This window comes from Centropristis striata, chromosome 4 (genome assembly GCF_030273125.1).
Source record: "Centropristis striata isolate RG_2023a ecotype Rhode Island chromosome 4, C.striata_1.0, whole genome shotgun sequence".
Lineage (NCBI taxonomy): Eukaryota > Metazoa > Chordata > Actinopteri > Perciformes > Serranidae > Centropristis > Centropristis striata.
In genome coordinates this window covers 9,790,532-9,933,153 of record NC_081520.1, presented here as the reverse complement: position 1 = coordinate 9,933,153, position 142,622 = coordinate 9,790,532, and the positions used below count along the sequence as shown (strand labels likewise).

General features: G+C 38.0%; 9 protein-coding genes across 17 annotated transcripts in view; 5 read left to right on the top strand and 4 right to left on the bottom strand.

Annotated features, from left to right (window-relative positions):
* The window catches only part of zgc:77784 (uncharacterized protein LOC402947 homolog), a 58,267-nt gene extending 19,815 nt beyond the window's left edge, over positions 1-38,452 (top strand). Inside the window, exons 3-26 of one of the 2 annotated variants that reach the window (XM_059331746.1) lie at positions 2,736-2,893; positions 5,289-5,409; positions 5,485-5,623; positions 7,661-7,788; positions 12,073-12,197; positions 14,136-14,307; positions 14,708-14,913; positions 16,889-16,970; positions 17,180-17,348; positions 21,348-21,514; positions 21,822-21,943; positions 22,178-22,394; positions 22,842-22,960; positions 25,494-25,671; positions 27,263-27,481; positions 29,368-29,410; positions 29,498-29,634; positions 30,229-30,513; positions 32,038-32,176; positions 33,483-33,814; positions 34,028-34,144; positions 35,337-35,516; positions 35,824-35,945; positions 37,708-38,452. In XM_059331746.1, the coding sequence (XP_059187729.1) occupies positions 2,736-2,893; positions 5,289-5,409; positions 5,485-5,623; positions 7,661-7,788; positions 12,073-12,197; positions 14,136-14,307; positions 14,708-14,913; positions 16,889-16,970; positions 17,180-17,348; positions 21,348-21,514; positions 21,822-21,943; positions 22,178-22,394; positions 22,842-22,960; positions 25,494-25,671; positions 27,263-27,481; positions 29,368-29,410; positions 29,498-29,634; positions 30,229-30,513; positions 32,038-32,176; positions 33,483-33,814; positions 34,028-34,144; positions 35,337-35,516; positions 35,824-35,945; positions 37,708-37,719 (3,689 nt within the window). In that variant the 3' untranslated portion in view covers positions 37,720-38,452. Of the gene's footprint in view, positions 1-2,735; positions 2,894-5,288; positions 5,410-5,484; positions 5,624-7,660; positions 7,789-12,072; positions 12,198-14,135; positions 14,308-14,707; positions 14,914-16,888; positions 16,971-17,179; positions 17,349-21,347; positions 21,515-21,821; positions 21,944-22,177; positions 22,395-22,841; positions 22,961-25,493; positions 25,672-27,262; positions 27,482-29,367; positions 29,411-29,497; positions 29,635-30,225; positions 30,514-32,037; positions 32,177-33,482; positions 33,815-34,027; positions 34,145-35,336; positions 35,517-35,823; positions 35,946-37,707 lie in introns of both variants that reach the window. The other variant, XM_059331745.1, reaches the window with a different exon arrangement.
* A 6,906-nt stretch (positions 38,453-45,358) lies between these two features.
* Positions 45,359-47,235, top strand: lim2.3 (lens intrinsic membrane protein 2.3). Its single transcript, XM_059331850.1, has 4 exons — positions 45,359-45,684; positions 46,623-46,772; positions 46,850-46,984; positions 47,062-47,235. Exons 1-4 carry the CDS (start codon positions 45,510-45,512, stop codon positions 47,121-47,123), a joined length of 522 nt encoding a protein of 173 aa, XP_059187833.1. The 5' UTR covers positions 45,359-45,509; the 3' UTR covers positions 47,124-47,235.
* A 1,377-nt stretch (positions 47,236-48,612) lies between these two features.
* hspa8b (heat shock protein family A (Hsp70) member 8b) lies at positions 48,613-60,284 on the bottom strand. Its single transcript, XM_059330597.1, has 9 exons — positions 60,145-60,284; positions 51,678-51,887; positions 51,380-51,585; positions 50,987-51,139; positions 50,200-50,755; positions 49,867-50,069; positions 49,574-49,772; positions 49,250-49,482; positions 48,613-49,140 (listed from the first exon to the last, which is right to left on the bottom strand). The coding sequence occupies exons 2-9, from the start codon at positions 51,880-51,882 to the stop codon at positions 48,943-48,945; spliced, it is 1,953 nt and encodes a 650-aa protein (XP_059186580.1). The 5' UTR covers positions 51,883-51,887; positions 60,145-60,284; the 3' UTR covers positions 48,613-48,942.
* An 8,297-nt stretch (positions 60,285-68,581) lies between these two features.
* On the top strand, positions 68,582-72,344 carry LOC131970548 (zona pellucida-like domain-containing protein 1). The gene is made up of 10 exons (XM_059331969.1): positions 68,582-68,681; positions 68,770-68,996; positions 69,147-69,331; positions 69,416-69,488; positions 69,584-69,681; positions 69,759-69,839; positions 69,956-70,127; positions 70,240-70,339; positions 71,796-71,825; positions 71,942-72,344. The coding sequence occupies exons 1-10, from the start codon at positions 68,582-68,584 to the stop codon at positions 72,076-72,078; spliced, it is 1,203 nt and encodes a 400-aa protein (XP_059187952.1). The 3' UTR covers positions 72,079-72,344.
* Positions 72,345-75,538: 3,194 nt separating this feature from the next.
* LOC131969952 (zona pellucida-like domain-containing protein 1) lies at positions 75,539-81,449 on the top strand. The gene is made up of 9 exons (XM_059331184.1): positions 75,539-75,641; positions 75,730-75,956; positions 76,111-76,286; positions 76,379-76,448; positions 76,540-76,637; positions 77,164-77,244; positions 77,331-77,502; positions 78,072-78,155; positions 81,429-81,449. Exons 1-9 carry the CDS (start codon positions 75,542-75,544, stop codon positions 81,447-81,449), a joined length of 1,029 nt encoding a protein of 342 aa, XP_059187167.1. The 5' UTR covers positions 75,539-75,541.
* Positions 80,490-88,837, bottom strand: LOC131970781 (synaptotagmin-like protein 2). Its single transcript, XM_059332225.1, has 12 exons — positions 88,734-88,837; positions 87,003-87,116; positions 86,864-86,914; positions 86,688-86,782; positions 86,484-86,600; positions 85,364-85,533; positions 84,685-84,787; positions 84,396-84,557; positions 84,093-84,177; positions 83,881-83,983; positions 82,606-82,811; positions 80,490-81,687 (listed from the first exon to the last, which is right to left on the bottom strand). The coding sequence occupies exons 2-12, from the start codon at positions 87,031-87,033 to the stop codon at positions 81,539-81,541; spliced, it is 1,272 nt and encodes a 423-aa protein (XP_059188208.1). The 5' UTR covers positions 87,034-87,116; positions 88,734-88,837; the 3' UTR covers positions 80,490-81,538.
* On the bottom strand, positions 88,645-100,830 carry LOC131969951 (uncharacterized). The gene is made up of 8 exons (XM_059331183.1): positions 100,586-100,830; positions 97,962-98,122; positions 96,794-96,905; positions 94,574-94,622; positions 94,362-94,464; positions 93,818-94,244; positions 92,980-93,191; positions 88,645-91,028 (listed from the first exon to the last, which is right to left on the bottom strand). Exons 1-8 carry the CDS (start codon positions 100,828-100,830, stop codon positions 88,645-88,647), a joined length of 3,693 nt encoding a protein of 1,230 aa, XP_059187166.1.
* A 3,737-nt stretch (positions 100,831-104,567) lies between these two features.
* Positions 104,568-126,197, bottom strand: picalmb (phosphatidylinositol binding clathrin assembly protein b). 8 transcript variants are annotated; one of them, XM_059330871.1, is made up of 23 exons: positions 125,190-126,197; positions 118,790-118,932; positions 118,613-118,688; positions 118,417-118,519; positions 117,485-117,578; positions 117,187-117,298; positions 116,979-117,085; positions 116,255-116,296; positions 115,066-115,151; positions 114,626-114,749; positions 114,405-114,532; positions 113,518-113,606; positions 113,192-113,344; positions 112,697-112,780; positions 111,498-111,590; positions 111,180-111,290; positions 109,552-109,668; positions 109,399-109,429; positions 109,142-109,241; positions 108,929-108,988; positions 107,891-108,043; positions 107,428-107,533; positions 104,568-106,050 (listed from the first exon to the last, which is right to left on the bottom strand). In XM_059330871.1, exons 1-22 carry the CDS (start codon positions 125,317-125,319, stop codon positions 107,441-107,443), a joined length of 2,229 nt encoding a protein of 742 aa, XP_059186854.1. In that variant the 5' UTR covers positions 125,320-126,197; the 3' UTR covers positions 104,568-106,050; positions 107,428-107,440. The 8 variants fall into 8 exon arrangements, with proteins under 8 accessions (XP_059186854.1, XP_059186853.1, XP_059186855.1 ...); XM_059330870.1 differs by having other exon boundaries at positions 114,405-114,538; positions 125,190-126,195; XM_059330872.1 differs by having other exon boundaries at positions 107,939-108,043; positions 114,405-114,538; positions 125,190-126,190.
* Positions 126,198-136,107: 9,910 nt separating this feature from the next.
* Positions 136,108-141,837, top strand: LOC131970377 (zona pellucida-like domain-containing protein 1). Its single transcript, XM_059331762.1, has 10 exons — positions 136,108-136,218; positions 137,717-137,937; positions 138,042-138,223; positions 138,628-138,700; positions 139,292-139,389; positions 139,686-139,766; positions 139,986-140,157; positions 140,237-140,342; positions 141,007-141,036; positions 141,251-141,837. Exons 1-10 carry the CDS (start codon positions 136,113-136,115, stop codon positions 141,421-141,423), a joined length of 1,242 nt encoding a protein of 413 aa, XP_059187745.1. The 5' UTR covers positions 136,108-136,112; the 3' UTR covers positions 141,424-141,837.
* The last annotated feature ends 785 nt before the right edge of the window (positions 141,838-142,622 follow it).

Sequence of the window (142,622 nt, the reverse complement as noted above, 5' to 3'; positions counted from 1 at the left end):
ACAACTAAAATATCACTGTAGATTGTAAGAAACTCAAAAGTCGAGAAGTCCTCATTCTCTAAAAACTTTTTCTTATCCTAAATGTCACTGCATTAAAAATCCCCCTTGGCGAAGAGAGTAAACTTCCACTTCAGTTCTATAAAGTTCAGTTTTTAGGAGGCAGGTATGTGTGATTGATTCATTCATATCAAGTAAAGGAAAAGGGATGAGTAACATTTAGATTGACTGATGGCCACTTCAGACCTGAGAGAAAACTGTCAGCCGCTTCACTCAGTTTTATAATATTCATATCGGTTTACCCAGGACAATTATGGCAGTCGAACCAGAGCGAGGAATGATTTTCTGTCTTTCAACAGCTGTGATGAAGTCTTTTCAGATCAGATTTTATTCAAACCCAGCAGGTCTGAATATTGATGCTATATTAAAGGCCAGGGCTGCCATGTCGACGCAGACCTGTCAGCCACATTGATGGATAACGAATGTGCCATAGATTTAATTATGTTCTCAGAGTAATTGGCCTAGAATTAACTAAGTGCTTAGTTTAGTTGATTTAAGGTGGATTACAGTAATGTTACTAAATCCTAATGAGGAAAGACTGAGATTACAGCAATTTGCATAGCAAATATAGTTTACAATCAATTACTAGTTGAAATGTAGCATTTAAAAAAAAAGATGTGGGTTACTTTTGGAGTCTGATACAATGTTTCTTTATAAATATGAATATACTTTATTGTAGAAGGTAATGCAAATTTACATTTGTTTAGACACAATATCATGTTCTTTATACTTGTGTCATTCTTGCACATTTATATGTCTTATAGTGACTTAAAGAACTAATAATTGTAAAATTAGAATAAACAATAAGGTAAATAAGCAGATCAGTGTAATGATATACATACATATATACTATTACATAGTGAGGGCTATCCCACATGGAATACCTACATATATGTACATCTGCACCTGCCTACATATATGCATTAAAATAATAATAATAGGGGAAAAACATGCACATCAGGGCTGTGTATAATGATATTATTCTATTGTGATTATCTTATTTATTCAATGTATTGCATAGTCTTAAATATTCTTGTTCTTGGTTTCTGATTCTGTATGCTCCTCATTCTATTTCCAAAATCCTATCTACTTTTGACTTACTATTAAATGAAAGTGGCATAGGTTTAAACTAGTTCCTCATTATCTGTTTTATAGCTGCAATTCTTAGTGTTCTTTGTAAGTCTAAGTCTAGAGACTAATATGTCATTTCTGTGAACAAAAGTCTGAAATGTGTCTTTGTTGTTTCTCAAAACGTGTACTTTAAACAAGCCAAATGTGTTGGTCACCTTCGACCACTTTTACATAACAAAATGATTTGTGGGCGAAGAATAATCAATGAGTTTGGCAAACAAAACGCTATTTAATGCAAAATTTCAGCGAGAGTGTACACTTCTCTGAGCCAAATTCAATGCAAGATTAAGCCGCTTTTGTTACTCTAAACTCTGATATTATAGTGTCTTAGCTCCCACTTTTTGTAATGTAACCCCACAAAATAACAACACGCTCCTTACCTTTGGAAAAAACGCTAACCGTTGCAGCTTAACTCACAGTATTATCCATTACTCACACTTTTTTCTACTCACATTTTTTACTACTCACACTTTTTACTCCCCTACTTAGTCCTGACTTGACAGGCCTGCTGTCCCTAATCAAGCCGTGATTGGATAATTGTGTTTTTGGGGGTGGAGTTTTAGTGATCGCTCATTTGATGACTGAGTGTGTTAATGTTTGGTCTGCTGCCATGGTTTGACAGAAAAGCTGATGATCTTTCATCTTTGTGTCTGTGAAAGATCGCTAAAATATTCATGAATGTGTAAAAGGAGATTGCATTGATTGATTATGCAGGAATAATAGGCTACACTTTTGTTGAGGAAAAAAAAAGCCTGTAGGCTGTAGATACAGGATGTGGTCCAACATGAGTGAAGCCAATGTGTGTGTGTGCTTTAAAAATGTGAGCCTGTCAGCATCAGAGTATGAGTTTCCATTGTACAGGAGGTCTCATGAGAAGGCTCGAGTTCACAGTTCAGACTGAGGCTTTCATCTGTCAATCACAGTCGAAGATTAGAAGATATCAGAGGTCGCCAAGTCAAAGTCTTCTCATCCTGTCACCATCCGCGGGTGGCGGGAGTGCAAACTTCAGGGGTGGCGTGAGGATAGATTTTAAGTTCCGGGCTGCTTTACTTGAGTCGTAGCGTTTGAAATCAGAGAAACAATCCCTTCATCAATGCAGAGGCCATTTTTTCTCCCTCACACATGGGCTAAATTATGAATGCGCTGTTATTTGTTTACTCCATGTTGGACTGAGAGATGTGCATTATTCATCTGCTCTGACAGGAGAGACAGCAGAGTAGCACACAGGCCTGGGAAAACATTAAAACACTGTGCAGTCTAACAAGGACGTTGCCAGGGATTTGAGCAGTCATGCACATGCAAACACAATAATCGACATTCTCTCAATAAGCTTGTTTTCAGCCAATCCTCTGCAAGAAGATGGTGCACTCAAGAAAACAAGTCCAAATGATTTCCAAGACAAATTGGTGTTTTTTTTAAAGGATATTGGTCATGTGTCTGTGCTGCTGCTCACCGATCTGCTGGTCTGATTTACAGTCTTTGTTTTGAGTACATCAGACAGGCAGGGCTGCTGAAGCTAATTAGATTTCTTTGTGTTTTCTTCTTAGTCCTGAGAGATGATTTCCGGCAGGCCCCGAGCGATGTGGTGGTGGCTGCGGGTGAGCCTGCAGTGTTAGAGTGTGTGCCTCCACGTGGTCACCCTGAGCCCACCGTGTCCTGGAAACGCAACAACGCCCGAGTCAGCACCAAGGATGAACGAATCTCTGTGAGTCCAACATTAACACGGAACAAAGAGTGAACAGGTCAAGCTCCCATTTCAAAATAAATAGGACACACAAGGCTGTTTTATCTCTTAGACTACTCACAAAAATTGTGTGGCTGTGTAAAAAACAGAATAAACCAAATTCAATATGAGTGTAATAATTTAGGAGAACAAAAGTTTCCCCTTATTGAGTATTAGATATCTTTATGCTGTGTGATTCAATCTGCAAATTATTGCTATTTCACAGCATCCCAATTTTTTTGGATTGCACTCTTGCACACTGAATGGATTCGTGAATGGGCACTGGCCCAGGGGCTCAAAGTGTCAGGGGCTCCCTTGGCCTTGAGCTGGAAAATGTTGCTCAAAGAGACACGTGCCAACCACAAAGAGATGCAAAAGCCCCATAAAGAGATACAAAAAGGTACAAAATGACCAGAAAGAGATGCAAATCAACCACAAAGAGACACAAATGACTATACAGAGATAGAAAACAACCCAAAAGACAAAAGAGATTACCTCAAAGACACACTAACAGACACAAAACCACAAAAGAGGCATAACAACTACAAAGATATGCAAAAATCGGTGAAACCACATTGTCTCATAATCCGCCAATGCTTACAAATGCATTCAACACACGATGTGACACTGATGCTTGAGGCTGCAATTCAAGATCAAATGTGTATGAATTCACAGTTTTTTTCCTGTTAAAGTGAAGTCACAAGTTAAATTTAGCTGAAGGTCTTCTGTAGGAACAAATGACCTTGTGGCTCAGAGCCATTGATGGTATAGACAAGTTAGAAAGTAATAGGATACAGCCTCACGTGTTGTTTTTTTGGGGTTTTCCAGGGATTATTTGACAATAATACAAATATAGAATATGATAATCCTTATCTTAGAGAGAGAAATGAGGTGTGTACATGTCCAAACCAAGCTAAACTGAATAAAAATGACATGGAGCAAGAAATGTAATCTGAAACATCAATTATAAGACTCTGCTTTTGTGCTTCTTTCTTCGGAGCTTCTTTATAAACCCACCACCATTCAGCTGTCCAGGAGAAAGGCAGAGATAGTCATTTACACTGACAATAGTTTCAATAGAACATAATTCAATGCAATGGTTTTCTATGGAGCGGAAAATGTCTCAGATTTTTCTGTCACTTTTGTGCTCTCATGTGTAAAATCAACAGCTGGACACAATCTCTAGTGGTTTCTGAAAGACATTTTTATTCCCGAAATGTAAGAAAGCAGGAGCTGAAGTTGATGAAGGACAGTGGTTAAGATCACTTTACTTAAGTACAACTGACATAACTGGACCACACTGTCTTGTATTAAAAATGTTACTTAAGAGAAAGAACATTTGTATTACAACAACAACAACAACAACAACAACAACAACAACAACAACTATAATAATAATAATACTTTAATGTATTCAAAGAAAATAATAAATAGTCCATGTGAATTTGGATGTATTATTACTGATGCATTTAAGTCTTAGTAGCATTTTTCTCATATGTTTTGTTTGTAATATAAAGGGTAACTTAGCTGTAAAGTAAATGAAGAATCAAAAGTACAATATTTTTCTCAAAATTGTACTTTAAAATTTTTAGGTACTTTTTTTTCAGTATTTCCATTTCCTGCTACTTTACATGTGTAATCCACTACATTTCAGAGGTAAATATTGTACTTTTAACCCCACAACATTAGTTACTATTTACTTCTGACTACTTTTCAATTGTTGAGATCATTAATGGATACATATTTTTAAAAATATATAAATTTAAATATATATAAAAAATATAATAAAATAAAATAACAATTAACAAAAATATAAATAATAGTTTAAGAATAAAATCCTGTAATAAATTAACTAATAATTAAGTTTTTTTTTATGATGGATTAAGCTACCTGGCATTATATAAAGTAGTCCTTTAACTCCAAAGCAGATTAATACAATCCGTGATTATAGTTCAATAATGAAAAGGTCCATTCTGTGTAATGAGAACTGCTAATTTTGGTAATTTAGGACCATTATTATGCTAATACTTGTGTACTTTTACCAAAGTAAGTTTTTGAATGCAGGCATTTTACTTGTATTGGAGTATTTCTACATGGTGTTATTGCTAGTTTTCCGGAAGCTGAATATCTGAGTAACATAAAATAGGAATCATTAGATGTTCTGGTACCTTAGTATTTCTATAAATGTACTTAGTCATATTTACCAAAATACAAATGACTCATATGGTACTTTGGAGGATTATCGATTTATAACAATGAAAGAGTAACCACATGTGAATAAAAGGCTGTGATGACGACAGTGAGTAGTATCTATCTGTTGTTCTCACTCAGGACACCCTGAGGACTAATCTCTTCAACCGTCACTGTTGTTTTCTAGATGCGTGCGGGCAAACTGATGATCTCTCACACCAGAAAGAGTGATGCTGGCATGTATGTTTGTGTGGGCTCTAATATGGTTGGAGAGCGGGACAGCGATCCTGCAGAGCTGGTGGTGTACGGTGAGTAAATGTTTGTGCTGCAGAATAAAAGCAACTTAAGCTGGACATGTTTAAGCACCTTTCCTGTCACTGCAGAGCGCCCTGTGTTGGTGCGGAGGCCGGTGAACCAGGTGGTCATGGAGGAGGAGACTGTCGACTTCCTGTGCGAGGTGCACGGAGATCCCCCTCCCACTGTCCGATGGCGGCGTGAGGAAGGGGAGCTTCCCCGTGGGAGGTGAGAGTGACGGACATGAGCACACACCTATAGAGAGTCAGACTGATGAAGCACATGCAGCTTCTTAAGAGGCTGAATAAGAAATCCAGAGGCGAGCCGAGCATGGGATTATTAACACATGTGACCCAGAAAACATATGTGGAGTAATTGTTAATTAATTCATGTTTCCCTATCAGACTGCTAATATAAATTCATAAATGGAAGAGACCAAAGAGGATTCATTAGTTTGCAGAATCCTCCTGTGACCAGTTCCATCCTTTTTTCCCATCTAAGCTAAATATAATGCATATTTAGCTAAGCCTATTAAATAATTACATTTTTTTCACTTTCCAAAATGATATTCGTCTGTCACTTAAAACTCTAACTATAAATAATACTCACAATCAGCACTATGTTGAGCCGAAGTTATAAAGTGTTCGATACTTTATTTATTTATTTAATGAATGCATATGATTATGTTTTATTGCTGCTCCTCTACAACAGCTGTTGAGTATATTGTCTCATTATGGTGCTGAAATTGATATCGGATTAAAAGCCAAAAAGAATAATGAAGTGTTGATTAAATAAAGAAGATGAAAATCACAGTATATTCTTCTAAAAAATAGTTCATCATTTTGGAAAAGTGTACTTGTTTGCGTTCTTGCAGACCATTAGATAAGAAGATTGAACTCTCATGTTGGAACCACACGGCAGGGCGCCCATGGTTTTCTGAAGAGCCGAAATGTAGCTCAATGTCATGGCAGACGTGGGCTGAATGAAAACTGGTATCTGAAACACACCACCTGTGACCTTCTGCCTGTCAAAGCAGCCACATACACATACACGATTGCCCCGTGGCCCTAATAAGTTTCCTTATATTACATATAAGTATAATAATACAGTATAATATAATATATCATAATATAATATACCTTCTGTGGTGGATTATAATTTAAATGGGTGAGTTATATCAAATCCACCCCTTGTACAGTTTTCATAAATGGGGATTTTATCTATAGAGACCAAAACTATTTTGTGTTCCAGGCTGTAAACATGTTTATTTCTGCCGTAACGTTGGGCATTTTTAACATGGAGGTCTATGCGAGTTTCAAGTGGCCTTTTAAGGAGCTGCACTTTCCTGTTGTCTTTCATTATCAGCCCTTAAAGTTGCTGTTTGGTCTCTACGGTAAACATTAAGCTGGATCCAGTTAATGGTTAGCTTAGTTTAGCATAGAGACTGGAAACAAAGGGAAACTGCTAGCCGGGCTCTGTCCAAAAGTTTCAAAAAATTTCACCAAGTAGAGCCCACTTATTAATACCGTATGATTTTAGTGTAGTCAATATAACAACAAAATGTAAAAGTAAAAAAAAAAAATTTTTTGTAGTTTTACAGGTTTGTTGTTTCTAGTCCCATGCTAAGCTAGGCTAACCGTCACTGTCTCCTGTACAGACATGAGTTTTTTTGTCCACTTTGAAAACTCATGAAACGGTTGTTTTTCATGTTTGTAAAGAGCTACATCATCATCTGTCTTTCATCTTTTCCTTGTTATGTTTTGTCTTTTATCTTTTTCTTTTATGAACTCTGAAATATAGGCTTCTGTTCTGAATCAGTGTATTCCTTTTAACAGACTAAAACAGCTGAATTATCTTTCTGTTTTGTTTTGTTTTTAATGATTCTGCTTCACAACAAATTTAATCTACTATTAAGAGATAAAATGCTGTTTTTCCAGGGTTGAGTGAAAAAAAACCCTCCAATTGGTTTAAGATAATCTGGCTTGTTTTTAATTGATTTTCAGCTGTTTCGAGAATTTTCCAGGAACCTGTGACAATATCTAAGGCAGATAAGACACGTCGTTCCAGTCGTTTCAAGTTAATGTCACTTGATTGAGAGAAAAAAAAATATCATGTAACAGGTTGATTGACAAGAAAGAAATGACATTATCTCGTACTACCGGCAGATTTTCTTCGCTTTGTGTAGATTATAATAGTCATTTTCTGTTTCACTGTGCCTCTCTCTGCTGTTAGATCTCTCATTATCTCGCCTTTTCTCATTCCCAGGTTTGAAATCCGCAACGGCAACAGCATTCGTTTGTTCCGCGTGAAAGAGCAGGATGAAGGGACGTATACCTGCACATCTGAGAACAGTGTGGGCAAGACGGAGGCCTCGGCCATGTTGCAAGTCCATGGTAAGACACACATCATGCATATTGTATACGCGCACACACACAGACATACTTAGGCATGCATAAAAAGGGCTCATGTTCATGCAGTCAGGCACATGGCAACGGAATCACGCAAAAGCCGGTTCCCATTTCTTGTGCAATGCCGTGTTTTTATATCAGTGTATCTTTGTGAGTCCCTGTCCAGCGGTGCTGCCAGGAGCTTATGCTAAACCGTATGGATTACGCCATTTGACAGATGTTTGGTAGATGTGTGCTTTAACTCACTGCCAGAGAGCAGTCCCAGTATTAATAAGACATGACTCCCTGCCTCTCTCTTCCTGTCTCTTTATCTCCATCCTCTCGCCTCCTCGCTCTCTGTGTGCCCTTTTTCTTTCTCTCTGTGGGTCTTACTTTAAATAGTCTCAGACGACTTCATCCAACTAATTCTTTTATCAGTATAAATGAAATCCAGGCCGAGCAGTTTTCCATTCACTCTGCGTTTTCTCTTTCTTTTTTGGCTCTTTTCCATGCTATCACCGCTTTTTGTTTTGTAGCGGAGCGTTTCATCCATCTCATTAATTTTCCATCTCTCTCCATCACGTTTCAAACCCTATCATCATTCCAGTCGGCCCGTTCTGTAAGTTCACTTTCCATCTAATTCTTCTCTACAAAAAAGGCATTTGTTTTATGCTAATTTTTTTTTTTTTTAAAGGCAGTGCTCTTTCCTGTGTGGTATTCTTAATGGTTTTGAAATCAACAATCAATGCTTAATGGTGTAAATAAGTTCCTCCATTAGGCACGGAGTTGTTGACAGCGTGCCTGTTGCTGCGGTCGGGCATTAAGTAAGCCTCAGACACAGTGACTTAATGTACAGCAGATTAAGGCCTGCTATCACACACACATCTGCTGTGTAGGGGAGAGTGTGACACCATGTAAACAACCCTCTCTTATTCACAGCTACAGTTGTTCAACATGCAGCTGCATGGTTTTTAATTACGACTCATTGGAAGTCTTTGAAATGAGGACATGATTTGATCTCAGAAAAATAAACAATTGTTGCATTATTACCATGAATAATGTTGGGTACAACCCTGATTCCAAAAAAGCTGGGACGCTGTGTAAAACATAGATAAAAACAGAATGTGTCCAATTCATAATTCAGAGGATATACACAGTCAACCATAAAACTGGAATAATTTTGTTTTCAGACACAATCCTCTGTTAATGTGGTTTCATTTTCATTGTGATATGTTTGGAAGAGATTGTTTTAATAAAGTTTTGAGAATATATACACTTTATCTGTCAAGATTATCTCACATTGTCACAATAATTTCATGGAAAGAGGTAAAAAAAACCATATATATATTTTATTCCAACCTTATGGGCGACTGTGCATTTACAAAAAACAAATCTGAATGAGTCTGAACATAAAATACATCGTCTCTGCACAGTTTTCAATTGAATGTATGCTACAAAGCATAAGCAAATTATAGCATTCGGTTTCATTTACATTGTAGACAACCTCCCAACTTTTTGGTACCAGTATTATAGATATTTAGATGTCCTTTTACATTAGATTATTTAATAATAATAATACACATCTTTAGTCCTTGTTGCTCCTACATTTCCCATAAAACAACTGTAAACATTTTTTTTCATTATACCCTTCATAACTTGTAAACAACCACCCTTATGACATCACTATGACATCATCCGGGTTATTCTGTCAGACATGATGAAGCTGCTTCGAGCTGCAGAAAAAAAATGTTTAAGTATTTAAAAGGCTGATTAATTCACATAGCTGCACTTACAATTATGTAGACTTGTGTCCCTTTATAGTAGTAGTAGTAGTAGTAGTAGTAGTAGTAGTAGTAGTAGTAGTAGTAGAAGTACAAGCATCTCTAGTAGTTTAGTTTTAGCATACAATGGTTAATATTTTCCTTTGGTGTGTCTATTTTTTCTTATTTAATACTTGTTTTATTAGGATAGTAATAATAATAATGTGGATTGTTCTGATTTATTATTAAAGGTGTCTTAATCTCTGACTCAATAACAGAAAAAAAGTAGAGACAGAAAGAGAGAATGGAATGGTTGTTTAATTTATAATGTTTTTTATGTTTATAAGTTAAGACTACCTTTTATTCATGACACAATAATGATAATAATAAAATAAAATGTACATCAGGCATCTATTTTTGAAAGACAACATAAATCGCACATTAAAGAGACATACTGTTACTTATAGTGTATTTTTCAACCAAGCAAAACATTTTAAGAGTACCGAATAATAACATCTTAACAAAACCAACCAACATCATCTACTCTACATATTGGACTCTATTGTAAATATATCACAAGAAACATAACTACAATCTACAAGGACAGTTAGTCCAACAAACAAACCCTGTCCATATTGTCCACATACTATAAATCCACGCACATTTCCAAGTGCAAGTGTTAAACAATCTGATCATGTAATGTATAAGAACATCAGATAAGTAATAAATAAGACACAAAGTCTGTAGAGGTTCTTTTTTTGTGCAAAATCTGACCAATTGACCCCATACTCCATTAAACATATCACCTCTCTCAGTATGTAGCTTGTTACACCAGCTTTATACTTCCAACTAGACTTACATCATTAAACAAATAACACAAAACATATAAAAAAATTATATTATATAATAAAAAAAATTATTACTGTCTTCAACAAGAGTCACAAGTCAACAAGGCCAATTTAATGTGATAAATGATAAGAACATAAGTGTGTGAAACTAACGCATCAGGTGTGGTTCAAGGCGTTTCAGCATCTCAAGAGAGAAAAGTCATAAAAACATAATCAAAACATTTTGATGTTGTTGACAGTATGAGACGTCTTATGTGTTTGGGAACATATTCTTATAGTGAGATTATTACGACACGACGCAGATGACTCAAATACCTTATGTGCTGGGGGAAAATATGTGTTTACACGCTCTTTTATGTGTGTGCGTGTGTGTCTGTGCATATGTGCCGCACAGAGATTTGTAGAGAGAATGAATCCAGGCTGGAGCAGCTTCTCATCTGACGGGAAGCATGAGCCAATTTTTCAGACCGTAGGTAGAAGCCGGTGGTCAGTGTAAGCCCACAGAGGATGTGATGATGTGGCTAACGCAATGATCTGACCTGAGCTGGCAATTGGCAGCTCTGCCCAGACCTTTCCCAAAATAACTAAAGTAAATGTCATCTGAACGCCGCTGCAGAACACGGCGATGATTTGTTATTTTCCGAGGACACGGAGGTGATGTCTCTCATTAAAGATGAGACAGCGTGGTGATAGATCAAAAATCTTTTCTTGTTAAGAGTTGATGAGTGTTTTGTGGAAACAGATCAGGGTTCAAAGCAGTTTTTGAAAGTACATTTACTCAAGAAGTGTACAGCAATCAGTGCCTTTACTCTACTGCATTTACGTGACAGCTATAGTTACACATGATGAGTTTATATGCATAGTTAAAGGATTAACCAGGGACCTCTTACCAAATTACAACATTTAACATATATATAACATATGTGTATGAGTTGTTAACAGTTCCACTATTGGGGATCAAAGCAAAGATCACAAAACTTTCTTAATTTTTTTGCATTTTCTTCTTTCTTACTGCCTCTTTAATCATCTCATGACCCCTCAGATTTATAATGTGAAACCACAGATTACTGATATGGTGACCGAGTTTTTAAGCTAAAAATAGATGAAAATATATCTTTTCTATGTAGAATCTGCACTGATTTTACACCAATATGATAATGGAAATGTGCTTAAAAGTCTGCCCTCTTAAACCACTTCATTGAAGAATATTTATAACATTATTATACATCATTTTACATTTTAACATACCACATATTACATTGTCAACCACTTGTAAAAATGAAAATGGCAAATAAAGAATAAATATAAATACAATTAATAGCTAACACCATTTCAAAATCATCCCAGGCATAATTTTCTGCATTATCTGTTCTGTAATAAATCAATAAAGGTTTTCATATTTCCATATCAATAAATAAAATGCTGCCAGTAATGTTATACACACCACTCACAAGAGACATTTTTATGCAGAATATTAATAAAATAATACTTTTTTGACACTTTAACTATATTTTCCTGATAATTCTTTTAAGTAAGGACTTTTACTTGTAATTGAGTTTTGAGAATAATTCTCCCACCTCTTGTTAAAAAACCAGGTGTTGATTGCACAGTGGAGTTTGGCACTTTTTTCTTGAAGTAGAAAGGGTTTTAATGGGTCATCGTGCCTTTTTTTCCTCCTCCAGTGCCACCTCAGATTGCCACAAAGCCCCGAGACCAGATTGCCACACAGGGGAGGAGCATCACCTTCCAATGCGGCACCACAGGAAACCCTCCACCTGCCATCTTCTGGCAGAAAGAGGGCAGCCAGGTAAGAGGCTGGAGCAGGGAACAAGAATCCTCTAATGCTAAATATTGCAGCTCCATCCATTACTCTAAAAACCTGTTTACCAGTCAGGGGATGACTAGGCTACTTATGAATAAATGTGCTCTCCAAACAAGCCTCAGGTTGTTAATTATGAGTGGTTGGGGGATTTTTTCTTTGTGATCTGTATTGTTTATCATTTATCAACAAGCAGGGCTTCACACCTCCTTTGTTTTAAAGGCGAGAAAGAAGCACAACAACATGAACAGGTTTTGTCTGATTTAATCCTACTTTCTCTCACACTTTTTTTTGGGTTGCTCACACTTATCAAGACACATTTTTCTAAGAGATATGGGCGAGAGGCGAACAAGAGTGCAGCACATTTGCATTTGGCTCAGAGATATGACTAGAGACAAAGTGTTGGAAGGCATTGCGGTATTGCGTTGGCGAGAAATGTTTCTTCTGCTTTACGACCGCAGTGTAAGACAGTAGTGATGAGGAGGTGGGAGGGGGGGTGAGGAAGTAGAAAAGAAGGAGGGAGAGGTGGCAGGAAGTACACCAGGTGTGGGAACTGCATCTTCAGGGCAAACCTCCAGACAAACACTGTCCTCCTTCCACACCGTACCCAACTATAAATACCCTGTTGCTCAACAGCAGCTGGGATCAGTGACTTGGAGGAGCAGCTTCAGATGTTTTTAGGAGCTTGTCGGAGAGCAAACAGGAACTTCAGCTACAGATTTTGTGAATAAGCTTCCGTCTGCGGGATGGTTGAGGCATGGCTCGGCTGTTTGTAGAGCTTTTTTTTTGCTGTATTTGGGGGATTATCTGTCGCCTTATAACCTCTGTCCCTCCACCAAAGTCTAAGCCTCTTAGAGGAATGAAATGGATGGCTGACTGGATTGATGTGGATCCCTTCCCCCTTGTTCACATTCATCTCACTTACAGAAAAAAACAGAATGGAACCGCTATAAATTGTCTGTTAGTGGCATCATCCCAAAAAACACCAAAACAAACCGTCCTTGGTGCCGTAATCATATCAAAATTTTGAGTTGTCCCATTCTATTATGACTAAAAACTTATTGCCATTACCATCATTATCAGCTGTACTGATTTACTATATATTAGTGAGCTAACATGCTAAGCTAAGATGTTTCTACACATAACTGTTAGCATCGGCAATGTGAGCATGTTAGCGTCAATGTGGAAAAACTGGAGCAATTAATCAGTTTATAAAGTGGTCGATCAACAGAAAATGGATCTTCAACATTTTTGATGATCCATTTTGATGAACTTTTGAAATTCAAGATAATATTTGTTTTTATTGAAGGTTATTTCTGAAGATCATTTAACAAAGAAAAAAGAATTTTCAAGAATTTTCAAGAATTTTCGCAACTTTTCCCAACTTAAATAAATACATTTATTACATGGAATATGAATGCTCCAGAATTGTATTATAAAACAAAATGCAGAAAATATATTAAATAATATAAAATAATGCAAAGAAATTAGTTCAATTGTACAACAATTAAACAAAATGCAGGGAAAAGAAGGTCTTTAAATCTGAAAAATGCTAAATAATCTAAAAGTTGTTTGCAGATTATTCAGTAATGAAAGTAGTTGCCTAAACAATTAGTCTGACAACAGAAAAACATGGCAAACAATAATTTTGATAATTGATTAATCGTTTAAGTCTTTATAAATACAAATAAAAAAAGCCAAACATTTGTTGCTTTGATCTGCTCATATGTGAGGATTTTGCTTTCCTTTTTTATATCAGCGCAACTCAATGATGCCAGCTCAGGCTCTTGGGAAATTTAGATGAGAATTTTTCACAATTTCCTGCCATTTTATGGACTAAATGATGATTTGATTAACAGATGAACAGACACAATATAGCCCCAGTAGAATGTAATCTTATGTTCTGCTATCTGTCTGTGTGTTTAGATGTTGTTGTTCCCCGGCCAGCCGCCATCTCAATCCGGCCGTTACTCCGTCTCCATGAGCGGAGAACTGACCATCACTGACGTCCACCCCGAGGACTCTGGTTTCTACATCTGCCAGGCCATCAGCGTCGCAGGAAGCGTGCTGACCAAGGCGCTGCTGGAGGTGGAGGGAGGTGAGTCCACACAGTCACGTTTGAACCTGGAGGAGGTTTATTCATTATTCTCTTCTATCAGCTAATGAGCTAGCAAAACATATTAATTACTAAGTAGGTGCATAACAATAAGACTCATGAAGAACACAGTTAGGGACCCCATGCTGGATGAGCAATGGATTTCAAGCTTAATGTTCTTCCTCAGGCTGCTTATAAGCACCAGATTTGAGCCTTTTTGCTTTTATGCAGCCTATTATTTTCTGCCTACTAAGCATCTAAAGTATTTTCACCCATTGCACTCTGGCTGGCAACTTCATAATCTTTTTCTCTATATTGTACACCTTCAAGTTGTGTTTTCCACTTTTATACACTATTAAGCTGATCACAAGATATTCTGTCTCCTGTCCCCTCAAACTGCTAGGTCCCTCAGGTCGTGTCCCGCCGATTATTCGCCAAGGTCCGGCCAATCAGACTGTATCTGAGGGTGCGACGGCACAGCTGCACTGCCGTGTCATCGGAGGGCCCTCTGTCAAGATTTCATGGGAGAAGGATGGAGAGAGACTTCTGGGAAATAAACCTCGGATGACCTTGATGGAGAATGGCACTTTGCAAATCGCAGACGTAAAGGTGTGTGTGTTGTGTGTGTGTGTTAAGTGGGTGTCATTTACTGGAAGGGGCGTGAAAAGGATGAGTTTTGCTGCTAAACTGAAGGGGAAACCGACTGTGTGACTGATGGATCCGACAAAAAAAAAAAAAAAACAGCACTGAAAACTCAACCTTTCCTGATCTCCCGACTTATTTCACTTCCTCTGCGGCTCATGTGGAAGCATTATATTTTGTCCTTTTCCATTATATACCCCGTTTTCGTTTGTAAAATTGAGGTGAGACCAAGTTTCAAAGACCAATCTCTCTAAGGCTGAGCATATCTCTCCAGCGCAATTATGTGCTCATGCGGTGTGTAATTGTAATGTTAATGAAGGTGCTTGTTTGTAAATGCTAATGTGTTCTGCTTTGATGGAAGAGCGGTCGGCAGCCCCTTTGTGCTATAACCCCACCTGGAGGTCAGCGAGTGCACGAAGGACGGAGCGAAGCAGCATCGTTTTCATTAATTGACTGGCGATAGATGATTAATCATCTGACCGGTTTTTAATTAAATCTCCTGCCTCGACGATGCTTATTCACTTCCTCCCTCGTCTTGTTTCTCCGGCTGTGGCGCTCAGGAAACTTGCAGCATTAGGGTTTGGTCCAATGCACCACTGAGGCTGGGGAAATCTGCCATGCCAATGTGCTCAATGGAACAGAAGAGATGCATTAGTGTGGCATCAAGGGGATGACAAGGAGAAAAAAAGAAGGGGGGAAATGGAGATGACGAGTGAGGGACTAAAAATATTTACCCTGCTGATGCCCCTACCCACCATCAATATTTCAGCAGCAGTTGAAGTCATCTAAAGAAGTTCACCTGCCCGCACGCTGTGCTGTCTGTCAGCCAGAGGTCAACACTGCGGTGGATGATCTCATATGGTCTGATGATGGTTCCAGCAGACTGGCTCTCTGCCAGCACAGCACTGGAGCCGAGACCAGGAGTGTCAGTGAAGCATGAAGGCGTATACAGGTCATAATGTAAACAGGAGGGCTTGTACAGTAGTGTGATGCGCTGCCTCATGGTTTGTTGCAGTGGAGCTCTGAGAGCTGCTGAGGCGAAGGCTACTGAGTGACTTTAGGCATGCATGGGCTGAATTTGAATTTTAGGATGATGGCGAACCACACAACTGTGGTCAAAGAAGGATTCAGATCCTTGAACTATGACCCCACCAAGGAGCTTTCTGGTGTCTTTTGGCGGATTGTTTAATCAGGTTTTATCATCCTTAAAGGGACAGTTTTACCCAATATTAAAAGTATATATGTTTTTCTATTACCTGTACTATTTAACAAACTGGATTGTTTTTTTTTTTTTTGGAGATGTCTACTTTCTCTCGATTATAATATAACTAAATCGTGATGGCTTCGTAGTGTTTAGAGCGCTCAGAGGAACTATACTCCTTCTACACAATAAATAGTTCTGTAGAAATAAAAAAAGAATAATTAATTAGGTTTAAATGGATCATCCTCTCTAAAGAACATTCTTATTTTCTCTATAATAATATCAATTTTGAGCTGAAAACTTCTTGAATTGGAAGTTCATTTACAGACTCATGAAATAAAGCTTTACCTTTTTTACTTACTTGATATGAACTTACATTATTATTATGTTCTATTATGATGCAATAACCTGTGAGCAAGATGTCAGACCTGTCAGGTAAATGTAATGTAGTTTCCCTCTAAAATGTAGTGAAATAAAAGTACAAACTGGATTATTATTATTATTATAATTATTATTATTATTATGGGAATTAAATTGTTTGTACTGTATTCATAAAACTTATAGTAAATGTACACTCTACTAGTGCCACACATGAGAATGTGGTGATTTTCCTGTTCTTGATCGAAAATTTCTATAAATCATCGACATAGATCCAAACTATCCTTCAAAAAAACCCCAAAAACTGCTTGCAGCATTTGTTCTCTTTCTTCTCTGTCTCAAATATGAACTGCTGTTCATCAGGACACGGACTCGGGGATGTACACGTGCACGGTATCCAGCGCCACGGGGGAGTCGAGCTGGAGTGGGATGTTGACTGTCAGAGGTACTCACACCAAAACTCTCCACACTCTGTCTCTCTGTTACACTTCACACTCTGTCACTCTTGCACTACACCTCCGTGCTCAAGAAACCAAACATTCTGCCAATGTTCTTCATAAGAGCACAGTCTGCAGCCATAACAGGACAACACTTTTCACCACTTTCAGCCAAAATGATCAGAGTCCACTTATTGCTTTCATGTTTGTGTAACAGATGATGGAGTTTCTTCGGTATCCAGAGCTTCTGAGTTCATCCAGCTCCCCGGGCCTCCGCAGAAGCCTGTTGTGACGGAGGTCACCAAAAACACTGTCACCCTCACCTGGCAGTCCAACCCTCATGAAGGCGGAGCAGCAGTCACCTCGTACATCATCGAGGCCTTCAGGTACACAATGACACGCTGATACAGGAGAGCAAAGTGCACATTACTGCCAGGTGTGTCTCTCTTTCCTTCCCAACAAAGAAAATTGGATCTCACTCAGTTGTCCCTCCTGCCTCCCGTCAAAGTGGCAGCCAAGATACAAAAAAAAAGTATTTATCTTGTATCTGTCTGAATTTCGTGGATTTGGGTTTGGAATGAATCGACAGATACTCCAGTTAAAAATAGAACCAAATATTTCCATGGATGTACATTTTTGAGCCACAAAAAGGCTAAAATGTTAGGTAAGGCACCGACTGTACCAAAACTACCACAAAATAGCGGTCACAACCACGCGAGATGCAGTTACAAAACTTTACAGGTGTGTATCTGAGATAAAAGTGGAGGCTCTGAGTTAATGGCCTCTAGTTTCTTAGCCTAGATGATTGCTGAAAATTCCTTTTGCTTAGTGATTTTATGCAAAAAAGCATCTCTACAGGCTGGTTAAGAGCAGTGAAGAGTCAGCAGTAAATGATTGTTTTTTGAAAGTAGTGAATCTCCACAACCATGAGGGGTCCTTCAGCTCAGGGTCGTAAATGTGCATAAAATATATGAGGCTGGTGGGTGCAGTAGTACGTGAGATTATCTGCAGGAAAACAGATACAAACAACCACACAGATGACTAAAACACATAATCCTCTCCTGACGGAAACACTTATTTTGTAGGACTGGTCATTATACCTGAGTGTATTTATTTTTTTAAGTATGTTTATTGGATTTTTACATACTACAGGTATCACAATAAAAACAAAAACAAGTAAGGTACATTAAGAACTTTCACAGTAAATGAAGATGATGTCAAATTAATTTGACTTTATATTGAGAACTTTTACAAGGTCCAAAAACAATAATCAACAATAATCACCCCTAAGTATTAACAGTCCAAAAGAAAGAAAAGGAAAGGCAGCAAATGCATCAGAAACCAAAGCAAGCTGTAACCTTCTCCCCCTCTGGGAAGGCCATAAAACATCCTCACATTTTATCAAAGGTAGAATATTTTCCCTTGATCGTAAATGTAGGTTTTTCAAGGGCAGGAGAGTGTTACAGTCCTGCAAGCCAGGCTTGTAAACTTGGTTTGATAACCAATTTCCAGAATTTGGCTATTGTGTGTTTTGCATGTAATAAACAATAGACAGTACGTTAGTTCATTTTTAGTTTTAAAAGTCAGCTCAGACCTTTTATTTGAATCAGACCAGCTCTTGAATGTGGAGCGTAACTATTAAAATACATCATTAAAAGCATTAAAAAAGATGTTTTCATGACTGTAGTCTGACTAAAGCAATATATTGATATTTCAGGAAATAAATGTATTCTTGCTGAGAGTTAGATAAAAGGAGTGAAACCGCTGTCTGTTATTTAACTTCAGGTTATTAGTTTAGCTTAGCATAAAGATTAGAAAAGGGGGGAAACAACAAGCCTAGCTCTCTGTATAGGTAAAAAAAACACCTACCAGCATCTGTAAAACTGACTCATTAACATGTTTAAACCTGTTTAATTGGTGCAAAAAGAGTGTAAAACTTGTGCAACTTTCGTTGACAGGGAGTTATGTGCTGCAGTATCTTTCGCTGTTTAAACTGTATTCACACTTTCCACTGCTGCTGTTTTATTTCGTTAGTATTCCGACTATCCCCGCATAATGAGAACTTCTTCATTTAGAGTCATTAGAGCTTGGAAATGACTCATCTCTGCCTGAGGGAGAGACAGTTCTGTTAAGTGACGTCCTGAAGTGGAAACTGTGACACTCACTGCATCAGTATTTAGCCGTGGCAATCCCGAGGAGAGCCATGGCAGCTCTAACAACCAACCAGAGGCTTTAGTGAGACAGACAGTGAGTGAAAGAAGAGACAATTACTGCAGTGGTCAGCTCTGCAGCTCTGTCCTGTCCTGGGGCAAAGGAAGGAGGGGATGCTCGCCCAGTTGGATAGTTCACTCATTACAGAAGCAGGAGAGAGTGTGCAGACACAAACACACACACAAAAGTCCAGTTAGCGTTGTGTGGCAGAAAGCTCAGTGGCAGACTCGCACGCAGAGCCGATGATGAAGATGCACTCGCTGTTGCACGCTCCACCACCAACAAATTATTTGGAAATGTTTGCTTTCAGGCTTCAGCAACAAAGAAAGAAGCACAAACCAATATTTTTCCCCCACAGCGTCCACATGTTGGATACTGTACATTACAACACTTTCATTTCAGTTTTTAATTTAAAAGTGCAGTAGAAGAAATCTGCAAGGAGGATTTAAGTAAAAGCAGCCACCGTTTCCACTCCAAACCCATTTACAGATGCAGCTTTTAAAAAAAAACTGGATGACTCTATTTAAATGGCAAAACATTTTCTCTTGAGAACATTTGGTGAGGGAGGTGGCAGAGGAGGAAACACTGATGATAGGAAAACGCTGTGGCCTGTTTGTTGTAATTACCTCGCCATTTTCCCCTCCACGGAGTTGAAGAAAATGTTAAATTGTGCTCACGCTGTTTGATAGTCGTCCGTCCCTGCGCAGCATCGGGCTGTTGTATCCTCGCAGGACCCATTCACGAGCCATCGTTATAACCTGCTGCAATAAAAAGAAGAAATAAAACTCGTCATTGTCCGTGAGCTGAGACCAGCCGTGTGTTTCTAGATGAATAAAATCTCATAGATCCAAGAAGCAGCCGATATAATATCCCTTCATTCAATAATGGCTGTTTAGAATCATTTTCAACAGATGATTGTTTAAGATTGCAATATCTAAACCTGTCCCTGTTATTTAAAGGAATTGTTTTACATCCTTAGAGTTAGATAAGCCGATTGATACCTCTCTCATACCTCTGGAAATATGAAGCTATGACCAAGAGATGGTTGTTATCAGATTTAGATTTTTGTGCAGATTAAACAAGGTGTAGTGGATGCTGGCAGATGGAGTTTTTCCAGTCGTTATGCTAAGCTAAGTGGCTGCTGGTTGAAGCTTTATATTTAGCGGACAGATTTGAGAGTCACATCGACATAGACTGTATAAAAGGAATGGACGAAGCTTTCAGGTCTGAAAAAGTGAAGCCATATGAAGCAGAAGTTGAAGAGCTTTAAACCTACATTCTACCTAACGGCCAGCAGGGGTCGACTACACCGGTTGCAAAAACAAGTCTGATTGTATTGAAGTCAATGAGAAAATACTTCTACTTCTCACTTGATTTATTACCTAAGTAAACATACATGGCCTCAATCTCTAGTTTCAAGTCGTCTTCAAGACAGCATGATGTAAAAAATGTCAAACTATTGCTTTAAGATGGAATTTAATCTAATTTAATTTTTTTTTTTATAGTAATCTATCAATGGTTTACGTCATCAAGACAAAATATGGCTATTTCCAGCTCCCAATATGTGATGATTTTTCTTTGTTTTTTTTGTCATTTAAATGACATCAAATTGTCACAAAACTGTGATTGGCATTATTCACAAATTTTCAGTCCAAACAATTACTCAATTAATCAGAAATAATAAATGGCAACTTATAGCTCTAATACAGTACCAACTAATTTATGCCATTGTCTGTCATATATCTCATTTTGTTTTCTCATAACTAGCAGCAAAACAATCTTCCCATACCTTGGTAAGAGCTTTAATTGGCATATTACATGTGATTTACTCACTCTGACAAATGGAAAAAATCTCTTCCTGACTCTGATTCTCTCATTTTCTGCTCCACTTTCATCAGTCTGTGCTATCAGACTATCAGCAACAAGCCAAGAGTTGTGATCAAACCGATTACCTCGTTATCTCAAGATAACATGATAATGAAGTTGTGCTCTCAAGATAACAGGAGAAAAAAAAAGTTCACGCAGAGGGCAGCACTTTTGGTGTTCTAACATCATTTTACTTTCCCCCAAAATCCTGAAATAACAAAGTAATTATTAAATTCACAATATCAGTCAAATCACAAGAAATTGATTTTGAGAAATGCTTTAATTAGGCTTGTTTCTTTTTCTTTCAGCCAATCAGTAGGAAGCACCTGGCAAACGGTGGCGGACCACGTGAAGCAGGAGAGGCACACGGTGGTCGGACTCTTCCCCAACACTGTTTATCTCTTCATCGTGCGAGCGGTCAACTCTTACGGCCTCAGTGACCCCAGCCCGATCTCCGAGCCTGTCAGGACGCAGGGTGAGTTTAGTTATATAAGCAAAAAGTTTATTCTGGTTGTACTCTTGCATAATCAGAGTCTTACTGTACCATTTTGATTTCAGATTATATTTTTTAGAGTGTAACGCCTGCACCAAGATAATGAGCTACATGGTTTAGAGAAACTTGCTTTTCATGTGCAATCTCAAAACTAATTGCTTTCCCAGTGTGATGCTCTTCTGCCTTGAGCAATTTTGAATTTCATCAAAAAGCTTTCATTTTTTGCTGAGTAGTTGCTCTTTAGCTGCATTTTTTGTCCTGAGCCGAATGCATTTCTTCGTTGTTTCAGACGGGAGTCCTACCGAACAGGGTGTGGACCACAGGCAGGTGCAGAGAGAGTTAGGAGAAGTGTCTGTCTACCTGCAGAAGCCTGTGGTGCTGTCTCCTACCAGCGCCAGGATTTCTTGGACTGTGAGTTGAATACTTGGCAGATGAGAAAGTCTACTTTTCAAAGTTGGCTTGGCAGTGTGCGGAGGACACGCTAATCTCCAAACATTAACTTCAAATACTCCTCCAAACATTACGTGACACCAACAGATTAGCTTGAAGTACAAACACAGCTGGTTCTGCTTTTCATTACTGATGTAAATGTGAAACTGTTTGAAACTCTGTATTTTTTTTCTGCTTTGACAACTTTTTTCTCAGGTTGCCTTTCAGTCCCGGTACGTTCAGGGTTATCGTGTATTTTACCGGACTATCGGCAGCTCCTGGTTGGTCCAGGATGTGGAGGCCACGTCCGATCACAGCATCATCTTAGCAGATCTGTACAGCAGCACAGAGTACGAAGTGAAGATCCGCCCTTACTTCAATGAGTTACAGGGACACGACAGCCTCATGGTTCTGCTGCGTACGCCTGAGGAGGGTAAGAAGGGGTATCAATAACTTTGTCAGTAGCATGGAGCTGTAATTATCACTTAGTGTTGAGGAATTATTAGAATAATGGCCTTTACACACTGGTGGCATCTTTTTTTTACTTGCACGTTAATATGTGTTTTTCGTCATGAATATTCCACATAGAATGCAAATATTAAAAGCATGCTGAACATGCAAAAATGTGATATATGTCGACAATATAATTTCCAGCACTAAATAGACAATTAATGAATATTTAATTGGATTCAAATTGAGCCTTTATTCCAAGGACATTCCTATTTCCCAGAATAAAAGCACCAAATTATGCAGCAAACCTCTTGGACATTATTAGGAAATGATCCAGACATTACAGACGTGTATAATCGAGTGTCGCCATAACACTGGTATCAGTTAATAATTATAGAAATGTCTTTTTCCTTCTTATCTCTGTCTGCAGTTTTAAGTGGACCTCCACAGGCTGTATCGGTGGTTCAGCTCACCAACAGCTCCAGTATCAGCGTGTCCTGGGAGCCTCCGCCTCATAATACTCAGAGCGGCATCATTCGAGAGTACAAGGTGAGATTACCAGCTTCTGGCTGAGGGTTTTTTTTTTCATTGTTTGTTGTTTTTTTCTTATCTGAAACAAGCACAGAAGCAGTACAGATTGTAAAGCCCCTTGAGGGAAATTTGTGATATTGGGTTTTAGAAATTAAACTGACTTGACTACAGCTATCAGCATATGATTTCACTGGACTCCTGCAAAACGCCTGACTCTCTGTCTTATTCTCTGACGTTTATTTTATGGTTTTAAGTCTGTCAATCAGCGATGCATCATCAAAATATAATGGAACAAATCGTTCTTTTAATCTATGATATTTTTATGCAGTTATGAGTCAGTGTTGTCCAAACTTGTTTAGATACTTATTATGAAAATCACTGATTTTAATTAACAATTAGTAATTACTCATGCGTCTCATCTGCTGCCAGAACATGCGCTGCCGCTAGAGAAAGACACACGATTTTGTCATCAGACTGAACGCTGACTGTCCCTGTCATCTGTTTGCTCCGTGAAGAAACACTGAGTTCTGATAATCAGTCTCTTAGTATGAGCACAACACTGATTACTAATCATCAGGCTGCTATTCCAGAAAAAAAAGGGAACACGTAGTTCTATTGTATTGATTTATTCCTCCCATCTGCGTCTCTATGTAGAAAGTTAGTCAGAAAAAGCACACAAGTCTGATCATGTAATACCAGATCCCTTTGTGTGTGGAGGCTCATCAGCTGAAGGCAAGGATCACACCTAATCCCCTGAGACATTCAATTTGCTGAAAACTGCACACACAATGTTTTGCACCAGCCTCCCCGTGGCTTAAATGTTAAAAATTAAATGTTGAATTGGCAATACGGTATGAGAGGATGCATTTTCATCACAGAAACTTGATTAATAAAAAGTTGATTCATTGTACATTATGCAGATTATACTGGAGTTGCAATGGTGGCTCTACGGGAGAGCAATGGGGTGTCATTGCCCCTGTAATATTAAGCCTGGACCTCCCTCTGAGCCCTCTAACTAGACTGTTTTTAAAAGGCTGTAGCAGGCTGTTTAAAGCTATTGTGACGACCTAAGGCAGCCATTGGTGCCAACTATGTCATGCTAAGAAGGGAGCTATATAACGCTCCAAGTTATATGCTACATTTTGGTAAGCCTAACATTTCTTAAAGGAGCCCCTTGACCTTTCACCGCAAGATATCTGAATGGAAATTGGGTCTACGGGTATCCACAAGTCTCATGAAGTGCATGAATTGGGAATCACTGTGAATCTAAGACTCTCGTGGATTCAATGAGGCCCATTTTATTCATGTGTGATGATGTTAATCCCCATTGTTGCCATTTCATTGTCGTGAGACCAATTTCTGAAACCTAAACTGTATAGAATGACTTGTTGTGACCTCTAAGATAATCACAGCCTCATGAATGAACTAGACACTGAGAGCATGCAGAGGATGGATGGCTTCCCTAGGTGAATTGATAATAATGGGCTTTCTCAGCTCTTTCCAGATCAGAAGTGCTCACCATCCACTTCCCAAAAACCGCAACTCTTGCAGAATTTTTTTTTTTAAAAAGTCAAAAGATTTTGAAACCAAATCACACCATGGATTTTGCATTAATGTTCCTCAAGGTCTTTGCCACTTTTTATTAATTCATAAATGGTCAAAGCAAGACTATACAGAAAAACACAGTCCTTGGAAAAAAATGAATTCATAAGCAGTAAAATTCACTCAGAGTTGCATGGTCTGGTATGACCAGTAGCTTATGAGGACTAATGTTTGCCAACCTATGATACATTCATCTGTATGACTCAGTCAGTTCACTGACTTGATGAGTCCTTTTTATTTGTGCATCTTTTACAAGGGTTTAGCATTTGCCATTATTTATTAATGTCCACTTGGAACAAAACATCTTTAAAAATAAGCTGTAATTTGAGTTGTTTAACAACTGTCTGGTGATCCACTTCAGCACCTATATATTACAATAACCTGTAAGATAATTTGAGTTATTTGAAAATATGACTTTAAGCTCTGGGAACTTTTTAGGAAGATTTGTATTTTTGAGACCTTTTTAAATAATAATAAAAGACAATCAATCTTTTGTTGCAAGGACTCCCTTTGATGCCAGTAAAACTTTGTGAAAAAAACAAAATTCTACTTGTAATAGAATAGTTTAACATTGTGATGTTACTTGTACTTAAGTAGTGTCTTCCACTGCAGGATGCCTGAACTTTCATGTGAGAGTATCGCATCCAGCACAGAAAGCGAGCGCCCGAAGGCACGTACATTTGCAACATCAGGATTTTAAATCTGGCTTTTAACTGTCATTGCGCTGACATCCCTTTCTCTTTCATCTCCGCTGTATCTTTGCTGTCATTCTCCGCTGCGTGCTACCAGATAAAGCTTCAATGCCAAAAAATGAAAAGCAGGTTTTTATCTGAGTCTGTCTTATTATAACAACAGTCTAAGTCTTGTCACTGGGTGTGGGTGATGAATTAATGTCTTCATGTGTTTACATGAGTCAAACATTAACCCTTTCACGTCTGGCGCGGATCAGGTCTGGTGTCTGGGCAGCAGCTTGGAGAAGCAGAGCCAGATAAACCGAACCATGGACGGAGCGGTGCTGTCCATCCTGCTGACGGGCCTGTTGCCTGACGTTCGCTACACGGTGGTGGTGGCTGCTGTCACCAGTCTGGGTGTGGGCGCTCAAAGCCCACCTGTCAGCCTGCTTCTCAGTGAGTCACTCAAACCGTTGTAGACACTACACACAGAAAAATATGGCAATATATGCTCTCAGCGGAGCGTACCACTAATTGAATCTGTATGTGAATTGTTGATTACTCAACACTGATCGTAAATATGTAAAAAGTGGAATTCCTAGTGAAGCGGGAAACTGCAATGAATACAATTAGAATTTGTTTAGAAGTGATAATTATTTGATATACTGGAAAAGAAAACTGACAGACCGTCTCTGCTTTTATCATTTCAAAGTAAAACTTATTGTGAGCTACACAGCCAGTTATCAGGAAGATTGTAGCCAAGTGGTTAAATATTTGTTTTTTTGTGAGATCTTTTCTGGCCTGCTGCAGTTTTTTGAATGAATATTTTGTCATTTTGGTGGACATGGCTATTCACTCTCTCGCCAACAGTTGATAGATGTGAAGATTGATGCCACTTTCATGTCCGTACAGTAAATATGAGGCCACAGCTAGAAACCGATTAGCTTAGCATAGCATCAAACCTCTATCCAGAGATAACAAAATCCTCAGACCAGCACCTGTAAATCCTAACACACTGGATCTTGTTTGTTTAAGATTTAATAGTCTTAATTTAAGGAATCTTGTCAAGTGAAATTATCTGTCCACGCAGCAAGATAATTTCCATCAGATTTAGTGTTTTTATCTTGTTTTTAGACATCCCTTTTTTGCAGTGCACTAGCTGTCTGGATCGTGTCTGAAGCCAGAAATAACCATAAAAATCTCAATAACTTAATAAAAAGGATGTCTTTTTATCACCCTCCCTCCTCTTTTCTTTTGCTGGGTAGAGTTTCCACAGTTACTCTGGTTGTTCCACCATCCACCATGTTCACTAACTGTGAATAGCTACTGTAAGCTATTTCATTGCGGTATGAGCTATTTTGTCGAGTTGCCTCTGAGCCAAAATGCTCTCTGGTAAGCAGTGATGCAGAGCTTTTATTGTGAAAGGTAACAATGGAAGGAGTGAAGCTGTAATGCACTGCCACTGGCAGTGTGGGAGGCTATAAAGAGTTTGCTGTCTTGGTTCAGACTACTGAGCATTCATTTCCAGGGGAGGTTGTGCAGTGGCAGACCGAATTGCATAGTGAAAGCGAGGCTCGTAATTACTCCGTAGCCATAACATTGTGCAATCAACATTTAATTTATAATAATTAGTTAAAGCAAAAAAAACCCCAGTCTATTGCCACTTTAACCCATACGAAAAACAAATTGTGATTTCACTCAGGGCTATGTGCCACAAGCATAGTGCCATAGAACTTGTCCTTGTGGGTTTTCAGGTAACAAAAACATGCTTTTGTTACCTTTGGAGGGAGTCAGACTAGCTTTTTCCCTCCGTTTCAAGTCCTTACTTAACTGGCAGATTATACTAACTATCAGAGGAGCTCCAATCTTTCCATCTAACTCTCGACAAGCAAACAAGTGTAATAAATGTCAAAAATGTCTTTGAACTGTCACCAGAGCCTTGGTATAAACCAAAATGGAACAGGATGGCTTAAAAGCACTGAGAAATGTCCTTTTTCCACAACAGCAGTTTTCCACTTTGTCTAAAACTTTGCTACTCTTCTTTCAGCTCTCCCCCTGGACCAGACTTCAACGTCAGTGAAGAAAGGCGGGAACCTCAGCATATCGGAGCAGATCACAACTGTGGTCAGGCAGCCGGCCTTCATCGCAGGGCTGGGCGTGGCGGCATGGTTGGCGCTGATGGCCTTCAGCGGGTGGCTGTACTGTCGACACCGCAGGAGGAAGCAGCTGGGACACTACACCACATCCTTCGCTTACACACCGGCAGGTAAGTGGGAAACACCCTCATTTATCGAATCTCAGCTAAGTTTTAACACCGTGACAGGTGATCAAAGAATTGACTGGAAAATTAGATGAATTTCTGGAATTTGACATCTGCAGAGATTTTCAGCAGCTTTGTATTTTTGATGTCAGAAATATTTCTCCTTAAAAAAAGAACTGTAAGAAAAGGCTACAATGACATGACCCCGGATTGTTTTTCAGACACATTCTGTCACATCTGATTCATTACTGATCTCATGCCCATAAAAAGTTACAGAGAAAAAAAGCTTCAGTTGTTGCAAAGCAAACCTTCAGATTATAAGTGACAAGTTTTTAATAGACCGCTGGGGAGATTTCCAGCAGTGATGAATGTTTTCAATTTTAGTTTGTACGCACTTGCACTGTGTATCCAGCTAATTAAAATGTATTTTCCCCACCGGGCAGTTTTTGCGGCAGGAATAAAGGAAAACACTGAAGACACACTGAAGCATATGTAAACAGTAACCACTCTGAGCAGTTTATTTTAGATTTTTATGCCCTTTGGCATGTTGGCACATAAACACATCAGTTGTTTTCTGACTTTTAGAGGTATTTGTCCATATTCATGAATACTCAGTGGACAGCCCAAAGCTTTAAGATAAACATATGCAATTTGATTTTCCCATTAACATTTCACCGTGACTATTATTGCCTCACTAATGACAACAAATTGTATTGTTCTGCATTTAAGTATGACATCTGTTATCATGTTCATTCCAAGGCCACAGACTCCAGTTACAAGCAAGAAACAGCTTCATCGATTCAAATAACATTTGCATTTTTATACACTGCGGGCATAATGTATAGATTTGTTCATGTAGGTCAAAAGTATATCTCCCTCAAATATCGATTATAGTTTCTACTCTTAAACCCGGTGTCGGATAAACTTTTCTTTTAAAGGAATGAAGCATAATTCAGTTGGAAAGACATTTTATTTTCCAATGTATCTTTTTTGGTCTGAAGGGATTGTTCAGAATTTTGAGTCAGAGTTGTACGAGATCCTTATCCATAATCAATGTATTACCTACAGTAGATGAGATAGGAAAACCCTCAGTTTGAGGAAGCAGGCAGGAGGAGAGACACAGAAGGAAGCAATGTACTGCAGGAGCAAAATGTATTTCACAAAGGTTAAAAAAGGTCTAACATAAAAACATATTTAAGAAACATATAAAAAACGCAATATCAGTTTAAATATACGTTATATTTTGAAAAAAATTCAGCGTTTGACCTTGCTGTCAGACAGCTCTGTTGATGTGTTGCTCTCATCAAAGCAACTGGTCTCCAATGACAAAAGCTGTAGGTTTGTTACTGGTCAACTGCTGCCTCAATGTTTTGTTTGTTTGAGTTATTGTGTGACTTTGGTGTTTTAAAAGGTTAGTTCGGATTCACCAAAGTCACACAATAACACAATCAAATTAAATGATCGAGACGGTGGCAGTCCAGCAACTCCCATGTTCTGTGAGTGACAATGACTGTTTTTGTCAATAGAGTCTGGTGGCTTTGACAAGAGCATAAACCGGCTTCAGTTCCCCCCATGTCAACTTAGACATGGCTGTCTGCAGAAAAGCATTGATAATAGTCTAAATATAGAGTACACTTAAACTGATCTTATTATTGTTATAATTTTAGGTGGATAAAATACAGAATGTTTTGCAGCAGTACTTTGCTTTACTTTAGTGCCGTCCTCCTGCTGGGGGCTTGCTGACCGCCGTTTACTGTAAACACTACTCTGACTATGGATACGTACCTTATGCAATCCCACTTCAATAAATCTGAAGAATCCCTTTTAAGACAAATCTTTATCTTTTCTGCTGTTAAACAAAAATCCTAACTGAGAGTGTTTTCTTCTTCCAGTTGGCTTCGCTCACAGCGAAGGATCTGGAATCATCAATGGAGGGTAAACAGCAGATTATAATTTGATTCACACAATGTCTGTGTATTTGATTTACCAAGTATTGATGTAATCATATACCTCTCCTTCCAGGCCTGGCTTGTTGGGATCCAATATGGGAAATTACCCCTGGCTGGCTGACTCTTGGCCCACTCCAAACCTCAGTCATACCAGCAAAGACTCGGTCAACTGCTGCTCTGGCAAACTGGACTCAGACAGATATTACAACAGTAAGAGCTCTCCACTTTCAGTGTTTGGTGACATACAATACTGAATACATAAATAGTCAGTGTAATGAAAGTAAATTTACTTGAGTATTTCTATCTTATGTAACTTTATATTTCTACTCTACTACATTTTGAGGCAAATATTGTACTTTTTACTTTACTACACTTAGCTGCCAGCTTTAGTTACTTATCAGGTCAAGATAAAAAAAATATGATAAATTTAAAATGATTACGCATGTTTATAAATTAAACCATTTACAGTATTTTAAGTGGTTAAAATTACCCTTCCCTACATTTACATCAGGTAAATGCTGCTTACATAAATGCATCAATAAAAATAATCTAATAATATATTTATAATATATTAGATATTGTGAGTTGTGCCATACTGGATAACACGTACTTTTAATACTTTAAGTACATTTTGATGCTGATACTTTTGTACTTTTACTTCAGTAAGTTATGAATGCAGGACTTGCAGCTTGCCATGGAGTAATTTTACAGTGTTGTATTAGTATTTTTACTTAAGTAAAGGATCTGAATACTTTTTCCCCCACCGATGAATGTGATTGTTGATGAACTTTTGCTGTTTAGCAGTCGGTATCATGAACTACCAGAACCAGTCAGAGAAACGAAGCACGGCGTCCAACGACAGTCCCATCTACAGCACCATCAACACCGCCGCCGAGGACGACCTGCTGGCTTACTACGACACCTACTCCAGCACGTCCTTCAACCAGGGTCCGGACCCGTACAGCAGCAACCCTGTACTGTCAAACAGCGCCCTAGTGGGTCTGGAGCTAGACCTGGACCAGTGGACCATCCAGTCCGGTCAGTCTGGGTCTGAATACGCCAAGCTCCAGTATACCAAGAAAAGCAACGGTGAGAGTTTTCCGCCTCTATAATCCATTTTAATTTCATCAAACGCTGGAGAAATGTGATTACATCTCACCTGATCTGATACACTTTGAGTGTGTAATTGCTTTTTCTTGCAAAATCTCAACTTGACAAAGGAAAATATGAAGCTCTGTTTCTAATCAGTTCAAGTCACGTTAGTTTCGTCTGGGAGTTTCTGTGTAATGTGGCATGAAGCTTGAGTGCTGTTGCCATGGTTACCTGCAGGGGGCTTAGCCATTGACCAGTAATTGTGTTTGATGCATGTTGATGCACAGCTTTTATACCTGTCAAATATTATTATGGTCATGGTGTGTATTCAAATTCTGCTACTCAGAGAATAATCTGAGTCGTGCAATACTTTTAATAGTATTTTTAAAGGTTGTGCTTTATTCTCATAAGCATGTTTGCTTCCTTGCTTGCATTTTTTGGATTAGTTTCAAACTATAAATACAAATATAATATACACCTGACACCAGAATTGAAAAATGCTAAATACATTTTGCACAATTTAAAAAAAGGAAAATAATAGAAAAAATATCTATGGTACCAAAAAAGTTGGGATGCTAAAATGTAAATAAAAACAGAATGCAGCAGTAAAACTAGAAATTCTGTTGTATAAGCCTGTGACTTCTTGGCCTCTTCTGACACATCTCTTATCCTACATTCTCCTATTAAATGTAAGAAATACACGGTCGCCCATGAAGATGGTATAAAATATTTTTTACTTCTTCTTCTTCTTTCCATGCAATAATTGTGAGAATGTCGTTTATTATTGTCAGATAAAGTTAATATCTTCTCAAAACTTTATCAATCAATCTCTTCCAAACATATCACAATGAAAACTTAACCACAATCAACAGAGGATTGTGTCTGGAAACAACATTATTCTAACTGTATGGGCAACTGTGTAAAATGAAAGCATTCATAATGAGTGTATGTAATTAGAAAAACCAAAAGCTTCCCAGTTTGGAAATAAGATGTCTTGTCTTTGTATTCTATTCGATTTAATTTAGGTTTGTTCCAACTCCTTTGGAGTCAGGGTTGTAAAAAAATGCAGTTGGAAATCATGGCATATTTGGTAATGAAGATTTGATTAAGGCCAATTTTCATAATTAAAAGACATGCACAACATGCTCCTTTGTCTTCCTTATGTTGCGTTTCAGTCTTGTCTTAATGCCTTTTTATGTTCAACAAAAAGCACTTTGAATTTCTCTACTAACTTGCCTTCAGATTTGAAAGGAAATGTATTAATTAATAGTGTAAAGAAATGAATAGGCCTAATCAGTTTCACATGCAGAAGTTATGAGGGCTCTTGAAGATGGAAAAAAGCCAGTAAAAAACAAAATATCATGCAGGCATTAATATGCAGAGTGAGGAGAAACAAAGGGTTTATATGACTATATTTATTGGTGAAAGCAGCCAGTTTCAACCTCAGGGTCAGGGTTGAGATAGCTAAATCACTGATTACAGCTTGTGCAGAATATGACATAATGTGTTTTGTCTTTACAGACAAATTGGTAAAGCAGAGGTCCACTGGGTCGGCATCGAGGTCAGCTCCTCTCACCTGGGTGGACGTTTTATCGCTGCCTCTTCCTGCCAACAAAGACAGAGGTCACATAAAGAATGACAAAGAAGAGGAGCAACACAGGTGAGGATTATTTAACTTGCACATCAAGGCCTCTTTTTTCCTCTTTTAACAACACAATTGCTTTTTTGAACTGTCTAATATTCAGTTTATTTATAGCATCAAGGCCTCTGAGTTCACCTACATGACAGAGGGAGTTAAGGCGGATGGATATCAAACCTGCCCTGTAACTCTGCCAAGGCTGTCAAACAAAACTTGAGTGAAGTTTGGTGTCTGGGGAGTTTTTGAATTAACAACAGTTGTCTCTGCAGGCAGTGAGTAGATTGAGCTGCGGGGTTTTGGAGGGGAGCGTCTCCTCTAACTATTTCTGACAGAATAGATTGCGGACATAACGGGGTGGGATCGGAGGGCTGTTCTGACTGTGCCGTGTCTTTTGTAATGACATTAGCCACCATCTGACAGTCTGGATTAGTACTTTCAATGACACGTCCATCATTAAACTAGCCCTGACGGCACTCAAGTGACAACACACATCAGGGAGGTGGTTCTCTCTAACTCTGTAGTCATTCCCCTTTTCATATAAACTTGTAAATAGATTATATTTCTTTATTTTTTAACAATTCTTTCTTCACTTTTATATATTTTTTCCTGGTATATTTTTTAGCTATGTATGTGGATTTATTGCCGTTAGGTTTATATGGATGGCAGTGTTGATTTGTCTGTCTACCACTTTGGTCCAGACTGAAATGTCAGATGGATTTTCATAAAATCTAGTACAAACATTAATGTCCCACTGAGACCAAATTTTTGAGCAATCCCTTCCCTATTTATTTAGTGCCGCTATCAGGTGTTCAATTTGAAATCCACACTTGGCTTTATTACCAAATACTTAAGTACTAATTAAACAAACACATTAATAGCTATTTAAATGCACACAGTACCATGGATATGCATTGTTATGCCCTAAAGCTTACTCTGCTTTATCTTCTTAAATGTGTCATAATTTACAAAATGAACATCAAATAATTAATTAAAGAAGACTTGAAACTAGCAGTTGAGACAATAAAATCATTAGGAAAATGTTTACTGGGGTAATAAATCAAGTGACAAGTAGGGTACTTTTCTCATAGACTTCAATAGAATTGAGCTTATTTTTGCAACCAGTGGAGTCTCCCCCTGCTGGTCATTAGAATGAATGCAGTTTTAAGGCACTTCAGCATTGGCTTCACTTTTCAGACATAGGAGCATGTCATAGACTTCTTTGTCTAAAGTTTTAATTACATTTATTTTTTATTCATAAGCATTATAGTCACTGTCTTACCTCTGAGACACATGCTCATGCTGCTGTTACTCACTGTCTGTCCTCTAGCTCTGAGGAGGAAGATGACAACTGGTGTCCTCCGCTGCCAGCCAGAACCTACCTGATGGACACTTCCAGGGAGGAACTCTCCAGCCCGCCATCAAAGCCGGACCAACTGTCCAAGGCAGAAACACTGAAGTCTTCCCCCCAGCGAGACACACACACGCTAAGCAACAGTCCACGGCTGCCGCACTTTGACCTCTTGTCCCGTCACCACGCAGGCTCCCAGGTCTCCCAGTCCAACCCAGATCTGTTTACCAACACCAAGGCCCAGGTTGTCGGCGAAGGGTACCACACCAGCCAGTGGGCGGATGATTTCAAGGGGGAAAGCCTCGGAAAAGGTCAGTTCATTTTAAAGCCTCACATCTTTTGAAGTGACTTCCCAAGAGGCAGCGCACAGCCACACAGTGTCATGTATAATTTAGTTTATGATGTTAGCCAGCAGAAAGTATTTGTACGTGAAAATCATGTCGCATTTATTCACAGTGCAGCTCAAGTGTTCCTTAGTTTCCTCTAAGTTTCCTGAGGATGACATCAGTGTGCTTTCTTGTCAGGACAATCTCCCGCTCCAGCTGCCGAGTTGGGCCCCGCAGCCCAGTCTCACAGATCCAGGAGTAAGAAGAAAACACCGAAGGATGGACAGCTCAGACGAGAGCTGCACAGTCAAGCAGGTGTGACATGCTGTTTGTAACTCATCTAACCTCTGTTTAAGTTCAGGAAAAAAGAAAGAAAGAGGAATCTTACTCTTCATAAGAGACATTTTAAACCACACTAGCACCATGGCTGACTGGTTTATCCATTTGTAGTTCAGCACAAATTTAAACATGTGGAAAACTATTGGATGGATTGCCATGAAATTTCACACACACACTCATGTGGCTTAATTGTAATAACTTTCACTTTTTATCTAGCGCCACCATCAGGTCAATTTCCAGTTTTTCCAATACTTTGGTTTTTGTCCAAAAAAAAAGACACTCCCATCAGCCTGAGTTGTGCTTTTAGCATGCTAATATGCTAATCTGAGATGGTTAGCATGGTAAACATTTTCCCTGGTAAACATCAGCATATAAATACTGTCTGAGTTCAGTCTGACTAAGTGGAGGCTGCAGACTTCTTTTAATTTAAGTTGAGGTATTTCTGATGTTAAAGACTATAAATGGAAATGTTTGACATTTTGGGAAATGCTCTTATTTGCATTCTTGCCAAGAGTTTAACATGGTGTTGTGTGCCAAACTCTTTCTTGGCTAGGACATCCTATATTGGTTGCCTGGCAACTGTTGGCCATGAACTAGTTTGGCACATACCCCTCTATAAAACGGCCAATTGACACTTTTAGTCTGTGCCTTTTGTTCAGATAAAACAAACAAAATATAGGGTCCTTTTTAAACGATCAATAGCGCATGGTCTAAAGTGCTTTTTGGGCATATCCAACTCCGTTTGCTAATTGAAATGTGCTTAATCTGCAAAGTGGTTGTATTTAGTCTCCTAATTAATCACTGGTGTTTTTTGGGTATAACATCTCCCAATCTCTTTAAAATGTAATGGGATTGTTTTTAAATGGCCTATGTACCATTGATTTAAGACCAGTTTTTTGTTGGTCAGTGGCGCAGGAACTTTCTGCTGCATTAAGATAGCAATGCAACAACAATACGCCACACCTCATTTAAGACCGACACGCCCATGGGTGTACAAATGGGTGCTGGTAACACACAACATTGGCACTGGCATGAAAGTGTTAACATACTTTTCATCTAACTCTCTGCAAGAAAGCAAATAAATGTAATTTCTAAAATACCCAACTATTTCTTAAAAGCAGTATTTCTGTGTGAAGTTTATTAATCACTGATGATCAATCATATGCAGAACTTCCCCCTCCACCATCCCCTCCCCCTGCACCAGACTCCCTGCAGCTCTTGGCTGATGTTTTGAGCCGCAGTCGAACAGACGCTGACAGAAAAGAGGGGAGCGACTCGCCTACTCTTCAGAAGAGGGGAGAACATTTCTCACCCCAAAGGAGAGGAGCTACAAAGTGGCCATCACAGGGTGAGTACAGAGTGTGATACTCACCTCTGTATCTGTCGTCACAACATGAAAAAAAGAACAATATCTGTCCCGACTGCCATCTTGCTTCAACAGCTGGAGCCCAATGTATTAATATCATTGTGATCCTTCATACTAATCCTTTTGAGCTTAGAAAGAACCAACTGCCACCGTGTATGCACACTTATTATCCCATAGTAGCAGCTCTGCTTTTAGTAGCAGGGGGTCTATTTTCAGTCTGCTCCGCCACTTTGGGTTTAACCTATATAAATACAGCTGTAACTTGGAGTGATTTGTCTGTCATCCACAGATGAGAATGTAATCCCGTATGGACAGTCCAGCTTCCTGCCCCAGGTCCAGATGTCAGGTTACGGATCCCTGGGTGGAGGAGTCCTTTCACGACCCTCCACCACTGGCCGGAGGAGAGATGAGGTAGATATCTAGACCTGCAGAAGGAACTGCTGAACAGACACTGTGTCTGCATGGTGTGGGTCACAGTCAGTTCAACAGTAAACTGAGGGCATTTTGAGCTGCTTGTCATATTCCTTGAGACAGTGTATGGTGGAGGCTTCCCGTGGGTTTTGTGAAAGAGCCAAAACTAGTTATCTAACATAGTGACTCAACAAAAGTCTCTAAGAATACAAAAGTAGGAACTGCAAGATTTTGTTGAGTGCTGTTAACTCTCCTCACTTTTTTGTGGCTAAGTATGCATGTTTCTTTGTCTTTTTTTCAAAGCATGTATCCTTTAATGATTTATTTCGTCTTTATCTATCAAAGTCACTCAAAACCTGTCTTTTGAGAGTGAAACTCAGTTCCTGTAGGCTTGAAAGACGGCAGTAAAACCTTTGTAGTTTGCTCAATGACAAGGAGGGGAAACTATAATGAGCTTGATTTCAAAGCTTCAAGCTTCAAGTCACACTATGTCATGATTTATTTGCCAGACTCTTTCAGTTACACTATGTTGCATTGATGCTACTCTGAACTTAGCTGCCTATGCTAAAGAAAAGCTACGAATTGTGTGAATCTGTAAACCGGGTGCTTGCAATCAGGTGATACAGAAATGTACAATAGTTTAGCAATGTCAAGATCAATACTGACCAAAATATAAAGACATCACTAAAATGTATTATTGTCACATTGTCTACTAAATGGCAGTAGTCCACTGAGTAAAATAAGTATTTGCAAACCAAACTTCACATTGAGCTTCAAAACACTTAAACACAACTTTTTTTTTTCTTTTTCTTTTTTTGTGCTTTTTGTTTGATTTCTTTCTCTTTTTTTATAATCTAGGGGTGGACTAGAGGTGTCTAAAAGTTATCCCTATTTTTTTAAGCTGACTTAAAAAACAAACTCAAAGCATAGGACACAAAGAGCTGGGTTTAATAACGACCCAGGACAAACAATTTACGCACTAGAAGACATGAGAAAACACTATGAATGATCACTAAATAAGAAAAGATGCTCTCACTGCCTCTGAAGGAAAGACATAAAACAGCCCTTATAAACAATAACACAAAAATAGCTTTCAAGGAAGCCCTTACATAACAGAACACTACAAATAATCACTTAATGCATGAAATGGGACACAAGTAAACACTAGGAATAATGGTTGAATGCATGAAATGTAAGAGGAGATGCTCTCGCTGCCTCTGATGGTGAGACAATGAATCAGCACAAAGCCCTGGAACCAGCTACATATGTAGGCCTCCCACACCTGGTCCAAATCAGGGGCAATCAGAGACACACACACCTGACCCTGCACTGAGCTGATCACTGAGCTACACTCACATTTAAATATGTAATGCTCATACAAAAGTAATGCTTTATGGTGACTTTCAACTGCACCAGAAAGGCAGGACAGGCTCTCCTGAGTCATATGATGTGTAACACTTATCCCATAATTGAAAAAAAATCCCAATCCCCGGCTCTGCGTGTCAAAGTGTCCTTGAATAACACACCAAAAGCCCAAAGATGCTCCCAACGCCATCAATCCATGTATAAATGTGTGTGAATGGGTAAACAAAAGACAAATTGTAAATTGATACATCCGGTAAATGTAGTCCAATTACTTTTAAACTATTGATATAGGTGTTGGCCTGTAAAACGTCTGCATCATGTTTCTGTTTGTAAACTGTATTTAAATATTACTCTCAGACTTTTGCACCTTCTCCTCACTCTCTGTGTTTCTCTCCAGAACCTCATGTAGACAGACGTCGATTACATGACAAGACATCCTCCTTTTTCTTCCCTGATTTCCCGTCTTTGCAAACCATCAATCTGTTGCCATGGCATCTCATGAAAAACTGAAGACTAAAGGGAAAGCATCGAGGCTTGCCATCTGCCTTTTCACAAACTATTTTGCTTTTATCTTAATGATTTTATCTTTATTTTTTGTGATTTTCTTCACCCTTTCTCCTTGTATATAGACATCTTTTAAATTTTTTAAAGGTGTGATCAGATGTATTACTAAAAATGACTCCGGGGTTTAAAAAAAATATTGTATTTTTAGGAAATGGGAAGTTAATGTAACTATGACATTCTTGTACAGCAGATTAATGAATGTATCTTCTGTTTACTCCTGACCATGAAACCATGATGATGCGTGTGCTTGACGAAAGACTGCAGAAGACATGAGGCAGAAAATGTGTTAATAAACCATCATGCGGGTGTGTTTGAGTGTGTGCGTGTGTGTGTGTGTCAGTGCATGGTGTAGTGTTTGTGTGTTACTGTTTTTATCTCTCATTTCTGTGTGACTGTGTACTGTGGTATCCCTGTAGATCACCAGAGTGTTAGTGCTGTCAAGATTTTTAAACTGACCAATAAAACATTTATTACAAAAAACTGCTTCTGTCCATGTGTGAATTTTACTAAATTTCACGCCTAAAGCATTTTTAGCCACACAAGCTGCATGTAGTTATGGGAATTACTACGGGAGAATGGCTCCCTTCCTTTTTGAGAGCTCTTCAAAAGAATGGCTCATTGTTCTTTTTTGTTTTTTTAAGGGCCCAGGGTTTACAAAATAATCACTAGGATAATGATTGGACATTTGGATCAGATTCAGACTCAGACATCTAGCCAACACAATTAAATTTTGCAAGTGTGGACCAGATTTAGCAGCACTAAGTTACTCATATTGCCAGATCTGCTGTCAGTTATCTGCATTGTAAACAATATGCAAGGTGACGCCATATCCCTCTGTTTTGTCAGTGAAGTTATTAGTTGAAGTTAACCCTCTGTGAAATGTGTTAATTAATTAAAGTTGCCCAGATTGGAATCTAGGCACGTATGGAGCACTTATTATTAGAAAACTGTTTCCTGGCAGTGAAATTTGCCACGTTCAACTCGGTTCCTTTCATTTGTACCAACAAGCTGTTTGAAAGAATTGGATCATTCGCAAACTTTAGGTGTTCTGCCCCATGGTTTATACACAGCTCTGGTCCAGACTAAAATCATTCAAAAACATTAGACATTCATGTCTTCTGACTTTCCATCAGATGATCTGCCTTTTTTAAGGCATTATTGATAGTGGGAGAGGTACAGAAATAAATGGGGGGGAAAGAGGGAAAGACATGCAAGAAAGGGCTCCAAGTTGGATTTGAACCCAAGCCACCTGCTTGTGAGGAGTAACCCTCTGTTGTATGCACTCTGTCAGGTGTGCCACCAGGATGCAATGATCTACCTTTTTTATTATTACAAGGGTCAAAAATCCCTGGACATGCAATGAAGAACATTTGTGTGAAGAACACATTCATAAACACATTTATTAAGTGCTCCAGAACCCCGAGGATACATTTTTTTTAAGTGCATGACACCTCTTTTTAAGTCATAAAATAACTAAACGGGGCGTCCCGGTGGCTCACACTGGTAGAGCGCTTACCATGTAGACTGAGTCCTTGCTGCGGCGGAGCAGGGTTCGATTCCGGCCTGAGCTCCCTTTGCCGCATGTCTTCCCTTCTGTCACCCCCTTTCTAACTGTCACTATCAATAAAGCCAAAAAAATAATCTTAAAAAAAATAAATAATAATAACTAAACACAACCTGAAGTAAATCCACATATCTTAGTCTGAGATTAAAAAAATAATAATAAAAACTATTAAATTATTATTATTAAATCAGTCACATGTGTGAACGATATGCTCAGTGTTGGGGAAGCTACAACTAGCGACCAGTTACTTCACACTTGAAGAAGTTGAATTACAGTAAAAAATACCTTGGGAGAAAGCTAGTTTGGTTAACTAAAGGTACTTAGAAAAAGTAGTTCAAACTGTTATGGAAAGAAAATTATCAAATTGAGAATTTACACATACCTAAAAACTCATACTGCCTAATAACTGGCAGTATACAAGTTTATAAGAACACCAGTAGAACACCAGAAATCATAGTTGATTGTTGTCTGATTATATATTGATCTTCATATAAATTTTTTCTATAGTACTGCAGTCCATTTAGTAGGTTGTATATGCAATCTCTCTCTCTCTCTCTCTCTCTCTCTCTCTCTCTCTCTCTCTCTCTCTCTCTCTCTCTCTCTCTCTGTGTCTACAGTGTGTGTCTATGTGTCTTTTTTCCATTCATCAAATACCTTAATAATTCAAAATTAGGTAATCAGTGATAGACACTGGTCAGTGAGTGGGGTATAAATCATCTTACAGTAGTTCAAAAAATGGCAAAAATGTAATTTAACTTCTTGAATCATTGCACAAATATAAATGCAGTTGAACTACCAGCAAGCTTCTGCAAAAATGCATTTAAAGTACTAGTTCAATCACATATTGTTCACTACTCCCCAACGCTCAACAAGACTAATGACTATGGAAATTTCAAATGCGGTTTGAATAATAAACATCTGTTCAGCCCGTGTGAAGATATTCATGTCTAAAGTCAAGAATACTCTCCTGCCCACATTGGAGGGTGCAGGTTAGCATCAGTATGCTATAGACTGTAGGTAGGTGGATGATTTAACACTAATGAGTCAATTTAGGAGGAAACTGAGCTGGGGAAAATATACACTCTTATTTATATGTTAATAGAAATATGTGATAAATTGTGATTGATTCTACTGGGAAATACTTTAATACTTTACATACTTTAAACATAGCCTGAAATAATTCTAGTACAAAACATTTGAATGAAGTGAACAAAAGATATTTTTCATGACATCATACTTACTGTGTGTGTGTGTGTGTGTGTGTGTGTGTGTGTGTGTGTGTGTGTGTGTGTGTGTGTGTGTGTGTGTGTGTGTGTGTCTGTGTCTGTGTCTGTGTCTGTGTCTGTGTCTGTCTGTGTGTGTGTGTGTGTGTGTGTTGGATGACTCAGATAACTTACAGGAGTATGGAGAGCAGACGGAGAGAAAGAGGGGGGAAAAAAGCAGAGAAGTGAGCTCAAATTTTTCCATCACAGCCAAATGTCTCTGAGGAGTCTGTTATCTCGTGTTCCCAGTAAAATGGCTCTTCTGATACAAGATACTGCGAATGATTTGATGCCTCCTTCAGATTTCAGCATTGTCAGAAGACATGTTTGTGAATGTGGCTTAATGAAAGGAGGTAACCTTCATCTCACTCCTGAAATGTGACAGCAATGGGATATAAAAAAAAGTCTCTCTTCATGTCTGCACCGTCATCTGCCGTCTGCGCCTCTAGTGTGCAGATCTCATTGGTTTAAGTACGGCAGCACAGCGTTTTGGCAGGCAGGCAGTGGGGTGGTGTGGAAAGTGAGTTGGACTCCACTGCCTCTGGCAAATACGCGCTGGGTCCCACCAGGCTATGAGGATAATGGTAATCCGATGCAATTTAGAAGGGTTCTACAATTTTATGCTTTTACGCCTGTAGCATGGATTACGGTCCCTGTGGTGTTTCACTCCCCCCCACACACAGACAGCCACAGTCTGTTACTAAGGCCACTTCACATGTGTCTGCTAATGTACTCAGAAGGATCAACAGGAAGATTTTTCAGTTCTTCCGCTATACAAACTTATTTTCTTGATTCAATGTATTTCCTGTAATTTAAATTACCTCTAAGATCCCCTCCAGACATGTTTTAAATACTCTGCTTGGAATAATAACATGTTTTCCACATTAAACTGTTAGTTGCATATCCAATCATGAATGGCCTTCAAAGAGTTATGTGCAAAATAAGCCCGATTGAAATAAACCTTCCCTTTTCAGCACATGAATGTAAAAACAGCCTTGTAGTGTCTGCGCAAACATCATTCTGCAAAGTGAAGGTCAGGCACCCAAGTGAAGCGACAATAAGTAAAACACATTTTTGAGCGCAGGATGGCTTAAAAATCCACATTATATGATGTTCAAGGTGTCAAGTAGATAGTAGGGGGGTTATGTGGAAAGATGGAGGAGTAGTTCAACTAATCTTTTCATAAAAAAGATGAAATTATTATTTGGTAATAGAATAAATATAAATATAATGACCAATACCTTGCCTCCCACCAACAAGAATGAGTTGAACACCTAATAATATGCTGGAATTGAGATAATAAAAGATAGAAAGTTAGTCAAAATAGCATCATTAAAACATTAGTATATACATATGTGACCAATATTGAATTAAAGAACCCAAGGCTAAACATTGACACCTCCAGGAACACAACAAATTATTATCTGAGGCCTCAGTGTCAGCAGGATTATCAGGTTCAAGAGTCCTTAAGCAAGATGTTGTATCCCTAAGTGTTGGGATCAATAAACTCATCAGGAGCTGCTTGTGGCAGTCCTCATTGATAAAAACACAATTCAAAGTGGTTTGCATAAATCATCCAACTTACAAGGCATCCAACGTACAAGGCAATATAAAAAGACACAGGGAACATTAAAGAAAAAAGACAAAAAAAAAAAAAAATACAATTAGTCCCAAATATAATTTAATTAAAAACCAGTGGCAAATTGAAAAGTTTTAGCCTCAATTTTAAAAGGACAGAGGAATTTAGTAAAAGCATTCTACATCAGATAATGAATGATAACAGAAAATGGATTTGGGGGAAGATAGAAAAGATTGTCTGGCTGAGCAGGTAAAAAAAATAATAATTATCACTAAGTGAGAATCTCACAGTGAGTTAAGATTGTGATTCTTCCTTCCTATCATGGCACCCTGGCAACAAACCCATTCATGTGAGAGAGAATCCAACTAATGAGTCAGTCTGAGCTGCAAGACTGAATAAAAAGCCCCATCTAGTGGTCAGAACTGACACACACAGGGTGACTGTGATGCCTGGTGACTCCATGTGCTGAATTCTGTCTTCACCAGTAAATCCTCTGGAGCCGAAAGCTGCAGCACTTTGTGTAGAATTTAACGTAATATACCAGGACATCTAATGTTTTTTTCATCTTTCAAGCTTTAAATTTGACTCCAAAACCATCAGACACACGTAGAGGTGTCAGGAAATTATATATAATCCCAGGTATAAACAGGGGGGGGGGGGGGGGGGGGGAGTTTTCATATGAGACATTTGACTTGTCAAAGAAGGAAAAGCTCTTAACATTAGCTCAGTTCAATTCAAACGTCCCAGTAAGTCATGACAGTGTGACTGTGAGCCACCATGAACAAAACAATCTATCAATATAAACAATATCATTTACACCTTTGCTTATGCTATGAGATTTTTGATATTATACGATGACGTTTTGTATTTTATTTATTTTTATTATTTTATTATTTTTATGACAAACTATCCTATGATGTTTTTTTAAAATAACATTTTGATGACATATTCTACGCTAATGTTTTTTTTTTTTTTAAATGATGGCATACTATACTAAGACTTTTTTATTTTGCTGATACTAGATACTATATTATGATTGATGATGATATATGACTTTTTTTTATAACATTTTGATGACATACTATACAATGACTTTTTCTTTTAAATTAAATTGTCATGGCACATTATACTATCAGGTTTTTTTCAAATTTTGAAGGAATACTATACTATGACTTGCTTTCCCTGAAATGTTAAAGACATACTATAGCATGATGTTTCTTTATTTCTATTTTTATTTTGATGGCATACTAATAGTATGACGTTTTTTCTCAAAGTTTTAAAAATATACTATACAATGACCCTTTTCAGTTACATTTTGACAACATACTATACTGTGACATTTTTTTGATGATACTAGATACTATATTATGATTTTTTATTTTGACATCATACAAACTATTATTTTTTATATAAAATGTTGATACTATACAATGACTCTTTTTATGAAATTGTCGTGGCACACTATACTATCATGTTTTTTCTGAAATTTGGAAAACATACTATAGAATGACGTTTTTTTTTTTTTATGGCATAGTGTACTATGACATTCTTTAATGAAATTTTGACCACATGCTATACTATGACATTTTTTCTGAAATGTAATGGTACACTATATTATAATGTTTTTTATGAAATTTTAAAGACATACGATACTTTTATTTTTTACCTGCTTATCTGTTCTGCCAGTTATCCTAATACACATTGTCTTGTGAATTTATGCTGCTTGCTGTGCTCAAGTTCACTCTTACACGTGTTTCATTTAACAAATGTGTTTGCAGTACTTCCTCTTTAATTAAATAAATTTCCCTGGACTTGCTGTACGCTAACTAAATGATGGGAACTTGAAAATATGAGACTAAATGTAACATTAATGAAAAAACCTTCAATGTGTCTTTCCACTGTTATTATGAAGGATGGAAAGACATTAAAACAAACTGCAGTGAGTGCAGATGCTGTATTATATTTGGAATTTACACCACATGCCTGAATAAATGGTTAATTGTATGTAAATGAGCACATTCCCAAACTAGAATTATAGTAATCTGTACACATGGTGTTAGAGAATTGAATTTAAAGGCATAAATGACTATTGACTGAAAATATTGTTGCTTTTCCATCAGCACAATTAACAGAAGGATTCAAAATGAGTTAAATTTTTACATTTTTTAAACTAATCTCTGTTAAATGTACTTTTCCAGCAATGGCTAGGGGTAAGCCTATTGCAGGCGGTGAGTTTACTGTGTGTGGTTGTGCAGCATTTTGAATTAAAAGCCCTGTGTCATCAGTATTACTGAGACGCGCACAGCGCTTTAACAGTTTTGTATTTTCAGCAGATTCCCTAAAACACAAAACTCATCCTCTGTGATTGGTTGTGGCTCAGCATGCTCCATTGTTCCATCAGCCCGTTTGTTCGCTTGGTTTCCTATGCACAAACAAAACTTTCCTGCCTGCCCTGCGCAATATTGGGCTCCTCTGTGCTTTGACAACCCGAAATATTGGAATCTCTGACTTTTTCTGAGGGAAGAAAGATAAAGGTAAGTCATAAATATCAAATCATAATGTTTGAAATAGTGTATTTGTGCACCATATGTTGTATTTTATAAATGTATAAGAAAGTTATAATTCTTCATTCCTATCATAAACCTGTTGAACTCTTAATATTCTTGAGATAAATATCCCCTTAAGTAGCTTAAAATTATAGATCTGAAGACCCTTTTTATGAACAATTGAAACCCAAGATGTTGTTTTTTATGGATGCAGCATTTAAACATTTTTTAAAAAACTACTCTAGATGTGTTGGGCATTATTTTATAAATTTTCCCTCATAGTTCAGCAACATGTATGGTCTTTTTTTTTTTTTAACCTGGTGGTCTTAATTATAATCTGAAACACATTTCTGTGGGTTTGAAAAGGGTCAAAAACCCTCTCGGTCTGACAGGGGTTAATGACTTGTCAGACTGAGCTGGCAGCTTGTCTTCCACCATGTAAATTTCCTCTCAGTGCTATTGCCTAATGAGTGCTGTTTCTATAATCAGATATGTCACGCTCCAGCATGACATTTGTGGCATCCTGCTGAATGTATTTTAGATATTGTTTTATTCATATTCACTGCTGCCCTGTACTCTGTAACAGGAAGTGCCTCTATAATTGGTATAGCAGGGGCCAGATGTTTGCACGGCCCTGACCTGCTCTCTTTCTCTCTGCATGTCAGTCAGTGTTTTTTTGGCAGGATGTATAGCTTCATGGGAGGTGGGTTGTTCTGCGCTGGAGTCGGGAACATACTCCTCATTGTCTCCACGGCAACTGACTATTGGATGCAGTACCGTCACTCCAGCAATTACATGCACCAGGGTCTGTGGCGGTACTGTGTGCCCGGGAAATGCATGACACACACAGACAGCATCGGTAAGACTCGCTGGGTGTCTTTTCCACTGCATGTGCACAGGCGGATCCTCATTTATATTTAGTAGTTTGCTGACAATCAGTCTGTGAACTTCACGTGGCGTCTCTTTGGGGCTTTGCTGGGGTGTTTGGCCAAATATTGCTGAGATTCAAATGCAAAGAAGTTAGTATCAAGTTCATTTCATCAAGAAATCTTTAATAAAAACAACAACAGATGTTTCTTTATTGTATTTGTAAGTGTCGTAGTAAGATAATTTTACATAGAAGTATACAGGTTGCTTTTTTAAAATCAGATTTGAGGAATAGTTTGTACGATCATTTGGTACATATTTTTGGTTTAAAAACAACACATACAGTCATGGAAAAAAATATTAGACCACCATTGTTTTCTTCAATTTCTTGTTCATTTTAAAGCCTGGTACAACTAAAGGTACATTTGTTCGGACAAATATAATGATAACAACAAAAATAGCTCACAAGAGAGCGGATATCGAGCCATTTTCCATGGGTTTCTTGATAATAACCAAAATCATTATCAAGAAACCCATGGAAAATGGCTAGATATCAGCTCTTAAATTAAACTCTTATGAGCTATTTTTGTTACCATTATATTCGTCTAAACAAATGTACCCTAAGTTGTACCAGGCTTTAAAATGAACAAGAAATTGAAGAAAACAAGAGTGGTCTAATATTTTTTCAATTAATGTATTTAGCAATCTATCAGAAGTTAAATTTATCAAATCAAGTGCAGATCCATTCCCAAACACTAGATGGCAAGCTGGTACTGTCCCCTGTAGATGAAGAAAAGCTTGAATCACTGTGAAAATGAAACATGCAAACACTATAAATAACATGATGGATGTTTGAAGTAGAAAAAAAAAATAATTTTAAATTCTTCATTCAGTTCTGGACATACTTCTGAGTCTGGTTTCACCCCACAGCGTACTGGGATGCTACTCGGGCCTTCATGATTCTCTCCCTGCTGGCTTGTTTCATCGGCATTGTGATCGGTGTCATGGCCTTCATCCACTACTCCTCCTTTGACGGGTTTGACAAGACATTTGCAGCCGGCATCCTCTTCTTCATCTCCTGTAAGCTCCTCTTCATAGCTGCATGCTCTGTAAAGTACTTTTATCAGTTAAACCCACTGATTGTATCTCCCCTGCAGGCTTCTTTGTGTTGCTGGCCATGGCTGTCTACACAGGAGTGACAGTGAACTACTATGGTAAACGCTATGGCAGCTGGCGGTTCTCCTGGTCCTATATAATGGGCTGGGTGGCAGTGGTGCTCACATTCTTCTCAGGTATGGATCCTACCACATGAACAAATGAAAACCCATGATCTTATTCTTGTCGTGATGATCCGATTGTTCTCTTCTAGGTATCTTCTACATGTGTGCCTACCGAATGCACGAATGCCCAAGAAACTCCAACTCACGCTGACCTGCCAAAGACTTCAACACACACATCAGCACTGGTCCATAATATATGGCCAAGAGGAACCAATACCCCTATGAACTTTCCAACTACTTCCTGTTAATCTGAATATTCATGATTAAGCAAAATAAATGAGAAAAAAAGAATGCATTTCTTTTGTGTTGTCTTCCTATATTAAACGTGCTACAAGCTGTTTTAATTTAATGCTGATGTCTCTAAATGACCTACATAAGCAAACAAGTCCATTAAAGATCAGCTATTTTTTAATAGTATTTTTTTATGTAATTACTGAAAGAGTCTATGCTTACATTTTCAGTCAAAGATTTGCAGTAAGTAGTATGTTAGCCAGATAAAAGGAAACAGGAAAATCATTTTCTTCAGATCATTTTATTTTCAATGGTGTATTTAATTATAACGGAACATAAAAAATAGCTAAAAGGGAAAGTAACAGAGCACAGGTGAAAATATAAGTAAAATGTGGGATTTGAAAGAATTTTAAAACATTGTGAACTGGCTCTCTTCCTCCTAGACAGGTATGCAATATGTCTATTTTATAAATGAAATACATTGTGAGCTGTGGTTTTACATCAAAATATGAGTTTAAGTTTTAGTTTCACCATCATATTTACAGTTTGACACCGTTCAAACCTTAATTGCTGTGAGTGCACCCTGGAAACAGATGTTTAAAAGAGGAAAATAGTCTTACAAATAAGCTGCATCTTTATGTCACTTGCTTCCAAAACAAATGCACAGATGAGCCAGATTAAGTTAAGAGGCAGTCATGCTCATTGAAGCACTACCCCATTTGTCCACAATGGTCGCCAGAATCATCCATCCATCCATCCATTTTCTTCTGCTTATTCGCCAGAATCAATGCAGAATAAAAGCTACTTGTAGTTGCTTAAATACAGAGGTTTCCAAAGTGGGAGGCTGGCCTGACCAGTGGGCATCAGACTTGTTTCAGGGGAGGCTCAGTGAATGGAGGTGAAATAACATAACATCTGTTAAGCAGTTCACATGGAATAGTGTAATGTTTTCAAACCTTTTTTATGCATTGCATTTTTATGCACCTTTTTTATGCATTTATGCTTAATTGTTGGGCATCTATGGGATCAAATAACATGATCGTGATCCGACAGGATCAGGAACTGAGCGAAATTCAGCAAGTAAACAAAGAGTTGGCTGAGGGGGATTTTTTTTCCAAGCTTTGTCTGAGGGGAAGTCCACAAACCAAGACTTAGAAAAAAAAAAAAGTATAGACGAGGTACAGAATGTAATCTATGACAAAGGTATCTGAGCTGATTCGGTTTCTTGGACTTGGGATCAGCAATTTCTTTTGTTTTAAAACAGCAACAAAATACAATACTTTCACAGTTAGAAACATCTTCTATTAGATGTTAAAATGTCTGTCATCTAGTCCTTTAAGTTTAGTAAAGTATGTCTAAAATCAACATTACAACAAGATGCCATGGTGCTGAAAAAGATGAGCGATGAGTCAAAGTTCAAAAGAATATTTTATTTATTCTCATTTTGCAAAGTACACATAACCAACTCAGAAAGAAAAAAACAAACTGTGGTAATACAAACAGGCACTGGTTCAACTGGATGCAACACAGGTGCTTGAAAAAACTGCTTCCCAGAAAAACCCACAGTGCAAAGTGTTGCCTTAAGCCTGGCATACAAAAATAATCAAAACATTCCCAAGAGGCACAGTTAATGGTTGTGAATATAACAATTTAGAGATATTATAACTGATCCCCTTTCACACCAACCACCTACAAACAGGAAAGAGAACAAGCTCATGCATGTTAGGTAAACCTCTAGTTTAGTCGACCTCCTCGATTGTGGGGCCGGAGGACCCTCCTCCTCCAGGAGCAGCACCAGCTCCTTGGAAGCCACCTGGCATCCCCCCTGGCATCCCCCCGGGCATCCCTCCTGCATTCTGGTACAGCTTGGTCATGATGGGGTTACACAACTTCTCCAACTCCTTCTGCTGATGCTCAAACTCGTCTTTTTCGGCAGACTGAAAAATGGGACGAAGAAGAGGAAGTATCACTCTAATGCCAGCCTGACAAATACTTTAACAACTCTGTCGCAAAAGTTTACAACCACAAGCTTTTTTAAATTCATACCTGGTTCCTATCCAGCCAGTTGATGACCTCATTACACTTGTCCAGAATCTTCTGTTTGTCCTCGTCGCTGATCTTGTCCTTCAGTTTCTCATCCTCCACAGTGGACTTCATGTTAAAGGCGTAAGACTCAAGACCATTCTTGGCAGCCACTTTCTCTCTCTGCACATCATCCTCAGCCTTGTACTTATCTGCTTCCTGGACCATACGCTCAATGTCCTCCTTGCTCAGGCGACCTGATGGATTTTCAGTTCAAATGAACAGAAGGCTGATTAGTGTACGTCAGATTTAACAATTAAGATACAGTGTTTATGTTCTTCGGGTTACCTTTGTCATTGGTGATTGTGATCTTGTTCTCCTTCCCGGTGCTCTTGTCGGCGGCAGACACATTCATGATGCCGTTGGCGTCGATATCAAAGGTCACCTCGATCTGAGGAACCCCTCGGGGTGCAGGGGGGATTCCAACCAGCTCAAATTTGCCCAAAAGGTTGTTGTCTTTGGTCATGGCCCTTTCACCCTCAAACACCTGTGGATATAACGTTAAGTGAACCCATCAAAAATATTTATTTGATAGACTCTAAAACAATTTAGTGGTCTTTTTTTACTTATAGTGGTCCTACCTGAATGAGCACACCAGGCTGGTTGTCAGAATAGGTGGTGAAAGTCTGGGTCTGCTTCGTGGGGATCGTTGTGTTCCTCTTAATGAGAGCCGTCATGACTCCTCCAGCGGTCTCGATGCCCAGAGACAAGGGGGTCACATCCAGCAGCAGCAGGTCCTGCACATTCTCTGATTTGTCCCCCGACAGGATGGCTGCCTGCACAGCTGCAGAACAAATGGGGGATTTCTAGTTTTATATTTGTAGCTCATTTGTGGTTCAATCCCTTTGTCAGGATTATGTATTTGTAAAAATGAATCACTGCTATATTAATGGACATAAAGGGTTACAGTATACCTGCACCATAGGCCACTGCTTCATCAGGGTTAATGCTCTTATTGAGGTCCTTTCCATTGAAAAGGTCTTGCAGGAGCTTCTGGATTTTGGGAATGCGAGTGGAACCTCCCACCAGGACAATATCATGGATTTGACCCTTGTCCATCTTTGCGTCACGGAGAGCCTTTTCCACAGGCTCCAGGGTTCCTCGGAACAGGTCTGCGTTCAGCTCCTCAAAACGGGCTCTGGTGATGGAGGTGTAGAAATCAACTCCCTCGTACAGAGAGTCGATTTCAATGCTGGCCTGAGTGCTGGATGACAAAGTGCGCTTGGCCCTCTCGCACGCTGTGCGCAGACGACGCACCGCCCTCTTGTTTTCGCTGATGTCTTTCTTGAACTTGCGTTTGAACTCGGCGATGAAGTGGTTGACCATGCGGTTATCAAAGTCTTCTCCACCCAGGTGTGTGTCGCCTGCTGTGGACTTGACCTCAAAGATGCCATCTTCAATAGTCAGGATGGAGACATCAAATGTACCACCGCCCAGGTCAAAGATTAGGACGTTTCTCTCAGTTCCAACCTGTAGTTTTAAATTATTTTATAGTCATTTGTAGACATTCACTCTCAGCAAGCATTTATGGCTTCTTTTCAAAACATCACATTCAAAACTGTCTTAAACAAAACATATGAGCAACGATCCTTCAAAAGACCAGCAAGCAATTGTAAGTGTGGTCATAAACATGCAATTCACCACAATACACTCATACAAAATAGTATAACGTAAAAAGTTGCTGTCAGAAGATTATTTTACCTTTTTGTCCAGGCCATAAGCAATAGCAGCCGCAGTTGGTTCGTTGATGATGCGGAGGACATGAAGCCCAGAAATGGTCCCTGCATCTTTGGTGGCCTGGCGCTGAGAGTCATTGAAGTAGGCAGGCACAGTCACTACTGCGTTTGTTACAGTCTGCAAGAAGAAAATGATTCAAAGATATAGTTGTTAACGAGACATGACATTCAACATCAGAAGTACAGTTTTCATATCAAGTTAAATTTCAATGCAGCCGCACTACTGTAGTAGAAGCTGAGAAAATGTGTCTGTGCATTTGAAATATTTATAATATTTATTATGCATTACTCATGCAAATCCCATCTTTGTTAAACACACAAATAAAAAGATTCTGAGAATAACTTTGTACATGTGTACCTTCCCGAGGTATGCCTCTGCAATCTCCTTCATTTTGATTAGTACCATCGAAGAGATCTCCTCTGGGTAGAAGGTTTTCGTCTCGCCTTTGTAATCCACTTTTACTTTGGGGCGGCTGGAATCATTGACGACAGTAAATGGCCAGTGCTTCATGTCTGCCTGGACAACGGCGTCATCAAAACGACGTCCGATGAGACGCTTTGCATCTAAAAATAATTAATTAATTTTAAAAAATGCAACAAATAAGCAGAAAGATCAAAGTTAATGAATCATACTTGTTTAGAAAAATGCTTCATACCGAATACTGTGTTGTTGGGGTTCAGGGCCACCTGATTCTTGGCTGCATCTCCAATCAGCCTCTCAGTGTCAGTGAAGGCAACATAACTGGGTGTGGTCCTGTTTCCCTGGTCATTGGCAATTATCTCCACTTTGCCATGCTGAAACACTCCTACACAGGAGTAGGTAGTGCCCAGGTCAATGCCGACTGCTGGTCCCTTGGACATGGTTCCTGAGCAGATTTAAATAATCGAGCGTTAATCATATATTGGCACTAAACTGAAAATATGGGTATATAACAGATGAGGTACTGGGGGTGGTCACCATGTTGCCATTTGTAGCATGGTGTAATGAGGTTATTATCAGAGCCTGAGCAGCTCATTCAGAAGTGGAAACAAACTGTCTCTGTGAAGTGAAGGTCCACAGCACCTGTTCTTAAAGCCTCCCACATTTGACAGCTTAGCAACGGCTGCCTTTATTATGGCAACAACAGACAACAGGGAGGAGAGGCTCTTTTACAAAGAAGCAGGTCTTCTGTCTCCTGATAACCACACTGAACTGCCACTTCATTGAATTTAATTATTATTTTATCATAGAACTGAGACGTTAGTCCATAAGTTGACCAACTGAAAATTATCCATCTACTATTTTGATTATGAATTTGTCCTTTGTCTTTTATGATAGTAAACAGAAGATCTTTGGGTTTGAGACAAAACAAGCAATAAGAATATGTGAACTTGTGCTATGGGATGTTAGCTACTTCCTATTTTATTATAAAATATTCATATTAAATACTGTTTGAATTAAACTAGAACTGGGTTTCCTAGTTGACACGATCATTTTCTGAGTAAAACCATATCAAATCTCAAAAGTGAGCTGATTAAAAAAGCCTGAAGAAAAAAACTTTGTTTCAGTCAGCAACAAAGTTATGAAGATGACTCAGTGTGCACTAACTTCTTGGAACTGGCCCTATTTTCACTGTTGCCACAGCAGCAGACCATCAATATATTGTAATCTTAGCCCAACGTTAAGCCACGTGGGAGGTCATTACAACTAGCTTAGGCAAGGGTTCTTATGCTTGGGCAGGTGCCTCTAGTGGAGCAGTCTGTTGCATAGTGCATATAACAAATTATTGCTGAAAATATTAGTTCTATAATCAATTTGTCGGTCAAAAAATGAATGAGTAATTTCATAGTCAGCTTAATACTTCAATCTCTCAATCGGCTTCTCAAATATTAGGATTTACAGCTTTAAAACCTATCTTATTTGTTTTATAATCATTTATTATTATTATTTTTCAATCTTGCATTGTTTTTTGGTATTCATTCAACTGTCTGATTTTATTTGTCTCATTACAGCCTGAAATGGTTTAATCCTGGGTCCACCATTACAAAGCACTTTATGAATTTTATATTTTTTTTTTTTCCACAATATTTTTATTTTATTTTCAGTTTATAACACTTTGACATACAGCTTTTACATTCATTTATCGTCATTCACTTCCATATTTTCAAATAGCTGCATTTACATAGACAGAAAAATAAAAACAAACAAAACATAACACTTCGAACAAGTATGCTCCTCCTGTTAAAGAAAATGGTAATCTATATACAATTGAGTATCGTTTGTAATTAGTGTGAATTAAAATACATATATAGAAAAGCAATATGAATCTGACAAGACCGGAATCTGCATTGTCCACGAAGACTAGTTATCCACTTCTTCATCCGTTAAATCTAAGTCTTTAATGTAGTTAATGAAAGGGCTCCATATGTCCTCAAATACATGCCGTTTAGCCTTTAATATGTAAGTTATTCTCTCTAAAGGAAGGCTTGCTAACATCTGTCTTATCCATTGAGTTGTACTTGGTTTATAAATCTTTATCCACAATAATGCAACACATTTCTTAGCATAAAGCAAGCTGAGGTCTATAAATGTCCGCTCACTCCTACTGTAGTTATGTTTCTCTGGGTATAAGCCAAACAAAAAAAGTTTAGGGTCCAGTAGAATTTGTTTTGAAATAATCTTCTCGACTATAGCTCTTACCTCTTCCCAGAATATTTTAATCTTTCTGCATTGCCAAATGCAGTGAAACAAAGTTCCTCTGGATTCCATACATTTCGTGCATACATCTGGTATATTTTTATTATATCTATTTAAATCCATCGGTGTCACATATGTCCGCATTAACCATTTGTACTGTATAAGTTTAAGATGTGTACTTATGGACATAGTGTGAGCCTTAGCACAGGCTGCTTCCCAATCCTCATCCGAAATTTCTAACTGCAAGTCTTCCTTCCATGCATTCAATTTATACTGTGCGTTTTCTGATGAATAAGATGTCAGCAACCTGTAAATTTCTGATATGATACCCTTTTTTAAACTGTTCTTTATCATAATTTTCTCCAAGGATGAATGTGGGGGTCTAGTAAGTGAATTATTTTGATTTACTTTAACAAAGCTTCTAAGCTGAAGGTATTTGAAAAAATGTTTCCTGTTGAGGCCAAATTTAAAGCACAACTCCTCGAATGACATCATATTATCTGAGTCTGTCGAGTAAAGATCTTGGACCATTTTAAGTCCCTTAGAGTGCCACAATTTAAACGCTGCATCCGCTCTCCCTGGTACAAAAGAACGATTACCCCATACTGGACTATATTGAGATAATGTATGCTGTTCCTTTAAGTATTTTTGAACATCATACCATATCTTTAACATATGCTTTACAATTGGGTTTTTAGTTTGTTTCTTTAATCTTTTTACTGTGTCTGAGTACATGTATGAGGGAAGAGGCAATGCTAGACCGTGAGACTCCATTTCAGTCCAATGTGGAGGCTCATTTGTTGAAAAATAGAACATAACAGACCTCAGCTGCGCAGCCCAGTAATACCACAATAGGTTTGGACACTTTAAGCCCCCTCTGTCATACGGCAAATATAACAAAGACAAACGAAGTCTTGCCCTCCTGTTCTTCCATATAAATCTCACAAACATATTTTTAGTTTTTAAGAAAAAATCTGGAGGAGGTGGCAGAGGAATATTTTGAAATAAATAGAGTAGCTTTGGCAGTATATTCATTTTTAGAATATGAATTCTCCCAATCATAGATACTGGTAGTGACATCCATCTATCGATTGATTCATTAATTTCCATCATCAAAGGTTCGTAATTGGCTTCAACCATGTTTTCCAATCTTGGCAAAATCTGTACTCCCAGATACTTAAACTGATCTACAACATTAAATTGAATTACGCTTGGAATTGGATTCTTTCTTTCATTTGAGTTGAGTAGTAATATAGAAGATTTTGTGTTATTCACCTTATATCCCGAAACATCTCCAAACGATTTGATTAGCTGTAACACTGCCGGTATCGATTGATTTAGATTTGATATGAATAAAATAACATCATCAGCATATAAGGATATTCTATGTTCTGTCGGCCCCACTGTTATACCACAAAATTGCTGATGTGAACGCACTCCGATTGCGAGAGGTTCAATTGCTAGTATGAACAATAAAGGAGATAATGGGCAACCTTGCCGGCACCCTTTACTTATTTTTATTGGTTTTGAAATATTTCTATTTGTCAAGATTTCTGCAGTAGAATTTTTATATAACACCCTAACCCATTTTATGAAATTACTTCCAATTCCAAACCTTTCTAAAACATTGAAAAGATAAGGCCATTCGACCCTATCGAAGGCCTTTTCCGCATCTAATGATAAGAGTGCTGCATCCGACATTTCTTTGTTTGTATGAATAATGTTCAATACTCTTCTTACATTATGAAAACCCTGCCTTCCTGTTATAAAACCATTTTGATCTCTATTAATAATATTTGGCAGTAACTTTTGTAAGCGTGTTGCCAACAGTTTACATAATATCTTAAGGTCAGAATTTAACAAACTTATTGGTCTCATGTTTTCACACTTGTTAGAAGGTTTACCTGGTTTTGGCAATAAAGTAATCAAAGCACTATTCATAGAGGGTGGAAAACTGCCTTTCTGAAATGCCTCCAGAAACATTTCGAAAAGAGGTATTAGCAACTTCTTTTTGAATTTTTTATATAGATCAATTGGGAGACCATCTGGTCCTGCACTTTTTCCTGACTTCATATTATCGATGGCACGCCCTATTTCCTCTTTAGTAATTTCCCTTTCCAGATCTTCTTTATCTTCGTTAGGTAAATTAGGTATAGATAGTTCATCCAAAAAACTATTCAGATTTTGCACATTAATCTCGTTTTTGGTATTATATAATTCTTTATAGTAACCTCTAAAGGCATCATTTATTTCTATAGGGTCCACTATATCTTCCCCATTAGATATAATGGTTGTAATTGATGTTTTGGTTTCCAGTTGTCTAATCTGCCATGCCAATAGTTTACCCGATTTGTCACCGTGTTCAAAGAAGGATTGCTTTAGTCTTAGAAGACTAGAGGCAGCTCTGGAAGCAGACAGCTTATCATATTCAGCCCTCAAAATCAGTAATTCGCTTTCCATTTGTGGGTCACTTTTCTCATAAACTTTTTCCTGGAGAGTCTTTATTTTATATTCCAATTGTACTCTCTCCTCACGTGCCTTTTTTGATTTTGAACCTGTATAACTGATAATATGTCCTCTTAGGAAAGCTTTAAAAGCTTCCCACTTTATACTAGCAGAGGTTTGTGTAGTGTTATGTTCAAAAAACTCTTCTATCTGTTTTCCTATATATTTCACAAATTCTTCATCTTGCAACCATTTGTGATGAAAGTGCCATCTGGCTGGGTCTTTTGTCAATTTTTTATCAACATATACTATACAACATGGGGCGTGATCTGAGATCACAATATTATCATAGAAGCTGTCATGAATTTTGGACCGCAATTGTGAAGAAACTAAAAAATAATCAATACGAGAATATGATTTAAATGTGTTTGAGTAACAAGAGTACGTTTTGGCATGTGGTCTAAGTTCTCTCCAAATATCTAACAGGCTATATTCTTTAATAAAGCGATGAATTACTGCTCTACACCTATTGTGAGATGGATCTAGTCCTGTAGATCTGTCCATACTAGGATTCAAAGTACAGTTAAAATCACCTGCTATTACATAATGTCCTGCAAATGTTGAGAGAGTAAGGAACAGATTTACAAAATAACTAGGATCGTCAGTATTAGGGCCATATACATTTACCAAGTTTAAGTTTTCTGACAGTAGAGAGCCCTGGATAATTAAATGTCTTCCAAATGTATCCTTAATAACATTTTTAACTTGAAATGGGACAGTCTTATGGATGAGGGTCATAACTCCTCTGGCCTGAGATGAGAATGATGCTGTATATACACTACCCTGCCATCTCCTCCGTATCCTAATAGTATCCTTTTCTAAGAGATGCGTTTCTTGTAGAAACACTATTTTGGAGTCCATTTCCTTTATTTTATTTATGACTTGTTTAACTTTTCTAAATTGTTGTAGACCTCTGCAGTTCCAAGAGACAAAATTAAGGTTTACTCCTTGAGACATCTTTAATAAGAGACAATAATAGATTACCTTGCAATATAAAAGAAAACTTACGGAGGAGCATAACAAACATGGATTCTTGAACACGAATCCCACACACTGAACATGTATTACTTCCCCTTTCCCACTTTCGTGAGAGCCCCCCTGAAAGCATCTTGACTCCCGATATCGCTGTCGTCTGTTCCACACTTAATGAGGATCAGTCAAACCACTCAATTATCCTTAGAAAAATAACAAACTAGAAAAAACAACAACTCTGCCGCTATATTATAACAGTAATTAACACTCGCCTGCAACATAAGTGGCGTGTTTATTTTTAATCTACAACCAACCGTTTTTTATTTATTAAGCATGCCCCATAAATCAAATGTATTTTACGTTTAATATGCATGTTCAAAAGCCCAACGTATCTTAGTATGTGCGTTTTTTTTTCATGTGCCTACCTGAGTCATTATACAGCCTCATCATAAAGTGGAAACGTATGCATATATAAAAATATATATATTGTTAACTGAAATTACCTTCAGAATACTAATACGCCTTCAGAACACACGTTAAGCCAAATTTGTGATAGTGATTTTCAGCACCATAATTCAGGTATTATATTACCGTATCCACGCGATCAACCATTTGTTTTTAACTCCCGCCGGTGTCCTCCTGGATCTTCCTGACAAACTCCCGAGCTTCTGCTGGCGTTTGAAAAGTATAAGTCCGGTCTTTATGTGTTATCCGCAGCCTGGCGGGGTGAATCACTCCATGTCGGATCCCCAAGTTGCGCAGCTCCTGGCGGATTGGGTCGAAGTTCTTCCTCAGCTGGTGTATCCCCGTAGCCAAGTCAGAGTAAAACCGTACTTGATGTTCCTTGTAGCGGATCTCCTTCTTAGCCCTTACAGCTTCCATAACTGCCCGCTTGTCCTTGAAGTTGAGAAACTTCATTATAAGTGTTCTCGGTGGCGCCTTTGGGTCCCTCGCTGGTCCGATTCGGTGTGCCCGTTCAATAGTAGCCGCAGCATCCATTACCTCCGGTATCCACTTCTCCAAAAAAGAGCATGGGTCTCGTCCCTCAGCACCCTCCGGCAGACCCACCAGTCTCAAGTTATTTAAGCGGGATCTGGTTTCCAAGTCCAGAAGCTTGTCCTCCAAAGTCTTATTTTTTGACTCCAGTGCATGGACTTTAGTCTGCAAACCAGCTACGTCGTCCTCGGCGGTTGATATCCGCAACTCGGCCTGCGTCACTCGCTCTGTGCATTCATTTATCTCCTTCCTCATATTTTCTATCGCCGCCATAACTCCATCAAATCTTGAAGTGAACTCCGTTTTCATGGAGCTTATAGCAGCCAGCACCGCATCCGCCGTCGCACCTCCCAGTGTCTCCCCTCCGCTGGCCTCGTCCTCCGCCATGTCCTCGTTAGCTTTCTGTGTGTCGCTGCTAACACGGTAGTCCGGTAACTTCGGCTGCTTTGACGGTTTGCCTTTTCCTTTACTTGCACTAGCAGCCTTCGGCATTACAAATTCCACGCTCACCCTATATTACCAAATAATGTTATAATTGCGAGTATTTTTAGTAGAAATGTTAGTGGCTAAGGCAGAGCAGCGCGAAGCACGTCTCCCTAGGTGGCCGCCATAACCGGAAGTCCTGAATTTTATATTTTACTTTATAGTATGTGTGTGTGTATATATGAAAAGACATTTAGCTGCAGAGAGATTGGCTCTGGTAACTTGTGATAAGCTAGTTTTAACTTGTATTTTTCATTTGCACAAGAGAAACTAATAAGAATCATGCAAGTTGATGTTCTAGACCAGGGATGGGCAACTGGAGACCCGGGGGCCGCATACAGCCCGCACCCTCACTTGAAGTGCCCCTCAGTACAACTATATGCATTTGAGCAAGAAATCTTAAAAGTGCAGTGTAAAAACGCACAAAATGACTTCTTGCAATTAATGTTGGTCTGCTGTTCTTGCACTGAAAAAAAAAAGAAATCACAGTAAGTGGTTATTTTTTATTTGTTTCAAACCTTTTGTTTTCCTATTTATAGTGTTATACATGCATTTGGGCATGAAATATGTTAAGCTACTACACTGTAAACATATTTAAATTTGTAGTTTGCAGAGACATATCTGGTGAAGTGCACGGCCTGATATGTGGCCCTGTGGTAGTGACGATGAAAAATCGTGGCCTCCTCCAGCATTTAAGTTGCCCATCCCTGTTCTAGATTTATACAATTCAGCTTGTCACCTGTTTTTAATACAGTACTGCAGTATTCTCAATTTTGCAAATAGTAATTAGTAGTTATTAGTAGTTGATTAGTAGTTTGATTTTCGGGCAAGGGGGTTGTGAAATAGAAAGTGCGACAACCACTGAGCTAGAGCAGGGTTAAGAGCTTATTTATATGCAGTCTATGGTTAAGAGCAAAGCATGCTGTGCTGCATAATGAGCGTCAGCTTATCAACACAGCAGCACCAATACAGGAGGGCGTGCCACTTCATATTTCAGGAGGCTGGGAACTTTCTCGACCATTCCTTTCACTTTGTTGTAACTTGCACACATTTAACATGGTGTTACATAACCTGTTCTGTAAATGACGTTCGTTATCACGCATATGAGGAACTTTATAAAACCACATTGCAAGCGTGTTAGCAACAGCAGCACCATTTCAAACCTGTTGTTTGCAACGTCGAGTAACGTTAACTCTCATGTTAAAAGAGTTTGGCCTTATCACGTACAATGACATGTCAGAAAAGTTAAGAGTCAAGTAATGAACGAAGTTGGTGTACATGATGATGAGTTACAGCAAATGGATACCAATAAATGATAGCTAGCTTAGTTTCACGTTTTGCTATATTGAGCAGCCGTTAACACTGATTGACGTAATACCCAGCTGACGTCAGTTAGTTAACGTAAATTAAGCTAGTTAGCTAATGTAACGGCTTTGCCCAGAAAAAGTTACGATAACGTTGATATATTAGTCAACCTAGCTAATACTCACCTCCGTTAAATTCAGAGTATGTCGTTTAATCAGTTCAGCGTTAAAGTGGCTGTTGTTAATACTGCAGGCTGGTTCCACCCTGAGTGACTCTCGGTTCGACTGGTCCCCTGATGCCCGCTGTCAGTGTGAGTGGGAGCGGCCGCGCCTCCTCCACCACACTCCCCTCAGAACTCTCCAGAACACAGGAGGAGCGATGCTGGCCAATCATCCGCCGTCATAGCACTGCCCGAAAAATGGGCCAATTAAAAATTAAGTTTCCAAAATTACTCAGCAGTTGCTACCATGATTATGGCATATATCAGGCTTCCTACAGAGGCTTCCAGCAATGACTATCAGGAACTGGCTGATAAGACAGGGGTAGATAAACAGAATAAACATATCGTCACACTGTTAAAATAATCGCCTTAAGTCATTTTTTTGGTCAATTTTTTTTTTTCTTTTTTGCCTAAATCATCTCCTCATGACGCCAACCACCTATGGTAAAATCGCCTACATCCTCAGTTGATCAGACCATGTGATTTTACCCCTTTAAGATAATGGCCTACCTTATGTCAAGTGTGTGACCTAAGCGGATTTATTATGCCTAAATCAAAATAAAATGTGACTTAGGCAATTTTTTGAACATGCGTAACTTAAGCAAGATATGGTAACACTTTATTTTGAAGGTGTCTACATAAGAGTGACATGAGCATGAGCATGAACATTAATGACACTTTAACCCTCTCATGCATGAATTATGATAAACTCAACCAGGATTTTTTTACTAAGTATTTTTATACATCATTAGGGATGTAAAACAAGGTTTGAAAAAAAAAAAAATTCTATCTTTATTCTATAAAGAAATATTTTTTTGTCCACTCAAGTGTACTTCATGCGTTTTGTACTGTAAAAACACATCAATGTAATAACATGATAGTTATATAGGTATAGTTGTAATTTAGTTATACAGTTGTAATATGGTATTCTGTTGGAATGGTGGTTCCTCCACTACTCTGTAAGCCTCTCTATTTAAGCTCTATTGATAAATATAAAAGTTAACATAAACATAATTATTATTATTATAGTGTCTTATAGCATGTATCATATTTCCTGTCAAATCATGCTTGTTGCTAATTTTTGAGAGACTATTTTCTATGATAGTTGCCAAAGCATCCGGGGCACAAAGCTGCAAGACACTGCACGCAGATCTACTTGGTTCTTCGTGTGCATGCAGCATCTAGGCATCTACTGGCATTTTTTGCTTCCTTGAGCTGGGGCCAGTGGTTTCTGGGGGCAAACCAGTTCTAAGGGGGGCCTTAGACACTGCTCTCTGTTTTGCCGGTGGTGGAGTGGCACTAGGTCTGCCTCTGGTGTGTATCTTCACGGATCCTGCATTGATGAGAGCACAAGCTCTACTACTACTTTTGAGCTCTACAAAATATAAGGATATATATAAAAAAATCTCAAATTACATTATAAAAACATAAAGAAGTTGATCTACAGCCAAAACATTAAAGGATATGAATTATTTACAAGAACAACATTGTTAGTAATTGACATTGCATTGAAGTTGAAATATAGCTAGTGATGCATGATGTACAATTGAGTGGACAGATGATTAATCCATATTTCCTCCAAATATAAAATCAAAACTTGGAAAATCTTAACATAATATGTCACCTTAGATGTTACTTGATGTAATTATATATTTTTTTACCTGCAGTGGTATCTTTTTATAGAAGCTAGACACCGAAATAGCCGAGGTGTTTGGTCTTTCTCCCTGCCTGTCAGCCATCTTGGTTTCACTGACTACTTTTTCCCATTGCAATGACCAGCCAATGGGATTTTTTGTATGGGATGATACAATAGCTTCCACTAGTGTGGATTATATGCAGCAGTGCCCAAAATTGCAGGCATATATAGAGAAAAAGCACTTTTTAACAGCTGTACACTGTAGTGACCTCTATGCATGAAAGGGTAACCTTTATGCTCATGATACTTGTCATGTCATGTTCCTGACAGGCTTGTGTGACTCTTATGTAGACACCTTCAAAATAAAGTGTTACCATATCTTGCTTAAGTCACAAAGGCATGTTCAAAAAATTGCCTAAGTCATTTATTTCTCTTAAGTTACATAATTTACACACAGTGTTATTACTATGCCAATAGCCATCCTTTGTTACATCCTTTTTGAGTGAAATGATCAATAAATGTCATATGTTACACTTTTGGTAAAGTTTTTTGTGTTTCCTGCAAAACTTGAAAAAATGAGTTAGGCGATTATTTTAACAGGGTGACGACATACAAGTAAAGTACAAGTACATCAACTTTGTACTTAAATAGACCGACAGTATACTGCTTGAATAAGTGTTAACATTCTGCCACTATCATACCATATGCAATATCAATGCCCAACAAAAATTAGCTTCACCCGGACCAACAGGTTTGCTGCTGAATCAGTCATAGTAATCCCATAGTACTGTGTACGCCCAACACTCCTAGAAGGATATTCCTGCTATATTATGAATAATACTTTTAAAACTTCAGTGCTTATGCTTTTTAATGCATGATTTGTAAAAGAGCACTTTTACCATCAATGAAGAATAAATATGAATGAAGAGTATAACTCTTTGAAAGTATACAGTATGAATTTTTGCAGTCAAAGGCTTGACAGTGGAAAAGCTTAACCACACCTATAAAAAGGACACTGAAATGTAGACCAATAATTCTAAAAAAAAATCTGTAAAACAACACCTATATTAATGTGAGAACAGGGTGGATCCCCAAAAACAAATGGGTCACAGATCATCATGTTTTATTACAAACACTGTTAGTGGTTTCATTTACAGGACAGTGCATACAAAAGTGTGTCCTTATAAGACTTTTCCTTTTTTTAAGGGATCCTCCTAGGTTACCGGAATAACTTGTTATGATACTGTTTAGGTGTTGCGTGTGTTCTGTGGTGTGACTCATAGTCAAACATGCGTCTACGCCAATAGCTTTTGTTTAGGAAGGAAATCTTTTGTTACGGTTCAACAAAAAAATTCAATATATTTGAGTTAATTTGACCCAATACATACAAACAAACAAAAGATAAGGAAGGATAAGATAAGATAAGATAAGATAAGATAAGATAAGATAAGATAAGATAAGATAAGATAAGATAAGATAAGATAAGATAAGATAAGGTAAGATCCACTAATTATAAAAGTCATCTAAATAAAATGTGAAATAAAATAAAAAAAAAGTTCACATCCATTTCTGAGCTTGAAATGACTAATTTGAAGCTTTCCAAATGTGAAAAGACTGGAAGATCAGACAAACTGAACATTAATGAGACGAGTGAACATTATAATGTATTTTAGCACTAAAGTTGCCAAACTATTCTTTATTTCCAACTTTTGTATTGGGTTGTCCTTCCTGTACAGGCTATAAGGCTGAAAACAAGTCCTGACAATACCTTATGTTTAGAGGGCCAATAAAAACATGTCCGATTCTATGAAACGTGGCTGTTCAACGTGGCCTTGTGTTACGTAATTTAGGTTGTTTACAAATGTGTTTCTCTACTGCATTGTTCCCCTTTAGTGGATGTGCATTGACTTGCTTTTATTATCACAGGCCTTAAGAGACAAGTTGTTTCGTCCCCTGAGACTTACCTGACCACCATTCTTGTCTCAGTGTAAACATCCATGTGTTCCTTTGTTCCCATTGAAAGTATATGAAGTCTATCATTCCTCACATGTTTGTGAGTCACATTCACGGACACATGAGAGTGTTATGTGTAATGGCCTGGCATTGTTGCAAAGTGTAAGAGATGCATGTTGATAAAGTAAAGCCCAGCCATTAACCAAACAACACCCTGTGTATGAAATGGGACATATACAGTAGATAGAGCTTTTCTTTTCTGCTCTGGTAATAAAGATCTGTTGGAGTTTAACATTTATGGATATACAGTACAGGCCAAAAGTTTGGACACACCCATCTCATTCAATGCATTTTTCTTTATTTTCATGACTATTTACATTGTAGATTCTCACTGAAGGCATCAAAACTATGAATAAACACATATGGAATTATGTACTTAACAAAAAAAGTGTGAAATAACTGAAAAAATGTCTTGTATTTTAGATTCCTCAAAGTAACCACCCTTTGCTTACTAGAATATAAGACATGTTTTCAGTTATTTCACACTTTTTTGTTAAGTACATAATTCCACATATGTTCATTAATAGTTTTGATGAATTTACAATGTCAATAGTCATGAAAATAAAGGAAAAACATTGAATGAGAAGGTGTGTCCAAACTTTTGGCCTGTACTGTATGCACATAGTGATTAATCGCTTTTCTTAATAGTTGTCCCAAAAAATCAGGAAATACATGATTCCAGAGATAATTTTAAGGGTTTGTATGCTGTATAATTCTATATATTCTCTATATAGATTGAATCATCACCTGTATCATGATGAATATCATCTGCCACATTCTTGCCAATACAAAGCCCTATTGTTTAATGTTATACCTAAAAAAAAACATCACGCAAACATCAAATCCCAACGTGTAGCCTGGAACCTCATTCTTCAATCATTCTCACAGTTGATCAGCAAATGTATTTAAACTCAAAGGTCTACTTGCGTCTGGAGCTTTCAATTGCATCTCATGGTCTTTATTTTGGAAATAAAGCTAAAGACCACTTGAACCAAGACAGTGGTTATCCAAAATTGCTTCCTGCTGCGACCAAAAACTACACTGATGACAGCGATAAGAGTAAATCAAAGTAGTTTGTTGAGACCAACAAAACAAAACGTTGGGAAATATATTCCTTAAATTAATCGTTTTGGGGAAAGCACTTATTTACCTGGAGAGTTTGATTAGAAGATTTCCTTGTCATGCCTGTTTGTTGAAAACAACAGACAGCAGTCCTTTAGCTCAGCTTAACATTAATACAGGAAACAAATGGAAACATCCTGGCTCTATCCTACAGTAACAAAATCTGTAGCGTATTTTTCGGCCACTTGATGGCTGCAAAAAAAGTTGTGAACACAACATTGAAATGCCATCACCATTGAATTTGATATGCCATATTTACACATCCAGCAGTTATGCAGCAACATAATCATTCATCTGGAGTTGTGTATTTGGGTCACCGTATGAATGCAATCCAATGCTCTCACTCTTTTAGCTCTGTTTTTGGTCTCTATCAACTACTGAGGGAAACATCTGGCTCACTTTATTCATAAGCTAGTTAACGGTGTCTGTCTGCTGTTTGGTGCTGAGCAGGTAGTGTACAGTGGGTGAAGAGTGGGTGCACCTTTTAAATTACCTCAAACATATCTTTGGCATTTCGATACTACAGCCTCTGGTTATTGACCGACATATATACTGATACTGAAGCCGGGCCTTAGAATGCACACAGCAAAGCTAACAATGCATGCTCTTGGCTTACTTCATTCTCAGGCAACACAGGGATCATCCTATCTTTTTTACTTCATATTAAGATATTTAATACCCTGTCAGCCTATATTTATAACTGAAAACTGTAGATGTTCAGGTACAAATAAGAGTTTTTACTCTCTACATTTGTGTGAACTGTACATTTAAACAAACTTCAGTAAACACAAATTGTATCTGTTCCCATTTAATATGAAACTTTTGTGTTGTTGATTATGGGTTCTGACCCAAATCTGCCACAGCACTGTACCAGGTTAATATCACTATTCCCAAAGGGTGACCACATCTACTGCTTCTGGGTCCAAGTTTTGAAGCAACGTGCCCTCAGTTACACTGATGGCATGGCTTGGAGACAAATGCTTATTCGGACAACAAAGGGGAGATTAAAACTGGCATTTGACATTGGATACGTCTACAGTAATCTAACAAGCACCTTTTTCAGCCCGTATCCTCTTGGTGTATTGTGGTGATGTTCTTGAGGGACCTGAGTGGCTCGGGAGTCCCTTTCGTGTTGTGATGCTTCACAAAAGACTTTGTATTTCTCTCAGATAGGTGTGTCTCTTATCCACACACTGTACAAAAAAGCACTGAAATTTGCTATTTACAGTTCACAGCCTAAGGCCATAACAAAAACTGATCCATTACAAAACTTGCACTCGGAAGAACAATAATGAGACTTTTATCACATCATAAGATCTCTAAAGAGAACACTTGTGATCAGATCACTGATCTTGCTCTTTCATGGTCCTAAGAAAAATAAAACACTGTTTGTGTATATACATTATGGTTTCCTATGCAACACTTTCCCTGCCCATACCCTTGACAGCAATCAAGTGTTTTTCCATCTCACAGCATCCTTACCAGCCATTAACTTTGCATTGCCCTACATATAAAGTTATATCTAATGCCAGACCAAATTTAAAATGATTGCTAATGCATTACTGGAAGTTAAAAGCTGACTGCTGGAAAAGTGGCAACAAGAGGAGGCACAGTCAAAAACAACCTGACACCTTGCAAGTAAACATCCCTGTTCCAGTATTCCCTTTTCCAAACAAGGTTATAGAAGCAAACAATGGATTACACAATGCTGTCTTCTCTAGTTTTAAAATGTTATAACTTATCAGAAACCTCATTCATCTCTCAAGGAGAAGCTCCCAGTTTCAATTTCCTGTGCCTGCCTGTAAATAACATGCTGACCTCATTGAGGACCGACTGGCACAAGCTTAAATAAATTCTCTCTGCTCAGATCAATAACGTGACATTAATATTACAGCCGAGCTGTGGACATATGGCATGGTATCACTGGCAACACATTTTTTTTGCAACACGTCCTCATAACTAAATGACAGAATACGGTGTTTGCTAGTGACCTTTAAAATGACATATTTGACTGTTCTATTTGACTTTTTTTGTTTTTCACGGTCATCTGGTTAACTGAAACAGAACTAAAGGGTTAGATTTAGGTGACAAAATCTGGGTATATATGGTTATATATGGGTATATATATATACCCATATATACCTCATATATATATATATATATATATATATATATATATATATATATATATATATGTTTTGGAGAAAATTATGGTTCCGATACAAATAAGTTGGCTACAATAGGTTGTTATGTTACATGTCTTAACTGTGTAATGTAACAAACGTTTATGTTAAATTACTCAACCCAGACTTTTTGTTTCAAACAGGACAAACACACTGGTCTCTTGTTCTTTTGAACCATTTGATCACTTAATGTGGATTTTGTTGCTCTTTATATTACGTCACCTGACTTCCTTCTTTCCGAGTCATAACCTATATGGCCATTTTTTTGGTGAGAATGATCTGTTTTTCTGTGACATTATTAATTGTGGTCATGTGAAAGAAATTTAAATGTCAAAATTTAAATCTCAAGTGTTGCTGATTATTAATAGAGTAATAGATTGGACGTGTTTGGCGGGACATCTTCAGTAAACAACAATGTAACACAATGATTGAAAATACTAATAAAGAAATCCTTTATAATAATAATTTTACATAACAAATGACTTATTAACAAAGCATTTTCTGAAGATTTATTTCAACTACACATTTCAATCATTAAAAGAATAACCTTTAAAAAAACAGCTTATTTTAAATTAACTGTCATTGAAAAGCAACATGCATGTGAAGTATTCAGAAAAATGAAGATGTTGAAAGCTCAGGTCATGTTACACTATTGTCTAAGACATCCCTCACACGCCCCTCTGGGGGCGACAGTATAAATGAACAGATCTGGTGGCCGATAGCACGACAGAAAATGAAGACTTACAGGTGAGTCCCTGCCGTGACTTTATCACTTCTTTTTCCTGGTGTTTTAACTCTGTAGGTTATATTTATTTATGATGCACTGCATGACAAAGTCTATACTTTAAAGAAAATATTTAAATCTGCAACTTATTTTTTAAAGTTTTACTTTGTGATAACAATGGAGAAAAATACTCTTTACAAATTCTCTAATTCGATGGATCCAATCCAGTCCAATTATGGATTTCTTTGGGTCTAAACTTCACCTATGAGATTTATTTTGAGGGTCTTTATGTTACAAATAATGGTAGTTTATTTCAAATTTTCATGATATGCAAAATGGCATATATCTTAATAAGGAATTTCAGCTGGTATTTGTATTATATTTATCATTGTATCTTGAAAATAATCTTTCGAAGAGAATTTAAAGATGTTAGTAATTTCATATCAAGGAAATTTTTCTGATTTTTTTTTTTCTGAAACTGTGCATAAATTATGCCACATTTCCTTGTTCTTTTAAGTCATTGCTTACTGTATCTTGTGTAATGGCCAGTCTATTGCCTTTGTAGGCTTTCCCCTCATGTATTGGAAAAATGATAGATCATCTTTGAAGTAAAAAAAAAAAAATTAGAAAAGCTTTCTTTCAAAGCACTTTCTTTTGAAAAAAGATGGTGAGCGCCTTGGTTTCCATTGTTGTGCTGTTTTCTCACAGGTCCACACTCAGAACAATGAGGCTGGTCATCCTTGTGTGCCAGCTTGCCCTCATTCTGAGGACAGAGGCCCAGATACCAGATGAATGCATTACTAGCGATACAAACAGAGCTCCAGGTTTGTGGCATTTTCCTTCATATGTTCTTCAATTACTGTTATTTTCATACTTCCATATGCATCCTATTTTTTTCTTCATCCCTCCCAGAAAACACTGACATAACTGTGGAATGCGGCACTGAGTATATGGAAGTGAGCATCTTCCTTTGCCCTGTGTACAATGCTCTTTACAATGAATCTCTGATGGTCCCCAATAATCAGATGAACACGCCCGAGTGTATAGGGACTCCTGACTGGACTGTGAACCCACCGGTCTTGAGGTTCAGATTCCCCTTGAATGAATCTTCTGTTTCATCCTGCAATAATTTATTTACGGTAAGGTATTCTTCACAATAGCATTAACAACTTTGTACATGAATGGGGACCCTTTGTCCATCAGATTTAGTGGAAGACCTCATGCTTTAGTGCCATGTGGAAAAAGTTTGCTTCTGATTTCAGTAAAATATATGTTGTTTTTTTAAATAGGTAATCACTCAAGTTGGGAGTGGACAATTTGCAGACTTCTCAAATGTCCAGTACGTCAACATATCTGGCATTATTTCCTCTGTAGACCCTTCGCAGGGTTCCATCACCTATCGCCTACAGATCCTGTACAAGTACTCCTGCTTCTACCCAATGCAGTATCTCCTGAACAACACTGAGCTGGCTGTGTGAGTATATCATTAATGAACTCTTGCTGCATGTGAAAAAAAGCAGCATTGAGCTACATTCAATGTTGTTTTCGTTTATTACAGATCAGGTGCAAGTCTTGCAATAAGAGACAACAATGGCAGCTTCATCACCACACTGAGTATGGCGCTCTACGGTGTAAGACCCACTATCTTTAAGAATTGGACAAAGAGTTTTCTTTTGTTTTTTACATTCTATAACTTGATTTTGTCTTTACTTTCTTTGTGAAACAGGATGAAGAGTACACAGAGATATTGAATATCCCACAAACAGGACTAAACCTGAAGACCAAGATTTATGTTGCGGTTAAAGCTACCAATCTAACAGAAAGGTATTTAAGCAGTTTACGGTAAATCAGGTGTCACAGAAATAAGAAAAGAGACTTTAAAATCATGTCTGTCCTCACAGGTTCAACGTGCTGCTGGACAGATGCTATGCAACAACAAGTCCATATCTCATACCCAGCACCTCTTATGATCTTTTTGTAGGGTGAGTAAGTAACCACAGTATTTTTCACTCTTACAATTAGCTGTAGGCTGGCTTTTTTGGACTTCCACACGTGCTGTTACATTACCTGTCACCCCCCCCCCCCCCCCCCCCCCCAGGTGTCAACGTGATGCACAAACTCAAGTAAAGATCAATGGTGAGTCACAGATTGCTCACTTTTCCTTTGAGGCCTTCAGATTTGTAGAGCACAAAGACAGGACCATTTCCACTTTCTACCTGCACTGCGTCACCCGGCTCTGTGAGGTGGACTCGTGCAGCACTTTATTGCCTGTAAGTAGATACCTGAGTTAGTTTAGGAGTCCTAATTCTAAGATATCACAAGTAGGAAGTTTTTGTTGTTCATCCATCCATCAGAGTTTTGATTGTTCTTTATTCACAACAGGTGTGTGGATCTGACAGTAGGAGAAAAAGAGACACCTCAGGAGTGATGGGCAACACTACAGTAACCTCACCTAAAATTGTTGTGGGACAACAGACCAGTGGTGCGTATTTAGGGGAAACTAATTGCATCAATATATTGCGATTTAAAAATATCTAATTTAAGGAAACTTTAATTAAAATAAAACGCCTCCATATGCATGCCCTGTAGGCCTAATTTCAACATCATAGCACTATTTTTTGTGTTATGAATCTTTGCATGTCAACAATTATTTAAAGTCCCCTACCACTAAAATATTTTTTCGCCTTATATTTATGTCCCCTAAAATGTCTGATCTCAACTCTACTGACTTTAATCTATACACAGTTTGTCACTAGAGAGGTGTTATCACATCTCTCTGCTGAAGGGGGAGATGTTTGTGCTTTCCCTACATCCTAAGATTCAGTGAAAATGAAATGAAAAGATGTAAAATACACCTGAAATCTCCAGTGCAGAGTAAATTTTTCAGTACAGAAAGCAAAAACACACTAAAATCGAAGCTGTGTATGTTTTATAACCACTCACACTGTGTCGGCAAATGACAGCAACAAGCTAACAAAAGGTAAAAGATGCTAACGACACTTAACAAATCTAGTAGGTTGATTTTGGTGCTCAACCTACTGCCCCTTCTTAAAGTTTTTACTCTGCTAGCATTTTTACAAGATGTCTTGACTTTATAAGTCGGTACAGTGTTGAGAATATGTTATTATTATGTTATTAAAAAATCTGATTTAAAAAGTTCTACAAATACAACATCACTTGATCGTGCCTAGAAGGACACATAGAAGTGTTTTCTAATCTGATGCCCCTATCTCAGACGAAGTTTTTTTGTGCCTTCCAAAACTTTTAAAAATTAAGTTGAAAAATAAAATCACTTTTACAATGTAATCACGTTATGATTAAGGTTCAGGCACAAAAATGACTTGGTAAAGTTGAGCAAAAGATCATGACACCTCGTTTCTTCCTTTGCTCCAGTCAGGTTTTGTCACTTCAATGTAAACATACACACAACATTAACCAGGGACCATGGTTGTGTGTGATATATATTTTCTTTAAAATATTTAGGGGACATTTTGGGAATTAACTTATTCTCTTTCTTGCCAAGAGTCAGATTAGAAATGGAGACTTGTAGACTTGACAGCAGCCAGTTAGCTTAGCTTAGCATAAAGAATGGAAATGAGAAAATTGTCATTTCTAGTATGGATTAAACAAAAACAATATGGTCACCATGTTAATTGTTGAGTTTTAGAGGTACTGGTGGAATTAAAAACCTTTGGACGGAGCCAAGCTAGCTGTTTCTCCTGTTTCCAGTCGTTATGCTAAGCTACAGCTACTTGCGGTGGCTCCATAATTTAGCATACACACATTAGAGCATTAATTTAAAATCTAACTCTCGGCACAAAGGCAACAGGGGCCCATTTGTGCCCCAAAATGTTAATTTATTTATTTAGCTAACCAATATTAACACAAAATGTGAATCCTGTCAATTACTGATTGTAGTTTTGTTTCCATTTTTTCAGTAGAAGCTCAAACTCTCTCGGCCCCTTACAGTAAGAATCTTCTTTGTTACATCTTTCTTAGTCAGAAATTGGAAACAGTATTAATAAACCCATGACACCTGATAGTGTCTGATATCTTCATGTCTTCTTCTCCCCTGCTCACACAGGTCCATCCCATGACAACAACTACAGCAGCCCTGTGGTGGCTGTCATTGTCTGCATCGTCATTCTCGCTATCGTCATCGTCGCCATGAGTGTTTACTTTGCGTTGTACGTCAGACCGAGAAAACCAAGCATGCAGTAAATGATCTCCCAAACGTCCAAAACATTACTTCATCATCTACACGGTATCGCCATTATGCTGCAGAGATAGTCAATCAAGTCATTAGGAACAATATTCAGAAATATTACTGTTTTCATATTACTATTTTCCATTTTACAAACTGCATTCTAACACGGTGGTCAGGCTTGCAACTTTCTAATCACTATAAATCACATAGCTTATTATTGTGGAAATGAGGACACAGAACCTGTACTATAATTGTGTATTATAATTAGTTTGAATCATGTTGTTGGAGTATTGAAGTATTTAATAAATGCTGGCATCTTGTGTAATCAGTTAGAAATTGTATACTATGGTGAGAATGATGAAGAAAGTAGCTTTATTCTTTGATATTAAACCATTAAACATTAAAATGTTGACTGTCTCTTCCTGTATGGCTGAAAAAGACTGAATCAAAGAAACAGGTTGGTGTTGATGGTGAAAAACTGGCTGAAGTCAACATCTTTTGCTGTACTCCCTTGCCAGTTTTTAATTACATTAAAATATATAGAGACAGATGATAACTCTGTTACTGCACCACACAGAAAAGATATGCTTCAAAGCCAGAGATTCACCCAAAAGCTTTGTGTATCTGTGTGTCATTTACATTTGGGTATCTGATTAATATCCATCACTAAAGCACAGCAATAACAGAAATGGGTTGAATCCTCCATTTTACCCAATCTCACGCCATTTACCAGAGAAAACCTTACATCAAAATCCATATTTAAGATTTAAGACATTAACTTTAACATAATGCATATAAGAAAATACCTGATGTTTTAGCTGCTAAATGCTCCACATTGTACTTTTTTTTTTTTACTTTATTGTACTACTCTCCCCATTGTGGGATTAATAAAGTAATTCATCTTAATCTTAAAAAGAAGCCTTTTTTAGGTACTTGTATTTAATTTGAGTATTTTCATTTTCTGCAAATTTATACCACTATTTTTTGTATAAGTACATGTATATATTGTTCTTTTTACTTTACTAAGTTAATGGAATGCCTTGCCAAAGGGCAATTCATAGTTTACCCAGCAGTTTGAGTAATTCAAATTAGCAGCACTTTTTCCATTTGCAACAAGATGGCATGATGTATACATAAAGGCATCATTAATTAGGTTTAAGATTCCCTTATTAGTCTTCACTTTACTCATCCTTTTTACACACCATCCTTTTCATAATACAATTATATAATGTAGTATATAGTCCGGTGACCTATCCAGGGTGTATCCCGCCTCTTGCTCATTGTCATCTGATCAGCTCCAGCCCTCCGTCACCCGAGTGCGGATAAGCTGTTAAGGATAATGAATGAATAAATGAATGGTATGAATAAATAATGTAGTATATGACTATAAAAAAGGCCATTCTGCTTTTATTTTTGGTACCTAAAGGATATTTTTATGCCTATACTTTTGAAATTTTACTTTAAAATGTTGAATGCAGGACCTTTACTTTGAGTATTTCCACACATTTATATTTTTTACTTCAGTAAAAGATCCACCACTGGTCTTCCTTTTTGGTGCTGAGTACACTGGGGTTAGACTGCTTTTCAGTGAAAACAGTTCAGTGATGTGACTGAAAGTGACGCAGAACAGTAAAGTTGCAAACCGGACAGCTAAACAATGGGTTGAAGCTCCATAAAGTTGAGGAGATCTTCAAATTCAGATGATAATTATTTGTGTTTGTGTTCAAAATTAATAAAGATTGTTTGTTACATTTTTAGAAGAGTATAAAAGACCTTTTTCATAGCATCGGTTTGACAGATAACAGGAGTATAATGGGTGTATTCAAGAACATCAAGGAGAGATCAAGGTGAGGCCACAGCATTGTGCATGCTGAGTCACTGGAATAACGTCCTGGGACACTTAATGGAACTGAGCCATCGTTAATGTTATCAGTTTCACCTGTGCTTTTCTTACTATGACATGGAAAAATCTGGTGAGAAAAGGGAGGGATTGAAAAAGCCTTGTTGATCCCTTAACTTAAGGTCAAGTTCTGTACCAAAAACTACACCGTGATTAGGAGGTTGACAACAAATCCCTCTCTTCCAAAAACCAAGAAATATTGATTACCAAAAAGTATCAATATCAAAAATTAATGTAATTAGCAAAAAAGAAAAATCAATGTCTTTGTCTTAAAAATACAACATTTGATTGATTTTGTTGTGATGGTTGTGATCAGACAGCCACACTATGACGTTCACTCCACATCCAAAGTATTGTATTATATGACAGCCTATAAAAACACATAAAGCCTTATGCCATTTATGCATACCTACATGTAAAATGTATTCCTGTTTTGATGTTTTAAGCCTGCTGTGTTTGAGAGAATCAACCGTGACATTACCGTTAGCCTGTTCTTTGTGCAAATTCGCAAATGTTAGCATGCTAACGTGCTGAAAACATCACATTGCAAAACATAACATTATAGCCAGATAAAATTGTGTTGTATGAAACCAAATACAGGATACTGTAACACGATATACGTGTGCCCTGTAACTGTAAGCCGTGTAGTGTCCAATGCACTTATGAACTCAAAAGGATCGTAGCTGGTTTTTAGCTGACAAATCTCTTCACTCATCACCTCCACTATGGGGCATTTTCACTCATGCAATGAACCAATGCATTTCAATTAATTAATATCACAGTTTTTTTTCACAAATTGCAAATCTACTGTGCATGTTACACCCAATACTCAAATAGTTAATTCATGGTGGCACATATAAAATGTCAGTGGGTGTTTTCCAGCATTCATCTTATGAAAGGGACATCGCTTATAAGAAAGTTCTCTATGCTTTGATGCTGAGACCCAGATAATGTTACTCTTTTGTCAGACAAGTTTCCTCTTACAGCTTTTTGTTATTTGGCTGCTGGTAGTCTATAAATGGGGAAATCTGGAAACAGACAGACAGACACAAAAAGGAAGCCTACAGGTGAGTCCCTTGAATAACTTTAACATTGTTTTCCATGTAAATAACAAATAATACTTCTGAACCAAAAATACTTAAATTCACGTTTATAACAATGGAAAGAAATATGAACAGAACCAGTACTGTTTCTTAATTTCTTGGGAGCCAATGTTACATTTAACTGGCATTTGCAATTTGATTTTGAATCATATTTAATGATATGTGTATAGTGTAATTTGATTATGTGTCATATGCAGTGCAGGGAATATGTGAAAAGATTTAGCTAGATGGAACTGATTTCAGTAATAATAGTTGCGTCATGTAATCATTTCTTTTTTGAATAAAAGTATGCATCCAGACATTTGCCTTTTGTTTGTTTCTGTAATAGCACAGCCACAAGTGACTTAACTCTCCTGTAACTGTAACTTGCGCAGGCTTTGTAAGACATTTTCATTCAGAATGCTCTTTAAAAAGATGGTGAGTGCCTTGGTTTCCATTGTTGTGCTGTTTTCTCACAGGTCCACACTCAGAACAATGAGGCTGGTCATCCTTGTGTGCCAGCTTGTCCTCATTCTGAGGACAGAGGCCCAGATACCAGATGAATGCATGACTAGCGATACAAACAGAGCTCCAGGTTTGTGGCATTTTCCTTCATATGTTCTTCAATTACTGTTATTTTCATACTTCCATATGCATCCTAATTTTTTCTTCATCCCTCCCAGAAAACACTGACATATCTGTGGAATGCGGCACTGAGTATATGGAAGTGAGCATCTTCCTTTGCCCTGTGTACAATGCTCTTTACAATGAATCTCTGATGGTCCCCAATAATCAGATGAACACGCCCGAGTGTTTAGGGACTCCTGACTGGACTGTGGACCCACCGGTCTTGAGGTTCAGATTCCCCTTGCATGAATCTTCTGTTTCATCCTGCAATCATTTATTTACGGTAAGGTATTCTTCACAATAGCATTAACAACTTTGTACATGAATGGGGACCCTTTGTCCATCAGATTTTAGTGGAAGACCTCATGCTTTAGTGCCATGTGGTAAAAGTTTGCTTCTGATTTCAGTTAAATATATGTTGTTGTTTTTTTAAATAGGAAATCATTCAAGTTGGGAGTGGATACTTTGCAGACTTCTCAAATGTCCAGTATGTCAACATATCTGGCTTTATTAACTCTGTAAAACCCCCTTGGAGTTCAAACAAGCCGATCCTGTACAGCTATTCCTGCCTCTACCCGATGCAGTATCTTCCACAGAAAACTGAATTGGCCGTGTGAGTATTTCATTAGTAACACATACACTGCATGGTAAATCAGCAGGAATGAGCTACATTTGATTCATCCGAGTTTCTTTTATTTAATACAGAGCAGGTCCGAGTGTTGCCATAAGAAACAACGGTAGCCTTGTCACCACACTGAGTATGATGCTCTACAGAGTAAGACCCACTCTAGCTTTTATAATTGGATAGAAGATATTATGTTTTACATTTTATAACTTGATTTTGTTTGTCTTTTTTCCTGTAACAGGATAAATGGCGAAAAGAGATGCTGATTATCTCAAAAAAGGGACTCAACCCAAGCACCAAGATTTATGTTGCCGTTAAAGCTACCAATCTAACAAACAGGTAATGACAGGAATAGTCTGACATTTTGGTAAATATGCTTGTTTACTGTATTGCCAAAATAGATAGCAAAGTCCCTGACATATCATACAGCGGGAAAAAAAGAAAAGATTTTCAAATTCAGACCACTAATGAAAAGTAAAATTTGTGCTGGGGAGTCCAAACTATTTCTTGGCCATAATCATTTTTAATCTAGCTTGGGACCCCAATAAAAACTCACGACTATGCACAGATTGAAACAGACAAGATATAACTTTTTAATTTGTGAGCTTTATACATGTTGATGGGTGGATTTCTTCAGCCTTCGGACCGATCCAGCTGTTCCACTTGTTTCCCAGCCTTTCTGCTAAGCTATGTTAACTGGCTGCTACCTGTGGCTGCGTATTAATCCGACATTTTAGAAATTGGTATGAATCTTCTTATATCATTAAAAGTGTATTTGCCAGATGTTTGAACTATGTGCCAACAGTACTGCAGTTTTTCTCAACTTACATTAATAAGAAACAACACTTATAGTATGTACTTGCAGGTTCAACGTGCTGCTGGACAGCTGCTATGCATCAACTAGTCCAGATCCTGAGAGCTACAACCATCATTACCTTTTTGAAGGGTAAGTCTTTTAGTCTTTAGCACTCCCACTCCAAGCTAGCTCTTTGTGCATCCCCATGTACAGACACGGTCTGTTTTTCACCTCAGGTGTGAACATAGTGCATGGAGCAAGGTGGAGCTCAATGGGGAGTCTCAGCATGCGTACTTCTGCTTCAATGCCTTCATATTTGAGAATCTTAAACATCAGGAAGTCTCCACTTTCTACCTGCACTGCGTCACCAGGCTCTGTGAGGTGTCTTCGTGCAGCAGACTAAAGCCTGTGAGTCACTTTACCTTACGCTTCATCACTAAACATTTCATTCAAATTTAATTTCCCTGATTTTGAGCTGTTTTTCCAAAACAGTTTTTGACGTTTTATGACATCACACATAAAGCAATAACTTGGTAACGCTTTATAATAAGGTCCTAAATAACCATTAATTAACAAGTAATAAGGCATTGTTCTCGCTTTAGATCCAGTAGTTGCAAAAAGCATAGTTAACTTATAGTTAACTTATAATAGATGAGCAATAAAGTATATTTTAATATCAATAAGCAAACAAAATAAGATTAATAAAAGCATGGCAAAGACATAATGGGTGGGTCATGGGTGTTTGTAATGCCATTATTAACACTTATATAAGCTTATAAACACACAATAATGTTAATAAGCATCTTGTAAGGACTTACAAGGGCCTTATTACTTGTTAATTAATGGTTATTACAAGGACCTCAATATAAAGCGTTACCAACAACTTTGATGAATTATAAACTTGATTTACAAAAAAAAAGATTAAATCTGATCCATTTTCCCTGAGTCTTTAAGAGACTTTCTTTTGTTTCCAACAGGACTGTGGATATTTCTCCAGCTTATGGAAGAGAGAGGCCCAGTACGTGTCAGACGCAGCTACAGTCACCTCGCCCCCCATCCGCGTGAGAAAATTGAGCAGTGCTGTGACACTTGGGCTGCCATCAATCGGAATAAATATTCCCTCATTCGATCTGACTGAAATAGAAGACGGATATGAAAGTAAGCAAAAGCGTGAAACAAACAATTACCTTAAAATGCACACAAAAACGTGAAGATAGCTACAGTTAACCTTAGCTGCAACACCCTCTCCACTAAATTGGTACAACTTTTTTACTCATACAAAAAATTGAGTAAATAATTTAAAATGATATACTTGATATACAGTTTTTCAATCAAATTAAAGAAATTAAGATTTAGGATACATCAGTGGAAGCATGCACAGAAGTGTTGAGTGCAGTTAACATATTGAGGAAATAAACAAATAATTTCAATTTAAAAAGGCAATTGAAGAAGACATTGATGCAAAGTAGTTAGGGAATATTTGTCTAAAATTGGCATTGAGCTTTATTGAAAAGCACAGGCTTATATCTAGTTTTCTAGTTTTTCATTATAGGAATACATCCCAACATTTTTCTCCAGTTCCTGAGTAAAATATAAAACATTAAATCAAAAATCCATGTGGTTGAATAATGAGCTTGGGAGTTTATTCTTATCCTCAGAAACAGCAGTTAACAAAACAATCTCCAGTCAAAGTCCACTTATTTGTTTGTTGTGGAGCTTTGAACCATATCACATGGTCTTTATCAACACATTAACTTTGCTTAGTTAGCATGAAACTGTAGCTTCTTAAACTTTCCATGACCACTTTAAGGATTTAACATCAAAGTCTGATAAAAAAAAAACAACTATAGTTATTTCTCCACTCAAACTACTCTCACCATGTTATATATGTCTTACATTGTTTTATTTTTTAAACAAAAGTGAACAATATTTAAATATGTACATTTGCTTGCATTATGTCATCCTACATCTTCCTTCATGTATTAAAAAAAAAAAGATACTTATAAAAAAATATAAACCTCAAAGTTCCCCAGTTTTGCCATACTCCACATTATTTCTGGTATCTCTTCTTAATCAGGCTGTAATTCATAACTTTGTTTTGCAAACTTTTGACTGTCATTTTTGGTTTAATTTTTCAGAATATCATTACGAACATTATGATGCATTGTTTGATGGTAAGTCTGCAGTCGATGTGACGTTTTCTCTTGTGTTTGTATGAGACAATGAAGCTGGTAGACTAGTTTTACAATGTTTTCTTGAATGGACAGCTTTCAGAGGCAACAGTTCAAATGTAAATATGCAGCATTTAATTAAGTAGACACATGCAGCATGATACCATGAAATGATGAAAGATGCTTCTTGTTTTACTTTGTCACACAGATTCTTCATCCCTGAGGTGCTACAGCGGTCCTGTACTGGCTGTAGTGATCTGCAGTGTCATCTCATCTTTTTTTTTCTCCATCTGAAAACCAATCACAGACCCTGACACACACACACACACACACACACACAGAAATGTCCCTTTCTCTGAGACACTTTTTAAGATCTATAATGTCCACTATCTTAAAGAAATAGTAAAAACATATTCTTTCCCTTAACTACCAGTGGTAACTATCCATGTTAGTTTTTTTGTAGGTTTTGAGATATGTCTCTGATACTTCCACTGCCAACCCTGTACAATAGAGGTGAAATTTAGTCAAAGAAACAGAAACTGATTACTCATGGTAGTCACTGCTGACAGTGTAGCTGTGGATACATAGATATGATTTATATAGATAGGACAAATAATCTGTTTTTTTTATTATAAGCATGTCACAATAAAGTACTTTATGAATAATGTCATCCTTTGCAAGTTATTCTGTATAAGTAAAATGTGTTCCCAGAGCCATATATGTGGTTGTATAATAAGTATTGCTACTAATTACCTCTGCCAAGGAGGTTACATTTTCACTGCAGTTTGTCTGTTTGTCAGCAGGATTACAGAAAAACTACTGACCTGATTTCAATGACACTAGGTTCAAGGGTGTAGCATGAGCCAAGGAAGCACCCATTCAATTTTGGAGCAGGTTAGGGTTAGGTCATGGGATAGAAACACAAATTAACTTATTGGTTGACATTGCAAAATAGGGCTTTTGTGCTGCATTCATATGGTGTCATGAGAATAATAATAAACTAGTTTAACAATATTGAGTTGTCAGAAATGTTGTGCCAATCAATCCAATTAGATGTTGAGATATTGTGTAGGCTGATCAGTATCAGCAGCAACTTTCCAGTCAAAACCGACATGTTATTCCAACAATCCACAACTTAACCTCTGACATTTATCATAATTATGCTAAATGATAATAAAAAAAAAAGATAGACTTGTGAACATTGTTGCATTTATTTTTTAATCCCACTAATTTATAATAAGATTAAGTGCAACAGTACATCATATGGCAAATATGCTGTTAAATTAGCTTCATAACAATACTGTCAAAATAAGAGTCTGAGAAGTGAGGTTTTCACAAGAAACAGCCACTCAAGTGTATATTTACATTTTTTGTTGTTACCACATGTTGGTTAATATTAGCCTTACAAAATGCTAACTGAGATTATCCCCGTAATTTGGCATGATATATATATATATGAGATATTGTGAGATATTTAGGAAGTAAACAGGTGTGTTGCACATTGAGTACAATTAATGAAATGGTGAATCTGAATCATGAGCTTTGTTTGGGAAGAAAAGAAGAAATTTAAGACAACTGCTGATCTTTGTGTTGGCTTTTGCTTTAAAAAAAAAATAAGTTTAAACAATTGTCACTGAGCAACAAGACTGAAAAAATGTAATAAAGAAACCATACATCAATAATGATACAATAACCCCCAAATAAAAACATGTAAAAGTCCAGCAGAACATATTTTGGTTGGGTTTAAATAATATCCACACCAGCATGTGCATGTGCGAATTTGAATAGATGTACTGGGATCTAGATTTATATCTTTAAACACCACATATAGTATGACTAAGATCCACCATTTTATTAGTTGTTCTCAATGTGCAACACACCTCTTTTCTACCTATTGTCCTGTGACAATTGTTTGAATGCCTTTAAAAAGGAAAAAAGATCAGCAGGTGTCTTAAATTTCTTCCTTTCTTCCCAAACAAAAGCTCACAGTCGCTCCAGTGTCTGGATGTATACACAACACACTCTCCAGCAGTGTTTGTCTCCACCATTTGGTTCTCTAATATATATTCCCCTTTATCATTTCCTTTAGCACCTGTGGAGATAAAAATACAGTCACATAGTTGTTTCCATTTTTTTTCACTGACTGTCTTTATTTTTCTTCAGACTTTCGAAATCTCTTCCTGACAAAATGTGTCTATAATGTGTCTCATAAAAGGGAAGTACTACAAAAATAAGAGTGTTAATGTTAGTTCATTGTGATTTCACACATTGACTTATTTGAAACCAGTTTTAGCAGAGTTGAGCACTCTTAAAGGGAGCAGGTCCTCCACCCATTCACTCGGGGTGGCTATCATGCGCTCCCACAGGGCCGCCTCATAGGGAGTTGAGTCCATCCAGTCCACTGGTGCTCCGTAACTTCTGCCTGCAGCGAAACATTGAGACAAATACAAGCATTAAAAGCACTTCTCAGTAGGTTTTAGTAAAGTAAGTGTTCGAGGTTCCAAAGTGGTCTAATAAATTAATATTTCACAAATAATAAAAAGCCTGAAAAGTGCATCTATATTATTGTATCAGAACTTCTTCTTTGCTCATATCACAACCCCTCAGATTTATCTTGTGAATATCTTGTTTTGTATGTAATCACATACACTACCGGTCAAAAATTTTAGAACACCCCAATTTTTCCAGTTTTTTATTGAAATTCAATTAGTTCAAGTCAAATGAACAGCTAGGGAGGTAGGTACAAAGGTAAGTGGTGAACTGCCAGAGGTAAATAAAAAAGATAAGCTTAACCAAAACTGAAAAATAATATACATTTCAGAATTATACAAGTAGGCCTTTTTCAGGGAACAAGAAATGGGTTAACAACTTAACTCTATGGAGTCTTGGGCTATTTTGTCCATTTTTGAATCCTTTTCATGTCTTTGTAAGTCATTTTGTGTCTTTTTTTTTTTTCATTTTGTGTCTTTTTTTAGTCCTTTAGTCCAACATAAAATGTGAATTTGAATCTTTTTTTTTTACTTTCAAAACACTATCATGCTCAATAAAGAATTTTAAATGTTGCAAATGTGCATTCATTTCAGAGTACACTGAGACATTAAACTGCATAATTTTCAATTAAATTCTGGAAAAGTTGGTGTGTTCTAAAACTTTTGACCAGTAGTGTACTTCATACTACAACCATGTGATTTGGCTGCTTCAATAGTGTCTCATATCACAGCACCGCTTTTTCTCCAGAGGTGCAATTTACAGTTTATATATGGTATAAAACAATGTTATGCTGCAGCTGATGATCACTATGTTAGCACGAGTCAGATTTGTTATGTGAGATGGACAGCACCTGTTCCAACTCCAAGCCTCAGGCCTCCCAGCAGGTTGCTGGCCAGCCTGTCTCGGTCCCAGACTGTGAGCTCCACGCAGGCTTCTGATAGATCTGCCTGTCTGATGCCGTCATACACCATCGTGTGGTTAAACGCTGGGTCCGCTGTCCTCCGCAGCACACGTGTCTTCTGGCGACTCTTCCTGCTCGTGTCCGGCAGCACAAAGCTTTAAAAATAAGGAGTGAAAGGACACAGCAATGAACTGATACAGTAGAAAACTTCAATTGATATCCTTGAAGGGATTTGGGAATAGAGCTTTCTTGCTGAGAGTTAGATGGAAAGATCAATACCACTCTCATGTCTTTGAGTTTAATATGAAGCTTTAAAGTTTCAGCCAGGGAAGGGTTAGCTTAGCATAAAGACTGACAACAGTGAACCAGTTCGCCTGGCTTCATCTGAAGGCAATAAAATCCACCTACCAGCACCTCTAAAGCTCACCAACTAGAATGTCACTTAACTGTACAAAAATGTTTTAAAGGGGAGACACCAGGAAGGAAATAGTCCAGTGCACATCCCCCTTCAAAACCACAAAATGTTGTTTTTAGACTACTGTTATTGTACATACCAAACAGACAAGATATAACATGGTAATTAATTGCTTTAGTGCTGGTAGGACAGAGCCAGGCCAGCTGTTTTAACCCATTTCCATTCTGGTAACACTTTACAATAACCCTCATTTATAAATCGTTAACAGATAGTTTATTAATGTTTAATCATCATTTATAAACCGTATATAGGCCATTTAGAACGGTAAATACATAATTTATTAATGTTTAACTAACTACATCATTTATAAATGACAAATAAATGATATATTAATGTAAATGTATAGTTACTTTACCATTAACAAACAATTGAATTATAATTAATAGTTTATCAATAGTTTTAGTTGCACTCATTTTAACATTTTTAACACCATATCAAGTATGGTAATAATTTTGAAATGATTAACATACCTTAAAGAAATTGGTTTAAAACATTTAAAGATTAAATATGTATAGCACGTTGTACATGGTTAATAATTGGTCTATAAACCATCTATAAACATCACTTAGTTGGTTATTGTAAAGTGTTACCTCCATTCTTTATGCTAAGATAAGCTAATCTAAACTGAAACTGGATAGACTTGAGTGGGATCGATCTTCAAATCTAACTCTTGGCAAGAAAGCAAATAAAAGTATTTCCTAAAATGCCAGACTATTTCTTTAACTTCAGATGGATTATTTTGTGCATACCACTTCACGTATGGGTCGATGGTGGCTCTGATTAGAGGCAGGTTCTTGCATTCCTTCACCCAAATGTGAATTTCTCCAGTGTTGGGCTCATCCTTTGCTAATCCTTTGAAAAAGAAATGACAAAATATTTAAAGAACCTTGCAGATAACTACATTTTAAAATAAAACAACAAGGCCTTTATTCTAAATAACAGAACGAAACTGAGTGCAGACCTTTACTGTGGACGATCTCAGGCAGGAAACGTATGGCTATTCTCATCTCTCCTCGACCATGTGATGGCGCTAGAGTGGATACAGTCTGAAACATTTCACAGAGTATAAATCATATAAACATTAGATTCAAAATTCTTCACGCATTTACCAAATTTATTTGTGCACAGCTTTTTTAATATCTACAGTGCATGTGATATAACCAGCTTAAATAGATTCCGGGAAGGCTGATCTCATTCTAAGATAAACCACTGTTATTTGATGAGAAAACAACTGCTGCGGATAAAGCCAGCCTGTTTTTCTTACCCTTGCTTTCAAAGCTAAGTAGTTCATCTGGGTGTGGTCAAAGTCCCACTTAGAGAGGTCCACGTCTACCTCGCCCAAGAAACTGTTTCTGCCAAAGGTATCGTTGTGCCAAACGGAAAGAATGAGTGTCTGGGTTCGGAGGTACTCCATGCGAACACGATACTGTAGGGAAAGGGAAGAGCAAACTGCTTTTGTTTGGTGATTATCATGCATGCCAAGTATTACACATTGCAGTGTGGGAAAGTGCCTGTGCTTGTTTAGTACTGGCATCATATATGTGGATTCTTACTCTGAGGATCTCATTGAAAGTTGGATTTAGTGTCTTCTTTTTCACAGATGTTTTCCTCTTTCCAAGATTAGCTTTGTCGGGAAACAGGTAGCTTTTGACATACCTTAGAGGGGAAAAATAAGCAGAATGAATAGGATTGTCCTCAAAACAGTGTCAAATTATCCCTCTGAATCATCACTAAAACCCACTAGAAGCGTGTGGTGGTGTCTGTATCTGCAGATCCTGCCCTCTGCCTGTGTTTTCTCTTCTCTTTTCATTTTGCTGTGTTTGGGACATCAGCCTTAGGACACTGGGCCTGTAGCCCCCAGCCCCAGCATGCTGAGTGTGAAGCATGAGTGTGAAGGCTGTGCTCTATAAAAAGGCAGCGACCAGGTGCCAAATCCTAAACACATATCCAAGAGTAGGCTACAAAAATGGCGGCAAAATGCAAAGCTTGTTCCATTGTAAGCATCAGCATCTACGACTTACAAGACACAATATGAACACGAAAACCTGACGAGCCCCCACAACCACCAACCTGGATACTTTTAAACTGAGATTATGCCTCTTTTTTAAGTTTCTTTTACAATACCTCAGAATCAAAATCAACATAAACATGTAAACTTCAGACAATAAACAGTCTCACTAAGCAAAGCAAAACCACATATGCACAGAGATATGATGAAAGCCTGTGACTCACGGATCTGAGCGGCCCCTCTTTGGGTCGACTGCGGCCAGGTCTTGGCACTCAACCACAAAGATGTGAAACTCTCTGAGCCTCTGGACGTAGTTGATGGAGAATTGGATGTTTCCCTGAACCTCCACATTCCCAAAGTCCCCGCTGTACATGGTCATCACACTGCCACTCAGCTAGGAGCACACACAAGCAAGAAGGTAAACATTTTATAGCACGAATCATATCTGTAATCATTGCTAACATCTGTCAAGGAGTGTGTTGCATTATGGGTAATGTATAGCAATTGCCAGGTTTTGACGAAGGAAGAAAAATGCATAGAATAAAAAATAAAGACAATATCTTAAATTCTGCTGCACTGATTTTTCCTTTAATACGAAAGTATCTATTGTGAGGCTGAAAGTGTTAATGGAGTGCAATGCTAGAGTACTTTTTAATGGTACTCCCTACCATGAGTATAATGGGAATGGAACACCCATTGTCTAGTCTTATAAAATGAGAGGGGCATATCATGCATCCTATTGGCTGAAACAGTGGTACCAGTGGTACCCAGCATGTGGGTTAATGTTAACCCCCCGACATTCACAATTTAAGCCTAAAAGCCAACAAGCAGAACAGTTTAAGAGAGCAATGTCTGAATTCTTGACTATGTAAAAGAAGTGGATGTAGCCACCGTGAGGTCACTGTTTTTAAGCCTCCAGTCTGGCATTTTGGGCATTGCCATCATACTTGTTTAAAGTCAGTAGAGACCATATTTAAACGAGTATTTGAACAACTGGCTTCTGACTACGTCATGCAAAGTCGCAGCTCACTATTTTACTATTTTGTGACCATAATTTAAAAAATTAACATGATGCTGTATTGTTGAAGGCTTGAAACCAGCAGAGACCAGAAACTCATTATGACAATGTTCAATTGGGAATTAGGGTCATTCTTCATAGACTTCTATACATTTAGACTTCTTTTTGCAGCCAGGAGTCGCCCCCTGCTGGCCTTTAGAAAGAATGCAGTCACTTTTTAGATTGGCTTCACTTTTCAGACCTGGAGGCTACATCCACTTCTGTTATACAGTCTGTTGTCTGGATGCTCATGCGTTAGTGATGCATGCTGCTGTGTGTGAACATACAGAAGACAAAGACGCCATGCCAGAGGAGCCGGTGAGGTTATTCAAAGAGCTGCCCGTCATTAGACTTCCTGGGTGGTCACTGTCCTCGCAGGTGGAGTCAGTGTCTCTGCCAACATCCTGAAACACAGACATCAGGCTCTCTGTGCACAGGGATGCAGAGCACGCTTTGACCTACTGGACTAAAAGAAGCAATGGCTGTTTTACCTCCTTCTGTAAGAATGAAGGAACCGATTTGCTCATCTTCTTCAGGTGGTCCATATCCGAATATAAGGACGAGGAGGGTGACGGGATGGATGAAACTAAAGAAGCAGAAGATGCAAAATCTTGGCTAATTTGCTTGCAAACATAGCTATAATGAAAATAATCAGGTATTTTTTTACCATCACTAATGCGTCTAATGTCTGCAGTTGGATCCTGCCTTCTTTCTTGTCCTGTGAGAAACAATCAAAATATATTTCAGTCACCCAGAATGATCTGTGCAGTCAGACAATCTGACTTGGGAGTTGAGGACATGCTTACGTGGTGATACAGATGCTGTGATGTCCTCCATACTTTTAGCCAGACTTTTAGGCCGTGCTTCTGCTCGCCTCAATGCTTTCCTTACAAGGTTTTGGCCGTCAACATCATTCTCACCTATTGGAGAGAAAATATAAACTTACAAGTTTATAGCTCAAATTGGTTCATGCAAATATTTAACATGATGGTTAACAGTGAGTTATGACTCAAGTAACTTGTAATACTGAGATATGAGTGTAGAGATTATTTTATTAGACTTATCATTATAAGTAAATTAACTTGTGTGTCTATACTTATAATTAGGGCTGCAGCATCTCATCGGCAAACTGAGATTTTTTTTTTTTTAAAGAAAAATAACGTATAATTGCAAATGTATTTTAATTTGATTGACCATTGGATTAAACAAGTAATCATTGCAGCTCTACTTATAATCAATACACACAAATGACAATCTAAATATTTGTGATAAGCTGTGTGAAATAAGTTTATGATTATAGATTTCCAAGCAGCAAGTAGGAACCGAAAAATTATGCAGATATTAAATGGTACTTTTCTAATATATAGTATCGTATGTTGTTATTAAACTGAACATGATTTGATTCCTCTGGTATACATTTATTAATAATTCTTTTCCACTGACATTTGCTTACATAAAATGCTGGGCGTAACCACCAAACAACAGTGCATTCAATGTGCAGTCAAATTAAATTATACGTTCTTGTTTGAGGGATACAGTTACAGCCCTGCTTGAAAGCTATTAAAACTACTGTAAAGAAAGCCGATATGAAGCTGCTTAAGTTGTAACCTGGTGAAACAGCTTTTTATCAGTGTGCTGTCAGTGAAGTAAGAGCAACGTATCGCCCAGCCCACAAATCAAACATGGGCAGCTGACCGTGGCTACAGTTCACTGTTTACAGAGATTTACTTCTGCCAACACAGATAACCTGACGCGGACATGATGTCAAGGATACTGGATACAAACCCAGAGTGATAAATATCCTCAGTGACTCTGCAAACAGACAGCAGGAGCTGAACTACTTCAAAATAGATGTCTTTATTTTCAATACACTGTAGGAATTACGTACGTATATGTGAGATTTCATAAGTGTGAAGTTTAGTTAAGTTACTTCAGTTTAGTTACTTAATATAAATGAATGTTAATAAATTATCATTCTCTGCTAAAATACTCAGGATATTATTTCTTAGTTCTAAGATAAATACAGATTACTGATTGCAAAAAAATGTATTCATTAGAAAAATCTCAAAATATATATATTTTTTTATCTCTAGAAATAATATAATAATTACATTTCTGACAATTGTGTGAGATTGTATTGATTTTAAGGAATTTTCTTTTATTTAAATAAGCACCTCTGTTGTTTTGTGGTATTGTGGGAGGTAGTCTTGGACTGAAAAATCTATTTATATTGTAAAACATCACTGTAAAATATATATCTAAATTAAATTATCATAGTTTTATCAAAAATACTAAATACCAACTTTTAACTAATTGTTTCCAAGTTTGAGAAGGAACTTTCATCTAAGTAGTTTTTCCTGACTTTCTTTCAGGCATAAAGACAAGACTGTAACTTGTTAAGAAGGAAATTGCAGTTTCAAGAATAGCATACGCTCAAATATTATCTGGTTAAGGCAGCCGGAGAAACAGTATAAATACGCTTTTGGCATTCATATTACACTGTAAGAACGACCAAAAGAAGTTAAGCTGGTGCTCACGGTTTGAACTGGTCCTGGAGTTGGACCAGGTTTCTGACGTGCTGCTCACAGACGACTCCTGCCCTGCGTCTGAGCTGCTGTAGTTTGCCCACAGGGGGCGCTGGCTCATCTTGCTGCCCTTCCTGCTGTAGCGTTCCTCCGAGCTCACCGGAGTGCTGGCCCTCACCGGCCCGCCCATATCAAAGTCGTACCCCTCCGAGCCCTCGTCCTTCACAGCCGGGGCGAGGGACGTGTGGACGCTGGTCTTGTCCGTCATGCCGAGGTAATGGCGGAAGTCTCTGGGAACACATGCCCGTGCACGTGGCGTTTCCTCTGGTGATCTCCTCGGCGATGCGCCCGCGTTCTGCCTCTGCTTTCTGCTCTGGGAATGGACGGGGCTAACATCCATTTTAAGCTCTTTTTCATCAGGAACGCTCAGAGCGAACATGCTAGTGGCCCGGCGCATAGTATTCCCACGGCTGCTCGAATTGCTAAAGCTGTCTTTTCTTCTTGTTGGAGAACGAATCTCTTTTCCTGAACTAATCTGGGATTTTGTGGATTTCTCTTCTCTATTAGAGTCTTTTGAGCTCCTTTTAGACTCAGTATAATTAGACAGGTTGTTTTTGCCATCATTAGCTGCTCGTGACCCCGTTTGTCTATCATGTGGCGACTTTGATCGATTCTGAGGAGGTGGAGATGATTTCATGACGGATGATCTTGTTTTCTCTGACACACTGTAAACCTCTGGGTCCTGAGAGGAAAGCTGGGTACTTACTGGCTCTTTTCTTTTGGGGCTTTTGGGTTTGTCGAAGCCAAAGGAGCCCTTGTTATCTGACGCGGCCTCGCCCCAGAACTCACGCAGAGTGTTAAACTGTGCTCGGCTTGCGCCCAGGCTCGGGGACGACTTATCTATTCTCTGATTCAAAGGAAGAACTGTAAAATTGTGATGATTTCTATCTTCGGCATCGCTGCCTGAATCATTCCCAACTGACGTCAGATCGTACTCGGACTTTGTGTATCTTTTATTGAGTTTTGATTGATTTGCACCACGGGCGACTTTACCATCACCGAGAGCTTTAGGTTTGGGCTTGCTCCACTCCTGCTCCCAGAAAGATTTCAGCTGCTTTATCTTCTCTGCAGTACTGTCTTGATGCGGTAAACTCGGTCTGTTTGGGTGAGGACTGCTGATTCTGCTTGATTGCCCACTTTTATCTTCACTGTCTGTTCTCTTTACATCTTCACTTGAACCTCTACGCATCTGTGTTTTAGGTGTTACTTGCACATCGCTCTGCTTGTAGTCCATATATGGGCTGTTCCTGGACAAATAGAGCTTCTCATAGTCTGGATCTGTATCTAGCTGAGATGCAGGAATAGTCATTTCATCATCTAGCAGTGAGGTTTCTCTGGAAATACTCTCTGGTACTGGACTGGACTGGATGGGCGTCCTTGGCTGTTGATTAAGTCTGGTAACGCTTAAAATCTCAGTGTCTGACCCTCTTCTGTCTGCTACCTGTGGACTGGCCGCTACCTTTAAATAATCAGAGTTATATGTTGAGTCCTCCTGGTTATAATTTAAGTGAACACTGCCTCCAATGTCTCTCTGTTGTTCTCTTTCATCCCCATGATTTGAGGCAGACTTATCATAAATCCCCTTCCCGTTGTATATTCCAGGCACAGAGGGAATATCAGGCGCTTTGTGAGATTTATTCACTTTCTCCTCGTCTTTCTCCGCTGAGAGGTGACCAGGTTTTTGTCCTTTGTCACCGGGCGTGATTGATTTGCTGATAAGTATTTTAGGTCCCGTGTTACTTTTCTCCCAGAATGACTTCAGATGAGAGATCGGGGCTTGCTGGCTTTCATCGTTATTATCTTTAACTCCCTGTGGCGGCATTCTGTCTCTGTTATCCTCCTTCACCTCCTCTTGTGTTTCTCTGTCTGTCGCTCTTAACTCTTTAGCCTCATTGGCCTGTCTTTGTAAGTGATTTCTCCTCATTTCAAGAGTTTCATTCGTCCGATCGATTTGAATATCCCCAGCATCTTTTCGTAATGAATCTTCGCTTCGTACTTTGCTGATTTCTTCACGTTTGTCAGAGGTCTTTGTGGCCTTTGGACCGTCCTCTGTCTTCAGCCAATCAAGGCTGTCCGTGCTGCGGCTGAACCAGTCCAGCACCTTCGCGATGGAGTCCTCCTCATCACCGGTGGGACTGCTGGTCTGAGTCGATAACTGAAACGCGTTTTTCTGATTTGTTTTCCTCTGTGTTTGGTGATCAGACTTATCAATGTAGTTGAGATCATAAGATACCGGAGGATCTGCATCTGAGAAAAAAAGATATAAAAAGAGAATTCAATACTTAAATAGTCAAAAGTGACTACTGTCTTTTACTGTTTTTCTTCTTTTTTGGTTTTACTGTTTCTTGTTACTATTTGCTGGAGCAACACTGTAAATTTCCCCTCTGTGGGACTTACAAAGGATTATCTGCTCTAAACTAAATTATCTTTATTAAATTATTTTTCTGGCTTTTCTATTTTTATTTCTATTTTTGCCTTTTCTTGGGAAACCTCTTCCCTCTGCATCCCTCCAAATCTTTAAAATAAAACAACCTCAGAAGAAAAAGTCCCTCTGAATGGGGATGAATGGGGACACAGTGGTTAGATGGGATAGGGGGAAAAATCTAAATGAGGCAAAAAGGAAAGGGAATGACAAGCTCCTTTAAATAAAAAGGCTTGGAAAAGGAGAAACAAAACCACTGCTGCCGAGCAGCTGACTTCAGGCTAATACAGACTCCACAAGTACAGAGACATTTGTTCTCTCTCCCAGGGCAGCAAGAACAGAATCGCCTGGGAGAGCGAACAAATTTCCCTTGACACATCATCTGGGCAGAAGTTTGTTCTTGTGTGGTGTCCAAGAACTATGGTTTGATTGGTCAGAAATTTGAATTTGAATGAATGCAGTGGGGGGGCCCTATGACAACTTCCCAGGAGTTTTGCAGTGGAGTTTCTCGAGAAGTATGAAATGTCCTGGTCATAAATAACTTTTTTTGAGAACAATAACAAATTTCTCTGTTCTTGTGGAGTATGTAAAGGGCTTAAAGAAACGAAATCAGGAGGCATAAAATAGCCCTTATAAACAAAAACACAAAAATGGCTGTCAAGGCAGCATTTAAATAACACAAAGAGCTGGGAACGACCCAGGGCAAACAACTAACACACTAGCAGACACGAGAAAACATTCGGAATGATCACTGATTCTAAGAGGAGATGCTCTAACTGCCTCTGAAGGTGAGACATTAGCTGTATCCCAAAGTCAAGGAAGGATCCTCAAACGGCTGAATTTGAAGGATACTCCGTCATCAACATCCGCGGAAGGACTGTCCCAATGTCCAGGATCCTCCAGAGGACAGAGTCTTTCTTTTGCCCAAATTAATTGTTAATTCATATATATGCATCAGATGATGATGTACTATGTGCAAAGTTAATACGCTGCTATGCCATTCAGAAAGTTCTACATTTCTTAATTGTGTTTACAGGGACCGAAAGTCCGCTATTATCCGTTATTGTTAATATATTATATATAAATAACTGTTATTGCACTGTACGGTATAATAAAAAAATAAAAAAATCACAGAACACATTTCCATGATGAATTATGCGCCGCTGCTTTTATGAAACTAAGTAGCAGCCAAATTCAGCCTGGATCAATGAAACTCTCAGTTTGATAAAAGCAGCGGAGCATAATTCACCATGGAAATATGTTCTGTGATTTTTTTAATTTTATTTTACAGTACAGTACAATAACAGTTATTTATAAATAACAATAACGGATGATAGCGGACTGTCAGTCTGTTAACACAATAAACAAATGTATAACTTTCTGAATGGCATAGCTACGTATACTTTGCACATAGCACATCATCATCTGACGCATATATATATGAATTAACAATTAATAACTTTAGTCGACAGACGGCATCAATTAACTGGCAATGACGTTTATTATCTTTTAGCTAAATATTCTGGTGTTTGTTTGTGTCTATGTTTTGCTTGACTTTGAACACAAGTTTTATAAGTTATGTGATAACAAATATTCGGTGTAAACTGAAAAGACTTATATATTTAAATTCATGTTGCGCTGCCGGAGTGGCTGTATCTGACGCTTCATTTTAAGAGTCCAAAGATTAGAAAGCACCCCTCACTTGACATTTGGTGACTAGTTCAAACATATGTCTAACTACAGTAAATAAAGTAATTGTTTTCTTATGGCACTTACCCACAGTGCTTTGCGGCAGACTCAGCTCTCCCTGCCTCATTGTTGTTCCCACGCTGCTGTTGTTTCCCCTGCCTGAACTCTGAATGCTGCCGGGGTGCAGGACGACGGCGTTCATCGCCGCGTGTTCTCTCTGTGTCCGATCATCTCGTTCATCGCTCTTCAGTGGCATCTCTCTGTCAGCGGACACATCACTCCTGGTGTTTGTGGCTGGTCTGAAAGTGTGCAGGATGTGAGTTGCAGTGGAAGCAGAGTTTACTTAACATTTGTGGGTGAGTGTGTCCACTTCAAGGTTATAATAGTTGGATTTTTCATTAGTTTTAGTTTTAATTTCGTTGTCATTTTTTGTTTTTAAATTCAGTTAGTTTTAATTAGTTTTCAGAGTGAGTTTGCTAGTTTTAATTAGTTTTTATTTTTTGGAAAATGCTTAGTTTTAGTTTAGTTTTTATTAGTTTTCGTGTTAGTTTTAGTTTTTTTTGTAATGGGGTATTTGTTGGGTTTTGAGATTCAGAAAGGTCACAGTAATTGTTGCCTTTATTTCCTTTGTCTTATCCATCTCAGCCCCAATAAGTTTATTAAGTCATAAAACCAGATAGATGAAATAGATTTCATATCAACCAAAAAGGTTTACGTATGAAAAAAGTTGACAAAGATGAAAACTAAGGATATTTTCACTCTAATTTTAGTTAGTTTTGTAACCACAAAATACAGTTTCAGTTAGTTATCGTTTTTTAAAAACTCTCATTTTTATTTTTTTTTCAGTTAACGAAAATATTTTTCCAATTCTAGTTTTCGTTATTTCGTTGGTTTTCGTTAACTATAATAACCTTGGTCCACTTACCTGTCTCTTGTTATGGAAGGTGGGGGTCTTTCTCTCTCCAGACTGGAATTAGACGAAACCTGAGATACTTCACGGAGAGGCTGCTGGGAGTTTTCATCTAGAGCTCTGGATGGCTGAGCAGGCGGAGATTGCTGATTAGAAGCAACACTTTTCGGCTTTTCGTCTTGGTCCTTCAGGTTGGACTGGTTGGAGCTCTCACTGGACCCTCGCTGGAGGCTCTGTCTCGGGGCAGGAACTACCTCCGCTGACTCTCCCTGAGGGTCCGACAGCAGGCTGCTGCTTTCTGACTGTCTGGAGGTTCGTCTGGAGAGGAAGGTCCTCTTCTTTGGCACTGGCCTGAAACCCAGAGAGGAGCTCTCTGATGTGATGGAGCCCCCTGGGGTCTGACTGGCCTCCGCTGGGTGGCTCTTCAGTGGAAATATGGGCTCTGAGGGGAGCAACGAAAGAAAGTCTAGCTTTTAGATGAAATACTGTGATGCTGTCACTTTACACACATGTCTCTATTTCAAAGCATCACAGATGTGTTTTAAATTAGAATTCAAACCTGTCTCAGCAGACGCCTGGTCCCGACTGGCTGACGTATCATCATTATTTTCTGGTGGCTCAACAACAATAAGGGAAGCGCGGTTGAAAGGGTTGTGTCTCGGCTTGAAGAAAAAAAAAAATTTACATTACAATAGCTGCAATGTGACTGTAACAAGGATACACAAAAACATTAAGAGGGACACTGATCTGTTTTGTAGCACATATGCGTACCGTTCTTGGAGAGCGGACCGCTGAATTCAGATTCTCTTTTTCTGCATCGCTGTGGAAAAAAACATTTCAAGTATTCAGTTAGGAAGGTTTAATTTAACAGAAAACAAGCAATACAAAGCATCAGATGAAGTGCAAGTTGAGCATTATGTGCCCACTGAAAAACAAGTTTTTTTGTGCATGACTGGGGCTTGCTGACTCGTAAATAACGCTGATATCAAAGAAAGAAGTCTACACAACATAACTAGACAGAAGTAAAGACAACAAGAGGGTGATAGAGCGATACTAAATAGATCCTGAGGGAATTTAAGGCACCCAGTAGCTTAAATAAGAACATAACACTCAGAACTATAGACCGAACATATCGTGTTGTTTTTTCTTTTATATATAATACATGTATGTATAATAACAGTATATGTATTCTTTACTGTTATTTTACAAGATTCCCTGATGGCCAGCGCAGAGAGAAAGAGGAAAAAAAGGGGGAAATGTCCCATTTTTACATACAGTAGTGTGAGAATAAATAAAATAAAGAATAGAAACATAAAAATAAAAACAAAGTAGTGAAATGATAATCCTACAGAGAACTGTCACTACAACAGAGTATGTGCTAACAGGGGTACTGCAAATGTAAGGTGATTAAGAAGTTAAAACTGCATGAATAATGCCATTATGGATGATACAAAATACAAAAAAAGTCATGAAAAAATACTAATGTGCATAAGGCAAACATAGCCAATAACTTAGTTATGCAAAAGGTAACTTATAATTTAAAAGTAGTACAAAAATAATAATATACAAATCTACAATCTAAACAAATATGAATGAAAATTGCACATAAACTCACAATATTTGGTATTTTGTAGCTGAATAGCAGGATTCATATTGAATATTACAGGAAAGTTATATAGTATAGTTGATTGCATATAAAATGCATGTGATGAAACAGAAGCTTCACTGCAAATCTACAGCAGCATTATCAGGCTGCAAGTTGAGTTGAGGCAATAACATTCCTGAGTGTATTGTGTGTTTAGGTAATGTGTAGCCCTCTGCACATAGTTCAGAAGCTCTGCAAAATCAAATATTGACCCAACTTGTAATAGAAATGTGTTAGACGTGTCTCAGCTGTGGCACAAAGTTACTTAAACAGTCTCATAATGTAATCCTGATTCTTTTGGTGGAGTTTCATTCCAGAAATGACCACCACATAAAAACAGAAATAGCTCCTTCTCATTATGTTTTGGGCTGCTTTGAATTAAACACTGCTTGATTGTAAGTCGCTTTGGACAAAAGTGTCTGCTAAATGACATGTAATGTAAAAAAAATGTAATGATTGTCGATCTGTCAATGCTTTAATATGTCAGACCACATCCTGCAGTGTTGTGAGCAGTAGCTGCTGCTGAGCTATAAAACAGACGTGTTACCAGTCAGCAACACCTATGTTTACACAGGCTGAGTCACAAGACTGAACACACACACAAATACTGTACACACCGAGAGAATGACAGAGGAGCTGCTGCTTTTCACATTGTTTTTTTAAGAGCAACTACTGCTATTTTCAGAATTCATGCATTTTATTACTATGGTCTGCTTGGAGAGTCCAAAAATATTCGTAAATATGAAGAACTGGTAACGCTTTATATTAAGGTCATAATAACCATTAATTAACAAGTAATAAGGCATTGTTCTCGCTTTAGATCCCTTTCGCTGCAAAAAGCATCTTTATTGCTCATCTATTATAAGTGCATAGTTAACTTATAATAGATGAGCAATAAAGTATATTTTAATATCAATAAGCAAACAAAAGATTAATAAAGGCATGGCAAAGACATAATGGGTGGGTTATGGGTGTTTGTAATGCTATTATGAAGAATTATAAGATACTCATGAGGCTTTTATTAATGTTCTTATTATACATCTCTTATAGCCTGCTATTAGCTGTATTATAATGCCATTATTAACACTTATATAGGCTTATAAACACACAGTAATGTTAATAAGCATCTTGTAAGGACTTACAAGGGCCTTATTACTTGTTAATTAATGGTTATTACAAGGACCTTAATATAAAGCGTTACCGAAGAACTCTCTCCTGAATCCAAAAACTGAAGTGCTTAAAACTCAAATTTGAGCGATGCCATCAAATATAAAGTCTCTCTCCAAGATGTTATAAAATTAAAAAGTAACACACGGTAGATCTGTGATTAAGAAAGAATTGTGTACTTGATCTCCTGCGGCTGGAGTGCATCCCAACATCTGGCAGGTTTTGGTGGAGGGCCGGTGTCTGAGCCTCGACTGCTGGGGGTCTTGGATCTTTCCATTCGGAGAGAACCATCTGCAGCAGAAAGGAGTTTATGAATAACAACTCTGTGGAATCAAAATATATCACATTTTACATGTTTTAAATGTTGTATTTTGGGATTTCGGGCAGATGTTTAGGTTGAATTCTGTCCTAGCACTACGTAGGTTACCGGGCGATTCAAAAACGAAAACGTGATATTTGTTTTTCACTTATTATCTAGCAGTGTTTTTTTTCAAAATGTTGCCCTCCTAAAATGTGATTGGCCACTCCAAGTGCTACCCCATCCTAAGCTTTGATTGGCTGGCTGCTTGATCACGTCAGTTGCAGAAGGAATCAGAAATCAGCTTAAATACACGAGAAAACTTTGATCACAGGAAGAGTTGTAATCTGTTTGGGACTGTTTTTCATGTTGTCCGGTGGGCTGCCAAAACTGAAAAATGTATGAATTAAGTCCATTACATTACATAATTAGTTTATACATTTACATATACATATTTTTTATACCTGCCTATCCCAGAGTGACAAGTTGTTATAATATCGAGACAGCATTTTAACAGTAAAATAAAGAAACAGTCTGATGAGAAAGCAGTCTTTTTTGCCAGCTAGTTTTCTTCGCGATCACAGTGTTCTTATTGTTGGTCCTGTTTTTTGGAAACAATGTTTGTATACAAATAATTGGTCCATTAAAAATAAAAAATAATAAATTATTAGAAACTGTAAGATACTGCAAAGTTAGTAATTAAAGTAGTGGTGGAGTTAGAAATAACAGTCAGCCACCACAGTCACTCTGGACACTGAAACTAACATTTAGATCCAAATTCTTCACAAAATGTCACTTTCCTGTGATCTTCTTCTTTTGAAACATACACTAAGTCCACTGTGCATCAGCAGCGGCCTGTAAAATCAGTGGGATTCAAACATTGGTTTCCTCCCGGGGAAACATTTCATCCTGCCGACATCTGAGGGATCATGAAATAGATAAAACCTGCTGCTGGATAGCAGGTGAAAAAAATAAAGGTGCTGGGGTCACAGATGGAGCTCAATGTGCTTTAAAACAAGCTCTTTGTCGACGGTGTAGACTGAACACACCTAAACCAGCTTTCCTCGGTTTCATGGAGGCCAGGATGATCTCCGAGCCGTGGATCTTGTCCATGTGTCTGCGTGACTTGGCCTCGTAAAACCATTCTCCAGTCAGGTACTTTAGTTCAGTGTCTGGCTGCGAGCCGCTGACCAGAATTTTCTCCAGTTTCCTGGAGGGGAAAACCCAAAGAAGACATGAACAAATGCTTTTTTTCTGTCTGTTTATGCAGCGTGTTAATACTAGCTGAGTGGCATTTCTCCCTGAATCAAAGTCCGTTAAACACACAGGATATTTAAGACACTCTGCTGTGAATGAACAAACACAAGACAACACTTTCTTTAAGCTGCACTGAATGGAGAATCTGACACCGTTTTAATTCAGTTTGAGCCGCATTAATCTCTGAATGTGAGATGAAACATAAAGCCGAGGCCCGACAAAGAAAAGACAAACCACAACGGGTGTTTTGAAGTTGGCACCTCAACTGTATATCATCTTGTTTTAGATTTGATTTATTTTATTGAATTAGTGTTTGATTTACGCAGTTCTCTGTTTTTGCAGCTTTTTTAAAGTCATGAGTGAATTCATTAACTCAGTTTAAGAAAACAATCATTTATTTATTTTATTTAACTTTTTGGTTTGTCCGTTCATTCATGAACTAGATGTCTCTGAAGAGTGTATTATTTCAAACATGGCCCAAATGTCCATTTTGACTGAAGAATGAATGATTTTGGAGGTCAAATGTCACTGTGACCTCACAAATCACTGCCTTAAAAAATAAAATAGACATTTTATTTTCCAAAGGTCAAAGGTAAAGTCCATTGTGACATCATAATATTCTGCAGAAGCACTTTTCTGCCTGTTATTCAACTCGATAAGTTTGTGACTATATATCACATTTGGTCAGATACTGAATTCATAGTATACTGTGGTATGTACATTGGCACTTATACATTTGCTTTATTTATTCAAAAATACAACTGTTTTATTTATTTTCAAGGTTTCAAGAGATTTGTTACAAATACTTTGATTTTAAAAGTGGTTTCAAGTTTCAATTATGACCACACTCTGATCATTCTAGTAATGTGGGATGTAACAAAGTACATTTACTCAAGTAATGTACTTTGGTGCAGTTTTGACTATTTCCACATTTTCAGTTAATTTTAGGGACAAATATTGTAGTTTTTACTTCACTACATTTAGCTGACAGCTTTAGTTACTTTTTGGGTTGAGATTTAACATGAAAAAATATGATCAATTTATAATAAATATGCATGTTTATAGGTTAAACCACAGGAAAGTATTAAAAAGCAGTTAAAATGAACCCTACTTGAACAAAAGTAAAATGCTGCTTACATTAATGCATTAAAAATAGGAATACAATAATAAATCTGTAATATATAAAACAATCTGAGTGGGTCCATTCTGTATAACAATAGTTTTATTTTGATACTTTAAGTAAATTTTGATGCAGATACTTTTGTACTTTTACTTATGTATGTTTTGAAAGAAGGACTTTTATTTGTAGTGTAGTAATTTCACAATGTGGTATTAGTACTTTTACTTTAGTAAGGGATCTGAATACTTCTACTATCGCTGCTACTAACATCATGTATTTTCTTCTACTTCACACAGCAAAACCAGCCTCTGTGCACATGATCTATCCAAAGTGAAGGAATTCGGAAAACATTCTCATCAAATTCAAATTGAATCAAAGAGAAATGAGCGCTCCAGCTCATCTTTCCTCTTGGTGGAGAAGCACAGCGGTCATGTGAAAAAAGGGTAGCACATTATTACAGGCTGTTGGCTTAATCCTTTTACTCCAGACCGGCAAAGACACAGCGAGCATTCAGCCTCCCGCTGATAAAAAAAAAGTTGCCCGGCCAATTCTATTAAACTCACAATGAAAAGCACATTGTTTTAGGACATTCCTGACCACTAAATGAAATGAAACACATCTTCAAAGGGGTTTCTTTTGCTAGTTTACATGCATAGCTGCTTTTTTAGTGGGAAAAAAGACATTTCTCCTTTTGTTCCTGCGCATGGGAGAGATCAGAAGACAAACTTCCCTTTTGTTTGTCTTAACAAGCCTTGAATATACACTGAGAGGAAAGTTTGACCCCTCCCAAAGGTTCAGTAGAAGACTTACCAGCTGATTTGTAAATTCAAGGTGCATTACGTAGCATTTTTCTTTAATTTCAAGCTGAAAGGAGGCAGTGTGAGGCATCACGCTCTTCACAGGTGAGGTGTCTCTCATCATTGAGGCCTTTAAGGGTTTCTATTCTTGTCCGTCGGAGCAGCATGATCCTCTCCCATGTGTGGACTTCATCTTGGCTCTAATCTAATTGCCCATCTCACATTGAGGCATCTCGCCTGTGTCCAGCCAAGCTGTTATTGTGTTATTCTATTATGGCCAGACGAGTATTATTCAAACTGTCCCACAAAGGGCTCTTCTTACAAAACAGACGATGGACTTATTAAATCATCACAATTACATTATCTGAATAATGTGACTTTAGTTTAAATGTCTGCCAAAATATTTCTGCTCATGTAAAATAATGGATGCTGTCGTCAGTTGAAGACTTTACCAATTTAAAAAAAAAAGTATTCAAAGATGTCAGATGCTGATTTCAACCTGATTCTCTCCTCCTCTGCCTTCTTCAGATCAGCGTCCCTCCTCAGCACCGACATTATCACCCCCTGCTCCTCCTCCGTCAGGTGGCTAAGATCAATCATGGTTCCTCCTCCTCCTCCTCCTGCTCCTCTCAGCAGGCAGCTGTGGAAACGCTCAGCAAGCAGGGAGAAACCACCAGCTGGATCTGTCACTGTGAGGCAAGGGATGTGGTCACAAATTAGGATTGTCACATCATGTTGCCACATCTTAATAATGTCCGGTTATATTACACTACAGACAGTCTACATTCCTACATGACCACTTAACAAGCTTTATTTAAGCTTTTATATGATTAAAGACAGTGAAGGCATTAGTGCCCATCAGACATCTGCAACACTTGAACAATCCCACAACGTTATTATAAGTGATCATTACTATCTGTTTAGAAACAGTGGTGGAAAGTACATTAACTCAAGAACTGTATTTAAGAAAACATGTTGAGGTATTTATCTTATTTGCTGATTACTTTTCATTTAATCCATTGATAGTTTGGTTCATGAAATGTCAGAAAATAGATTTGCATGTCCATTCCAGTTCTCAAAGTCCATGTGATGTCTTTAAAGTTGAAATGTTTTGTCAGTCTAGAACCTAAAGATATTTTAATTTAACAAAAAAGTAGTAAATCTTCATATTTGAGAGGCTGAAAACAGCATTTTCTGCCATTTATACATGAAAAATGACTTTTAACAATTATCAAAATAGTTATTTTTCTGTCAACTGACCAATCGATTACTTGAGTATATCATATTACAGTGCATTGAGGATTTATCTTGTGACACTTTGCAGGGGCTCGACCCTCCGGTTGGGAACCACTAGACAAAACTACTAAACTGTATTAAAAGTAGTTAAAACTAACTCAACCTCGATCAGCTACAACAGAAAACTGTTGCAGACAATAATGCATCAGTGTCAAACATCTTAAAATGCCATTGCTAATCATTTACTGAACTTGCAGAATTTTTACTTTTGATAACTCCACCACTGTTTACTGCTGTGTATTTAGTGAACTAGTTGTTTAACTGGGCACTTATTTTAAAGGTATTTATTCTTTGGAAAACAACATTTTAACTTGACATTGAAATGAGACACAACCTGCAAGTTGTTTTCTCTGTTTTGCAAAGTATTTCTAGTTTAAAGTTTTATAGGGTTAAATTTGGCTTTACAGGGCAGCAGCACTTTTCTTTCAGTCCAGAATGACTATTTCATATCTCCACCTTAAGTTATAGCATTAGTTGGGCTTGTTTTTACAGAAGTTTAACCATGCATCAATGATTGGTCTTGTGACCGTTTGAAGGGGCCCGTCCCACAGGTTAGGACCCACTGGACAAAACTACAAAACCTTATTTTAAAAAAACAATACTTTACTGCAGAACAAGTACTTTTACATTTCATACATAAGCACTTTTCTGATAATAGCAATGTACTTTTACTGAAGTACAGGATCTGAGTACTTCCTTTACTGCTGTGTTTACAACATAAAGTATTCTTCTGCATGTTTATTCAGTGATTTGGTTGTTGACACATGTAACTGTACCAACTGTATTTAGGCTTTGAAGGCGACAACACTCTTTCTTTGTAAACAGTGGACTACTGTAAAATGATACAACCTCTAAGTCCTACATTTCTTTGTGCAGCCGCAGATTCTGAGATAAAAGTGAAAAAGCTGCAGCACACTACTGGAAGTATTTCCTTGTCTAAGAGTTGTTCATCCTGTTAAGCAAACCACATTTAACTTTATTTCCTTGAATTAAATTCAGCTATGGAGAGCACATGGCATTTCTTTTTTTTACACCTTTACCTTAAAGTATAGGACAAATTACTTTTACAGGAGTTCCAGCAATGGATATTCAAAGGTAAGGGTTAGAAATAGTTAAAACTCTTTCTAGTATATTTCTTTAGCCCATGCTTTAAAGTTGGGTACTCATATCTATGAATTTGTTATATTGCAACCAAATACTGTTTAAAAAATGAAAAAAGTTGACTGATTCAGAGTGTTTCCTACCTTACAGGACGCCTGCAGGCTCGTCACAAAGTGCTCCTGTAACTCCCATCCTGATGGTCGGTTAACAAAAGACAACAGGTGGAGTCGGTGTAGCTGTGTTTACCTCCTCCACAGGTCTGATGCTGCTGCTGCAGGATGTGCTGGACTCTGAGCAGAGGGGAGGGGCGGACTGTGTGTGTATGGGGAGGACCTGACGTGCAGCCAGCTGATAGTTGAATACTTTTTTCCTCACCGAGGTATGTCATCAGTGCTGCAGTGGCAGCTGGCGTCCAGCAGGTGTCCTCAGCTTCCACACGCTGTTATCAGCAGTGTGTTTGAGAAAAGGGTGTGGACATCCCCCACAGGCCCACGAGGACCTGAGGTATTCCAAACAGCAATTACATGCTCATTGCTCACAGTTCAAATAATAAGACGCTGGAAGGCCCTAGAAGGAGAATTCCCACTGTGATCCTGATGTGACTCCATGACTTTCAGATCACCCTTCATGGTTTTTACACCTGGTTTGTTGATCATCAGTGCAGAAGGAAGACAAACACAAACAGCTGGATACCAGACTGGGACCATAGATTGTACTGGGACAGAAGCTGGGAAACCCTCTCAAAATGATGAACCCCATAGAGACTCCCCTCTAAGGTCTGGTTAGGAGATGAATAAACTATGCATTATACCCTTATACCGCAGGCTGATTGTGCAAGTGGTTTAAAATATGATAACTTTATCAACATGTTTTTTTAGCCTGTGACCTCATAAAATTGTGCAATGTGTATTTTGGACCCGCCATCTCAGCTTATGGCCTTAGTGTGAGCTGCCAGGAGTTCAACTGAAGACTGATTTCTTTCTACTCAGATTATTTCAAGTGTTTTTCAGAAGCTTGAATGGGGGAAATAAATATGATTGACAACTGCAGTGTTTAGATAATTGTCATTTTCAAGTCAAAACACATTCTAATATCTCAAATGCTTTTTCTTGTCTAAACAAAGTGAATTTAATATACATTTGGGATTTTTTTTATATACAATATATATTTGGTCTGTCAGAGAAATTAAAGCTTATGTCATTTTTCGACTGGCAATTTTGAAATGTTTTAATTTTAACAAATAACATCAATTAATCAAGAAAATAATAGCAGTTATGTATCCAGTATTTGACAAGACAAAACACAATTTTGAGATGTTTTTTTACACAGTGACAATCAAAGTTGGCCTCTCTATTAGCTGGTATGTTTACAATCTTCAGTCCAGTTAATAGGCAAAGTATTTGTGTCCAGAACATCCCGAGTTTCTAACTTTGCTTACAATGCTAGCCAGGCCACGCCCAGAAACATCCCAGACAGCAAAATCAAAAGACAGAGGAAATACAGACTCCACCACACACTTCTTGTGTCCATTTAGTTAAGAAAAATCCTACCCACTGTGCCTTAAAATGGATCATCTTATGACCCCTCAGTGAGGCTGGATAGCTGTCCTGGCTCCAGGGTCTCAGTAACCACAGGTATGTTTTGGTTTAATTTGTTAAAGTGTAACTTTCGCTCTGAATATGGTGATCTGCACCACTAAAGCAGAGTTGCATGACATGGTACGATCCTGTAGGTGGGTCCTGTCCTGTCCTGATGCAGTATTTCAGCTATTTGGTTTACAAGGTGCAGTTTCCTGAATGTCTTTGCATTGAATCACCACAGAACAAACCAGGAGTCATGAGTTAATAGAGGAAAAATGTTTACACTGTACACAGCGAGGAGGTAGAATGGAGGTTTTACAATATTAAATAGTAATAGTCTACGCTTGGCTGTATAAGGTTAAACAAGTGTAACCTTAAATGATTTATACATTGTCTATGAAGTATGAAAAACAAAAAAAACAGTATTTCTGAATGCCACAGTGTCAACAGTTGAATAGATTTAGCATTTGCTTTGAATAAAGAAAAACATCTAGTGTACAACAGTTTGTGGAAGCTGCTCTTTATTTGAAAAAGAAAGAAAAGACTTCAGTCATTGTCTGCTACACGTTCTAATTACATAAAGAAAATATCTGCGGAGACAAACGCAGAGAATATCCTGAATCAAACTTAGGTAGAGTCAAATTTGATTGAATTGCTTTCATATTTCATACATCTTTCACTTTTGAACTCAACGAACAGTCAGTTTTTATATACACAGAGAGCGCCGATCAACAGTGCTCCTCCATTCCACCCTGGTCCTCTGGATCTTTTATACAATTAATTTACAGCAAATCTGTGACCCTCTTTCCCGTTAGCGTAGCGACAGCTAACAGACTAGCAGACACACTCTGTCCTCTCAAGCCCCGCCCCCATCCCCCACCCTCTCCCTCCAGCCGAGGAACTGTAGTGCGGAAAGATGTGTGCAACATGAAGACAACTCTTTCACATTCAGAGTAAAGGCAGCCTTGAATACGGTCAGTGAGTCAATGGCATGCCAAGCTTAAAGCAAATGGAGCCCACCACCCAGTGCGACGCTTCAGATTCGTGGATGAAGTGTTTTTCAACTAGACAGGAAACTGATCCATTGCAAAAAACCCTAGGCACAGAATCGACTATATACTGGTAACTGACTCATACTCTAACCCCTGCACTTTAAGTACAATGGAGATTGTGAAATCTTTCATCTAGTAAAAAAGTTTCTTAACACAAAACTCGTAGAATATTTAGTGCTCTATCATTCCGCTTAATAGGTGTAATTTATATAATAGCTATTTTTAACTCTACCTCTCAATGATAGTCTGAGATCCTTGTTTAATGCTGAAGCACTCCCACAGGTGTTCAATGTACTGTAGATTTTACATTATTTTTTCCCCCCAATCTTAAACCAATAATCATAAATAAATACAAACAACACACAAGGAATGTCTACTGTAAACACGGTAAAAAAGACAAAAACTAAACAGGTGTAAACGCCATTAGCATCACTACTTAGTGACAGTTAAATAACTGCAGGGGGTGGATGACTGATGATCGGATCAAGAAAGGGAACGACCGCGCTGCTTTTTTTTCCTTCCGCCCGCTCCCCACCATCGAACATCGAGCCTTTACATCCAACCACAGTATTTCCAAATACATAACATCAAAGTTTCTCGGCACCCATATCTATCTTTACAGATTACACTGTAAAATGGATAAGGAGTCCTCTTTAAGGGGGGTTTTAGAGCAGCAGCATCACTCCACGTCTCGGACAAGTTACAGAATAATGGGTGTGAGCTATCGCCAAACGTCATTTGGACATGGTTACCATGGTTTCTGACAGTCGCTGCACCATTGTGTTCTTGACATGTCTGTATTTGGGGGGAGGGGGTGTGTGTGTGTGTGTGTGTGAATGTTTCTCTGAAGAGTTAGACTGCAACGAGGACAAAGCTTTGCTGCTAAGTGCTTCTTCTTCCGAGAGACACATTTCTTCAAATTACATGAACTGCATCTGCAAGAAAGGCAACAGAGTTTGTTAGTTAGTTTGTTCGGAAGGGTAAAATGTGAACAGAATTAAATAATAAGTCATTAACTGTTCGCTAAACCCTTCCCCAGAACAGCACTATGCAAAAGCAAACATATAGCAGGGACGGCAGCTTTGTCAAGCTTTGAATTTTTGTTGACCAAAAGAAAAAAAGGCTAAAATTGTAAGAAATGAATCAAACAGTGTGTTTATGTCTTGTTTGTGTTATAGAACTGAATATAGTGCGGCCGCTCTGATTTCTAACAGATTTCTTCTAGTGGTCACTCATGGTATTGCAACAAAAAAAATCCCTCTGTAGCCAAAAAAAAAAAAAGCACTTTCCCCATAGACCACCATTATAACAGAGACATCTGTAAAACTTGACCTGTAAACAAGTTCAATTATGACTCTATAAGCTAAAAAATTTTGATGTCATCATAAGGTGACGAGCAAGAACTCATGGGCAAGGCTAATGGGAACCCAAAAACTTGGGTCCTATTTGGGTCCTGTATCCAGTTCTTATACACTGATTTATTCGTTTATCTGCGCTAACGTAAGCTAGTAGTAAGCTAATAGTTGTCCGGGTAACTACCATCTGCAGCACCTGTTAGCTTTCGCCTCAGTTTCTTCATGATATCATACAACCATTCAGTGCATATTATAGATACTTTTTTCCTTGTTTAAACCAAGTCAGCTGACAACATTACATATTAGCCACAGACAGCTTATTGAGCCAGCTCATGGAGCTAATGGTAACTTAATTAATTAGCTTGTAGCTCAATAAATCTGGCAATGTCAATTTTTCCTTTCTGTTGCCAAAGTCAACAGGATAGAAGTCAACCAATCTTAGAAGACTCATGGACTACTGGTCCGACGGGGATTTAGCCTCTGGGGGAATATATAAAATAATAATATAATAATAATAATATAATAATAAATAAAAAAAAAAAAAAAAAATTTCAATGGCAAAAGGTGCAGTCTTTATCATTATAAACTGCATGTGAGATCAGAAAACTTGACAGTAAATTAAGGGGACAGAGCTTAGCGAACAGTCAATTAGTCAAATTCAACAATGGGTAGAAGGATTAGAGGAAGCAGGTTTGAGCAATACGTGAAGACGGTGGATGAACAGAGGGTCAGAATGAGTCTGGCTACGTTAAAGACGCAGTAAATCCGTCAAAACAAGCAAGAAATCCAAGCAACAAAAGGTCAAGATTAAAACAGAATAAATAATGAGAAAAATACATGAAGCATCTAATCAGATGGAGCAGGCATCAAGTGTGTGAAGATTAAAAAACTAAAAAGCTATTAGCACTGGGCATGCCACACATGCAAGTGCACTCGCTAGCAAAGAGCATGCTGTACCTAAAGAGATGCTCTACAAGAAATCCTTGAGAGAGAGGTGTGCAAACGGGTCCTGTCCAGGGGCTCGGAGAGGACTCTGGCTGGAAGGACTAGAGGCTGCGGAGGGCTATTTCAGGAAGAAATACAGGAAGTAGGAGGACCAGAGGAGAAGTCAGAGAGTCAGTACAGAGACTGAAGGAGGGATGAGATTAGTTTGGAGAGGCTGTGATGTATGAAATAATACGGGTTAATAAAAAGGGAGTTTTTTGGGGGGAAAAATAGGGAGTCAAGACGAGGGAGATGATTCACAGTTTTGTCCCTTTCAGCTCAAGAGAGTGAAGGGTCTTTTGTTTAAACTGTCATCATCTTCAGCAGTCTTCACACTGACAACACAGCTTTACACAGTGACTAATTATGGTACACATCACAGCACAATGGATACACCTATTGACTCAACCTGATAACTGCGCAAATAGATACTGACTTCATTGTGCATCAGCTCGGCGGCGTGGTCAGACTGCTGTGCACCCACCTGAGCACTAGACACAGAGCCAAAGGGGTTGGGTGGCCTCATCACAGGCTGGCCGTACATCATGGTGGGTGGATTCATCATTCCCATAGAGCCCATCTGTGGAGGCTGCAGCGTGGTGCAGAGAGGAGGAGAAGTTGGTGTATTTCAGTCATTTGCTTTAGAAACTTAAAGCCACAGTGTGTAAAATGTATAAATACAAGGTGCACCCAAATATCTTTTTTCCAATTTACTGATTTATCATTTGTTTTGGAATATGTCAGAAAATAGTGGGGATTTCTCAGAGGGCAGGATAAAATATATATAATAGTCCAAAACCTAAATATATTCAGTGTATTAAAGGAGCCATATTTGAGAAAGCTAAAAGCAGAAAAAATACTTTTTGGTTCTAAATGTACTTATTTTTGCAGATTTCAGTTTCAGCTGTGAATTTATATTTCTTAAAAGGATCACTAGGGGGCACTAAACTCAAAGAGTTTCAATCTCTACACTTACAGACTTTTCATTCAACATAATTTAAGCAGCATTTAAGCAGGTGATTATTAGTTATTACATTGTAAATCAGTGGAAGTCTAATCACATTTGCATCTCAAGACTAGTGAGTAAATAATCTGTGTACCTTCCACAAGTTTATTTTCACTTTCAAATCAAAAAAATAAATAATAAAGACAACCCTGTGCCTGCCAGGAAAATGAAATATTTATAAGCTGAGTGTGCTTTAAATAAAAACTACTGAGAATACAACGAAAAACAAAAACAAAACAACGGCTCACTTGACCCAGTTTAAATGCGTTTGATTAGTTCTCTACATAATAAAAGAGCAGGTAAAAAAACAAAAGGCATTCAGCTGAAATTAAACCTTTCAGCAACATTCTGAATGCAATATCTATATAGATTCGTTTTTGAAAGAGATAAAGAGTGAACAGAAGCGACTCAGACTGTTGTTAAATGCTACTAGTTCTACACATACTGTATATTTGCATTAATACTGACCATGCCGTATCCCATCATGCCCGTGGGCGTGGTGGCGGGGAACGCCATGACTGACGTTGGCTGAAGAGACACAAACAGGCCAGTGAGAACACAAGTGACCACAGAAACAATAACAAAGCAGCATAAACTTAGAACATCCACTAATTTACTTGGCAGTGAAATATGACAGGAGCAGAAATCACAAGCGCTACAGTTCAGAAATTAGTGTGTCACCATGGAAACGGGGTTCCAGGTCGTGGACGGCGCCGCTTTGGGCTGCCAGTTGGTGCCGCCGGTCATCCTCTTCTCCCCCGGCTGGCTCCAGTGCATGTCACTGCAGATTAAGACAGTTGATGTTAGCACCAGTTTGTAACTGCCCTGAAAGCACAAAGCTGCTGCTGTTTCTGTGTGTCTGTGTGTGTGTGTGTGTGTGTGTGTGTGTGTGTGTGTGTGTGTGTGTGTGTAAGCCACAGAGCTGGTCTATCACTTACTTTTTCATCGTGCCGTTCCCAATGCCGAGGTCTAAAATAACAAAACAAAATGGGGTAGGTGTTAGATGTTTATCTGCAGATATTTGTTATTTTTGTGTGTTAATGAACACAAGCTGTAATTAGTGCGGCTGAAAGCCAAAGCATCACACTCACTGCCGACAAGGTTGGCCAGAGAGGAGTCAAGGTCATCAGACACCAGCTTCTCTGGCAGCTGACAGGACGCCTGGTTGGAGCCAGCAAGAGTCGGTTTCAGGATGCCTCCAGCAATATCTGAGTAGACATACAGAGGTAATAATGCAACTTGATCTCGCAACGTTACAAATATTCATTTTCTGTTTTACAGTAAAAAATTATGGAAACGGGTCCAGGACAAATTAGAGAAGTTGTATTGAATACAATGAAATATTGTCAATAAGCCACAACAGTCTTTTACGCATTTTATGTCTTTATTAGACTGCGGACATCGAAGAGATGACAGGAAATGAAAGGAGAGAGAGATGGTGAACGCCCCTCAACACACCACTGTTATTAATATCAGAGCTCAGTCTTCTGCTGCGATAAGAGCCGTTAACTTGAACACAATAATTCTACACCGCAAAAACATCACTCATAAGTTAATTGGTCTCATATTCCTTCTTTGGAGACTTATGTTTTATTAAAAAGTCGCAAATAAAATCTGTCTGTTTCTGTGGGGAGAGAAACTGATGCAGTTCCCATGTTTTTAGGATTTTCTTCTGAAAAAGGCCTGAGAATTTGAGGACAGAAGCCAACATAGCTACACATAAATAAGTGATATTTTTCAACCTTTACAAACAAAAAGCATCAATTTATTAGACTACATCAAATTAATCTGGCTTTTCTCCAATTTGACTTGCAATAAGTAAATTCAAGCTCAATAAAAAAAAGAGCTCAATGCCAAATCTAGAGGTACACACCACCCCGATGGGACGAAATAAAAACGGAATATGATAATTTGCTAATCCCTTGTGACATATATTCACCTTCCTCTACCCCTTAACCAAACAGGGCGGTGGGTTTTGAGAGTTAAATGTTCAAACTGATAAACTTTTGCATTTTAAATATAAACTAAATTTTATTTGTGTTTTACACAGCGTCCCAGCTTCAGGGTTGTAATGAGGGTTTTGCAACCCTCTGAAATAAACAACCAGAGAGAGAGTGAGAGCTACTCTGCACGTACTAAAGGTTTATTAAATTCTTACATTCTTTTCTTTTTTAATAAAAAGAGATGCAAGTAAATTCCACCATTAGGTGTCAAGGTGTAGTCTGAAAGGTCTGTCAGCAATATGTTAGGAACTTTATTGATTTAATAATTCCCTGAATTGCACGTTTAGAGACTTTTCTGCAGTGCAACAGTGGTGTGAGATATTGTGCACCTGTGTGCTCTTTGCAGATACAGATCTAAAGGTAAAAAATAGAGCAGCGAAGACAACAGTCTGTTCTTGTACTGCCGACTTGCAGGAAATGGCTGCATGTTGCAGGCTGCAAGTCATGTTGCATCTGACATCTGAAACAAACTGATACACACGGTTGTGTACCCAATATGATTAATCTGGTATTTCTTTTGATATTTTGTTGGTCATAAAAAAAAATCACTGGATCATACTCGATTGATTCTTTAAAGCTTCTATGTTTGACTTGACTCCCCCCCTCCTTTTCTCAGCTGAGTGACTTTTATGTGATTTAGTTTAGCATTTTCTGTAAACACAGAAACCTATTGCACAGGTATTGCTTCACTCAGACGTAGTTACAAAAATCCTCACCATCAGAATTGAGGCTGTTGCTGCCTGCGGCTTTGGCTCCAAAAACGGACTCAAAATCCACTTGGAGTCCTCCGGCTGACTGCTGTGGAGGGGCCTGTGGATTCATGTATCCTTCATGAGAGATATGAGAAAAGACAGCTGCAGTTACAGAAGTTACACGTGTGTGGAGACTGACCACTGCTTGGACTTTTGGTTTCTGTCCTGGCCCGTGTAAGTACAATGCCCATATATCAATCACTGGTTACTTGAACAGAGAGCTGAAAAGAACAGCGTTCTCTACAGAACAGAAAACTAGTATCGATCGAGAGCCTTCAGTACCTCTGAATAGACCTGCTACAGTAGAGGGCTCAGTGGGGAAGGGAGCCTGGTGTGGGAGGTGCTGGGCAATGGACACTGGACCACAGAAGGAGTCTGACACGCCACAGGAAGCAGGAAGAGGAAGACAAAGAAGAGAGAGACAGACAGAGGAAGAAAGAGAGCAAAAGGCAAAAGGTATTTCAAGGCCAGGCCAGAGAGACAGGTGGGAAATGACAGCAAAACAGGCAGAAGGAAGACAGCTAACACTTTTGTAGTTGTTTAAAGCAAAGTTCAAGAGTTGCAGAAGGATAACATAGTGCAGAACAGTATTATAGCAACCAAGAGAGAGGAATTAAAGCAATAGTTTGATATTTTGGGAAACAGAATTATTAAATCTCTTGCCAGGTTAATGAGAAGATCAGTACCAGTCAATGAAGCTAAAGCAAGCAGCCGATCATCTTATTATGATAAGACAGTAAGAAACAAGGGGACACAGTGGGGCTGTATCAAATTACTTTTTTTTATATTTGAAGCTTCTTTTGAGGTTTTAAAATGAAGCTTTGAATGTCTGTCATCATATTTTATGATGTCATTACCCTAAAAAACTAAATACAAATTGAAAAAGTGATTCATTGCTTTAAAGGAGTTAGTCTTTTTTTCGTAATACATCAACTTTCTTAAATGAATTGTTATTTGCATCTAAATGGACCAAGTATGTTTTGCAAGTGCATTTACATGCTGATATGCTGACAAGTCTCTAAACTGGTGTTCGCAGTGCACTTTTCACTGGTGAATGATTGACTGGTCAATAGTTCAATAAGCTAAAGTGCAAGACAAGATGTATGTTAAAGTTTGTGAGCTTGATAAGGAGACCTGAGCAGGAGAGCTGACGTGGTTTGTTGTTGAAAACAAGTCCAATGATGCTCAGACTAATTTGTGTGCAATCACAAAACGGTTTCAGATCTTTTTCTCACAGAGCAGATATGTGCGAAGCAGCAGACAAACTGTCAGATATGAGTGATATTAATCTTCTCATCTAATTCCAGGGAAGAGTTTGAATAAATGTTGCCCAAAATGTCAAACTTTTCCTTTGAAATTAGTTTATGTCCACATTTCTACCATAAATATCCCTATATAAAGAGCCCTGTAGGAATTGCATAGGGGCCTATGTTTGCCAGAGCTCAGGAAACATAGGCTGAGATGGTGAGCCATCGTAGTACCTGAGATGGAGTGTTCTATCCGCACTGTGCGTTTGTAATTGGTTGAAACGGATGAGTTTGTGTCAATAAAGGGATTGTAACGATCTGGAGAATCAAAAATAAGGTTGGTAAAAGAAGAACAGGTTTCAACTTAAAAGCTCTACGGCACGTTTGTATAACAATGCAACAACAAGCTATTCATTTAAAGAGAGGATGGAAGGGGAAGAGTAAAGCAAAATGGGTGTATGGCCTCTACATTGGGGCATGGAGGGTCCTGGTTGAAGCATTAAGTGGTGTTCTCACTAAAAAAACAACATCATTTGAGCTAGGTATGAACTGCAATGGAGGATTGTTGTACAGACAGACAAAAGAAGATCATTTAGAGATTTGCAGAGACAGGTAATCAACATTCAACACAGTAAACATGCAAGCTAGTCATGCCTCGTTATAAGTGACAACAGAGAAATGAACAAGAGCGACAAGACTTTTTGAGGAGAAACAAAAATGAGTCGTTACCACCAAACATTTCATGACCAGATGTCCTAGAGGAAAAGCTAACACCGTCTGAAGACACGACAGGTAAGTGAGTGGCATCGACAACGAGTTTTGAGAGGAAAGGGTTAAGGTTTGGCATGGATTCATCTCCAGCTTCAGCAGAGGTGAAAGGATCTAAGCAGGCAGAGGAAAGAGAGACAGAGAAAAGACAAAGACAGAAAAGAGTGGAGAGGAAGAGGTGGGCATCAGAGTCAGACAACAACCAGAGAAGGAGAGCATGCAGAAAAGGCCCAGAAAGTTCAGAAACACAGATGTTGGTTGGAGGTGTTGAAGAGGCAGCGCTTTACCTGCCCACGCTGTGGCCACTGGAAGCCCCGTGGAGCCCGGCTGGAAAGTTGACTGCAGGTCAAAAAGGTCGCTCTCCATCTTCACCGCGCTGCAGACAGATGAAGTATTGTTTTACTCCTTTATAAGCATCCTCTTTTTTATGCAAAACATCCAAAATAAATGGTTATACTGTGTTCACACGAAGCACATTTCCGTATTCCCGTTACTCGCTTCAGTTTGACCGCGGGATCATTTGTGTTTATTTATGTCACTCGCACCAAATGCACCAGTGTAGATACCAACAACGTGGCCAAAATAACCACTACTGGTCCTTTGTATCTGTTGCATAGTAAGTATCAGATATATCAGAAAACCAAAGACGTCATGTCTGTGTGTCAGGAAGAGGTACACATGCTGAACTTGATTTTGTAAATACCCAAAAAATGAATCTGATGCATTCCCTTTTTATTACTTTACACAGCATCCAGACTTTTGGAATCAGGGTTGCATCTTAAAATGGTGAACACAGGTAGAGTCCCATGGCTTTGTGCTTTCACAAATGTGTGCTAGTTTTAATTGTGAGGAAATCCTTGGCAGATCAACAGATAATAAAAAATAATTGATGTTTGCAGCTAGTTTTCACTTAGTGTAAACATCACAAAGTGGCTTCAATGATGAGTTGGAACAAACCAATGCAGAATATAATGTATGTGACCATTTCAGACTCTCAGAAAGAATGGAAAAAAACCCCACAACAGCCTTAAAAGCAGCAATCATCAAAAGTGGACGGATATTAATGGACAAAAAAATGCTGTATGGTTAAAAAATAGTCTTAAAATAACTGAAAATATATTGAAAAACATATGTTATTACTAAAAAGGGGATAAACTGTAGATATAAGTGGTACCCATTAGAGCAGCTGGGCGTCGAGAAGAGGTCGATGGCTGGTGCTGTGCTGATAGTGCCCCCGGTGGTGGAGATCGGCGATGTATCAGTGGTAGCGAAAGAGGGCCTCTTGGAAAGCTCTTTGAGCCTCTGTTCCTGAGTCAAAAGAGACACAGTAATTTAAAAATGCGGGGAAAAAATCAATGCACGTTTAAAGCTTTTACTTCCAAACAGCAAAAATACCTTCAGAGCTTTGAGTCGAGCTTGTTCCTCTTCGAGAGCTGCCTGCTTCTCCCGCTCATCCACTTTAGTGAAAGACATCCCCGTGCTGGCCAGTGATGAGACTGCATTTGACAGAGTGCTGGCCCTGCAGGAAGGACACAAATTCACTCGAGACTGACTGATTTCTTATCTATTTGATTGGTTTTTATCATTACAATGCCATCAGTTTTATCTCATGTGCACTATTCTCAAATTGTTTTACGGTTTACATTTGTACCATCTTATTATCAGCTTGTCAGTGGGTAAATCACTTTAAATTTGATACACAAATAAAGTTTGACTGATGGATTGATGGATGTAGCACAACCTAATAAAGCTTTATGTCTCTAAGTTGAAATGCAGTCTCTCAGATTAAAGAAAAAGATGAGTATTCAGAAAATAGTGACGGAGGATTAATGTACCTGCTGGCTGCAGTGGAGTCTTTGACCTTCTTGCCCTCTAAAGAGGCCAAGTGCTGTTCCAGAGCTTCGAGAAGGCTACTGGGAGCCTGTCATGACAGAAAATAGACAGTCAGCAACTTCCTGGGATGCAGAAAATGTAGTCTGCATGGACATCAAGACCATATATGACAGTGGTGGGTAACCAAGATAGAGTAGAAAACACGACACATGATGAAATGCACCTGACAGCCAATTCACTGCTTTGATTTGGAGGTTGAAATTGCTTTTTTAGTTACCCACCACTGATCGATGACTGCATTCCAGCCAAAAAGCTACTTTGGATGAGAGCAACATCTGTGTGGGATGACGTACTGCACCACAGCACTTTCAACAACCTGGGCGTTGTTGAATTGGCCGTGTCTAAGCACAACGGGGCAGCCACTTTACAGTAGATGAGCTACACTGGTTCACACCTCAATAACGTGACCAAAGTGAGTAGAATTTACCACAGCGAGCGTTTTTTCCTTCAACTGATTTTTCACCACGATGTAGGAGACAGAGTCAGAGCAGAAGCATGCAAAAAGACAACACTGAAGCAAGTCACGGACATAGAAGAAGAGTGAAATGATAGTACTTACACAAACTGTGAACTAAAGTGGAAAGATAAGGGGAAAATACAGAATATAAAGGTGGTGACAGTCAGAGGGGAATGCATTTTAGCTGCAGTTCTCCAGGCTAAAGTATTTCTCCACGATTGGTCCCCGTAGCACAACACAACAGTATGTGCAGTTTATTTTTAAATAGGAAACATCCAACTGTCACTGTGCAGATTTACTGAGTGTATTGCAATTACAGTGATTACTTTAGAACACTTAGCGTGGACAACACCTTTATTTACTGTAGAAAGAAGGAGCAGAAGTAGGGAAGGGCAAGAAGAAAAGGAGAAGCAGAAGAAGAAGAAGAAGAAAAAAGGACAAGAAGAAGAAGACCACCTCCTCTGGCAAACATGCGCTCAAGAAGGAAATCATGCAGAGTGTCTTATTTTAAAGAACATTTGTGTTGCGTGTAATACACTCTAGTTTGACAGAGACAACGCTGATGATAAAAGAGCAGTTAGAGCTGGAAATAAGAAAAAGAGAGCAAGGAAAGACCTCTTTTTAAGAGAGAGAAACCTGTGTTTTCAGATTGCTTTGAAGGGTCTGCTCCTTACCTGTGAAAGGTCTGGGATGTCTCCTCGATCGATGCCCACCTGCTGTTATACAAGAAAGAAAACAAAGTTACAATCGAGTCTCTGCAGCACTGAGACACTTCAGTAAACCGACCAGCTGAAGGATTTCATGAGGCTGCTCGATTATGGCAAAAAGCGTAGTCACAATTATTTTGGCCAATATTAAGAGCATTATTATTTAACAAATTGACTTTTTAAAATGCATTTTAGTTTTCCAAACTAAAAAACCCCAAAACAAACCATAACTCCATTAGAAAAAGAAAAACAATTAATGTAAAAATTGGGATGAATAAACAAAATGCAGATGCATACAATAAAATAAAATAAAGTAATAAAATATAGAATATTTACACACACATTTAAAGAATATAAAATGAATAAATAAAACTATCAAAAAATAACCTATATTGTAACGTTAGTGCACTTAACACACTAGAGAAAAATACTACATACAACATATATTTTACATATACAATTAATCAATAAAAATAAATAAGACAAAAATTTGATTAAATATATTGTAGTGCTCTGTCCCAAAGTACTGAAAACAACACTGGATTTATAACGCAAGTCAAAACAATCAGTGTCAAATGGAATGCAGCACAATAATAGTTAAATATTATTTTGATTCTTGATTGTTAATTGAAAATAAAGTTTGATTAACGCCCCAGCCCTTACGGCAGGTGTAACATTTATAGTAATTTACCTCTGCGACTTTGAGGAACTCTGATATCCGGGTCATTCGGGTGAGAAACTTCTTGTAAATGTCCAAACCTTCTTTACACTGGGTCTTCTTCATGTCAAAGTATTTCTCTATTTATTGAAAAAAAAGGAGTAAGATTAACCAAACCACTAAATATTAGGATAAAACGAACCAAATATAAAGAGAAGGTTTAAAGTGAAAGTGACCTTACCCAGCAGGTTGATAATGCCTTCATTATAAGCAGCAAAGAGCCTGATGGAGTCTTTGAAGAGGAGCATAAAGGCTGCATTGATGACTCCGTTAGTCAGCTCGTTGGCATTGACCTGAAGGAAAGCATTCATTTATCTTACAGCTTCCTCACAGTGATTTTTGCTAACGTAGAAAAGCAAAGCTTCTAAATATAAAATACAATAATGCATCAGACTCTTTCTGCAGCAGCCTCGGTGCAACCTGAGCAGCTTCTTACTACACGAGCTGCAGAGCTGCAGGAGGCTTCACCTCAAACTCACATTGAAATCGAGGAGGGCGTCCATCTGGTTCTGAATAATGGGGATAGTCTTCAGCAGCTTCTCAGTATTCATGGTCCTCATTACCCCGTCCACTCTGTGTGGACACGTGGAGAGACGGAGCAGGAAGCGGGCACAGAGGAAAGAGAGAGCGGAGACAGAGAGATGGATGAGCCAACGGTGTCGCTCCTTAAACATGATAACAGACTTCATTTCTCTAAATTGTCACACAGACCGAGGTTCAAATGTCATGTTTTGTTTCATTAATGATCTAAACCCTCACATATTCACTTTAATATCATATAAGACAAAGAAATCCTCACATTTGAGAAACTGGAAGCAAAATAGCTGCAAATTAATTATCTCTCCCTTTATTGATTAATCGTTGCAGCTGTAATTGCTCACAGCTCACGATCAGAATAAATAATTTTCTGAATTGAAAATGAAATAGCATCTTGACACTTGAAATTTTAGATTTGGGCAAAAGAGAGGCTGATTTTTTTTATTTAATAATCCATTAGTCCATCGACAACAAATACACCAAATCAAATTTTGAACAAATAATCGTTATCAAGGAAAAATTAAAAAACATTTGTTCTTTCCTGCTTCTTGAAATTTGAGGATTTGCGTCTTTTCCCAGTTTTCTATCATTGTAAACTGAATATTTTATTTCGTTTGACCAACAGTTCAACATCTAATATTCTAAAGACATCACCTTGGGCTCTGGGAAATAATAACCGTTTTAATTTCCTGAATTTCTGACATTTTTCAGTTTTTGTATCATAAAAATATCTGAGATGCTAATGAGTAATTAGAGACCTATACATAAGTGTTCCTTTATGATATACATACAAAAGGGAGAAAAAGGTGTTTACAGTTTTAATGTTGTAGGTAATGTTTGTTATAATAATGATGATGATAAAATAAGTCCTTACCCGCGTTTAACTTTTGTGAAGTCAAAGGCAACCTGTCTGTATGAAACGGCTTTCTCGTTCAGGTATCGACTATACCTCCTGATAAATGTGGACATGTCATAACCTGGACCAGAAAGAGGCAGAAAGAAAATTAACTTTTACTAATGTCTTTTTAAAAAATGTGCATTCATTCAGAATGACTGAATAAAATAGATACCTTGTAACCCACTTTTGTCCAAAAAATTACTGAGGTTGAATAGTGTATTCCTTGAAGCCAAGTACTGGACAAAACGCTGCAACGAAAGAAAAAAAGGGTTAAAACACAACAAAATCACACGTTTAATTAGCAACTCATTAATGCGGAAATCTGCTTGTGTGTGCTGAGGCGTCTCACCTCGTTGCCGTAGACCATGAGGTGGTGTGTGGTGATAAGTGACTTAAACACGACCACCCAGCTGGTGTTGGTGGTCCTCTCAAACAGCGAGTCAGCCAGTTGGGGAATGTTCACGTTCATCTCGTTGGTGCAGTGGATCAAATCTGACACAAAAGAAGAAGTTTATAAGATCAGGAGGATCAGCTGATCATTGAGGCAGCATATTTGTAATAATCAGTCAAAATAAGTGTGTAATTGTCCAAAAACAAGTCAAATCAAACAAGTAGAACAACGTTTCTTCAATGTACCATGATTAATACATCAAATATGTTCAATGTAACTTCTGGGAAAACAAGTTGCAGCCCTGAATATAGACATTTTTTGAGTGTTGGTCATCAAGTTTTCATATCCTGTGGCCTGATTGCTGCAATTTCCTGTTTGAGGCCCAACGGACGTTAAATTTTGTAAAGTATTCTGACCGTTCATGAAATAAACTCTCACTTCCCATTTCTCTGAAAATTTCGGATTTGTTCTTCCTTTATTAAATCACGCACCTAGCTTAGGTCAAATATTGTGTGAAACAGGAAAGGTCCCAAAATCTGGGTATCAAGGTGTTAAATCAAAGATATTTTGATATTAATTGTATTAATAGCACAACATTGTGTAAAGAGCTGACAGGACAGGCAGCTTTAACAGTTGTACAGTATTTTCTATAATCTGTTAAAATACATTTACTTAAAGGCCTCTAAATTGTCTCCCTCATTTCGAGCTGGCGAGCAGACAAACACCTGCTGCCTACGAAAAAAAAGTAAGAAGTGACCACAGATGCACAAACGAAGTTTTGGAAGTTTGAGCCAAAAACAGTCTCTGATGTGACTCATGCTTATGTCCTCCACAACCGGTCACATATGTGCAGTTTGTTCAGTTTGGTAACCTGCAGGCAGCAGCAACAAAATCAACAAAAGCTGCAGCACAGACAGCTTCTTATTCCTTTATTCAAGTGGATAATTTTCAAAGGGACGTTTCGTTGAGACCAAAATGAAAATGTTCAATAGATAAAGTGAATAAAGAAAATGGATCTCTATGTAATATTAATTTAGTTTACGACACCAATTGGGTGGAGAACTACGATAAATTAGAACGGTGAGCACTGGGTGATTAATTGAGTTATCGACAGAACATATTATAACATCTATTTTGATCATTAATTGATTATGTCAGTCTTTTGTGACATAGGGCAAATGTGAGGTGACATAGGGCTGCACAAGATTACGATCATCTTTACAATGTCAACTTGCACAATAAACACATTGCAAAAGACCAATATTACACTCTAGGGTTTTTTCGTTTTCAGTAGAAAACTGCACTTTAAAATGTAACTCACTCTTTTTTTTTGTTGCCGTCTAAGCTGCTATTACATTTTTTAAATAAAAAGAGTTAAGAATTTAAATTTAATATTCAACAAATAATTTGCAGTATATTACAAACAAGACAAAAGCAGAACTGTACAGTTTAATATGTTCATCATTGCGAGTAATATCGTTATTCCCATAATCAACACATTATTGCTTATTGTATATTTTCCTTCCATACTGTGTCAACCTGATTGTAAACTAAATATCATACGGCACATATAGCATTAATCCATTCAGCGCATTGATCTCCCTATATTTGTGGCCTGGTGCCAGGTATATACCAAAATAATACCAAAAACTGTTGAAATTAGCCGCACAAATCTGACAATAGGTTGTTAAAACCCAGCAAATGTAACTTAAATTCCTAATATTACTATAAATCACCCAAATTGGCAAGAAATATAGACCAGGATAATGACTGAATGACTAATCAAACGTATAACTGACTGACAGCCCTACATAACTGACTATTCTTTCCCTTATACTCTAGAAACACTGAGTAAAATGCAGCAACAGTATGTCAAACAAGAAAAAGTTTTCTACATAAAATTAACATAATAAACAGCAAATCATCTCCAATGCAATCAGGACTCCCTGAAGCAGAATCAGAAACTGATATCATCCATTTTAATTGTTAATGATGGAAAAAAAAAAAAACATGCTTTTAACAGACTGAAATAAAGTGCAGTGCATTAAGATGTTAACCACACATGTTCTGCCCTACTTCCTCTCCTAACATGTTCATCTGAAAACATCCTGGTTGAATGATGACAGTCAAAGTGCTAATGACCCTGCCATTCACAGCAGTGATCAGACTGATGGGGTAATTGGGCCTCCCTTTCTGTCCTATATTTGACTTTTCAAAAGGCGGGGGACTTTAAGTAGGACAGGATAACCTTCCAGAGAAGCAGCAGCAGCAGCAGCAGCAGAGAGTTAGCATGGGTGGCTGAACTGCCCAGAGAAGAAGATGACGGCGAGGAGACGAGTAGGAGGGAGGAAGAAGAAGAAGGAGGAGGAGGAGGAGGAGGAGTGTGGGGGAGGAGGATACACTGACAGCTCTGTCATGTCACAATCAGCCTGATAAATATTCACAGAGGTTGACATTCTAGCCAATTCATTCATGGGACACAAATGTATTCAAGCAACAGTCATGATGCTGCTAAACAGCGTGTTAATCACCATTAGGCTGAGTTAGATGGTGGGAATCAATAGAAAAATCGCTATTAATTCAGGATATCATTAAAATGTCGTCCGAAAAATGTATTCAATTATATATATAATGAGTCTGATATACAGAAAACTAATGTCATGATCCGTGTTTCATACAAAACTATTCACGTCAAAACAAAAATTGTCCAAAAACTCAGTTTCTTCCACTTTAATTTGCTTGAAAGTGCCGTTTTTGAGATCGTTTTTGTTCAATATGGGCTGGACGAGATGGGCAAAACCTTATTTAGTTAACTTAACAAAAACTATAGAGAGTGAAAAATCTGGCATCAAATTCCAGATTCATAATCTAAATTTAGTTAACAAGGTTCCCTGTCGAGTTTTAAACACTGCTGCATGGAACAACAGGTGGTGCCAAGTGTCCAAAGGGGAAGAACGGGATGGAAACCGCAAACTCCAAATTTAAGTTATACATAGGGTTGTCAAAAGTATCGATACTCAAAAAAGTATCGATACTAAAAGGTTGTATCCGGATACAATACTCATTTTCAAAAGTATCGAGTATCTGAAGCTTGTTATCATAGTTGCAGTTTCTTTTTGCACAACTGTTTTTTTTATTATAAATATTTAACCTGTGGTTCTGTTAGTTTTTACATGTTGCATTTTTTTTGCTAATAAAAATATTTCTTTTAAATTTTGGGATATTTGTTTTTATCCTTGTGGTATCGAAAATGGTATCTAGTATCGAATATTTTCCTGAGTATCGGTATCGAGTTGAAAATGTTAGTACCGTGACAACCCTAGTTATACACTTGTTTGTTTTTTCCACCAAGTACTAGGGGTGCCACGATATTTCCTTTTTTTTCTTCTTTTTTTTTAAAGTTGATCAACAGGAGCTGTCAGTTTTATTGAAATCAAAAGCCAGATCAGGAAAATTGAAAATTTGACACTTTTTGTAGAAACATTTGAAAATGTGAATTACAGTATTAAAACGAATCATCTGTTGATTTTTATGGCTCAAGACTTGATAGTCTCAGAATGGCAAAGGCTTCAGAAAAAAGAAAAGTTTAAAAAAATAAATAAAAATGTAATTGAATCCTGACCTTATATTGAATGTCTAATTGAATCATGGATTTGGAGAATTGTGGACACGTCCAAGAACCGCTATACTGTAGTGGAATAGGCACTATTAATGGTGTAATTTATCAGTCTGAATTGAAATACTGCCAATACACAGTGATGGCAGCTGATTATCACCAATCTGAGATAACACTACACTGTTGAAATGCACTCTCAATGTATGTAGTGTACAGAGAGCTCTATATGGAGGTATACTAGGGTGGTCAAAAATATCGATACTCAAAAAAGTATCGATACTAAAACGTTTTATCTGGATACAATACTCATTTCAAAAGTATCGAGTATCTGAAGCTTGTTATCATAGTTGCAGTTTCTTTTTGCACAACTGTTTTTTATTATAAATATTTAACCTGTGGTTCTGTTAATTTTTACATGTTGCATTTTTCTTGTTAACAAAAATATTTCTGTTAAATTTTGGGGTCTTTGTTTTTATCCTTGTGGTATCGAAAATGGTATCAAGTATCGAATATTTTCCTGAGTATCGGTATCCAGTTGAAAATTTTAGTATCATGACAACCCTAAGGTATACGAATGGAAGTATTCAAAGTCAACGATGTTGGATTTAAAATAAAAACTAAACCTGCTTTGCAAATGTTTTTGTGAAGAAGGAAATGTTTTGCATTTTATTTGTTAGAGCTCAGCGATACACCCCATGCTTTACACAGAATGTTAAACATGGCTTTTGACTTTTGTGCATCAAAAAGAAAACTCCACAGGGCACTTTTAATCTTTGAGATGGTTTCATTTTTAAAATGAAATATGTTGCAAATTTTGGAGCATTTTTGTCCCAGCCTGTTTGATTTTTTTTTTTTATTGGCTTCTGGTTGCATGAAAAGGTTTCATAGAAAATGTTATATGTACATTTTCATGCAAAATGGCAGAAAATAGTGTTTTCAGCCACTCATATGGAAATGTTCTGCTTTTCTTGTTTTTTATATCATATTAAAGTGAATATCTTTGGGGTTTTGGCTGACAAAACAAGACATTTAAAAGACATCACCTCGGGCTTTAGGAAACTGATGGATATTGTTTACAATTCTAGTGCATTTATAGACCAAAAGATGAATTGAGAAAAAAAAAAACTGATGATGAAAACAATAATTAGTTGCTGTACTACTGGATTCCCATAAAGATGTTACCAATTGTAGAAAAGATTATTGTACAAGTGTATGCATAGATAGTGAAAAAAACTGAAACTCATGTTTTATCTGCACTAATATCAAAACATTTCAAGCATAGCCAGTCATAACTGTGCATACATTCCTATACTACCAATATTTTCTCTGCTCTCCTTCGCCCCTCATTTAAAGTACTGGCAACTATCTACTAAAGGCATAAAATGGCCATAAATAACACTTATAGGACACATTAGGGGATGATGAAAACACAACATTAAGCTGACATAAAGAATTCACTAAAGTTGTAAAAAAAAACTATCAAATAAAATATCCACCATCCTTTAAGTTCTGATCTAAATCAAGAGGACACAGTATTATGTGTCATCTACATAAAGCACATTAAACACACTCTGTTCTGCTCTGGACTAGGACATGTCAGTCACGTTGGATGGCTGGCCGGGTTGAGAGTGTCACTCTGCCAACTTTCATTCATCTCACCTCAGGGGAGTCGCCTGAGCTGCACAACAGGTGTGGAACCTGCAACTTTTAACATAAAGCCAGAAATATTGAGCACAAGTAACCACAAGTAACCAGATTCTTGCTCTATTCTCTACCCCACAGACCGTTGGAGTCTGGAGTCTGAAGATACAGCATATAACCTTTTTCCTGGACTCTTTTTAAACTCTTATGATGACGCAGGACCCTCATAAAAACCACTTTCATTAGGGCCATCATGCATTTGCAAGTGCTGATCGATATGCAAAAAAATCTACCACTGCATCTCTAAGTACAGAAGGACAAAGTGAGTGCATCAGACTAATGATCACACCAGGATTTAAGCTCCAATGCTTACAACAGAAGTATGTTTCATATCCTGAGTTTCAAGAAAAAGGAAGGAAACTCAAGCCTCAGCCACAGACTGAGATGGTTCTCAGTGTCTGAAGCTTCGTGACCCCCACCATGACAAACAGTTAACATCAAACTAGCCATTCAGCCCACCACGCAGCCTGAAAGAGACACTTGTCCTGCTGCAGGTGCACTAACATGGGAGATGAAATTGGATTCCTGTTAATGTTAATTTTAGGGCCTATGTGAGCGGCAAGGGGCCCACTTGCTGACGCTGGTTTTAAAGGTTGTCCTCTTAGATAACCAGCCAAATAAACCTTTGTCCCGGTTTATTGCTATGTAGGCTAAACACCCAAGCCATTAACCAATGAGTAGATAAGAGAATGACAAGAGAAATGGGTGAACAAAACCACAGAGTAGAGAAGCTGGTTTGACAGCCATTTATGACAAAAAAATGGGAATAAAATAATGTGTAAGGCTTTATGTCGCCTGCTACTTCTTTAAACGCTTCTTAATTGTGTGTAGCATTAGGTTAACCAGGCCTGAGCTCGATGTTATAACAATATAATCTCCCTGACATGAACAAGCAATAGCATTTAGCCTTTCCTGAGGCTTTGAGGCCTTTTAGCTCCGCCACCGCCATAACTCACACAGTTGAAGCGGCGTTTCCGCTTTCTAGAAGCTCGGTGGTGATTTAACACTTGTTTAGAAAGAAACAAAAAAAAGGATACTCACAATCCAAATGTTTCTTCTTCGGGCCCATTACTTCGTGAGTGGTGGCCTTGCATACTGTTTTGGACACGGCGGATCCCGTTACACTGTGCTGGGCTGCAGTTATCCTGTCCGTAATGCTCTGCCCCGACATTTTCGCTCACTCAAAATGCAACAAAAGACTTCAAAAAAGGTAGTCTGTGGTTATATTAGAGTGTCAAAAAAAAGAAAAGAAAACCTCCACCTCCTCTACAACCTTGCCGGACCCCCCTTTTTCCCCACCTAGGTGGAAATAAAAAATCAAAACTAGGCTATGGCAGACGCGGACCAGGGGAGGGCGGAATAAAGAGAAGCGGAATCTGGCAACAACAACAATCAAAAAAGGTTAGATTGTTTCTTTTTTTGTGGCGCCGCTCGGCTCCGTTAGATTGCAGGGATTCCGTGATTGCAGGGTCCGCTCGCTGACTCATCCGACCCGGGTCTGTGTCTCGCTTTCATCCCGATGTGGCACACCGGATCCCTGCGTCTCTCCTCCTGCCTGCCTGCCTCCGCCGCTCCGCCAGTCGTCGCCGCCGCTTCTCCTCCTCCTCCTCCTCCTGCTGCCGCCGCTACTGCTCCGCTTTAAAGCGCTATGAAAGGGGGAAAAAAAGACCACCGAGGAGGGGAAATGGCGGGCCTGTTCTGCTGAGCTCTCAGCGTGAAAAAGGCTGCACACACAACACACGCCGCCCCTGCAGAGCCTGAATCAGATGTTACACCGCTCAGCTCCTATTAGGTCTGCTGTGGTGCAGGTGTACACCCACTGACCGCAGGCCAGCTGGGGTGGGGAGAAAAAAATGCACAAATGCTCAGTCACAGGAGTGCCAGAGGCCTGGATGGGAGGATAAAGCCTGTATTGATTGAGGAGTGGACATTGTGAGGTAAGAGCAGGCTGCAACAGGCCTGACAGAGTGAAGCAATGTCTCTGTAAACTATATTGACCTGATATTACCCTATAGAATCACAAATCTCACGTGAAAGCACTAATAAAATGCCCCCAAAAAAGTCAATCCCAGTTATGGCACATTTTCACAATTTTCACTTTAAAATGCCAGTAAACCACACATGTTGCATTGTTTCCAGTGTGGAATGTAACTAAGTACATTTACCCAAGTACTGTACTTAAGTAAAATTTTGAGGAACTTTACTTTCCACATATCTAACTTCATACTTCTACTCCAGTACATTTTAGGTGCAAATATTGTACTTTTTACTCCACTACATTTAGCTGACAGCTTTAGTTACTTTTCGAGCCAAGATTTAACATTGAAACATGATCAATTTAAAATGATTACGCATGTTTAGAAATTAAACCTCATAACAATAAATAGTTAAAATGAGCATAATCTTGCTTACATGAATGCATCATTAATAATAATACAATAATACATTTGGACTATATAAAACAATCTGAGTGGGTCCATTCTGCTTAATGATTACTTTTACTTTTGATACTTTAAGTACATTTTGAAGCTGGTACTTGAATTACGTTTTGAATGCAGGACTTTTACTTATGGTGGAGTAATTCTGCAGTGTGGTATCAGTACTTTTTCTTAGGTAAGGTGTCTGAATACTTCTCCACCACTGATTGTTTCCTTATAGAAGCTGCTCAAAGTCATCCTGGGGCCTGTTCCATAAAGTGAATTTACCAAATAAGACAGGCTTATTTTGTTCAGTCTGACTCATTTTCAGGTGATTATGTTACAAACGGCAAATTCTAAATAGTTAAAGCTCTTTTGAGAAGCAAAATAACTGGAAATGAATCAGACTAACTGAGAAAAACCTGGCTTATTTGATAAACTCTCCTTATGGATCGGGCCCCAGGTGTGACTAAAGTCCAGGGGGGTTTCATGGAAGAATTACTGAATGGGCCTACCAGGAACAGACTCCTGGATCAGAACTATCGTATGAAGAGAGACTAATATTTCTAAAGTCAATCAAACCACTGCAAAGAGATGCAAAGTGACCACAAAGACAGACAAAACACTTACATAAAGATGTTACATGCCCACATAGAGACACAAATCTACAAAAAGACACAAAACAACCAGAAAGAGATGCATATTGATAACAAACAGCCCATTTGGGTTTTATTCTATATACTGTATAGACATGTCTGTGTCCATTTAGACTACAAGTAATTTATATAAGAACCGGGGCGTTAAATATGATTTTTAACATATTTCTTAGTATCCCACCGATACAGGATTTTTGAGACTAATTCCGATACTAATTTTAGAGGGGGGGGGGGGGGGGGGGGGGATCATCGATAACCGATATGGTGGCTGATATAGTCATTTTTTTGAGCTGGAATGAAAATAAACTTTTTTATGTGGATTGTGCACTGACTTTTCACCACTCTGCAAATGTACATAGAGAGCTACTTTCTCAAACATAAAACTTTATTAAACAATATTTAACATTGTTATACATTGTTATACATTGTTATACATTATAGAAACAACATTGTCAGACAATTCTATAAATTAAAACTGAGAGCATAAAGAATAAATAGGAATCAAATAAATAACTAAATATCCTTACTGTTCAGTATCAGTCAATTGCTGACTATATTAAAAAAAAAAAAAAAAAAAAAAAAAAAAAACACCATTTCTAAATTATGCCAAGCAACATTTTCTGCATTATATATTGTGTAAACATAAATGCACCGCATATATAGCGGTACCGATATCGGCCAAAATATCTGTCAACTGACATATCTGTCGAGCTCTAATAATTTTTATTAATTTTATGAGTTTGCCCCCTTTCTTCAAAAAAATTGCACCGGTCTGGTTCCCGCATTCAAAAGTTTCTGAACCTGCCGATGCTACACGTTTTATTATATAATGATGAAAATGTGAGGTATAGAAAGTTCTCCTATATTGAGACTTTTTTTTTCATGAGTCTGTAAGATAGACTCAACTTAATAAACCATAATACAATGTCAAATTCAGGAGATATCAGGGATTTTTTGGGATTTTTTTTAAGTAACGTGAAACCTAGTAGTATTTCACACTGAGTTGAAAAATGTCAGATGTTTTGTAAGATATTTTTTATGTGCTTGGGTTTGTTTGCTTTGCTTTCTGTATCACAATATTCAAGAGAAACTTCAGAAAAAAAACAGAAGTTCTATTCAATAACAGTATAAAGTTAAAAATAATTCAACAGGTTTTTAATTAAAATGTCTTAGAGTTTATTGACACTTTTTATCACAAGTTTATAAGATATAGGCCTGATACAGAGTAGAATTTACTCTTATATCCTTCTAGTTTCTAAAAGAGCTATCAAAATGATGGATTTTCCTGTTATTTACAGAAACACTACATTTCTGCAGGGGAAAGAATTGTTTACTGAAGGCAGCTTCATTTTATTTCAGACTGAGAGACATTGTCTTTGTCCATAAACAACAGATTTTTTCATGTCCTAGTTTCCTTACAGAAACTATTAAAAAATCATGGCATTGTTTGACCATATTGAAAAGAAAATTCGCTCTCCCCCCTAAAAATAATGCCTTGTTGTCCTAAACATTGCTTTCATGACTTTCTTTAAAACAGCCAAACCAAAATAGTACAAATTGGGAATTCTTATGAGTGTGTAAAATATGAAGAGAGTAAGCTTTACTTTACCAGCTTTACAGACCAAATGTTTCCCTTCTGCTCCTCAGTTATGGCGTTAAATAATGTCCAGAAAGGTGTTTTAGCAACAAAAAAAAAGATGAGATCACAGTCAAGTTGACCTTTGGATTTTAATGTAAAATGGGTCATGATTAGCAAATTAATTATTGACTTATGGCCACAAAGGTCACAAAGACCTTTGACCAATGACCTCATCCGTGAGTCCAAGTGGACATACAGTCTGCGCCAAATTTGAAGAAATTCCCTTGAGCTGTTCCTGAGATATCACGTTCACATGAAAGGGACAAATGGATGAACAACCCGACTACATAATACCTCTGAGCCAGCCTGGTAGCATGAATAACCCAACAAACAGTTCAATAGATATTCCTTTGAGTACATAATTAAAAACATGATATGAAAATATATCTTTTTTAGATATTTCATCAAAACAACCGAGCACCAGTTTGACTTATATCCCCTGGCTTACACACACACACACACACACACACACACACACACACACACACACAAACATGATTTAGAAAAATAAATAAAACAGATTTCTGTTTTTGCAAACTAACCCTTCTAGAAACCAGTGGTGGAGAAATACTCAGATGTAATTAAGAAATAAAAATAGCTATATTTTATTCTGTTACAGTCTTTCATCCAATATGAATAAAGTAAACGGACAAAAGTGTAAGCATCAAGTTAAACTTAAAGAAGAAAAATTTAAGTACTTGTTGCCTATCTAGAATCACTGAATTATAACTATGGATGCATCAATGTGTATAATCACTTTAATGTTGCAGCAGGTATAGGTGAGTCTAATTGCAAGTACTTTATACACTGCTGGGTGGATTAATCTATATTAATACATCCATACATGTTGATTATAAATACTGTATATATCTGTCAGATACCTTTGAACTGTATTTGACTGAAGTCTTGATCCGTGGAGGCTGCAGCTGTTCTGCAGTGTGACAGAGTGAACACCGGGGGGCAGCACAGTGCCACCATTATCTACAAACATGAGGGCTATTATGACGCTCAGGCATAGATTATAGACAGTTACACATCAAACCAAACAAGTCAAAGTTCATGTTATAAGGACACTGACTTAATGTTTTACCGTACACTGTCGTAATTCTGACCTTCAGAGTCAAAATTAATAATAATAAATATTTTCATTCAAAACAAATTCCGTTTTACAACTCAATTAACTTATTCACAGTGGTGGAATGTAACTAAATGCATTTTCTCAAATACTGTACTTGAGTTAAATTTTTGAGGCACTTGACTTTACATGAGTATTTCCATTTTATTTGAATTTATTATACTTTATACTTCTACTCCACTACGTGTCAGAGGAAAATATTGTACAGTGTGTAATGTACTTGTTATGATTATTATTGCAGGTTATGATAAGACTTTATTGATTGTTTGGGGGAAAAGTCACAAGCTTCCCAGCTGTATTTAGTTATTCAAATTAGCTCTGCCTCTAACAGCTGCAACATTAACACCATTAACATATCAGTGCATCAATGATTATGACAATAATATATTTTATTCCTAAATAGGACAGTCTGCATAATGAGTGCTTTAATGAGTATCGGAAGTATATTTTCTCTATATTCTAATACTTTTGTACTTTTATCTATGTAATATTTTGAATGCAGGGCTTTTACTTGTAACCGAGCATTTCTACACAGTATTATTGTTATTTTTACTGTATTTTTGGATACTTTATCTATCAGTGTCAAAGGATAATACACCAGCCCTGACTCTTAAGCCTCATAAATCCTCACTTCACGTGCATGAACTGTGTGAAATGCAAAAAATAGCTACAGCTTCCTCTGACTGACATCCTTGACAAGGTCACGTTAAAGAAAAGCAGTGTGCTCCTCACACGTTGTGCTCTTAATACAGGGTTGGGTTTCATACATAAACAATAAGACAGCCTTTCAGTTTTTTCTCTTCTCACCTGGGAATTCTCACAGCCCAACAAAAGATGCAGCCAAAGACCCTCTCACTTTAAAAGGAAATAGGATTATTTCTTTTCAATTTCAGAAGAAATCACCTTGAGAAACCAACCCTGTTCTTTTAATAATCTGCATCTAATAATCTGTACTACAAATATCATCTGTGGCAACAAATAAGCAATCTTTGTACCTGAGTATACTGAGGTAAAAAAGGAGCTTTCTGGCTTTTGGAAACATTACTCAGTGAGGATCAAATCGCAGCTCGGCCTTTGATGAGGGCTCCGCTTTCCTGCCAGTGTTAAAACTGGGGCGTCAGATTACAGCCGGCACTCTCACGGGTTTTGCGATGCAGCCCAGATTGTGTGATTTAGATGTCTGTTTGTTGAGTCTGGATGTTTCAGGTTGATCAGATAGAGTCGGCTCTATCAGGCAGATCTAAGTGTGGCGGCTGGTCCTGAGCCATTAAAAGTCTCTGAGCACAACGACCTGCGGGAGGCTTTCACAAAGCACAGGAGGGTTGTGCAGAGGTGTATGATGAAGAGAGTTTTCCTGCAACACGACAACTGAGAGATGAGGTCCAAAAAGTGTGCAAATAAGGCATTATTCTTATTGATCTTGCTACGATTTTAATGCCTCATTAACAGAGAGTATATAATGAAAAATACTGCCAATAAAACACATGATGCACAATACATGTATGTATGTATGTGTGTGTGTGTGCGTGCGTGTATGCACCTTGTTTACAGACCCACAAGTGTATGATTTCACCTTATATCTTAAAGAAAGTCATGTGACTGAAACACAAGCACAGAATGGCTAAAAGAGGTCATCTGCTGGGTGGGATTGTAAAATAAGCAGGATGGTAATGGGTTCACCATATGTATTCATTTCATGTGCATCTGGCCATCTGATCCTGTTTTGCTCTGAATGCCACTTGTCTGCAGGTAAGCGTTTCATATTTGATTTCAGCCCTACCTCATCAGAGGGGACAGGTGAGCAGCAGTGAATAGCAAACACCTGCAGCCAGCTGTGTTTCTCAGAGCTCCGCAGGGCCACCCAGCGCCTGCACGGTCTCAAGTCCGGATATGAGTCCGACACGTGAGGACGCAGGGTGAGTGTGAGCCCAGTGACGCACACGAGATGTGTTTGATGAAGGCAACTGTATCACCTGTGGGAAGGGAACAGCAATCATGTACAAACATAAACCTCATACACAAACACCCTTATTGTTTGTCATTGTATTGTTTTTATTTATTAAATGTACACAGATTAAAAAGTAATAGAAAGATGCTCAGGGCCGGATAAACCCACAGGGAAGCCTCAGGGCAGAAACAGGCTTTCAGCTCCCCCACACCCACACACATTCCTCCAATCTTTTCACCCAGAAACCAGCCAATATTTCTACACAGGAATAAAAGGCCTTTTTTTACAGCAGTATGAAAGCAAAAGCGTTACTAATAACAGTGATGATATTACCGTTCTATTCAAGTGTCGGAATAATCTGTGACAGAAGTTTCCAGTTTCTCCAGAATGCCCCCGTAACTGAAGTCTACTCCTTTTCAGCACCTTGGACCTGGTTTCCACATGCGAAATAGTTATGTAGTCTGTTTGAAATCCCGGGTGAAGTTAGGCTAACAGTTTTCCTCCTTCTATCTTTTTTTTTTTTTTATCTTTGTCTGAACTGGGGGCAATCCTGCTGCTGCACCTTTCCAAACTGTTTCCAGTGGCTGGGGAAGATAAACCTTACAAAGTGCTGGGCTACAGTCTGCAATGCAGCTGTTTGAAGTTAAACTCAGCACAGTCATGTTTTGTGTGGCTTTTCAGGTTGTTGAATTGCTAAAATATGGATGCAACATATGCAAAGCAATCAGACCTCTTATCTCAGTATATTCAATATTCTGCCTCTATTTTCTGTTGCTCCTCTCTTCTTGAATTGACACAAAAATGCATCACTAACCTCACTAAAAATGTATAGATTTGCTCTTTTGTCTCTCTCTCTTCTCTCCTGCGTGTTTCAATTTTACATGAATTTCAGTAAAAATGCAAATTAATGTGCTATTGTATCCACTATGTGTACAACAGACAGTATGATTTAAAAACAGCCAATCAAACCTCAAACAGCAGACAACATGAAGGAAATGTGAAATTTGTGTTTCATATACTAATTTGAGGAAGGTTACATTCTCTTCATCGTTCATCTCTTGAGTGGAAGTTTGATTGATGTTTATGTCAGCTGGCTACATATGCTTCATGAATAATTTTAGTCTGATTTTTCTTTCCATTTGCCTCACTTTTTATGTGCAAATTGAAAATGTGCAAAAGACAGGTGGATGGAAACACATTCAGTGGCAGTGAGGCAGCATACACAACAGCACGTGTAATCTGTATGCGAGGACAGATTGCATGTGAGTTCACCCAATGAAAACAGACAGAAACTATTTGTTGCACTGTATTCTTTCTTATTCTGTTGAAGAAAGACTTCAAGGGAAATAAAAATAATAAGAAAGTAGGAAAGATAATGAGTTGCTGGTTATATTGTCAATCAAACAGCTGAAAACTAGACTGTTATTGATTGAAACCCTCCAATCAAATGAGTCAGAAATTGGATTAGTTTCCAACTATTTCTTCTTTGTGCTTTGCATTTAATCTTTTCATTCTTTTGAGAGATAGCAAATTGAGACTGGCATTATCCGATATTTTTTTCTTGTCATTAGCAGATGTCATAAAAAGACCAAAATCAACACTGAAGTCTTGCCTGTGTAGCCAAAACCTTGTGAAGATTATTTGTCTGTACCACAGAGATCCATGTGTCCAAAAAACTGCTGGAAAACCCAAAAATAAGCCATATTGTTTCACTGGGTGACATGTTCATTCATTTCTTTGACCCGAATCCAAAAAGGTTGGGATGTTGTCTAAAACAGAAATAGAACAGAATACTATAAGCAGGCAACGGCAGGGCTATGGTTTGACCAAGGTTAGATCTTGTTTTATTGAACTGATGTACTTTCTCTTGTGTTTTAGTCACATACATAATAACTATTCCAGAAACCTGAAGGTGTTACCTCATGCATGCATTTCAGCCATACAGTTCTTCTGTTATAAGCTTTGACTCTTGGTCTTAGTTCTCCCTCGACCCTTAAACCTACCCAGGCAGGTTGGTTTATAAAGGTTGAAACTGTTTGTGTTTGTACCAGTGATGGAGTCGAGTCACCAGTTTTCGAGTCCAAGTCAATCACCAAAGAAATGCTGGATTCCAGTTCGAATCAAGTCCCAAGTCAAAATCACTAAGGAGAGTCAGAGTAGAGTCACCATAAGCTGAGTTTGATCTGAGTCATTAAGGCTGAGTCTGAGTAGAATTCCAAGATTGCCTCAAGTTTTCTATTCTGGCACCTTCAAAGAATAGACATAAATGAAATACACATAAAAAGGTCTACATTAAACAAAAATGACACACTGTCACCATTTCAGGGAGTTTATTTCATTCTTATAAGATCAACCAATGGTTCCAAAATCCACAGAAACTGAAAAGACATTGACATTAACATTTCAAAGTCAACTTGAATAATGTGGTAGTTCCTTTTCTTTATATGCATTGTTGTAAACGTCATCAAGTTCAAGTCATTGTGCGCCAGAATGCATGAGTCATCAGAGTGAGGATCCGAGTCGAGTCACGAGTCATGCAAATCGGGCTTCGAGTCTGGCCCAAAGTCCAGAACTTGAGTACTCCTGGTTTGTACACAGCATCCCAACTTCTTTGGGATCAGGATTCTATGAACATGGTCATATAGTTTATTTTAGTTAATCCCAGAAACAAGATCTTGCTGCTGTGACTCTGAAACTTTGACAGGTACAGCATAGAGAACATCCTGACGGGCTGATATGGCATCTGCACTGCTCTCAGCGATAAGGCTTTAAAGAGGTTGGTTAAAAAATGCCCTAAAAAAACTGCCCCAGAACAGAGCTGCCATCCACGGAGGACCTCCATACCGAGCGATGTGGGAAGAAAGCCAACAAACTAACCAAAGACCCCTATCACCCCACATCTGAACTCTTCTTAATACTCAGAGCAACTGAAAAAGTCCCCAACAAAAGCACTGTTTACTTCTCTCTGAGTAGCATTGGCTTTTAAAAATGTATGTCCTCAGCAGGAACCAATGTGGTCAGAGCCACCGGGAGAGTGAAGTTGGACAGTATATGTTTTTTTTATGGGATTTATTGACAGCAAGAAAAATATCGTTTTAGGCTCCAACATCCCTATGTTTGTGGATCTGTTTAAAGTCTGCAGAAGAGGAAGAAGTTTTGATGCCAGTTGAACATATAATAATAACTCATCTTTTGTTTAATGGACTGCAGCGGGTTATCTCGAGGCAAAGTAACAAACAGAATAACACACTTTACCTTCTGCAGCTATGAACTCACCGTACGGGAGCTGTACACACCACTGAATGCCTTTACCTTAAGTGACGCCTTGTGCATCACAATTACCCACACACAGCCCTGCATCAGACCGTGAGTTGACTTTTATGTTCATGTGAATGTGGGCCGCAGCAGCAGTCGATGACAGCTTAATTCCCGGGCTGGGCCCCCCCTGCTGAGGCCCACCATTTGTGTGAGCTGACAGACGGAGATCAGACCAAGGAGAGACGAGTGGGAACCCTACGAGTACGCTCAGGTTTCTGGGCGCTGTGAAAAGATTTGTGCAGGCCATTCAGATCTGACGGAGTTTCCCATGTTTTGCGCTGCAGCGGGGGGTTTTGTCAAAGTGTTTAGATAATGAGTCCCCCTATCTTTTTCATCTGTGCACACACAACTGATACACGAAAGGCTGACGTTGTGTTTGGTTTAGATCCTCGATGCCACCAAAAACTACACACCGCAGAGTTGAACTTTCCTCTCGTCACAAACCAGGGGCAGAGGGGGTCCATGCAATTACTCTGGAAAAGGCAGGAAACAGGTAAACAGGTGTGGAAAAAAGAGAAGTGGGGATGAAATGAGCTGGAAAGAGGGGTGACCTCAGTTTAAAAGGGTTTGGGTAATAGAGGTTTTGGGCCATCATGAGCGCCTGAGGTAAAAGGGGGCACAGGGAGCAGGATAAGAAGGATTAGGGGACCTGGGGAAACAAGGTTGTACTACTTTGATAGAGGTCACAGCGTGCAGCAGGCGAGGAAACAGCCGAGGCTTAAGGGGACATTGTTTTTTGAGCATCTAATTTTGAGATAAGTGCTGTTTTATAACGCGTACCTGAGGAATGTGGTTAATGCAATGTTGACCTTCTGAAGATGACAGTGGGCAAACCTCTCTCAGGTGCTGAAATGACACGATTGTGCTTCGTCTTCCTGCTGATGAGTAACGCCGCTTCGGTCTCCACGCAGTTTAATGGATACAACTGTGACGCCAGCTACCACAGCAGGTTTCCTGGTGAGAATACTAACACACGCATATAACACAATGTCTTTTTACAATCCATACACTCTTCTGCCAATATACAAATCCTCTTTTAAAGCATTTGGTCCTTGTTTATAAACAGTTATATATGAATTCTAACACTATAATACAGTATCATTATGGTATTATTACACACATGAACAGGGCTTTTAGTGTATTTAATTGCATGTAAATTATGTTTATGAAAAACTTCTTCAATAATGTTTTGTTATCATTCATTCATTCACTGTTTTTATACCATTCTGGATGCCTCATAGCAGGTTTTAAAGGAGAAATTATCATTTTTTTTAAAAATACATAAATAAATAGTTAATGTTCTTTTATCTGTATATATCATAAAACCATGTATTTACTGTGATTATACTGATTATAAATAATAAATTGGCATTTAAATCAAAGTGTTATCAGAAAAGTGATTGAAAGTGCAATTTATATATATATATTTCAGTAGTACTAATTGCACAGCATCTTAATATATGGTAGCTTTATTCCACTTTAATACATTTATCTGAATATCAAAACAAATAACTTAGTGAAAATTGTATTTCTTATTATAACTACCAAAATAGCTCCACTTTAACCTGCTACATCTTTCAAATGATGCTGAGAAATTAGGGAATTAATACTTTTTTTATTTTTATTTTTTAAAAGTAATTTTTAAAACAATAGTCCTCTGTGAATTTTCTATGAATTCTGGGATTGTAACACAACAGGAGGAGTTTACATCCTACAGTTTAAATCTTACACATTTTAAGACTGATTCTATTTCTAGACAGTATATTTACTGATAATAACTTTTATTATAAATAAATCAGTGCTTCAGTATTATTCCATCAGAATTCTTGGCAACATGCAAACTAAATGGTAAAAATTCTTTAAACATGTCTGTAATTTTCCTAAGAAGCCTCATCGAAAGAACTAAACAGCTGTCTGAGCAGAAAATAAATAAATAAATAAATATTTTAAAGACTTTATTTTTGGTGTGTCCTGATATAGAGGGAAGATAAAACAATAAACTTTGAAGTATACACAATATTTTATTTTATGTATTGATAAAATAATATATATCATTATTAAGTTGAAAACTTTCTTATGAATACATATTTAATTTTGGTGATTTGGCCCCTGCCATACTGATGTGAAAATTTTAACATATTTCACATAGACTTCAGCCTCTCATTTCTCAACTTTGCTGCAGTTTTTGTAATTAAGTTACTTCAGATTTAAAGCCTTTTTTTCTCTCAGCTCACTGTATCTTAAGTTACAGGTCCTGTTGTATTTCATCACCATCTAATCAGAGACTATTTTCTCTCCTGAGATTTCAGAGAAATGTGTGTAGAATAGTAAGGCGGCAGTGCTTGGGAGCCAAAATTGTAAAGGTGCAACATTTGGAAAAATTTCAATTTGTATTGATTTGTTTTGTAAAGCTCTAATCTAACAGATTTTTAAGTGTTTTCCTCTGGTCCTCCAGGTGAGAGGGACATCAGTGTGTACTGCGGGGTCCAGACCATCACCTTGAAGATCAACTTCTGCCCCGTGCTCTTCTCTGGCTACACCGACGCAGATTTGGCACTAAACGGTCGCCACAGTGACACCCAATGCCGTGGCTTCATCAACAACAACACCTTCCCCACAGCGGTCCTGTTCAGCATCAGCCTCAGCACTCTGGAGGCCTGCGGTAACAGCCTGGTGGTAAAGAATACACAAACACAAGCATTGGTGTTAAAATAATCAATAAGCAACTTCATCGTGTTGTTTATTGACTCGGGAGGTGGCTGAGATGTTTCTCTCTGCAGGTCAGCACAGCCTTTGGGCCCAATGCCTATGGGAACATGTCTCTGGTACAAATTGGGAATGTCTCAGGATATATCGACACCCCTGACCCACCAGCTATAATCAGCTACCTGCCCGGTTTGTTGTATAAATTCAGCTGCAGCTACCCCCTGGAGTACCTGGTCAATAACTCGCAGCTGGCATCGTAAGTTGCTGCCAAAAAAATCCCTTAGTGTCCAAAAAGACAGTTTGACCTTCAGGAGTTACACAGCAGATTTTTATATTAAGATTTATACATTTAATTAGGAGTTACTCAAGATTTGTTTATTGTTCTCCTAAATTGTGATGACAGTTAAGCACCTGATTTAAAAGCCTGAGCTGGTTTGTGTCTTGTGTTATTCTGAGAACAATTTATTCAAGTATATGCATAATTTCTTAATGGCCTAGATGCTAATTCACACACAGTAATTCCTCTGAATGATGAGCCACGTAAATGAATGAATGTACTATTGCTTTAGCGTCAAACTCCATCACACCTATGCTTTCAAATTCCTTAGATGAATATGCACAAAAGATGAATTGAAATGAATGTGTTGAATCTTTTCACAGCTCCTCTGCTGCAGTGTCTGTCAAGGACAGCAATGGTACATTTGTGAGCACGTTAAGTATGATCCTGTACAACGTGAGTACACAGCCTATTATGTACATGCAATGCATGAACTTTGAAGCTTTGGTACAATCCAGTTTCACTATTTCATCTGCTCTATAAGAAACTATGTAACAGTTAGGAGGGCATATCACCAGATTTATAATTTTTATTATTTTATTTAATGTCAACAAATCGTAATCAAAAAACAACAATGAGGTTTTTTTCATGTTTTTCATGAAATGTGTATTAATCCACCGCTGAAAGTAGTCCCTAACAAATGCACAATTTACTCCAGTTTGAGTGATGCTTGCTGTTAACTACAGTACCCAGCAGTTTTAGGGAATTAATAAATATTTGAAATGAAAGGATATATTTATCTAAGAGTTTTGTCTTTAGTAGGAACAAACGGGCCTGAGAGCCCCAAACAGGCTGGCTGGTTGCTTTGAGTCTTTTTGAGGGATTTATTGACAATAATAAAAATATAGAAAAATGACAGCCATTATTCAAATGCTCATTAAGTCAAGACTGAGGCTCTATGTTAATTAGATTTTTCACATTTTACATTTTTAGTGAATAACTAACAATGATTTCTTTTTCTCTTCACTTTTTTTTTTCTTTTAACAGGATTCAACGTACAATCAGCCTCTCTCTATTCCAATGGCTGGACTGGCTTTAAAAACCAGAGTGTTTGCTGCTGTGAAGGCCACAAACTTAGACAAACGGTAGCACATCTGATTATTCAATATTGAATATTGTTTTTTTCCTATTTTCCAGAAGTCTTAAATATTGCTGGTGCAGCAGATATTTCTTTTTTTCGGTGAAGCAGAGATGATATATTTCATCAATCACACCATCTTTCCCACCATCATTTTTACAGATTTAGTCAATTTTTTTCTATGGTTTGGCTACTTTCATTATACCATTATGTTATTATTCTACATGAAGGCGCCAGTCGGCTTTCCCATGTGTAGTTAGATCTCTATCCTCCATCCCGTCTCACAGTTTTGTCTCTCTGCAGGTGGAACATTTTGATGGACTACTGTTACACAACCCCCTCAGGGAATCCTAATGATGAACTCCGCTATGATCTTTTCTTTGGGTAATCTCGCTTTTTTCCCTCCTCCTCAAGATGATAACATGATAACCCACAAAAGGGAGTCATTACCTATTCAGGCTCTCCAAATGGATTATCCCAAATGAATGCTACTATTTTTCTTCTCCATAAGTGCTTAAGCATAAATGTAGATGTCAAATCTGTCATTTTCAGTGTGTGCATGTACATATGGCTGTATCTGTGCTTTCTTCCCTTTTCACACAGCTGCTACAAAGACCCACAGACGACAGTTTTCGAGAATGGGAAGAGTCAGATGGGACGGTTTTCCTTCGAGGTTTTCCGTTTTGTTAAACACAGACACCAGAAGATGTCAACTGTGTTTCTGCACTGCGTCACCAAGCTGTGCCGGGCTGACGACTGCATCATGCTCATGCCAGTGAGTGTAAAAAATCACGAATCTCAGTTTGAGTGCCCTGACCTCAATGAGGACTGAAATCTGATGATGTGATTGGCAGATTTGTGGGCGACGGCGCAGGCGGGAGGGAGGGGAGAGCCTTGATTCCCCACCCGTAGCATCTGGGAACACCGTCATCACCGCTGGACCAATCATCACAAGGAGTGGTACGAACAGTAAACTGGCTCTGAAAAGAAAAGTTAGACATTTTGGGAAATACTCAAAAGAGAAGAAAAACCAAGAGGGGGATATGCTGCATCATGATATTCTCATAATACAGCATATTCTCCTTAATGGTTTGAATTACAGTTACAAAATATGACTGTTCTATTTAACTAAGTGTTGTGTGTCGCTGGTTAATGTTATGAAACAAAACTACTTAGGTAGATTTAAGAAAAAAGATTAGAGTTTCTTTTAAAATACAACTATCACCGTACGTAACTACAGGACACAGTTAGGTAGCTGATGTTTACTGTGACGTATTTATGCATGGAAGTTCATTTATAAGTTAACTTAAAATAGCAAAGTTGACTTTTGGTTTAACAGGGACATAATCACTGGTCTCCTGGGTCAAAGTCTGCTTGTGGGCGTCCCTCTCGCCCTGTACGGACTTTATCAGTCTTTATACTGCACCATCTTTGCTCCCGTCATAATTACTACAGCCACCATAGGTCGCATGGATTACAACAAACTCAGTTTATCTCAAAAATGAATCGGAGAAGCATATTTCCCCAAAATGCTTAACTATTTTTTTTATATGTAGAACATAGATAATTATAGAGTCATTTCAGATAAATGATTGTAATGAACACTTTTAAAATTATTTTTCAGATGAAACTCCTGTCAACAACTCCCAACTCGGTAAGCAGCTTCATGCTATGTTGCACAACATGAAATATATCACATGTGACTCATTACTTGTAAAGGTAGCAGATACCCATAGAACTTGATGATTTAAAAGAAGTTCCACCACTCTTTCTGAGAGTAAAAGAAACAAACTCGGCTCATGTTAAGCCCTCGTCAAAGAAAATGTCTGTTTCAAGTTTCTGCTTTTCTTTACCTCTCAATCCTGCAGCATCTGGCGGCCCCACCCAGCCAATGAACCCAGTAACCAGCGCTCTGATCTCAGGTGTGGTCGTCCTGGGCGGGGTCAGCGTGGGCCTGTTCCTGCTGTCGCTCCGCCTTCTGCAGAAGCCCCGCCTCCCGACAACCACAGCCTCAGGTGTTTGGAACCCCACCTTTAAATGAATAAACTGATCTGTATATAATGACATGTTGGCACTGATGATATGTGCAGAATGTGTACAGGTGTTGGGTACACAAACGGATGTGCATGTGTGCTTTCCTTTGTACACATATTATTAAATGTGTATATTTTATTGTTGTAGGCGTTGTGTATTTATTGCCTTCAATACCTCATTGTTTTTATTACCCATTGTTATCTATTGCTTGGTCAATCACAGTGTTTACAGAAGCTTTACACTCGTAACTCATAATGGATAAACGTTAATCTTTAGAACTTGTAATAAAAAAATTGCATCAGAAATATTCCCTTTCTTTCTTTTATGTGGGCCAACACCTCAGTTGTGTTGAAAAAAAAACACCCTTATTTTGATTTATTTTTATCTTTTTTTAATCAATTTTATAAAGTTTGTCAATAGAAAAAAATAAAGATAAATGTGAAACCAAAATATAAACCATTGTCATATTTTATTTGTGTATTTTCCTATCAAAATTTGTATTTTTAAAATTATTTAATTATTTCATTAAAAATAAATAAACTTTTAAATTATATATTGTATGTATATTGGTAAACGGTTTTCCTTTTTAATTTTATTTATTTATTTATTTATTTTGTGGGTCAATAAAAAAAGTTATGAAAGATTAAATAATCTATAGAAACCATTGTCATATTTATTTGCCATGTTTCTATGTTTTTGCTTTAGAGTCAAAATTATAGCATTAATAGCATCATAACCCCCTACAATGTTAAAATTAACAAGTAATTGCCTTTAAGTGCCTTAAACCTGCTTTGTTTCTAATGGCCAGCAGAGGGCGACTTTACTGCTTGTAAAAAATATATATAATTTTATAAAAGTCAATGAGAAAATGACCCTACTTCGGACTTGATTTGTTATATCAGTAAACATTTTCTTACTTTACTTGCTCTTACTTTATGGTTTCAATCGCTACTTTGAAGTTTTCTTCAATAGTTTATTTTGTAAATTATGGTCCCATTTAGAATAAAATAGAAGATAAAGGAGGGCATGCTTTGAGGTGTAACTGTGAACTTGTTTTTAAATTTGTTTTTAAGATAACTAACATACATGGTGTTCACATGATAGCAACAATGTATAATACTTAATATAACATGTGATTTTATGTTTGTATAAAACATGGCTCAGTCTCCTGAGTGTCAGTAAATGCAATCTATCATCAAATGGCAG

What these genes read in the sequence shown, in the direction of transcription:
- lim2.3 (XM_059331850.1), top strand. Translation starts at nt 45,510, where the DNA reads ATGTATAGCTTCATGGGAGGTGGGTTGTTCTGCGCTGGAGTCGGGAAC. An exon ending in GACACACACAGACAGCATCG is followed by an intron (nt 45,685 to 46,622) that starts GTAAGACTCGCT and finishes TTCACCCCACAG; the next exon opens with CGTACTGGGATGCTACTCGG. An exon ending in GGTGCTCACATTCTTCTCAG is followed by an intron (nt 46,985 to 47,061) that starts GTATGGATCCTA and finishes GTTCTCTTCTAG; the next exon opens with GTATCTTCTACATGTGTGCC.
- hspa8b (XM_059330597.1), bottom strand. Translation starts at nt 51,882, where the DNA reads ATGTCCAAGGGACCAGCAGTCGGCATTGACCTGGGCACTACCTACTCC. An exon ending in AGCAGTGGCCTATGGTGCAG is followed by an intron (nt 50,070 to 50,199) that starts GTATACTGTAAC and finishes TTTGTTCTGCAG; the next exon opens with CTGTGCAGGCAGCCATCCTG. An exon ending in AGCCTGGTGTGCTCATTCAG is followed by an intron (nt 49,773 to 49,866) that starts GTAGGACCACTA and finishes TTATATCCACAG; the next exon opens with GTGTTTGAGGGTGAAAGGGC.
- LOC131970548 (XM_059331969.1), top strand. Translation starts at nt 68,582, where the DNA reads ATGAGGCTGGTCATCCTTGTGTGCCAGCTTGCCCTCATTCTGAGGACA. An exon ending in CCTGCAATAATTTATTTACG is followed by an intron (nt 68,997 to 69,146) that starts GTAAGGTATTCT and finishes TTTTTTAAATAG; the next exon opens with GTAATCACTCAAGTTGGGAG. An exon ending in GCTACCAATCTAACAGAAAG is followed by an intron (nt 69,682 to 69,758) that starts GTATTTAAGCAG and finishes CTGTCCTCACAG; the next exon opens with GTTCAACGTGCTGCTGGACA.
- LOC131969952 (XM_059331184.1), top strand. Translation starts at nt 75,542, where the DNA reads ATGAGGCTGGTCATCCTTGTGTGCCAGCTTGTCCTCATTCTGAGGACA. An exon ending in TGAGTATGATGCTCTACAGA is followed by an intron (nt 76,449 to 76,539) that starts GTAAGACCCACT and finishes TTCCTGTAACAG; the next exon opens with GATAAATGGCGAAAAGAGAT. An exon ending in TCACCTCGCCCCCCATCCGC is followed by an intron (nt 78,156 to 81,428) that starts GTGAGAAAATTG and finishes ATTTTTCTTCAG; the next exon opens with ACTTTCGAAATCTCTTCCTG.
- LOC131970781 (XM_059332225.1), bottom strand. Translation starts at nt 87,033, where the DNA reads ATGGAGGACATCACAGCATCTGTATCACCAC. An exon ending in CATTAGACGCATTAGTGATG is followed by an intron (nt 86,783 to 86,863) that starts GTAAAAAAATAC and finishes CTGCTTCTTTAG; the next exon opens with TTTCATCCATCCCGTCACCC. An exon ending in TGAGATCGTCCACAGTAAAG is followed by an intron (nt 83,984 to 84,092) that starts GTCTGCACTCAG and finishes TCTTTTTCAAAG; the next exon opens with GATTAGCAAAGGATGAGCCC.
- LOC131969951 (XM_059331183.1), bottom strand. Translation starts at nt 100,830, where the DNA reads ATGTGGCAACATGATGTGACAATCCTAATTTGTGACCACATCCCTTGC. An exon ending in CGGTCCGCTCTCCAAGAACG is followed by an intron (nt 94,465 to 94,573) that starts GTACGCATATGT and finishes TTTTTCTTCAAG; the next exon opens with CCGAGACACAACCCTTTCAA. An exon ending in CCTTCCATAACAAGAGACAG is followed by an intron (nt 93,192 to 93,817) that starts GTAAGTGGACCA and finishes GCACACTTTCAG; the next exon opens with ACCAGCCACAAACACCAGGA.
- picalmb (XM_059330870.1), bottom strand. Translation starts at nt 125,319, where the DNA reads ATGTCGGGGCAGAGCATTACGGACAGGATAACTGCAGCCCAGCACAGT. An exon ending in ACGCCCAGCTGCTCTAATGG is followed by an intron (nt 113,607 to 114,404) that starts GTACCACTTATA and finishes ATCTGTCTGCAG; the next exon opens with CGCGGTGAAGATGGAGAGCG. An exon ending in CCGAGCTGATGCACAATGAA is followed by an intron (nt 107,534 to 107,890) that starts GTCAGTATCTAT and finishes TTCCTGAAATAG; the next exon opens with CCCTCCGCAGCCTCTAGTCC.
- LOC131970377 (XM_059331762.1), top strand. Translation starts at nt 136,113, where the DNA reads ATGACACGATTGTGCTTCGTCTTCCTGCTGATGAGTAACGCCGCTTCG. An exon ending in CTACCACAGCAGGTTTCCTG is followed by an intron (nt 136,219 to 137,716) that starts GTGAGAATACTA and finishes CTGGTCCTCCAG; the next exon opens with GTGAGAGGGACATCAGTGTG. An exon ending in CCTGCGGTAACAGCCTGGTG is followed by an intron (nt 137,938 to 138,041) that starts GTAAAGAATACA and finishes TTCTCTCTGCAG; the next exon opens with GTCAGCACAGCCTTTGGGCC.